This window comes from Sander lucioperca, chromosome 19, assembly GCF_008315115.2.
Source record: "Sander lucioperca isolate FBNREF2018 chromosome 19, SLUC_FBN_1.2, whole genome shotgun sequence".
Taxonomy (NCBI): domain Eukaryota; kingdom Metazoa; phylum Chordata; class Actinopteri; order Perciformes; family Percidae; genus Sander; species Sander lucioperca.
This window is the reverse complement of record NC_050191.1, coordinates 3,529,963-3,674,141: the sequence shown is the minus strand read 5'-3', so window position 1 is coordinate 3,674,141 and position 144,179 is coordinate 3,529,963. Positions and strand designations below refer to the sequence as shown.

The 144,179-nt window shown below is 42.0% G+C and overlaps 3 protein-coding genes, 2 long non-coding RNA genes and 4 other non-coding genes across 12 annotated transcripts; 7 read left to right on the top strand and 2 right to left on the bottom strand.

Moving 5' to 3' along the window:
• Positions 1-25,534: 25,534 nt before the first annotated feature.
• On the bottom strand, positions 25,535-31,008 carry rnaseh1 (ribonuclease H1). Of its 3 annotated transcripts, none has more exons than XM_031307889.2 (9): positions 30,872-31,008; positions 30,452-30,554; positions 29,630-29,754; positions 28,934-29,113; positions 27,829-27,928; positions 27,690-27,744; positions 27,504-27,588; positions 27,264-27,388; positions 25,535-25,820 (listed from the first exon to the last, which is right to left on the bottom strand). In XM_031307889.2, the coding sequence occupies exons 1-9, from the start codon at positions 30,996-30,998 to the stop codon at positions 25,737-25,739; spliced, it is 984 nt and encodes a 327-aa protein (XP_031163749.1). In that variant the 5' UTR covers positions 30,999-31,008; the 3' UTR covers positions 25,535-25,736. The 3 variants fall into 3 exon arrangements, with proteins under 3 accessions (XP_031163749.1, XP_031163751.1, XP_031163750.1); XM_031307891.2 differs by having other exon boundaries at positions 30,452-30,559; positions 30,872-30,982; XM_031307890.2 differs by having other exon boundaries at positions 30,452-30,980.
• Positions 31,009-31,052: 44 nt separating this feature from the next.
• Positions 31,053-38,788, top strand: rps7 (ribosomal protein S7). The gene is made up of 7 exons (XM_031307893.1): positions 31,053-31,129; positions 31,661-31,746; positions 32,465-32,536; positions 33,187-33,330; positions 34,312-34,376; positions 36,988-37,138; positions 38,678-38,788. The coding sequence occupies exons 2-7, from the start codon at positions 31,672-31,674 to the stop codon at positions 38,753-38,755; spliced, it is 585 nt and encodes a 194-aa protein (XP_031163753.1). The 5' UTR covers positions 31,053-31,129; positions 31,661-31,671; the 3' UTR covers positions 38,756-38,788.
• On the top strand, positions 32,677-32,896 carry LOC116055869. Its single transcript, XR_004106426.1, has one exon. It is a non-coding gene; the product is annotated as a small nucleolar RNA SNORA73 family (small nucleolar RNA).
• Positions 33,709-33,928, top strand: LOC116055868. The gene has a single exon (XR_004106425.1). It is a non-coding gene; the product is annotated as a small nucleolar RNA SNORA73 family (small nucleolar RNA).
• LOC116055871 lies at positions 35,097-35,316 on the top strand. Its single transcript, XR_004106428.1, has one exon. It is a non-coding gene; the product is annotated as a small nucleolar RNA SNORA73 family (small nucleolar RNA).
• On the top strand, positions 37,921-38,140 carry LOC116055870. The gene has a single exon (XR_004106427.1). It is a non-coding gene; the product is annotated as a small nucleolar RNA SNORA73 family (small nucleolar RNA).
• Positions 38,789-41,506: 2,718 nt separating the features above from the next.
• Positions 41,507-100,930, top strand: LOC116055837 (connector enhancer of kinase suppressor of ras 3-like). Of its 2 annotated transcripts, XM_031307878.2 has the most exons (14): positions 41,507-41,765; positions 63,420-63,583; positions 74,934-75,136; positions 77,142-77,229; positions 82,646-82,687; positions 89,773-89,892; positions 90,218-90,277; positions 90,407-90,475; positions 92,073-92,222; positions 95,105-95,235; positions 95,997-96,181; positions 96,775-96,855; positions 98,994-99,341; positions 99,385-100,930. In XM_031307878.2, the coding sequence occupies exons 1-13, from the start codon at positions 41,714-41,716 to the stop codon at positions 99,302-99,304; spliced, it is 1,656 nt and encodes a 551-aa protein (XP_031163738.1). In that variant the 5' UTR covers positions 41,507-41,713; the 3' UTR covers positions 99,305-99,341; positions 99,385-100,930. The 2 variants fall into 2 exon arrangements, with proteins under 2 accessions (XP_031163738.1, XP_035850921.1); XM_035995028.1 differs by having other exon boundaries at positions 98,994-100,930.
• Positions 100,931-112,483: 11,553 nt separating this feature from the next.
• On the top strand, positions 112,484-127,813 carry LOC118493802. Its single transcript, XR_004895818.1, has 4 exons — positions 112,484-112,495; positions 112,813-112,816; positions 112,869-112,871; positions 127,715-127,813. It is a non-coding gene; the product is annotated as an uncharacterized LOC118493802 (long non-coding RNA).
• Positions 117,337-132,658, bottom strand: LOC118493803. Its single transcript, XR_004895819.1, has 4 exons — positions 132,647-132,658; positions 132,326-132,329; positions 132,271-132,273; positions 117,337-117,433 (listed from the first exon to the last, which is right to left on the bottom strand). It is a non-coding gene; the product is annotated as an uncharacterized LOC118493803 (long non-coding RNA).
• Positions 132,659-144,179: the final 11,521 nt, after the last annotated feature.

The following is a 144,179-nucleotide window of genomic DNA, read 5'->3' as shown; positions in this document are numbered from 1 at the left end:
AACACAGAGCGAATGTCAGCCTCATTCTCTCTCTCTCTCTCTCTCTCTCTCTCTCTCTCTCTCTCTCTCTCTCTCTCTCTCTCTGCAGAAGCTAATAAGCTCCACTGGTTTCCCTCCTGCAGTGAGCTGATTACAGCGTTATACCTCATATACCCTCATTCACCTCCCAATACACCACTATACTCCCCATAAACTACAATATATTGTACTTCCATACCTAAATATACCTTGACATATACTCCAATGCACTATTACCAGATTGTTCATCTACAATTTAAAGTATATCATTAAACATGTCTCCTTACATATTCCCACATAAACTTCCATACTTTTCAGTACTTAGATATTTCAATAAATGTAAGTAAATACTCTCTAGTCCGCCGCTGAAAATAGTTCCCATCAAATGTATCCTTTCACCTGTTTGTTTGATTAAAACTACAGTGACCAGCTGGACCCTATTTTCCAATGTTTTTGTGTGTAAGTGACTGATAGGACAGCCCAGTCTCATGGCAGTTCGTGAAATGGTCACGTTATTGAATCTATTGATTCGTGTACTGAAAAAAATGTCGTTATTTTTATGTGGTGAGCACAAATTTTAAAGTAATGTATTTCAATAGGAGGCATATTTCGTGATGACAGAACGATTACGGTAGCGAGTAGTATTGATAAGGCGAAAATCCGCACAGGGAGGTTGGTCAGGGTGGTGGATGGGTCAAACAACACTGGACTTTCACCCCGGAGACCGGAGATCGCGTCCCGCGTGTTGCAGTTCCTTTCCGCGTTATTCTCTTCCAAACCACAACCGTCCCATTGTTGTCGGCGGCTCCTGTGTGTGACAGTTCCTTTACCCGTTCATCTTTTCCTAACCACAACCGTCCCGTCGTTGTGGCTGGCGTGTGGCATTTAATTTCCCCGTTGTTGCATCCCCCAGAGCAGCCCAGTGTCATGGCAGTTCGTGAAATGGTCACTTTCGAAAATCGTGACCTGTACACAAATCAATAAATCAAAATAACGTGACCATTTCACGAACTGGTGTGAGACCGGGTTGGATAGGAACAACAATCTTTGAAAGTGGTCCAGTATTAAGCTGGTGACACACCAACCCGACAGCCGACCTTCGGCAGAAAAGGCACTCGGACTGATCCCCGAGTTGGCCAAAAAAAGTGCCTCGGAAAACACACCGAAGCGATGCTAACTGCCGACTGCCGACTGCCGACGGCAGCTGATTGGACGAACGCGTCACGTGGGTCTGGTTTCTCCGGAAATTCAAAGCCAGACTGTCATGGCAGCTTGTTCAGAATACAATCTCATATTGTACTAAAATAGTTCACCGAAACGTGTTTCTGAAAACATTTTAAGCGAGAAATAGGCCTTGCAGTTGCTGAATCTGTCTTCATTTCAGATCGACAAAGGTCAGTTTAAAAGATTTTCATCAGATTTTGAGAGGCGTTAGTCACGCTCATCCCGCTCGTCATTTCCGGGTTAGCACTCTACCAATCAGATTGGTCATTTGAGTCCGACTGCCTGCAGTGCCCGCCTTCCGACCGAGCACGTCAGGTCGGCCAAAATGAAGGCCAACTCCGACGGACGACGGCACGGAACACACCAAACAGACTCGAGTCACCGACCTCGCCAGACTGTCCGACGGCCGATTATCGGGTTAGTGTGTCGGGGCTTTAAGCGTGAACGCTGTAACCGGCAGCCACCGACCGGGCTGCAATGTAACCCTATGGGGCAAATGTTCAGTGTCAGTTAGCGTCCACTAAAAGTGCTGTTTTTGACGCTAAAAGGCTGTGTGTCTGACAACATAATGGAAAGGATCCCTACAGAGATAGACATTTTAAGACCTTTCTGTTTAACCAGAAGCAGCTCTGAGGTCGCTAGAGCTCAACCCACAACACTCCATTTCAAAAAACAATACTTTTAGCGTGTATAGAGCCAACATATTTTCACATGTAAATCGGTAAACTATGTGTTTATTTCAATCAAAACTAGAGTTGTGATGGTTGGAAAAGTGAAAAGACGACTCCAAAACGGCTTTTCATAGTTTTATTTTGTTTCTCTCGACTTTGAATGAAGTGTATTTTACGATGCTAAAATTACTGTTTATTTACATGGAGTCTGGTGGGTTTAGCGAACGCAATTTTTTTCAATAGTTTTAGCTGTTAGTTGGTTTTGGTATTTTTATGGGATTTGTCACACACGGATTTCAAGTTCCCAAGTTAAGCATGGACAAAATAATGTAATTTCACTTGTTTAATTAGGCTCACATCACAATATATCAACGCGTTTCAGCACAAAACAGCAGGGAACTTGCAAGGTGCAACCTTTTCTTTACTTTTTGAAACATGCCTGTTGGACTTTGAGTTTTTGGTTTAGCACTCCACCGAGAATCTCCATTGTTGAAGTGCAACCTTCTCTTTCAACTAAAAAAAAACAGAACAAAATATTTCCTTTAAAATGACCTACGTTAATCTTTTCCAAGCAGATAATAACCTGTACTGGGAGCTTGCTGTGGCACCACAGAACCTTTTAATGCTGGAACTAAATCAGCTAAATATACTTTACATGGAGCAGATTGAACCATGACAACCATCGACATAACACTTCTGTTTACATGGCAACCCCTCAAATCAAATAATTAACACCTTTCACTATCTTTACTCATGTTATTTTTACCACTGACCTTTTTGTTGTTTGCTTGAGTTGAAACTTTTTAATCTTAACTTGTATTTATGAAGTTTTCCATTGTGTTATTGCTACTCTACACTACTTAAATATTAAAGCTAAAGTAAAAGTCGGATTAAAAGGATGCTTTTTCCACCATTTATACCCCTCCATATGCTGTATCCCTTTAGAGCTCAACAGTGTGGATCCAGGAGTGAATATCTTGTTCATTTTCTCCATAAGGAGTTTGATAATTAGCCATAATGTCTAAACAATCCAAAGTAGGCTGACCATGAGCTACGGGATTGTGAAACGAAGGTTTATTCCCCGGTAGAAGCCAGAAGTTCGTATGAAAAATCAACTTTGTTTAAAGAAAAGCAGCGCAACATCGATGTTACCATGGAAATGGAGCTAGCGAGCTGCTACCACTGACATCTTTGATCGTTTCTATACACAGTCGTTGCCTTTTTTCAGATTTTAAAATGTTTTCTGAACCGGATCAAATGTTTTATGGTCATACCGTTCACTATCTCGTAGCTGGTTGGCTTGGTTCCAGGCTTTAAACTCTTTGTACAAGATTTTAATGAAATAACGTAATGTAATAATAATAATGTATACTTTATTAATCCCGCAAGGGGAAATTACAGTGTTTTGACTCTGTCACTCTGTCAGCAACAAGTCTGTATGAAATAGCCCTGTACCTATGCTACGCGGTGTCAGTTTTCAAAATGTTTTTTTGCGTTGCATCAAATGTTTTATGGTTAATCTCGTTTATCATCGTCGGACTCTTGCCGTCACTTTTTGACGCTCTGGGTCGGAACGTACGTTTTAACTGACATGCGGAACGAGAACGGGACAGTTAGGTGTAGGAAAAGATGGTGCATGGGTGGGGTTACAAAATGTACGTTTCAGTGACACGCGGGACAAGAACGGGACACAAACCCCGGTCTACTGGGTGAAAGTCTACTCGTTGTCTTTCTTCATACTACAACATCTTACAGCGCCGTGGCCAAACCTCTGCTTGGCCTGGGGCGTCCTGTACAGATGCTAAAGGGTGATTTTTGCGTCTGTATCTGACCAAGCGTCAGAATTCAATGCATCCACTTTTCTCCACATACCCCGACATACCAGATGTCCATTATATTTCCCACAGTTCCCCATCATAAAGGGCTGTCTGACAGCAAGGTAAAGCCGGAAATTATTCTAAATACATTATACACTTAAACTGCTATTGATTGTTTTTTAGGTTTCTAAAATGTGTTTAGCTGCTGCCCCACAGCAGGACACAGAGTCGATACTCCTGCCTGCTTCTCCAAACTGGGGGCGTGCCGAAGTGTTGGGACAGACTGTATATATCCCAAGTGTCTCTGCTCCCCTGCTTTATATTCTGGTCCTGACTCTCTCTTTCACACACCCATACTGATGGTCTGGGGACGGACAGATAGAAGAAAGAAAGAGAGACAGTGAAGACAGAGAGCTACACAATGAATCCACCCTTCTTCCTACTGTCCTTTCCCTTCCTTCCCTCCATCCTTTAGTCTTTCCTCCTAACCTCCCTCCTTCCTTTGTCCCTCCATCCCTTCCTCATCTCTTAACATGCAGATGGTGCACAGCTGATTCTTTTATACTTACACAACAGTCGAATACTACGATATTCAAGGTAAAGGTTTCAACTTTAAACCAAAACAAGTCAACAATTTGTATATTTCTGGTCATCAAATCTCATGAAATGATCTAAGCATATGTTAGTCTCTCAATACTTTCTGACTCCCGTCTGTGTGTTTTTGTTTACAGCTGTAAAATTGTTAACATAATAATACAGTGTAGAAATACTTTGTTACACGCAAAGGTCTTGCATTCAAAATTGAATTTGGGATATAACTGCATTGTATTCCCACTCTGTGGATCAATGATCTGTAAACATGTGTGTGTGTGTGTGTGTGTGTGTGTGTGTGTGTGTGTGTGTGTGTGTGTGTGTGTGTGTGTGTGTGTGTGTGTGTGTGTTCTTGTTTAACTATATTCGTGGGGTCAAAAAACTGGGAATAAACTATACTTGTGGGGTCCGTACAGCTTTGTGGGGCCAAAATGCTGGACCCCACAAGGTTAAAGGTCTGTTTGAGGGTTAAGACTTGGTTTTAGGATTAGGGTTAGAATTAGGTTATGGTTAGGGTGAGGATAAGGGTTAAGGTTAGGCATTTAGTGGTGATGGTTAGGGTAAGGGGCTAGGGAATGCATTATGTCAATGACGGGTCCCCACAAAGATAGTGAAACGTACAGTGTGTGTGTGTGTGTGTGTGTGTGTGTGTGTGTGTGTGTGTGTGTGTATGTGTGGGTCATTCCGCTGGCTCACACAAACACAGTGGGTGTCTCTCACACAGCAGTGCATCATGGGTAAAACAAACATCTGGATGGCATAAAAACACCAAGCTGACTCCTCTCTTGCATCCAACTCCTCTTCACCTCTCTCTCATTTTCTCCTTCCTCTCTCGACTTCTTATCTTTCCAACATTTCCCCTTCTCTTCATCATCTGCTCGCTCCACATCTCATCCTCTCTCATCTCGAGCCTTCTCCACCACTCTTTCTCCTCTGCCTCCTTTCATTGATGTTATTATTTCCGTTTTCCCCCTCTCCTTCCCTTGATACTCTTCATCTCCTCTCATGTCCTGTTCTCACCCACTTGTCCTTTTCCTCCTCATCTTCCCTCCTCTTGTTTTCCACTCTTCTTCCCACCTCATTTCCTCTCCTCTCGTTTCCCCCCGTCACCTTCTCTTGTCTCGTTTTCTCCTCTCTTTTTGTCTCATTTCCTCCTCTTCCTCGCCTCGTATTTCCTCCTCGCCTCTTGTTTCTTCTCCTCCCCGCCTCTTATTTTTTTATTTCCTCCTCTCTAATCCTCTTCTGGCTTGTTTCCTCCTCCTCTTCTCTCGCTTCCTCCCGTAATCCATCCCTTCCTTCTTCGTCCTCTTCTCTTCTGCTCTCCTCTCCTGTTTCCTCCTCTCACCTCCCCCTCTTCATCTTCTTCTTTTACCTCCTTTTTCACAGTTTTTCAAAGTTTCACCTGTGGTTTCTCCAAGCGTTGGCGCCTCAGGCACGAAGATCTCCTCCTCACACCTCCTCAAAGCCAACCACCTCCTCCATCACACACACACACACACACACACACAGAAATCCATATTTGAATTCAGTTATCTAACGTTATTGAGGCCTGTCATGTTGCGGCGGGCTGTGCGCTCGATGTTCGGATGTGGGAGATTTGGGAGTCGTGTGCGCGTAAATTATTCATCGCCCCTTGAAATGCAAACGACAGCCGAGGCGAGGGAGCCGCCGCGCTATGTAGGTCACTTCCTATCTTCGCACGGCCGCGGAGCTGGAGGAGAGAGTATTGAAGTAATGAATCGCCAATCAGAGGCGCACGCAATCACCACCGACAGGAAGAGGAGGTAATGGTGAAGGCGAAATCTTCTTCACTTCGCAGTCGCATCTCTCTCTCTCATGAAGTAGACAGTGACATTTTTATTCCGACAGAGGTAACTTATACTTTAGTTAAAGTAGAATTTGTGGGGTGAGTTGTTGGGCATTTAGGCTGGGGGGGTGGATCAATGGGAAAATGAGCAGGAACATTTTTTTGAAAAACTATGATTTGTACAGACTTTAAACTTGTACCAATGTTGTTGCAACAATAAAAAATTATATTTAAAAAAAAAAAAATTCTGCTTTATCGTTGCTTTATCTGTTTCTAACGACACAAACTTTTTTGTTCCGTGTGTAAAAGTATCGTCTAATAAAATACATAAAATAAGTCTGACTCCACCAACTTACTCCCTGTTCATACCTGTTTCCATCCCAGTATTTATATATATTTATTATTACTAGGCTACCTGTTTATAAGCTGTTTATCCATCACAGTCAAATAGAGCTGTAACATTTCCAAATGTTGCTGTACAATTAAGTGTCTCAGAAATAATTGCGATTAATAATATAATTGTCTCTTTCAGTCAAATTCAAAAATACTTATTTATGTATTGCTTTTGCATAACAATTACAGTTTTGAATGAAACCCAGGATACATCTTTTGGTTATATATCATTGTCATGTGACCCAGATAATGTAGCTAATATCACAAATACACAGCCTATGAAGTAAACTACGCCTCTTTATTATCATAAGACATTGTAATTTTGTCTTAAATGAACATAAAACTACCAACTACCATCAACAGTCATACCTCTTAGGACCTTGTTAGCAATTCAAAGAACACACAAAGAAACGGGGATTATATAAAAAAAAAATTGGGATTAGACAATTATGTACTAATTGTTATAGGCCTACAGTCAAATATTTATATGCACTTCGGTCTCCAATCTGTTCTCAGTATGTATATACATTAACTACATTACTGCACAACCGGTTTACACACAGTTTATATCCAGCGTAGGAAATTTGAGAAATTGTTGGGGGACAACACTGTCTAAAGAATCCGGGCATTTGGGGCACCTGGGTGGCTCACCTGGTGGAACACGAGTCCATGTGTGGAGGTTTAAGGGTCTTATAGACTAGACGCAGCCCAGCTGGCGCGTGCAAATGTGACGTCATGGGATCGCCGTGACTATTTATACCCGCGCTGGTGGTCGCGACACTAGTTGCCGTCTTCTCCTGAACAGAGGTGGCGCTAATGACCTAGCTAAGGCTACCGACTTTGCTATTTTTACAAACTAGAAGAAGAAGAAAAAGGTAAACAACGGCAGAACTGGCAGCAGCATTGCCGTCAATGCTTCGATTTGATTGGATGACCTACTTGGTGGGATCAAGCCTTTCATTCACCATAAAAGAACTCATTTTAACCAGTAAGTTTACAAGAGAGACTAGCAGTCACTGCAGAGTCCTGGCATCCGGTTGTCGGCGAACTCGTTCAGGCCTCCCGTTTCCGCTTTGTCGCGCGCCGCTGAAAAAAAAGAGCCGTGCGTGACCTCTGCTTGCGTGTCATAAATCGGGCGCGCCAGCAGGATATTACGTCATTTTGATGTCACGATGGCGCGCGCCACCTTGGATGCGTCTAGTGTAAAACACGCTTTACTCCTCGGCGCATTGGGCGCGGGTTCAACTCCGGCCTGCGGCCCTTTGCTGCGTGTCATCCCCCATCTCTCTCCCTCCTTTCCTGTCTATCCACTGTTACTCTGAAATAAAGAGCCCCAAAAAATTAATCTTTAAAAAAACAAAATGCATACAGTAATCTCAACAAGTCCTCCAAACCATACGACAACAGGATCGTTTATTCCTACCTTCTAATGCGACCCACAGGAGCGTTATCCATCAATATCTAAATTCATCCAATCTCTAATTTCCATAATTTTCCACATAAAAAGAATCCAACTCAGGATTTCTTTATGAAGCCAAAGTCAGTTTGGAATCCAGCCTCGATCTAATCAAACTTTCTTGAACAGTAACTGTGTTTTCAGACGGAACATGAAGGCAACATGGGTCTCTCTAACAGGAATAAATGGACTTCCAGTTCAGCTTAAAATTAAACAAAAATCCGAAATCCTGTGACCTCTCTGTCTCTCGTGGAAGAATGAGAATATTTCATTCATCTCCTCGGCGGCAGTGGTGGTGGGGAGGGGAAAATCTGTTGTCTCCGTGGAAACAGCAGCCATTTTGGATTCTCACAGAGAAGTTGATGGTGTAAATGCAGCTGCCATCAATCAAACTAAGGTTCCCCGTGGTAACAGTGGCGTCTGATCCAAGCTGCAGAGAGACACACGCATGCACGCACACACACACACACACACACACACACACACACACCATGCTGGTTAACGTGTACAGATCATTGATCCCCAGAGGGGGAATACAGTGCAGTTCTATCCCAAATTCAATTTTAACTGAGGACCTTTACGTGTAATTTCTACACTGTATTACTATTTTAACTAGTAATGACTACTTCTTCCAAATAAAGTTCTACTTGACTTGACTTGATCTCTGTACATGTTTTAAATATAGTTCATGTACGTTTTGGACACAAACACACCTCCTAATGAAGGATCACGTTGCTCTGTATCTGCTGAATGTTAATCAGTAAGTACTGTAGCTATTCACTAACAAGTTCATCAAAACAACCGCTGACCAAATTGGCAATGTGTTGTGCATATTATTGTCCCCCAGAGGAAGAATTATGATGATTTTTGGTGCCCCTTTAACCTTTCCTCCAGAGTCACCATCAGGTGTAGTAATATCTCATAGTGGTCAAAATACAATAACATTTTTACGTTTTGACAGCACTTTACCTCCCCAGAGGATGACCCTTCCTTTGATGCCACCTTCAAGACTTCAAACTCTAAAAATAGCTATCTGTCTGTCTGATTTGTATTTAGGGAGCGTGGCATGTCTCTCTGCAGAGCTTTAGCTTTTGAAAAGGTTTTTAAAGACTGATTTCTGCATAAAGAATGAGGAGAATATTTGGAGCTGAATTAAGAAACTCGAAGCCGGAGAGAGCAGCTGAGTCTCCAGGAGGCTGATTAACATTTAATACAGCTGAGAGACAGACAGGACGGACGGAAAGACGGACGGACAGACAGATGGACAGACAGACGGAAAGACACACAGACAGAAAGACAGGCAGGCAGACAGACAGACGGAAAGACACAGACAGAAAGACAGGCAGACAGACAGACAGACGGAAAGACACAGACAGAAAGACAGACAGACAGATGGAAAGACACAGACAGACAGACAGACAGACAGACAGGCAGACAGAAAGACAGACGGAAAGACAGACAGACAGACAGATGGAAAGACACAGACAGAAAGACAGACAGACCGACGGAAAGACAGATAGACAGGCAGTGCTGACTGACAGTGTCACTGAAGAAATTCGTACAAAAAATGTAAAGAAATAATATGAGACAGAGATGGGTCGTTGCTACCCTCTAATACGACTCACAGGAGTGTTTTCTGTCTAAACCAGAGAACGTAACGTAAGTTTTAAACACATCGCTGAATTTCACGTTTTGGTCCTTTTCACGTTCCATACCTTAACATAGTTTGGTTACAATTAGGCACAAAAACTCACACAAAAAAACACAAAAAAAGATCATGGTTTGGATTAAAATCAGACATTACTTCACTTCTGGTGAGTCCTGTGTTTGCGCTCTAATACTTTGTCACCTTACTTCCTGCTTTGCTCCCTTCATAACTACCACGGCCACTAGAGGGCGCCGTCGCTATAAACATAAATATAATTCGTAATTGTTGCTTGAACAAACGACTTATGTGGACGTTTTTTGGGAGGGAGGGCTCGATTGTCTAGCTGCCAAAATGTAGACGAGAAAAGCTGTTGAAAAAGTCGTAATGTTATGGTATTTTATGGTTTCATGTTAATGGCTGCTTACACCCATTCCAACGTGAGCACACTGGATCCAACCAAATTCATTTAAATGTTTTTGAGGCTATGTTTACATTGCTACGTTTTGGTTTTTAAGCAGAGTTTTGAGCGAAAAGCGATCTCCGTGCACGCAAATGTTTTTAGCTCCAGTAGAAGAACTAATCTCCGTTTAAACTAACACGCCCAAACCAAAATATCTCATTAACATTCTGGTATACTGGGCATAAACAGGAGGCAGCATGTATGCTCCACCCGTTGCTGGTAGTTGCCATGGTAACGTTAGTAGATTAGTCAAAGAGAACGAGATGTCATGACCGAGAAGACCCAATCAGGTGGTGACACGTTGGCGTCAGTGCCTGTGTTGCCAAAGGTCTCCGTTTGTGGTTGTTGAGACAGCAACACAACCCCGCAGATTCCAAACCAAAACGGGTCAGAAGGGTTTTCAAATGTCTCCGGTTTAGGGGCTCGGAAACGCCAGAGCAGGGGGAATGAGATGGGGAAACACCAGAGCAGGGGGAATGAGAGGGGGAAACGCCAGAACAGGGGGAATGAGAGGGGGAAACACCAGAGCAGGGGGAATGAGAAGGGGAAACGCCAGAGCAGGGGGAATGAGAGGGGAAAACGCCAGAGCAGGGGGAATGAGAGGGGAAAACGCCAGAGCAGGGGGAATGAGAGGGGGGAAACGCCAGAGCAGGGGGAATGAGAGGGGGGAATTGCCAGAGCAGGGGGAATGAGAGGGGAGACGCCAGAGCAGGGGGAATGAGAGGGGGAGACGCCAGAGCAGGGGGAATGAGAGGGGGAAACGCCAGAGCAGGGGGAATGAGAGGGGGGAAATGTAGCAGAAGATATTTGTTTTTAAACCAAAACGTAGCGATGGAAATGTAGCCTGAGTTACTGAAACCAAATCCACACCTTGGCTGTTTGATGTTTTCTTCTTTTTTTCCCATATTGAGTTTTTCAACAAAGCCTCAGACACAACAGCAACACAACACACACACAAAAATCTGTTTTGATAAAGGATTTATGAGATTGGGTGTTTCTGAAGAAGGAATAAAGTTTGTTTTTACTCATTTGACCAACAAATATAAGTCCAACAGAAAGTCATAATAAATAAAAAATCAATAGTCCTGCAAAAGTCATCAAATCAAAGTCAGTTTTGTGTGGAAAGACTGACATTTTCTGGCACTAAATAGAGATTTTTGTAGATATTTTTTTTGTTTCTTAGTCAATTACGACACGCCCACGTAATAATGATTCCTCCTATGAACTGCAGACTGAATCACAGAGGGAGCTCCGCTTCCCCCGAAGCAAACGATGTGAAAGATACTGTGTGATACAGAGTGAAGAAATGAGCCAAAGAAACGAGCTAATTTATGTAGAAATATGCAGATGCTCGTTGGCCTGTGGCAGATCTCAGAGGGCTTCACTTTGGCTCGCTGTAATCAAGTGATACAGCAGAAGCACACGCTATGTTCGCCCGTCATTGTTTTGGGTTTCATCAAATGGAGACCACATTTCCCATCAGCCCCTTGCTGATGAGGATCAAACGGCACATATTCCCTCCAAAACTGATCCAGATTCTGTCTTTACTTAATATGTCTGTGATGATTTATTGATGCTGAGACACAACCTGTGACGCCCCCAACAGTGTACGTGTAACGTGTGGATGAAGACGTATTCTGTTGAGGCAGGATGTGTGTTTGGGATTCAAGTCTGCCTCACTGGATCTCTGCCTGCTGCAGACCTGAACAGCATTTTTAACAGCCAGCAGGCAGCTCGCAGCACCACAGTGTCCCATTTCTACCACATACATTCAGGACTGAGAGCAGAGCAAGTACATTCACTCAAGTACTGCACTTTTGGGCTACATTTCAGAGGTAAATGTACTACAATAAAACTGGCCAGTGTAACCCCTCCCCAAAAACCTATTATAATTGCTTTACATAAATAAAGACATTTGCACCACAACTTGATGCAGAAGAGATTGTTGCAGAAAAATTCACCAGAATGCCATAACGTGATATCATGACTTTGCGTAAACATACACGCCACTTTCTAAAGCCACGTGGCGTGTTATTTGTATGCATTTTGAGCTATCTGCGTGTATGTCTACGCTGTATACAGCGGGCGGCAGTCTGCAACGTCACATCATGACTTCGCGTAAACATACACGCCACTTTCTAAAGCCACGTGGCGTGTTATTTGTATGCATTTTGAGGGCCGTATACAGCAGACAGGTTGGGTTTAGGAAACGTGACACGCGGGACACAATCCCCGGTCTCCTGGTTGAAAGTCCTGTGTTGTTTGACCCATCCACCACCCCGTGGCTGTCAGTGTCTGATGCGACGAAAAAGGCGTCTTTCAGCCAGTACTCTGTTTGTGTAACGCACCGGGGAGAGCAGCAGTTAGATAGGATTTAGAGAGTAGTATGTAACGGCGAATTTCCGCGTAAGGAGGTTGGTTGGGGGGGTGGATGGGTTAAACACAGGACTTTCACCCAGGAGAGCGGGGTTTGCGTCCCGCTTGTCACACTTGCTGTAGTCGTTTTTTTCTTTCCTCCCGCGTGTCACAGAACCGTACGCCCACCCACGACCCTTTCCTAAACCCAACCGTCCCGTAGTTCCCACGTGTCACGGAACCGTAAGCCCACCCACAACCTTTTCCTTAACATAACTGCGTCAAAAGGGACGGCAATAGTCCCAACCAAGCGCGTTTACTTATAGCGCTAAAGGGACGGCAATAGTCCCGACCAAGCACGTTTACTTATAGCGCTAAAGGGACAGCAATAGTCCCGACCAAGCACGTTTACTTATAGCGCTAAAGGGACGGCAATAGTCCCGACCAAGCGCGTTTACTTATAGCGCTAAAGGGACGGGAATAGTCCCGACGAAGCGCGTTTACTTATAGCGCTAAAGGGACGGCAATAGTCCCGACCAAGCACGTTTACTTAAAGCGCTAAAGGGACGGCAATAGTCCCGACCAAGCGCGTTTACTTATAGCGCTAAAGGGACGGCAATAGTCCCGACCAAGCGCGTTTACTTATAGCGCTAAAGGGACGGCAATAGTCCCGACCAAGCGCGTTTACTTATAGCGCTAAAGGGACGGCAATAGTCCCGACCAAGCGCGTTTACTTATAGCGCTAAAGGGACGGCAATAGTCCCGACCAAGCACGTTTACTTATAGCGCTGAAGGGACGGCAATAGTCCCGACCAAGCACGTTTACTTATAGCGCTGAAGGGACGGCAATAGTCTCGATCAAGCACGTTTACTTATAGCGCTAAAGGGACGGCAATAGTCCCGACCAAGCGCGTTTACTTATAGCGCTAAAGGGACGGGAATAGTCCCGACGAAGCGCGTTTACTTAAAGCGCTAAAGGGACGGGACCAAGCGCGTTTACTTAAAGTGCCAAAGGGACGGCAATAGTCCCGACCAAGCACGTTTACTTATAGCGCTAAAGGGACGGCAATAGTCCCAACCATGCGCGTTTACTTATAGCGCTAAAGGGACAGCAATAGTCCCGACCAAGCACGTTTACTTATAGCGCTGAAGGGTCAGCAATAGTCCCGACCAAGCACGTTTACTTATAGCGCTAAAGGGACGGCAATAGTCCCAACCATGCGCATTTACTTATAGCGCTAAAGGGACGGGAATAGTCCCGACGAAGCGCGTTTACTTAAAGCGCTAAAGGGACGGGACCAAGCGCGTTTACTTAAAGCGCCAAAGGGACGGGAATAGTCCCGACCAAGCACGTTTACTTAAAGCGCTGAAGGGACGGCAATAGTCCCGACCAAGCACGTTTACTTATAGCGCTAAAGGAGACTTTTAGCGTCAATAAGAACGACAACGGCACCTGACCAAGTGTCCATATTTTACAAGATGAGTGTGAGAACGTGTTGCGTTGATAAGCACTCTAAAAAGCGAGTATGCGTCTTGATAACACGCCAATAATGGCATACAAATTTGATATGCTCAAAATTTCTATTTTGCTCAAAAGTGAAGCTCTGACAAAAACAAAAATGTGATTGATTCTTCTAAGGCATGGGGATTTTAATTTCCAACTCTTGCTCTCACTCTCCATCTTTATTTGTCATTGTCTTCCACAGATGTTCCTCATTTCGCTTCCTGCTGATTCTCCCTTCTCCTCTTCTTCTCCATCTGTCTCCATCATTCATCTTCCTTCCATTCCCTCGACCACCTTACGTTCTCCTCCTGTTCATCTTCCCACTTTTTTTCTCCATCTCCTCCTCCTCCTCTTCATTTTGTTTCTGTCTATCTTTTGCTTCTTATGTTTCCTGAAATGTCCTCCGATTCCCTCACGGTCTTCCTTCTTTTCTCCTCGCTCCCTTCCCTCGCCGTCTCTCTCCTCACTCTCATCTTTTCTCTCTCTCTCCCTCTCTCTCCCTTCCATCACGTCTGTCCTGTCTTTCGTCTCCGGTTTCCTGCCTTCTGAAACATCAGCGCTCACAGCGGGGCTGTCCAACCACCCGCCGATTCTTCCCACCATTCACCTCTCCTCCTAATGAGGATGGCGGGCGCTCGTGGTGCAGAGTTCAAACACTGAAAGCAGCAATTAAACAGAGTTTATGTGTCAGTTTTGGTAAGGAGGTGGAGGTGGGGCTGTGGTGTTTGATGCTGCAGTCCGCTGAGTGTTTCCCTCTGATGTCAACTGTTTTTTTTATGATAATTCTGACACAAAGACTTTTATTTGGCTTCTGCTGCAGCATCTAGTCAGATCTCCTCTGGACTTTCTGTCTGTTGAGGCACACATCCTGCAACATGATATCATGACTTCACGTAAACATACACACCACTTTCTTAAGCCAAGTGGCGTGTTATCTGTACGCATTTTGAGCTATCCGCGTGTATGTCTACGCTCTATACAGCGGACGGCAGTCTGCAACGTCACAGCGTAAACATACACGCCACGTGGCACTTTCTAAAGCCACGTGGCATGTTAAAACAAACATGGAAAGGAAACATCACACGCGGGACACAAAGTCACACGCGGGACGCGATCCCCGGTCTCCTGGGTGAAAGTCCTGTGTTTGACCCATCCTCCCCCCCAACCAACCTCCCTATGCGAATTTTTGCCCTTTCATACTACTCGCTACAGCGTCATTTCACACGCAATTGCAAGGTAATGTAAGTCAATGGAGGCCAAACAGCGTTGATAAACACGCTAAAAAACGAGTTTGCGTCTTGATAACACGCCAAAAATGGTATACGAATTGCCGTGTCAAACATACGCCACTTTATGACATCAGTCTGCATCCTGAACTGTGATCAAAATAAAACAGGTCTCTAATGCACAGAAAACTGTACTAAGGCAGGCTGTTCTTATGAACCACTCACACATATAGCTACGAAAGAGTTAGTCTATATCCTCGACGTTCCACTTCCGGGATTGCTCCGGTGCCGCAGGAAATTCCGCAGGATGCATGTCTTTTCGCCGATGTCCTTCACCTTCTGCTTTCTTTGTGTTGCCGTTCTAAACTCTGGTGGATTTGTGAGGACTATGGTTAACTGCTCCTCAGATCTCTGCAGGGTAAATCCAGACAGCTAGCTAGACTATCTGTCCAATCTGAGTTTTCTGTTGCACGACTAAAACTACTTTTGAACGTACACATGTTCCAACAAAACAAGTTCCTTCCCGAGGCTATTTAGCAGCGGCTCTGTGCAGAGCTTAGCGCCACCCATGGCTCATTGTGATTGGTTTAAAGAAATGCCAATAAACCAGAGCACGTTTTTCTCCCGTCCCGGAATGCTGTGTGGACTAGTGAGACTTTGACATCATTTTGGCCGATTTGACTTGTTGAATCGGAGGGCGGGCAGTCGGACTCAATGACCAATCTGATTGGTGGAGTGCTAACCTGGAAATGACGAGCGGGATGAGCGACGAACGCTCCTCAAAATCTGACGAAAATCTTTTAAACTGACCTTTGTTGATCTGAAATGAAGACAGATTCAGCAACTGCACGGCCTATTTCTCTCTTAAAATGTTTTCAGAAACACGTTTCGGTGAACTATTTTAGTACAATATGAGATGTTATTCCGAACGAGCCGCCATTATGCTCGGCTGGAGAAGCCAGACCCATGTGACGCGTTTGTCATTTCCGGTTTTCATTTTTTGGGCGATAATACAGATTAGCGCCGCCTGCTGTTATGGAGATAGAGTATTACGTCTCGCGCACACGCAGAACGCACGCTCAAGTCGGCGTCACTTTGGTGTGTTCCGAGGCACTTTTCTGCCGACGGTCGGCCGTTGGGTCGGTGTGTCAAGGCCTGTAAAGGCCGCTAAACTTAACTTTATATTTCTGTAAGACATACGAATTGTTGTGCATAAGTTATTGTACGATATCACATACAAACTAAACTGCATCGCCCGCTGAAAGGACCGTCACCTCACGGTGCTCTGTACCCAGCTCAGTCACCTTTTTTCAGCTAAACTTAACTGTAAAGACTGATAAACTTACTGTCACGTGACTGGCCGGCAGTCGCTGTAATTTCATAAGATATTATACGAATTGTTGTGCATACGTTTTTGCATGGTGTCACATGAACCCATTCATGAGAATGTGTTGACTTAGGTAGCTCTCCTTTTCCACACAGTGTTAGATGCATCAAACCATTTATGGCTCATCGTTTAAAAAGGTTTGAACTTTCCAAACTGTACACATCGACAGAATCAGAGTCAGGAAGCATTCATGACTTTGTCCTGAGATATTTTTGCTTCTTCTAGCTACACTGCCTCAGATAATGAATATACACACACACACACACACACAAATGAACACTGATGCAGAGTGACAGACACACGGACAAACAGACTCTCTCCTCTGGAGCTCCATCTGTGTAATGACATCTCACGCTTGGTTAGGACTCTGCTGCATAATTAGAGCTCTGGCAGCTGATGGATGGCACTGCAGCACCTCCACCCTGCAGACCTTGGCCTCACCTCGGGCTGGGAACCGGGGGCCAGGGGCCAGGGGGCCGGGGGCCGGGGGCCAGGGCTGAGGTCTGCACGGGACCCAAAAATGTACTCGACCGTGAAAACAGGAACTGTACTACGGACCAAAAACAAGAAGTTAACGCTCACTGTCTGCTCGAAAGCCTTCAGTAGGCTTTTTATTGCAGACATTTTGACTTGTCACAGCAGGAAAAAAAACATTGTAACTAATAACATTAATGATAGTGTGCCATTAACCGTTGTGTAGTGCTGTCTTACTGCTGACCATGCAACTTGTTCTTGTCCTCCCGCCGGGTCAAAGTTAAAAATGACTGAAATTCTTTAACGTTTTAAATGCTTTTTATGACGTTTTTGGCGTTTTTTTTTCAACGTTTAAGTCACTTCTTTCGACATTTTTCGAGCTTTTCTTTACTACCACTAATATATTCAACGCTAACACCAACTTATTACCCCTAGTTTTACACTGGTTTTGGGAATTCATGGTCAACAAACCTCATTTATATGAAATTTAGCCACATTTTTTTGTTAAAAAAAATGAAATTATGAATTATTTGGTTAAGATCAGAGGAACATATGTTGATGGATAATCACAGAGTGTCAAGGTTTAGTCACTGTTTTGAAACCTAAGTGAACTACCTGCGAAGAACGTTGTATGGAACCATCCATGTTATTTTTCTGCAATTTGGTTAAAATAATCCCATGTTTCTGAAATAAAAAACTTTGAAAACAGGTCAAATATGACATTTAGGAGGGTTAAGACAAGGACTCTGCACACCTGAATGGAATGCAGCCATTATTTAAGGTTATTGCGTAGTTACAAGACGGGGACAGAGCTCTAACACCTTTGCATTTGCATAAAGTTGAATCCAGGCTACTTTATGCAAATCATAAAATAAAGACAATCTAAAACAGAGACAGATGCAACAACTGCGGCTTATTTTTCTTCTAAAATGTTTTCTTAGAAACAAACTAATCCTGCTTTATGTTCTATGTATTGTATAAAAATATAATAATCTAGGAAGGCCCTCGGAGAGTGAAGACCTCCGCCAAGACGTGCCCTATCTCAAGACGGACTGACATTAAAATCATTACCAATTGATCCAAACTTCACCTTTCGGTATCTTTTAAGCAGATACGATTCTGAAAACTCTCTCCTCCTTTGCAGGCGAATCCCATGAATAGTCAATAAATTCAATGTATTTCCATAATGAGTTTTACTTTAATGCCTTTCATGATTATTTTCCTCCTTAATCAGAGTAGGCGTCATCATTTCCAAATGCTGGGAATCTCATTTTGGAGTGAAACCTTCGCTGGCTGCAGGGATGCAGAGTGCAACCAAACTCTCCACGAGGGCACGAACTGATTCATACGTTTGTGTCTACGATGCAAATCAGCAGGGAGACGAGATAATGAAGCCTCAGATGACAGGAAGCTGCTAATAGTTGATACACTGATCAGTTAGCATAATGAAAGCATGACCAACAGCTTCATCCATCCACAAAAAAACTGTGACATTTTGTGTTTGTATGTGCAGTAGCAGTCTTTCAGGGGTACATGGATGTTTTTGTATGTATTATGTGCAATCAGAGCCTGGCCAACCCATAAGCGAACTAAGCGGCTGCTTAGGGCCCCGTGGCTACCAGAGGGCCCCCAAGAGCGCTTGAAATGTCCCACAATAGAGCTCATAACAGAGCCGGTCTATTTAAAGATAGTGTTGCTGCTAATAGGTCTCACATTAGTCTTTAAATGTGTATTTTTACATTATGAGTGCTTAAACTAATATTTACAATACACAAGTTGGTTTAGTGCCAAGATCAGTGGCAACATGCAGCCCAGTCTCATGGAAGTTCGTGAAATGGTCACATTATTGAATCTATTGATTTGTGAACAGGACACGAATATGTCGTTTTTTTTCGTGTAGTGATTACGAATTTTAATTTAATGTATTTAAATGGGAAGCATATTTCATGATCAGAGCACGACAACGGTAGGGAGTAGTATGAAAATCCGCGCAGGGAGGCTGGTCGGGGGGGTGGATGGGTCAAACAATACAGGACTTTCACCCGGGAGACCGGGGTTCACGTCCTGCGTTTGCAGTTCCATTCCACGTTATTCTCTTCGTAACCTCAACCGTCCCGTTGTTGTGGCGTTTCATGTCCCCGTTGTTGCGTGCCACAGAGACCACGGATCGTGTCCCTGCGCCTGGGGACCGCATCCCCGTGTGGCGGTCCGTCCTGTTGATGTCGCGGGCGTGTGGCGTTTAATTTCCCCGTTGCGGCCGCGTATGCCGGTCCGTCGGTCCGTCCTGTTGATGTCGCCGTCGTGTGGCGTTTAATTTCCCCGTGGCAGTTCATGAAATGGTAATGGTCGAAAATCGTGACATGTACACGAAATAAACGAGAAAATCGTGACCTGTACACGTATCAATAAATAAAAATAACGTGACTATTTACGAACTGGCGTGAGACTGGGTTGCAACATGTTACAATGTGGAGAGTCCCCAAACCAAATCCTGCTTAGGGCCCCCAAGAGTCTAGGGCCGGCCCTGTGTGCAATACTTAAAGGTCCAGTGTATACCGTTTTTAGTTGTTCATTATCAAAATCTGTGTTGCCCGTTCACAAACTTGTCCTTTTTCCATGAATATTTACCACCACCATCAATTCCAAGTATTCCTAAGTTGGAGTGAAGAATCAGGTCCTAGTGGGAGTGACAATCCTCATTTAAATCAGAGAGTTCTTTGAGCCAGAAAACCAGCACCCTTAACCAAAAACACAAAAAGCCCTTGAAGAGACCCGTTTTTTTCCATCATATCAAACGTCATGTTGGTAGCGGAGAAGGTGGAGAAGCTGGTTTCGGAGCCAGATGCAGACAGCTGTCATGGAAACAGACAGCCGTCATGGAAACAGACATCTTTTGACTGCGACTCCTCCGTCGACGCTGAGTGCTTATCGTATTTGTCCTTGATGCCGGATCAGAAAGGAAGCAACGTTGTGAACACCATCACCAGATTGGAGGAGGAAATAAAGGAGAGCAGGAGCAACGTGGTTATTGCCAGATGTGCTCTGATAATGAAAGGAAACAAACCAAAGCATTAGTGGTTGGGGGGGAAAATCAAAAATTGTACTAATCGTGATGGTTTTTTTGCGACGATTTTTAAAATTGATTCTTTTCCCTAGAATCAATTTATTTATTTTTTACCAATGATTCACCTAAATATTTTCTGTTTGTATACGGAACCGCCGACGGCAACTACATCATAACAGAGCAAAAGCAGGAAGTGCAAAAAAAAAAGTTCTTTACAAATGAAATAAATGTCAGACTGACGTGACGTTCATTCTTCTTAGAAAACTATCAGTTTTTAGAAATGTCTCATGATGTATTGTCTCTATAAGCGTTGTTTTTGTTAAAAAAATGGAATATAAAATCCCCTAACACTCAATACTATCAACACATCTAGAATCGCAATAAATGAAAATCAGGCTAAAAATGTAATCGGCATGTATCGTGAAAGAATCGAATCGGGACAAAAGTATATCGTCCCAGCCCTATAAACACATGGTTTTACTTTCCAGTAATCAGACTGTGTTCTGATTCAGAGTGGCTCTAAGCTAAAGGGGTAAAGGGGGGTAATGAACTAAAGATACTCAAAGAACCCAAAGGACCTCAGCAACTCAGACATGTCCTCTGTGATTTGGACACGACTTCCGCAAATCATAAATGATGTCAGCAACTCTGGACATGACCTCAGCGACTCCGACATAAACTCAGTGACTCGAGCGTGAGCTCAGTAAATTAGACATGATTTCATCAAATACACATGCCACTTCAGAGAATTGGATATTAACTCTGAGACTTGGACATGACCTCAGCAACTTAGATATTAACTCAGAGGCTCGGGCGTTGCGAGTATGACGTGAGTGCGGCCCGTTTAGACGTGACTTAAGCATGTCAAACATGACATCAGCACACAACTCCAAGATATTTAGTTTACTGTCACAGAGGAGTGAAGGAACTAGAAAATGTTCACATTTAAGAAGCTGGAATCAGAGACGTTTGACTTTTCTTTTCATAAAAAAAATTACTCAAATCGATTAATTTAGTAGTTGACAACTAATCGATTAATCGATTAATCTTTCTCTCATCTTCTCAACTCCAGACATGATCTCAGTAACTTGAGGAAAGTCTCTGAGATGATCTTGGAGACTTGGACATTAACTCGGTGTCTCGAACATGAGCCATGTAACTTAGACATGACCTCAGCAATTTTGGATATGACGTCATGGCTTTGACATTAGTCTTGCTTTGCCAGACCTTCCTCCACAGCGCTGCAGAGGAGGGTCTGGCGAGTCCACACAGCATTCTGGGATGGGAGAAAAGATAGTCTAGCTAGCTGTCTGGATTTACCCTGCAGAGATCTGAGGAGCAATTAACCATAGTCCTCAGAAATCCGTGACGGACATCCGACCGAAATGAAAGACAATCCGAGGGAAGTGGAACATCGTGGACATTGACTACTATTAACTGAGCAACTCACATATGAGCTCTGCAAAGTAGACACGAGCCTAAGAGAATAAGAATAGAGTTGTTCCGATACTGATACCAGTATTGGAAAAGCCTCAGATACCGCTTAAAATGCTGGTATCGCTATCTGCGAGTACACAATGCCACGCACCGATCCGATACCACGCAATTTAACCCAGAAAAAAAATCTATTTAAAGTAGCTTCACTCTGATAAAACGGCCGTTTGCTAACAAATGCTCTCCGCTAGCCGACCAAACAGAAATCAATTCTTCTTTTCCACTCTAAAAACAGTAGTTGTTGCAGGGTTTCTCCCAGTGTATTGAAAGCCTGGTGGCCCTCCGGGCCTAAGTTGCCCCCCCCACTGGGCCTAAGCCATTGGGAGTGGGGGGGAATGTTTTTTAAACTACAGTTACAGTGGGGCGGTTGGAAACTTAGGCGTTAGGTCATATTTTGAAACCTCCAGTTAGCTTTTCACTGAAACTATTTGGCTCTATATTAATGCTGCCATCAGTCTGGGACTGGCCCCAGCCGGGCCCTCGTCGAAAAAAGACACTTTTCTGGGGGAGACCCTGATGTAGGCAACTGACCTCAACGATGGAAATCAACTCGGCATCTCAGACATGACGTCAATGACTTGGACGCTCTGTGACTTAGCTGTGACTTCTGGGACTAAGACATAAACTCATCAATCTGGACATTACCTCAGGCAGGGCCACAGCAGCTAAGACAGGACCTCAGAGACCGAACACGACCAGGACTCGGGTGCAATCTCTAACTTCGTGGGACTCGACTTGGACTTAAGCTTGTTGGCTCCGACACCAGCCGTGGTCTGTCATTTCCTGTCAAGCTGCTGAATGTCTGCATGAAGTTCTCTTTCTTCCCCATTAGCTCTGCGAGCACTTTTAGCTAAACATCCTCCGCTCAGTGGTGTCAGAGTTCTTCAACCCTGGCAGAACATTCAGGTTTACTTTAAACACCGTTGGTCTAAAAATTGACAAAACCTCTAACTGAAGTGCGAGCAGGATGTTTCTAATGTCTGGTTTGTTAAGTTTCTTTACAGTTTGCTCGGTCTTCTTCCCCTCCAGCAGGGCAGCGGTGGACCAATGCCAGAGCTTGGTCTGCTGAGGAGAAATGTGTGTGTGTGTGTGTGCTGAGGAGGAGTGCTAACGAGGCTTGGCCAGCTGGGAGGTGAAGCTGCTGCAGGGCAACCTTTGACCTCCGAGAGGCTCTTTCTCAGACTGGGCTGCCTCTGGCGGGGTCGTGGCACCCCACGCTCGCCGCTAGGCAGCGGTCGGGGTCAGAGCAAGGAACCCCAAGCCTCCATCCTGCCGTTTCCAACACCGACACCGACCAATCGACCGGCCGCAGGAGAATGGAGTAGTAGGAGGAAGGGAGCGAGGGAGGAGGGGTGAGTCAAATTTCTTGTTCTCTCTGTTTCCATCAGCAGAAACAAAGCTGATTATGTTTTACGAACACGTACGGTAGGAGGGAGGGAGACGGGAAGCATGGGTGGAAAACGTACTCAGATACTTAAAGCTTTAGTGCGTAACTTTTTAATATTAATGAACGTCACGTTACATTAAAGCCATTGCCGATCACGCGAGGCTTGTATCATGTGGACGCGCCGACAGTTTTGTTGTCGTTACTTAGAATTCCTCATGGGGGCGACAGAAACTACGCACTATAGCTTTAAGTCAAGTCAAAGTAGCAATTCAACAGTGTAAAAATTCTCAATTACAAGTTAAAATCCTGCACTCAAAAGTGCTGTCAGCAAAATGTATGGACAAAATCATAATCACCATTTGGTTCCATATTGAAATCTCGATTAATTAACACAATTACTGATTGACTTTTGGAAAGATGAAACGGTAAAAACACCTTGAACTGTTAAATTCCCCTTTGCACAGTTGCACAGCCCTACTTTAAAGTGCTCATATTATGCTCATTTTCAGGTTCATAATTGTATTTAGAGGTTATATCAGAATAGGTTTACATGGTTTAAGTTCTAAAAACATCATCTTTTTGTTGTACTGCACATTGTTGCAGCTCCTCTTTTCACCCTGTGTGTTGAGCTCTCTGTTTTAGCTACAGAGTGAGACCTCTCACTGCTGTAACATCTTTGTTGGGAGTCGCACATGCTCAGTAGCTAGGTAAGGACTACTAGCCAGTCAGAAGCAGAGTATGAGGGCGTGCCCTGACAGTAGCTAGGTAAGGACTACTAGCCAGTCAGAAGCAGAGTATGAGGGCGTGCCCTGACAGTACCTAGGTAAGGACTACTAGCCAGTCAGAAGCAGAGTATGAGGGCGTGCCCTGACAGTACCTAGGTAAGGACTACTAGCCAGTCAGAAGCAGAGTATGAGGGCGTGCCATGCTAGCAGCTAGGTGAGCATTATAACGTGTGTTCCAAAGTGACCACGTTTGTCTCTGAAGTAAAGGCTGGACTACAATAGAGCTGTTTGGAGCAGTTTGTGAACAGTGTTTTCTGTTGGAGATGGTAAGTCCCTTTGGGGTGGACTTTGGGCTTTTTCACTTTGTAAACCTATAACGTGCACAAAAAAGATATATAACACAGTAAAGGGGAAAAGCCAAAAAGCATAATATGAGCACTTTAAGTATCAACGCTAATACTCATTACTCATGCTTGCTTGTTTTGATGAATTTGTATTATACGTATATTTACTATATTATAGGATTATTATCTATGCAACAATGTGTAACTTTTTACTGTTACAGTTGGTTGAGCTTGTGAAGTTAGGCAAATGTTAACTACTTTATAAACTTAGCTCAATCTTCAAAACCTTTGACATTTCTATACACAATTGCATCATATGAAAATGTATTTTCACTTAAACAAGTGAGAATATCTGTCAGTGCAGTAAGAATACTATATTTATCCAGTTTAAAAAAAAAAATCAATTTGTTTAAAAGATCCTTATAAAAAAGTGAAAGAATGAAAGTTTTGGAAATAACTGAAACAAGGAATTTCTGTAGGTTGGAATATTCTCAGACATATTTACCAGTTTGAAATAAATAAAGAACTCCATTACAGATGACATAATATTAAATGCATGTATGAGCAGGCCATATAGAACAACTTAATGTGATCATGTTTACTGGTTTATGGTCAGACTGGGAGCAGACATCTCCCACTTTAATTATGTGATCTGAGTTTCATACGCCTTCACTCTCAACTGAGTTGCATGGTACTAAACTTTATTAAATGTACTTTGAAAAACTATATTCCCAAAGCAGTGATGTGTATGAAACAATATGCATCAAATGTGTCAGAGTATTCAAACAGACCCTAAAAAAAATCTTTGTCTGGGCTTAAACTGGGACCTAGAGCTCCTCCTGCTGGACACTTTTGGTTTTACAACAAGACTGAATCATTTCTGCATTTCTAATCAAACTTGTGTTCTTCTCTTTTTGAGCATTCTAGTCTCCTTGTCTTGTCCTTGTGAGGATTTTGGTGGCCCAACAAGATATCAAATGTAGAGACGCGTGAACCAGGAGCAAATACACATTGAAATCAAATCCAGAAAGTGAGGATGGATCGGTCACACACTTAGGAAGGATCTGAGGAACATAGCAAGACAAGCTCTGGACTATAACCCACAAGGCAAGAGGAAGCTAGGGAGACCTAAATCCAACTGGAGGCGGTCCACGCTTGATGAACTGTCCAAGACGCGGACCTCCTGGCAAGAAGTAAAGACCTTAGCGCAGAGGAGAGTGAGGTGGAGATCAATGGTGGACGCCCTATGCTCCCAAGGGGGCCATGAGGACTAAGTAAGAAGTAAGTCTTCCTCCTTATCCTTCCTCCTCTCTCCCTCCCTACTCCTCACCTCTAATGCTGCTTTTCTCATCCGTTTTGCCCCTCCCTTTCATCCCTACTCTCCTTTACTGTCTTCATCTTCTCTCCTCAAAAGAAAAAAAACAACAATCAGAGGAAACCTCGTACTGATAGACTTTGATTTTAAGGCGCGTCACAAAATACAAAAACAGCCGGTTGTAGCGGAAACTTTATTCAGAGCTAAAACACATAATTAAAATGAACATTTAAACAGAAAAAAAAGCTCAGACTTCCCTCTTCCAGTGTCAGTTCAGCCACAAACAACCCTCTGTATCAAAGCAGAGAACACATGACCAGTCCTGCAGCAGATCTCTCCAACTGTAACCATCTCTGTCTGCATGCTGCCGCCGCTGCTATAGAGGCTTCACTGCTCCTTCTCTCGACAGTCTGTCGGCCTCCTCGTTGCCTCTGTAGCCGGCGTGACCTGGAATATGCATCTGGAGGAAGATGAGGAAAGAGAGGAGACAATCATTTTCTGACCGGTAAAGTCATTTGGTTGTTATAAACTCCAGTTTCTTTTTCCATCTCTGTCTCCATCCTGGAGAACCTGTCAAACTCAAGGCCCCGCGGGCCGAACCCAGCTGGGCCCTTACATTTTGTATCCGGACCGTATATCAATTTAGGTTCACAATACATTTGGCTCGTAGCCTGGTTGACACCAGACCCTTCCCAGCTGTAACTGAGAGTGGGTCTGGGGAAGGTTCATTCACAGCCCATTTCCAAAGGGGCGTCATCAACGGACGCCGCTCAAATGCCTCTGGGCGCAACTGGATAGTCCTTCAACCAATCAGACCAACGATCCGGGTGACGTAGCAGCGACAGCGGCATCAACAGGTTGCTGCGCTTCGGTGGCCGTCATGTTGAATGTAAACAAGAAGCTGCTCGCCGTCGCTGCGCTATCGTCATGGTGTAAAGCCCGCCTCAACGGTTGTGATTGGTGCCGCGATTTTGGAGACATTGGAAATGGGCTTGAATGGGCTCCTGGCCAGACTGACTTGCAGAGCAAATCTCAAATTTGCAGGAAGTCCGTCAGGGTTTACCCAGGCTATTTGGCTCACCTAGTTATGCGCCAAACCAAGAAGAAGAGACTCGTTGTGAGTCGGCTGTGGGGTAGCCTGCTTTTTAAAATGTAATCATTGTTTTGCTAAACTCCATGATGGCGTAGGAATTTTTTTGCTGACTTTTGAAGGGCTTCATGTCGACAAAAGTCACCAAAAAAAAAAATAAAAAAAATAAATAAAAAAAAAAAAAGTGTAAAAGTAGTAATAAAAACTTGACGGAAAAAGTGACAAACGGAGAAAGCTACAAAAAAGTTGTAAAAAGTAAAAAACAATTTGAAAAAAAGCTACACAAATGACGACAAATGTCTCTAAAAATAGCGAGATGCAATAATACAGTCAAAGATATTTTAGTTCTTCAATAAAATAAAAACATGTCAATAAACTCTACATGTCTGGCCCGTGATGCGATTCTTATTTTCCAGTTTGGCCCTTCGTGAACCTGTGAAAGAATTCCAAAAACCAACAAACTTTGAAAAAAGTAAAAAAAAAAAAAGCAGGAAAAAAAAAAAAAAAAAAAAATCATTGAAAAAGAGACAAACTTTGAAGAAAAAAAAAGACAGTAGAAAAAAGATAGAAAGGCAAGAATACGTCAAAACAAAACAAACATTTTGCAAAAAATGTCACATACCCCCTGCAGTCCTCCAGAGTACCCCTAGGGGGACACGTACCCCCATTTAAGAAACGCTGCTCTAAAATCATTGATTTTAAGAAAGTAACAACAACTAGACTGAGTCTGGAACTAAATGCAAGGAACCAAGGGACTGTGTTCAGGCTGAAGTGACCCGTCTGTACGGTGACGTGACGCAGGCCGATATTTACCCAGACCACCTCCAGCTCTGCGTTCAGTCGGTCCAGCTTCACAAAGTCGTCTTTGTTTGTGATCTCGCCTCCGGATTTCAGCCGCCAGCCGTTGAGCTTCCAGTTCTTCACCCAGCTGGTCACACCTGCAGCAAAACACACGCCACAGACGTCTATTATATGTGGAATTACGAGTCCTGGACAGAGTTCAACCCGGCAGGTTTAGTGTTCAGAAAGCGCGGTTTTCTTATTCGGACTCACCGTTGATTGTGAACTTGCTGTCGGTGTAGAGAACCAGCTTCTTTATGTCGTTCTCTTTGGCTAGTTCCAGCGCTCTGCAGGCTGCCTGGTTCACACAAACAAACAGCCAAGAGACATTTAAAAGCACACCGTTGTATCCTTGTTGGTGTATGACAACTACAATGTTTCCAAAAATCCGGTACATGCCTGTATTTCTGCACGCTGGTTGGTTTGTCTTCCGTGCAGCCGCTCTGCGACATTTCTGCAGGAAAGCAGCAATAAATGTGACAAGTGAATGTATTAATTTCTTCATTTTGGTTATTTTATACAGTGTGCGTTTTCTTACAGTGGGTGGTTGTGACCCCAGTACACTCCGATTCCTGCTCGGGCGCCTTTCTGTCCGTTGTTGGAGCAGCAACCGTCCGTGTAAACGACCACAGCATCACCTGGACAGAGGGACAACAGCTCTGAGTGACACTGAAGTGAGTTTTAGTGAATCTCCCCATTTCCTCCATTTTGAACTTTTAACAGTATGTGATGACTAGAAACTAAAAATAATCACTTTACAGATCATCTACCTACGATTTTAATCAAAAAATACCTATACATTTTAAAAAGGAACACGCCGACTTATTGGGACTTTGTCTTATTCCCCGTATCCCCCAGAGTTAGATAAGTCCATACATACCCTTCTCATCTCTGAGTGTCGTGACTGTCTGACACACCTACTGCTAGCCTAGCTTAGCACAGATCCTGGAGGTAACTGGCTCCATCTAGCCTAGCTTAGCACAGATCCTGGAGGTAACTGGCTCCATCTAGCCTACTGCTCCCAATAAGTGACAAAATAACGCCAACATTTTCCTATTTACATGTTGTGACTTGTATAGTCACAGCGTGTACAAATAACAAGTTCACATGACACACAGCCATCTTCTAACCGTATACATACTGGGAACTATATTCTCAGAAGGCGAAGCACTGCTACTCTGCTACTTGGGCGGAGGGATATGCTCGCAGCACCTGAGAAGCCCCGAGCAGAGTAGCAGTGCTTCTCCTTCTGAGAATATAGTTCCCAGTATGTATACGGTTAGAAGATGGCTGTGTCTCATGAGAACTTATTTGTACACGCTGTGACTATACAAATCACAACATGTAAATAGGAACATGTTGCCGTTATTTTGTCACTTATTGGGAGCAGTAGGCTAGATGGAGCCGGTTACCTCCAGGATCTGTGCTAAGCTAGGCTAACGGTGGAGCTGTCGGACAGAGTTACAACAGGCACGGAGATGAGAAGGGTATGTATAGACTTATCTAACTCTGGGGGATACGGGGAATAAGACAAAGTCCCAATAAGTCAGCGTGTTCCTTTAATGCAAGTCTGACGAAGAACTGAGTAAAAACTCCGTAACATTCACATTGTTCTTATTTCCGCAGACGTTTGAGCATCTTACCCATGTATGTGAATCCGTCTGTGCTTTCTGAAGACGAGCTTTCTGACTGTTTGACTCGTTTGGGAGGGGACTCCACGTCCTCGTCTGAGTGACATCTCTTCTTACCGAGAGGGATGTACTCCAGAGGCTCCGGGCCTCTTTTAGGAAGCAGAACGACGGCCGACTCCACACGCTGAGCCACTAAAAGCCGAAAACCACAAATTCTCTTTCATTCTTGGCAACTTAAAGAAATAATTTGCAAAGTGCCATTTTAGTGATTGTATGAACGCATTTCGCCCTAATCCAGAAACACACACATCGTAACAAGGTCCTGCATGTCTATCTCTCAGAACTTGGACATTTCAGTCACAGATCTGCTCATAAAATGTGTTTTTAGGAGAAGAATGTTTAAAGTACAGACTTGCCATATAGTAGAAAATCTTAGTGACCTATAAACTGGATGGGAAAGAATTACGTCGAGCAGGTGTAAATTGACATAAGTAACAACCGTGATACTCAATATACAGTCCAGGATCAGAGCTTAAGGGGGACCGTTGATAGATTCACTTGCTTCTGGGATCAAAACTAATTTTTTTTTTTTAGTGTCAATGGGGCGAGCTCAGATCAGACCCTGATCAAGCCTCGTCAGGATAATTTTGCTTTTTAGGGATTGTGCAGAAAAGAAGAAAATCTTCATATTTGTCTGGACCAGTTTACCTTTATTCACTTCTGGTACTGCAGAAGGATCGACTCCTCTGAAGAACGCCCAGGCATCTTTCTCTGATGCAAACTTCTTGAAAGAGGCGGCTGGAAATTTGTCCACCTGGCTCTTGCATTCATCCCTAACCCACAGTAAAAAAGTAAATAAATAAGGAGGAAACTAAAGATCAACAATTCCAGAAATTGTGCAAATTTCACAAATATTCCCAAACCTTATTCTGTATATTCTCTACTTGACAGTTTCTCTGTCAGATGCAGAGCTGAACATTAATTAGCACAGATATTGTGATGTGATCCCAGTGCAGTTACACAGCTCTTTGTTTTCTAATACTTATCTTTCAATACAACATCTAATCTAAAGTTTGGTGGACCAAACCTCAAATTTGGTAATTTTACATCTCCTTGTTTTTCCAGCATTATATCAGGGTACATATTAACACCCTTAAGAAATAATTAGGGTCTTTTGATAAATTTGGCATATAGTTTAAAATAGATGTAGTCAAGGCTGCCCAGCACCGCCCACCACTGGGTGTGTGTTTCGATCAGGTTTTGATGGAGAAAATGAAATATCAGTAAAATATCGTGTTTTGCTTCTAAGCCGAATTGAAGAGTGGATTGCTGTGGTTACAAAACACGTTAAAAAGTATGTTGTAGCTGGTGTCTTGTTTAGCCGAACATCAAGAAGGCATTAAAACCCTGAATATATGAATGGGATTTGGCGTGCGCCTACTCACACTAAAGAAAATGCACTTTGATGGACCAATGACTTTGGTTTTCTTACAAACATATGTTCTGACAGTAAGATGTAAACAGTCTCACCATGAACTGTACACCCCAGGTTTGAAGCCTTTCTTGACAGCGTAGAAGAACTTGCCCTTCGCCATGTCGTCGGCGGCGCTGCAGACGGCTCTGCGTAACGTTACTGCTCTGAAAAGACCAGTCAGTCTTAACATCACTGTCTACCAAGAAACTGCCGTGAAACGGAAGTGGCTAGCATCGTGACGTTACCTCAAAACACAATAAAATATAATCAAATCCGACTGGTCAATGTGTGTTTCGCTATATAGCGGTAAAAATAAATTGTCAAATTCAGCAGCACGTAGCTAACTTTAACGTAAAAGGATGCCAATACTAGCTAATCACGTTATTAGCTAGATTGCTTGCTCTGAATCACAAAAAACACACACACAAACGCTAGAAAAAAAGTACTTCTAATAATCAATATGACAACAGTATAACCTCTGCTGTAGTCTTCAAAGTCCTGAGTTAAATGTCTGAAAATTCTGAAAAGTACAGCAACAAAGAAAAGACCAAGAAAGTAGAAAGTAATGTTGACGACGGTTGACAGACATACAGGTCTCAGCATACTCTCGCGAGGTTTTTATCATGCCGAGCGTGGACTTCGACAACTCTCGCGATATCATGATGGGACGCCCTCATTGGATTAATACAACTCTCGCGATGTTCCGGCCTCTTCCTTGGCCGTCGTTGACAGAGGTTGGTCGTGCCACTTTTCACAGGACTAGCTTTTCTATACTAAAATGTCTTTTAATGTTGTTTAATTCTCGTGTATACCTACCGTATACATCGTAAGGCTATGATACGTTAGATAATGTGGTTTGTGGCGGCGGATGGCTGTTTTATATGACAAAATAAAGCGTAGTAGAGAAGCACCTATGAATAGTGTTCTCGTATCAGGGAGAAACGTTAGTTAGCAGGCCGTGCATGTGTTCAGATAGCAGCTAACTTATACCAGAGAAGCAAGGAGACAAATATATAGAACTCGTATGTGTAGTGTGGATGTGTGTTGTCTTGCGGTAATACGTTTTGCCCCAAACTGGTCCATATATTGGCCATCCTTGCGACTTAGCAACCTGCTCCCGGTTAGCATTTAGCCGTTTAGCCTAGCCAGTGTACATGCTGGCTTGATAGAGCTCCTCCAGGATACATGTCAGGTCAAGTGTGTTAAGATATAGATGCAATGCAGTCTGTATATGTAACCCCACGTGTATTTTATTTCTCTTTCAGACACAAAGGCCATGTTCAGTACCAGCGCCAAAATAGTGAAGCCTAATGGCGAAAAGCCAGACGAGTTTGAGTCTGGGATCTCCCAGGTAAGAAGACAAGGTTTCAGATCATTTAATCATCTGTTTACTCGATTGTAGTTCGCCAAGCTGCGTATAAGTTAGTGAAGAGTGAGACTGCTCACCTCCCATGGAAGAAGACAATGTTTCAGATCATTTAAGCATGTTTACTTAATTGCAATTTATATTGAGCTGCATGTGAGTTAGTGAAGAGTGACTGCTCATGCTGAACGATCATTGATCATGGTACATTGAGGATCCAGAGGTTCTCTTAAATTAATCCTTTTCAAACTTAGAACCACATTGATTTGTATGATCAGGCATGGTAGAGTCAGCCTGGAATACTAAATGCCACATAACTGGTATTCTGCTTACCTTAATAAATCTTAAATCAGTATGCAGTTTAAAATGTGCTAATCAAAGTGTTATAGAAACATACTTTAAGTCCAACAACTGAAGTTTTCAAAGGGTCAGATGTGGATTGCTGGAGATGAACTGTAAAATGTACACAAATGTATCGTCTGGATAGAAAAATATACAACAATATCAGATGAAATACACTTTAGGTCAGTGTTTTAAGAAGGAATCAGGTTTTGCGGTCACATGTAACCTGAAAAATGAGCTGAATGTAAACGGCTTTGGACATAATCTGTCTTAATTAGTAGATCAGTTGCTGTGCATGTACGTATATCGGGGAGTGTTGCATAAATACAGCTATTCCATGCTGATGTGACTCGTCTCCCTGCAGGCTCTGCTCGAGCTGGAGATGAACTCCGACCTGAAGGCTCAGCTGAGAGAGCTGAACATCACTGCAGCAAAGGTAGGACATTTCCACTCATCCCCATCTCTTCTCTCTATGTTGTATTAGTTTTTGAAGATCATAAAGAGCTAAGAAATCTCAACCACTGCGCAAGTCGCACTTTATTAAACGTGGGTGTCTCTTGAATGACTGGTTTTGATCCGACATGGTCATCCAGCGAGGTTGCTCTCCTGGCTCTGTCCTGGTGGCGTATGGGAGCGTAGCTCTCGAGCCGAGACGTACAGTCCCGTTCCACAATGTCGGAGAGAAAGCTCTGTCCCCGGCCGCTGGTCGGTGAGGACGGGCGTCCTGCATATTCCTACATCCTCCCAGAGTCCCTTGGGGCCGTTACTGGGGGGCTAAACCATGCAGGGCACATTATTTGACATCAGGACTTGTATGATAAGTACGTTTGTACGTATGGTAACATTTCTTCGCAATGATCTTAGCTAAATGGTCTTCCAAAGTAGCTTTAAAAGCCCTGAAATCTATGAATTTAGGACTAAATTTCTAATAGTGTTTTCTTACAGAGAAGTCAAACTTAAGCAGACGAACATTTGCTGACATTTGCTTCATGTTTACAAAGGAGGGATGCCTCCAGCGTGTTTTCCATTCTGTTAAAGTAAGTCTTTTTTTGTTCTGTTTTTTTTTTTTCTTTCTTCTTTTTTTAGGAAATCGAGGTTGGTGGCAGCAGGAAAGCCATCATCATCTTTGTTCCCGTTCCTCAGCTGAAGTCCTTCCAGAAGATTCAGGTGCGTCTGGTGAGGGAGCTGGAGAAGAAGTTCAGCGGAAAGCACGTGGTCTTCATTGCACAGGTGAGGGTGATTATGTCTGCAGGGGACATTGGCCTTTTTATAACCGGAGTGGGCGCTGTGTCCATACTGGAGCTCTTTCTCTACAGTCTACTGGGGTCATGCCGTCTTGTGCATGTTTCCTTCGAGTATTGAGGAATTTGTCCTACCTCTCATGCTTAAAAATGTCCAGAAGTATCTCAAATGCATTGGCACTAAAACTCATTTCTGAAGTCGATATTTTGGAGATTCATGGATTCTCACCATGTGCAAATTTGATGTTTTTATTACTCACACTGAAAAATGGCAAGAAGTTATCTGGCACAAATGAAAACAGACCTGCTACACGAAGGATACATGGCAATGATGTGAAATGAGTTTTGTGTGTTGACTGTTTTTGATCCGACATGGTCATCCAGCGAGGTTGCTCTCCTGGCTCTGTCCTGGTGGCGTATGGGAGCGTAGCTCTCGAGCCGAGACGTACAGTCCCGTTCCACAATGTCGGAGAGAAAGCTCTGTCCCCGGCCGCTGGTCGGTGAGGACGGGCGTCCTGCATATTCCTACATCCTCCCAGAGTCCCTTGGGGCCGTTACTGGGGGGCTAAACCATGCAGGGCACATTATTTTGACATCAGGGTTTGACTGATACGGGCGTTTATAGACAGATTATTGTTAAAGTTCATAATAGTTTATCATTTGGCCACGTTTTATAAAAGTATCACTTTTCTCTGTTTCTCCAAAATTCTATCCACGGTGATGAGGAAAGTGTCTGAAACTGACATTTTCTATTGAAATGTTTTTAACGCAGAAAGAAGCAAGTTTTCGACATTGAAGCTGTCGAGTAAAACTAGGAGGAACATGACTGTCGGCAGGTTATATCCAGTATTGACCCAGAATATCAGTCTGACCCTGAATCATTTTTTGTTCATCAATTATTTGGACCGTAAAACAGTTTAAGTGTTTGTGAATCCTGGTTGGAAATTAATGAGACTGTTGCTCTTTTCAGAGGAGAATTCTTCCCAAACCCACCAGGAAAAGCCGCACAAAGAATAAGCAGAAGCGTCCCAGGAGGTGAGGAGGAAAAGGTTCTTTTCTCGTTGTTGGAGCATCGCAAGAATCGCCAGTTTGTTTGGGATTTTTGTCAGGATAATGTTGTAGATTTTCATTTATATTGTCTTTTCCCCTGGTCTTCACTGCTATGTTTCAGGAGCCCCTCCTGAGTGAAATGAACACGTGTGATACGATGTTGTATATCACCTTTTTAGGCTATTGTTGCTGTTATGTATTTTTTTTAATTAATCGACAAATAATTCATATTACTTAATTTAAGAAGTTTTTGGGCATTTAAGGCCTTTTTTATAGACCTTTTTCACAGCAGACATGTTGACATGTCATAGTAGGAAAAGCACAGGTGTATTCCAAACCATTAATGATGGCTGCATTCCTCTTAGGAGAGGTCCTGGTGTTGTTCATGCTGACTCACTGAAATATCTTACTGGGACACTTGATGGAACTGAGCCATCAGCCATCGTTAAGGTTATCAATTTCAGCTGTGCTTTTCCTACTATGACAAGTCCAAATGTCTGCTGTGAAAAAGGTCCATTTCCAATGTTTTTAGACAAATATTAAAATCATTCTGGCTATTAAAACGGTAGTTCCTGTGAACGTCGGATTAAGTTGAAACATGTTTTCTGCATCTTAAAGTTGCTGTTCTTTCTTGGTTCTAGTGCTGAAACTGATCGTCAATAGACTGACTGACTCAGGTAGTCATGATCGTGTAAAGTGTAACATCCGACATGGTCATCCAGCGAGGTTGCTCTCCTGGCTCTGTCCTGGTGGCGTATGGGAGCGTAGCTCTCGAGCCGAGACGTACAGTCCCGTTCCACAATGTCGGAGAGAAAGCTCTGTCCCCGGCTGCTGGTCGGTGAGGACGGGCGTCCTGCATATTCCTACATCCTCCCAGAGTCCCTTGGGGCCGTTACTGGGGGGCTAAACCATGCAGGGCACAGCATCTGATTTATAAGAGATTTATCATGACTTAGAAACCTGAATGCACGTGTTAGTTTATATTTACTAGCATAATGAAATGGAAAGCGTGTTATAAATAGTCTATATCCACAACGTTCCACTTCTGGGATTGCTCCATTGCCGCCAGAACATCACCTGGATCTCCCCCATTTAGGACGGATATGCCCTGGGCTTCCTTTGTGTTGGGATGACAACTTTTAAATGTACACATTCCACCAAAACTAGTTCCTTCTGAGCATTTTTTGCAGCGGCACCGTGGCCTTTCTCCGGTGCTTAGCACCGCCCAAGACGATTCGGATTGGTTTAAAGACATGGCAATAAACCAGCTCGTTTTCCCTCCCATCCCAGAATGCTGTGTGGAGTAGCTAGAGGAGGGTCTGGCAAAGTGAGACTAGTTGTAAATGACATTCATTCAACGGTTTGGTTTTAATTCTACTTCGTTGTGACCATTTCTCATGTCAAATTACTACATCTCTGCAAGTTTGACTGATTTTGTTATGATTAGGGCTGCCACTATTATGCTATTGACTAATCTGCCAATTCTTTTCTAATTAATCGTTGGTAAAATTGCAGTCCAAATCTCAAACAGGGTTTCCGCAGCGTCTTAACTATAAAATTTAAAAATCAAAATTGTAGGCCTTAAAGTCTTAGTGCTAGTCAGGTATTGTGTCTTAGGTCTTAAATCATTTTAAACCGGTCATAATTTTCCTCCGTCCATGTAACGCTGCCTCTCATTGAAATGCTCTCGCGGTCCTTTAGAACGTTTTTTTTTTTTTTTTTTTGTAGTTTTCCTTAGCTAATCTAAATATAATCGCTGTATTACGACTACAAATGAGACCAACATGCAGCCTTTTTTTTAACCAGGTAGGCCGTTGAACGGCGACCTGGCCAAGAAAAGCGTAAGCGTACAAGACAGCATGCAGTTTCACATTCAATATGGTACAAGAAACCAGAGTACAATACATATATACAGAGTATATATAATACAAAGGTACAGATTAAGTAGGCAGTTCAAAGTGAGGTGTAAGTACGTCGATGGGTACGTGAAAGTGGCATGGTGATGACATTATATACATGATTAGACCTTCTATAACTTTGCTGAGATGTAGGAAAGGGTCAGAGTACACTCGTATTGCAGCCAATCAGCTGTCATGTTATTGGTGTGAGTCTCTTTCAGATTGTACCAGCGATAGAAAACAGATTTTATTCTTCAGCTTTGGGGAAGTGCGAGTTTAGCGATACTTGACTTGAAAAACTGAATTCAAGACTTTGAGCTTAAAGCCTTTTTTTTTTTTTTTTTTTTTTTGTGCAACAAAGCAATTAACTTTGACTCTGCATTTCCTTTTTTTTAATGTGATAAAGGTCTTAAATGTCATTCATAATGTGTTTTAAAGTCTTAAATTTGACTTGGTGAACCCTGCAAGAACCTTGTCAAGAGATTTATTACCGTTCAAATTAAATGGAAATATGCAGCAAATTTATATTTTAGAGGATGTAACGGGTTCATTTTTGGCTTTCTTGACTTAATAAATGACTCCTTCTGAATATCCCTTATCGATTAAGGGTTTCTAAGCACAGAGCCCTTTAGCCTTTAGTTGGTGCTGCGTTAATGTCGGATATTAAATGTGATTTCTCTTGTGGATTCCTCCCTCAGCCGTACTCTAACCGCGGTCCACGACGCCATCTTGGAGGACCTCGTGTTCCCCAGCGAGATCGTTGGTAAGAGGATCAGAGTCAAGATGGATTGCAGCCGGCTCATCAAGGTCCATCTCGACAAGGCGCAGCAGAACAACGTGGAACACAAAGTGAGTGGATTTAAAAACGGCTGGAGATGGCTGTGTTCCAGTAACACCGTCAGGGCTGCAGCGATCAATTCATCTGATCAGTTTCTCAAGTATACCGATATTTGGTCTGTAAAACTTCAGGAAATGGTGAAAGATGCCTAATGTGACGTTTTCCCCGACCAGTCTACCAAATAACAAAGATTTGTCTAGAATTTCAAAACAAAAATGTTAGGCCTTTAAAAAGTCTTAAATTCACAAAGTATTGTGTTCTTAAATCATTTTAAACAGGTCTTTATTTCCCTCCGTTCATGCAACGCTACCTCTAATGCTTGTTGAAATGTTTTATTCTGTGGTGTTGTAGTTCTTTCTTTCACTAGTCCAAATATAATCAGCTGTATATGTACAGATCATTGCTGTCGCTTTGATTCCATTTTAATAATTTTATTTACTTTGCAAGTACTTTTGTGACTCTGCATTTTGTTCTACTTTTATGTCGTGATGTGGGTCTTAAATTGAATTCATAAAGGTCTTAAAGTCTTAAATTTGACTTTTTGAAACCTGCAGAAACCCTGTGTAAGACAGGAGTTGATATTGTCACGTGCGGTTTTTTGTTTGTAAACAACGTGAAGAACAAGATTTTTCAGGTTGGCTTATCGATTTAAAGGCTAATCGTATCGCCTCTAAACGTGATCAGGGTTTGGTAGTGACGTGCAATAATGGTGTCAGCTAAACATTGATGTATTAACCACGAGTGATCAAATCTTGAACCATAGACCTTGGTTTTTGAAGGGCACAGTTGTTATCCGACATGGTCATCCAGCGAGGTTGCTCTCCTGGCTCTGTCCTGGTGGCGTATGGGAGCGTAGCTCTCGAGCCGAGACGTACAGTCCCGTTCCACAATGTCGGAGAGAAAGCGCTGTCCCCGGCTGCTGGTCGGTGAGGACGGGCGTCCTGCATATTCCTACATCCTCCCAGAGTCCCTTGGGGCCGTTACTGGGGGGCTAAACCATGCAGGGCACATTATTTTGACTCAAACTATCTTCACCTCGCTGTCAGTGAACTAAACCATGTTGACGTCTGAGAGCTGATGCTGAAGGATAGATAACTGTTGATATGCTGTGTTTTTGTCACTCAATGTTCTGAGTTAATGCTGATGTCGGTCCACTAGTCCTAAATACAATCTACATTGTCCTTTGTGAGAGAACTTTGCTGTTTTCATCTTCTTAAATGTGAACATATTCCTGATGTTTATCATTAGATTTTCAATACTGTCTGTGTGCTTTCTGCCAACACCAAAGTAAAAAGATGAATCTGGGCCGTGGTCATTTGACATTTTATTGTACACATCAGGAATTGTCAGAATAATCTGTATTTCAAATCCTATACGTTAACCTTACTTCTGCAGCATTTCCACCATGACACAGCAAAAAGGACTGTCTGTGTCTTCAATCATGTTGAGAAATTATTCACTATCCTGTTTGATCTGTCAAGTCATTTGAACCCATTAATTGTGACTTAAACTGATGATACTGACATGAATGTCCCTTTGTTGTCTTTCAGGTAGAGACTTTCACTGGTGTCTACAAGAAACTCACAGGCAAAGACGTCGTGTTTGAATTCCCTGAATTCCAGCTGTAAATGCAGATAACAAAATAAATTTGTTTACTGTCACGGTTGTTGGAGGTTGTTTTTTTTTTTTTACTTTTTGCAGAAAGTCTTGAGGAAGAGTGAGGCTGAAAAGCTTGATGGTGTTCAAAGCCCCCAACGTTGACTTCAAGGCACCTAACATTGCCTAATCCTGTTGCCTTCCAGGCAGCGCTGCCTGGAAGACGATATTGGGGGCTTAAAACACCAAACACCGGCTGAAAATAAATTCACTGCACAGAAATGAGTCTTAACAGCTGGCGTGATCAACTCGTTGACTAAAGTAAGATTTGGGTTTCCTCCGGCCCCACCCTTGGGCCAAGCTTGAGACCTTTTCCCACCACAGACATAACAGCTGTATTATGGTGTGCAATGATCATTTCAGCATCAGGTGGCTAATTCTCGTTCAAACTTATTTTTAAACTTTTGACATTTAATAGATTATTTTCTTTGTAAAAGTTAAATTATTGAGCTGTCATGTGGGACAGAAAATGTGACTATGTGGTGAGAAGTGACGATGTTACACATCGTTACAGCTATGTAAAGGTTTACTGACACCTTCGAGGTCCTGTGGACCGGTGTGTGTGTGTAGGAGGAAATGTCCATACATGGGAGGAAAGAAACTCCTTCACCGTCCTATTTATAAATAAGTTCATTAATGTAACGTTTTAGTCCTTAATCCTTCATCTGGTAAAATGGGTTTTTACCTCCAACGTCCCTATAACTAAAGCTTTAAAATAAAAGTTGTGCACTGAAAGTCCAATATTTACCTCTGAATTGAAGCAGAGTATAAATATAAAATAGCAGAAAATGGAAACAGTAATATTACCTTTATTAAAAAAAAAAAAAAAAGAAGTAAAGATTGAAAGGAGCCTTTTGCTTTTATTAAAGAATAGAGCAGGAGACCTGCCCACATCAGCTTTTCATGATGCTGCATTCAGGTGCTGTCAGACAAAAGGGTTTTCTTTTTCCCTCCGATGTTTTTTGAAATTTCATCAAATTTGGCACAAACATCCACTCCGACTCAAGGATGAACTGATTAGATTTTGGAGGTTGAAGATCAGTTGCACTGTAGTCTAGATCCACGACGTTCCACTTCCAGGATCGCTCCGTTGCTGCCGGAAATTGCGCTGGATATCTGTCACCATCCTCTTCCTTTTGTTGGCGTTCTAACCTCTGGATTTACCCTGCAGAGATCTGAGGAGCAGTTAACCATAGTCCTCACAAATCCACCAGACAGCTAGCTAGACTATCTGTCCAATCTGAGTTTTCTGTTGCACGACAAACAACTTTTGAACGTACACGTCCCACCAAAACAAGTTCCTTCCAGAGGCTATTTTGCAGCTGCTCCGTGCAGAGCTTAGCGTCGCCCAAGACGATTGTGATTGGTTTAAAGAAATGCCAATAAACCAGAGCATGTTTCTCTCCCATCCAGGAATGTTGTGTGGACTAGCCAGACCCTCCCCCTCAGCGCTGTGGAGGAAGGTCTGGTAATGCAAGACTAGCTTTAAATAAGCCAAACTACAAAGTGCAACGTGTTAGTGCAATTTCCTAGATCCATTTTTAGGCCAAAACTTTTTAACTTTTGTGTGTTTTGTAGACTGTACACTTTTTACACTTAGGACAATGAATAATGCAATATCTTCCAGTTGATGTTTTTCTTCTTCTCAGCAGTTTAAGGCCTGAAGTGCTCTTCCCATGGGAAACGTCTGCAGACCCTAAAAAAAGCTAAACTAGCCAACACCCAGCACACATGACAAGATGAAAAGATGTGATTAGAGGCTGGAGGAGGCATTTTTAATGTGATAATCTGCCATGTGAAGGCTTTGTTCCACACAGAGGTCGAGAGGAGGCTGGGCTAGATAAACACTTTACAATTATCAATTTATCTTTATCTTTGCATGCATTAAAACATATTTTAAGTCATAACGACATGAAAAAAAGCCTATGCTAATTTGCTCTGTCTTGCAAAAATTACACGTGTCTGTACACTTATATACAGTTCCAACATTCTGTTTTTAGTTTGTTTACATCCAATGAATACTGCAACTTCTTGCATCATATAAAAATTAAAGGGCCTCAATTTTTTAAAATGATGCTGTCCGTTTATATTTAACTTGCTTTTATGTAAAAAATAAAAAAAATAAAACACACCACATGATCTATAAGTGTACATATACACACACAATGTGACCAATTGCGGCAGCATTTTTTAAGGTAACATCACATTTATATCTAATGTATCGCTAATATTCTGTTGTTCCCACAGCTCCTGAAGGTAGCATTAACACAGATAGTGACAAATTTCAGCATTTGTTTTTTAGGTAACATCACTTCATACAATAATAAATTCATTCAATTCAACACTCCATTAAACAAAAAGCATTTTTACATTGATCTTTATCCACCCTAGTGTTAAAACTGATATTAATATATGTTTTGTTTTTGTGTTTTTGCTCAGTGTGTTCTCACTTTTAGGAGTTTTATATTTGCACAATGTATGTGGAGAGAAAATGTAAGGGTACTTTGCTTGTATTGTGTATTTCTAGAAAATTATACCTTGTTCTGTTTGCAAGAAATGAAGATTTAAAAAAAAAAAAAAAATCTAATCTTTTAAATCTAACCATCGTTAATGTTCTGTTGTTCCCACAACACCCGAAGGCAGCATTTATATTCTCTTATGGGATTGGAGGATAAGGCATAGATGGGCGGGGTTAAACCCCTCGGTAAACCGACACCTGCCCCACGCGCATGTGTTGTGCTATGACTGTAAACTTTGTCCAGTCCGCGAGCTCAGTCAGTTGGCGGCGGAGCGTTGGACTGTTGCTCCCGTGTCTGTCTCTGTGCCGTAACGGGAACCCCTCCGTTAATCATGTCCGACTAACGGTTTAATTCGGTAATTTTGGTGACGCGAGCGATAAATTAAATCCCGGAGAAAAGCCGGTTGGAGAAATGGAGTCTGTGAGCAAGTGGACCCCGCAACAAGTGGTGGACTGGATCCGAGGTAAGACTGCCAAATAGTGCGACCTAACGTCTATCTGATGGGTCACTGTTGGGGGAGACTAACGGTCCTGCTGTAGCCGTTAGCTTTTATGACGGCTTAAACACTTTCACTAGAGCTGCAAATTTTGCAATTAAACAATTAATTGTCTCTGAAACAATTGCAATTGACACTATAATTGTTTTCTCTTCCAGTTAAATTCAAAAAATATTTCTTTATGTATTACTTTTGCTAACAAATTACAGTTTTGAATGCATCCCAGAGTATATCGTTTGGTTATATCATTGTCATGTGACCCAGATAATGTAGCTAATATCACAAGATATGGTGGCCCTGAGAGGCCACAACACGCAACATTAAGAAAACACACGCAAATAGACCACAACACGCAATGTTAACCCTTGTGTTGTCTTCACCGTCGGCCCTGAACTTGTCATTCTGGGTCAAATTTGAGAAATACGTTTTTTTTTCTGTAACTATTTCCCAACGTTTTGTTGATTTTATTAGCCTTTTTTAAAACGTTTTTGTCCCTCTTTTCAATGCTTTTTTTAATTCATGGTAAATAGACCTAATAAAATGGCATACCTAATTTTTTAGTTTGAAAAAAAGCAGATATTATGAATTATTTTGATTAATAGAATAGTTAAGATCAGAGGGTGTTGAGTAAATCACAGACTGGTTTATGTCAAAGTTTGGTCAGGATGCTGTTTTGAAACCATTTAAAAAAAAGTTTTTCAAATGCTGTGAAATTAAATAAAACAACATGGATGTATATGTTGTATGGGCTCCATACAACGTACATGCATGCATCCAAGTTATTTTGGGGCAATTTGGTTGGAAGAAACCCATATTTCTGATATGAAAAACTTTGAAAACAGCACAAAGGTTAAGAAAACGCACACAAATAAAATCTTGTCTATTTGCGTGCGTTTTCGTAGTGTTGCGTGTTGTGGTATATTTGTGCGTTTTTGTAATGTTGCGTGTTGTGGTGTATTTGTGTGCGTTTTCTTAATGTTGCGTGTTGTGTTGTATTTGCGTGTTTTCTTAATGTTGCGTGTTGTGGTGTATTTGTGTGCGTTTTCTTAATGTTACATGTTGTGGTCTCTTTGTGTGCGTTTTCTTAATGTTGCGTGTTGTGGTGTATTTGTGTGCGTTTTCTTAATGTTACGTGTTGTGGTGTATTTGTGTGCGTTTTCTTAATGTTGCGTGTTGTGGTGTATTTGCGTGTTTTCTTAATGTTGCGTGCTGTGGTGTATTTGCGTGCGTTTTCTTAATGTTGCGTGTTGTGGCCTCTCAGGGCCACCGTACAAATACACAGCCTATGAAGTAAACCACACCTCTTTATTATCATAACACATTGTAATTTTGTCTTACATGAACATAAAACTACCAACTACCATCAACAGTCATACCTCTTAGGACCTTGTTAGCAATTCAAAGAACACACAAAGAAACGGGAATTGCGATTAGACAATTATTATTTAATAATTGTTCCAGGCCTCACTGCTGTTTAGTTTACAGTTTTAAAGTAGTTTCTCAGCTGCAACTTTAATCACAGATACAAAAAATGTATTTACAATAAACTGTTTGATGGTATAGTTTATATGTTTTTTAGTTTTTAGGCTCAAAGCATACAATCAGTCACGTGTTACCTTGTTTACCTTTTTTTTACTGACATTACTGTCATATTTCTGGTTGTTGAGCGGCAGCTGGATGGGATTTACTGACAGCACTGAGCCAAGTATTCGTTTTCGTTACAGTTTCAGTGTGTCATTACGCAATAAACTGGCCCGACCAGTTAACAGATCAACGATCAAATGTCTCTCAGGCCCATCATGATGAACCTGGAGGGTTGATAGAAACCTGTTTGTTTCTACTACCAGGAGTTTGAACAAGCAGCAGCAGGAGGGAAATGGTGTCTGTCGCAGAGTTTGAAGCCACAGTTTGAGTCTCTGTTGATAATCGTTTACATTTTTTGAAAATAACGGCTCATAATCGCTGCATTGTTTATAAGACACATGCACAGGGTTTAACGTTCCCGTTCTGGACTGGATTACCTGGAGAAATACCAGAGATGCCCTAAGTTTCTGGGATAATTTGTATAAACTCAAAGTTAGATATTTAAAATATATTGCTTTAACCCTTGTGTTGTCTTCCCTGTCGACCGTGCAACTTTTTGTTTTTCTGGGTCGAAATGTAAAAATAATTCCAACGTTTTGGTCGTGTTTTCCGAGACTTTTGTCACTTTTTTTCGAATGTTCTGTCAATAATTTTACTGCGTTTCTTTGACGTTTTTTTGGGTCACTTTTTCCCATGTTTTTGTCACTTTTCCTGACGTTTCTGAAGATTATCCTGACGTTTTTGTCACTTTTTCCCGATATTTTTGTCAACTTTTTTTCCCCTACGTTTTTCAACGTTCTATTATCAATTCTTCTTTACATGCTATAAAATTGAATAAAACACCCAAATTCAATGAAAGTAGTGAACTGATAATTTATTTAACTTGTGAAGAGCGTTGTAAGGAACTATCCACGTTACTTTGTTTTAAAATTTGGTTGAAAGAAAGCCACATTTGTGAAACTTTTTGAAAATAGGTCAGATTTGACCCGAGAACAACAGGAGAGTTAAAGGACAATTCCAGCGCAAAACGAACCAAGGGGTTAATAACAGATGTGTACCCACTCTGTCGCTCTCTGGGACATGTTTTCATGCTAATCGAATGAGTTTTTAGCTTGAAAGACGCTAGCGCGGACCGCGATTAGCTCACAACGCTAGTATTCGGGGAACAGGGAACGTAAAAACAAATTGCTATTTTATACCACTAAAAAGGCTCAAAATGTCATCACACTTCAACGGTAGCATAACGAGGGTCCCTAAATGTTAACCGAAGCATTGAGAACTTTGTCACAGATAAAACTTCGCTCAGGCATCACGGGCAACTTTTTCAAATGACTCCAAGCCAGAACAGTCTTTTTTTAAACGCCAAATATCTAAATCTAAGTTTCTCGTCTCTGTAGCTTCATCCAGTCTTCTGTACGAGTTGAGTTTACTATTGTGAGAAAGCGAGTGTCCATTCAGCCCGGCTTGTCCTCCGACAGCACAAACACACATACCAACACGCGCGTCATGTAGCAGCGCAGACAATGCAGGGCCGAGTGTCGCCGGCGGTCTATAAAGACCCAGACAATGGCAGCTCTCGATAAAGGTCGGCCTCCTTTTTGTGCGGAGGGGTCAAAAGGTCACCGTGGCACTTTATTGTGGCAGCGCCGGCATTTAACAACATCTGACTATCAGACTTTTGTTCTGCGTGAAAAGAGTGACAAACACACACACACACAGAGAGGGGTCGTGTAACAGGAGCGGGAGGACTCGGTTAGGCTTGTTCTCTCTGCGTGTGTCCTGTCACTCTCTCAAAAACATAAAAAATATAGAAGATCACCAGACTTATATTTTAAACGGTGAATTTTCTCACCACAGTTTGGTATCTAACAGCTGCATTCATTTTAGATTCTGCAATGTTAGAAATGTGCACGTTGCTGTATTTTTTGCCCTCTCTTGTTTTGGCCTTTAAAATATTTCTTTAGTCGTTTTTTTAAATCCTTTTTCATGCTGTTAAGACTAACTTCTGAGCACATCTGTTGTGAAAACAAGATGTAAAGTGGTGCTTTTGCATGATTCTTTGCGTAAAAACTTTGACAGATGTGTCGATTTAAATCAATTAATCGATTAGTCGACAAAATAACACGAGCGTTAGTCGACTAAGGATTTCTGCAGCCGAGTCGAGGACCGCCTTACTTTGCTGTTGTGGTTGATTGAGTGAAAGTAGAAGTTGTTTTCTGCAGCCTGAGATAAACACACTTTGGATCACATAACTTCATATTGATCCAGTTTTTTTTTCAGTAACGTTACCTGAAAACAGCGTGTAGTTCAGGGGTCACCAACCTTTCTGTAACTGAGAGCTACTTCATGGGTACTGAGTCACACGAAGGGCTACCAGTTTGATACTCTCTTCTGAAATAACAAATTTGCTCAGTTTGCCTTTAGTTATATATGATTTTAATGATTAATGATACTCATCTATGTGAAGACACTGATCACGTTAATGATTTCTCATTATCAATAATTATCAATAATGACATAACAAGGTGGGAAACAGATAATATCAATATTCAATTTTCATTTTTAGAACAGGCCTGAGGGCTACTCATGTGGTCCTTGGGGGCCACCTGGTGCCCGCAGGCACCGTGTTGGTGACCCCTGGTGTAGTTTCTTTTTAGCATCTCACATCACACTTTCAGTCACTATGACCACTACTACGGTCAGAAACATTGTGCCAAAATATGAACAATAACGTCGCTGTCAACGGGGCTTATCTGCTAATGTTAGCTACCGACCGTTAGCTTGAAACCGTCCAGCAAATAGACGGTACCGTAGGGTGCCCTTACCTGAAACCGGTGATGTTAACATCACCGCTCATTTTACACACAGTAACGTTAATACAACGTCTCCTGTGGCGGGGAGTCAAAGGGAGAGGGACCACAGCGCTATTTTCCAACAAACTGTAGTGGTCATATTTCACGTGAGTGCTGTTTGTCACTTTGCCTAAGATTGACCGACAAGTAGTACTCGCCCTGTTGTTTATTTGGTTGCCATGACTTTGCGAGTGATGACGTCCTGTCACTGTTCCCGTTGCTCACCCTAAAGGGGAGAGAGAGAGGCGATGACAGTTCGCTTGAGTTCAGTAGAGCAGACGGCTCTGCAGATGCGGTGCGCCGCTGCTACATGTACGTAGCGGAAACCCTGTTGTGCGTCTGCCCTATTTCTGGCTCTCTCCGTGGCAACAGAAATGTTACCGTGGCGGGCCGCAAAGGTAATATCAACATAGAGGAAACACTGATTGATCAGTAAAGTGATGAGCAGACACTTGCAGACTTCTGGTTGCATTTAGAGTCTTGAATTTGTTTAGTGTAAGTACAGCGCAGACTTCCCACAGCTGCTCCGGCTGACCACAAACACCACAAACGCTTCATCCAAATTCCTGGAATAATCCTGGAATATCATAGCAGCTGGAGGTGTATCCCAGCATAGGGATAGTCAGGGAATTCCATCAATCATCTGGGGAAAGTCAGGGAATATGGGTCAAGTTCATAATTTTGCCAGTACAGGACATTTTCACGTTCGGTGTACTGAAGAATGTGTAATTATTCAGAATACCCCTAATTATGGAAAGTGATACCTTTTAGTAGGAAACCAATAGTATGCACATTGCATACAATTTCCGGTAAAATGTTACAGTATGCAATACTGGACACTACGCCGGCTTACATATCCCACAATGCACTGCGGTAGTAACGACAACGTTCATAACAGACAAACGGACAGAAACCGAGGAGCTCTGTAACGTCTATAACGCTTTAATTTGCATTTCTACATATTCAAACGACCGTTGGTCGGAGGTCGGCAGGGGTTACCATGGTTACGCGTCTTCAACGCATGGATGTATTAAGAGAACTTCAACGGCATGGAGGAGGTGACGTTGAAAGTTACAGCTTATTGCTTTCGAAAAGATGCCCCCTACTGTTTATTTACACCGAAGTATGTTGAACGGTAGTATACAGTACATGTTGAGAATGTAGAGCAGAGGAGGAGATTTCGGACGCAACCTGATATTCCCAAATATATACCATCTGTCAAAGTAACTCATTTCCTGATTTAGATCTTGTATGATCAGAGTAGGGCTGGGCGATATGGAGAAAATCAGATATCACAATATGTTTGACCAAATACCTCGATGTCGATGTTGCGACAATATTGACAATTGGTTGACAATTGGTGCTTTCACAAAAATATCTTCACATTTAGATTTTAGATAAATAACCATCATAATGTGGATATAATGACTGAGTGGTTAAATGCAAATAATAGAACAGCTGGAACAGTCTGGTAAGTTCAGAAAGTGACATCACTTGATGTCATGTAACCGATCACACAGCTGGAGCTCCGAGGTAAACACCTACAGCTCAGAGATGGAGCTCTGCGTGTTCAGACAAGTCCACATACTCTGCCCGTCTGGCAGGTGCAGCCACACATCTCAACATTACATGACGACAGGTGACCGCCCTATTTCTAACCATCATGAACTGCGTGCATCTTCTGCTACCCGTAATCCTTTGTGTTTTTGTTAAAGACTTTTTCATGGGCATTTCCCAGACATGAAAGGGGAGAGAGAGAGGGGCGAAGACATGCAGGAAAACCGTCACAGGTCGGACTCGAACCGTGGACCTTTTGCATCGAGGAATAAACCTCTACAGATGTGTGCCTGCTCTACCAACTGAGCTAACCGGCCACTAGTCCTTTGTGTTTTGAGACTGCTGGCGTTGTCTTCTAACATCTCAGCCAACCAATAGAGCGCGTAGCCTCGTCTCCTGAATGCACCTGTGTGCAGGTGTGCTTGTTTTTAACTCTTCAGCTTGAATGAATCCAAATCTGCAGCGTGTCATCCTGTAAGACGAGAGGACACAAACTCTCTGATGAGGAGGATCTGACTTCATCGGATCATTGAAGGCTGGTTGTTTGTTTAGTGGGAGGAGGACCTTCCTCCCCTGAGAACGTGGCCAAATGTAGTCCGGCAGGAAGAGCAAGGCACTAAGGCTACATCCCCATTACTACGTTTTTGGTTTAAAAAGAAATGTCGTTTGCTACGTTAACGCTAGGGTCGGGCATCGTTTAGATTTGAACAATTCTGATTCCAGAGAGAAGAGATTAGTTCTGCTACTGAAGCTAAAACACGTGTGTGTGGACGGAGATCGTTTTTGTCTCAAAAACGCCGATTTTCAAAATGAAAACGTAGTAATGTAGATGCAGCCTAACAGAGTTGGGGGTTCAATCCTCATCAGAAACACACAGATACAGAGTTTTCCCTAGCTTTGTGGAAGACTTAGGTGCACGAATTTGGCAAAAAAATGCAATTTCCCCATACATTTTGTGTCTCTTTGTGGGTTTTTGTGTCTCTCTGTAGTGATGTTGTCTCCTTTTGGCCCTTTTTTGTTTCCTTTGGGGTTGTTTTGGATCTCTGTGATCATTTGGCGTCTCTTTGTAGTCGGTTTGTGTCCCTTTTCTGGTAGTTTTGCGTCTCTTTTTCACATTATTTTGGACCGTTATTATTAAACCTAATAATGGTAGGGAAAACCCTGAGATAGTAAAAAGTCACACGATTGGGACTTTTACTTTTAACAGCATATTTTACAGTGTGGTATTAGTACTTTCAGTACTGTAAAGGACCTGAATACTTCTTTCTCTACTGGTAGTGTATAGTAGATACCACCAGGGTTGTCTACATGTAAATAGAAATAGACAGATTCTCGTGATTGGCAGATATGTTTTTTTTCTTTCCTTGCTGTTGGTCTCCCACCAACCGTTTGTGTTGTCAGTGAGACTGAGTTCACTGAGGGGGGAACCAGAGGAAGCATCCAGATTCTCTCCACCGAGCGCCTCTTCCTGCCCCCCCGTACTGTGAGCAACATTGACGTCGTTCAGGAAGGGAGTGTGTCCTGAGCCACGTTCCACTCACTTAGACATCGGCCGGTAGGAGATAACCTTGAGCAGAAATATCACGCTTTGACCGTATTGCAATTACAGCTTTAAAATGTTTTATTTTGGGCACCTGGATGGCTCAGTTGGTAGAGCGGGCGCCCATATGTGGAGGTTTGCTCCTCGACGCAGCGGGCCCGGGTTCGACTCCGACCTGCGGCCCTTTGCTGCATGTCATTCCCCCTCTCTCACCCCTTTCATTTCTTCAGCTGTCAATAAAGGCCTAAACATGCCCAAAAATATAATGTTATTATTATTACATTATTATTATTATTATTATTATTATTTTGAATTGTCTGGGTAAAAAACAAACAAATTTTTTACCCCCACCGAACACGATGTATTTGATTTCTAAACACACTGCACTAGAGATCGACCCATATTGGTTTTTCAAGGCCGATACCGATGCCTATTATTAGTAGTTAAAGGACAATTCTGGTGCAAAATTAACCTAGGGGTTAATAACATATGTGTTCCGAGTCCACCGTTCTCTGGGACATGTTTTCATGCTAATCGAATGCGTCTCCAGCTTCAAACAAGCTAGCGCAAACCGGTGATTAGCTGCTAACGCTAGCTTTCGGGGCACTTGGTAAATCACTATTTCATACCACTAACAAGGCTCAAAACGGTAGCATAATGAGGGTCCCTACATGTAAACCGAAGCATTGAGAACTTTGTAAGTGTACAAAGTGTAAAAAGCTAGATTATAAAGACAGTAGCGTTCATGTTTACATGCGGGCGCCATCTTGGAAAACGGTCACGAGCAGTCGAACGCCGAACGCCGTGCAACCAGTAACCAGTAACAGAGCTCAAACACAGCGTTCATGATTCGGCTACCTCGTGGTGCATTCAAAATTATTGTAAAATACCCTGTTCTCATTTGTTTTTGTCGTTTAACAGCAATTTACTGGTAACAGAAGTTATTGTTAAAAAAAGTTAATTTTTTAGTTTTTAAATCCCTCCTCCCCTTTTTGTGCTGATTGAATTGCACCTATCTGTGACTCAAAACCGTGATCTGTTGCACCCATATTTCTGTTAAGATTAAGAATTTCTCGACTTTCCACCACATAATAGAAAAGTATCGATAATGGTATCGATAAAGACTCGGATCGTTAAGCAGTCTCCATCCCTACTCCTGTAGAGCTGAAACGATTAGTCTAATAACGTACTGACGATTTCAATAATCGGTTAATTCTGCAAAACTGCCAACATTTATCCACTTCCAGCTTCTTAATTGTGACGATTTGCTGCTTTTCTTGTATCTGCCTTTTAGACTGAACATCTTTGAGTTAGTTGGACAAAACAACCGATCCGAAGACAATCAATGAATCCGTTATTCCAGAAAACAATCAACAGATTAACAGATGATGAAAATAATGATCTTTTTACACTGTTAAAAGTAATGCCGTGTAAATGTACTATAATAAGAAGTCATTGTGGACTAGAGCTACATTACAACTGTTCCTTTTTTTTCGGTAAATGTTTCTATAAATCACTATTGGATTTATCGATTGTTTTGTCTATAAAATGCCCAACAAAAAAAGCTAAAGAAACGAATGTCTTCATCCCAAATGTATTAAATTGTTATGATATAAAACTGAGAAAGTAATGTTTGTACCTAAATAAGCTAATAAGCCTATTTGTAAAAAGTTTCCCACGTTCCTGCTGCTGTGAGAACTGAGCAGTGTTAGTGAGTAATATCACCGTGATCCATTCCTTATTAATGGATCCTAGTAAAGCAGATTGGGAGATTTGTTCAACCTGCGTCAGAGCTTACGGCTCCAGCAACCTGAAAGGTCTAAATAACTGAATGATTTAAACCTGCCAGACTTCATGATATAACAGAATATAGGGATGTAATGGTTGGATGTGCCATTTCACAGACACAAAGCCAAGGAATCGTTCAGCACTGCCTCTTCCTTGGCTTACCAGTTTAAGCATACATTTCCATTTTGGCAGTGCGGACCATCCACTCCAGTAGGTCTGCACCAGTGTGAAGGCTGGTACAGGTTAAAGTGTGTGGTTAAACACACACAGCTCAGCTCAGCACACGGTGAACTCCCACAATTCCTGTTTGTTTGATTTCACAGGACTTCTGAGCACAGATCTGCACAACGCTCAAGGAAATCCTTTTTCCTCTTGAATGTGTGTGTGTGTTTTGTTATAGTGTAGGGTGCGTGTGTGTGTGTGTGTGTGTGTGCGTGTGTTATAGTGTAGTGCGTGTTATAGTGTAGGGTGCGTGTGTGCGTGTTATAGTGTAGGGTGTGTGTGTGTGTGTGTGTGTGTGTGTGTGTGTTATAGTGTAGGGTGTGTGTGTGTGTGTGTTATAGTGTAGGGTGCGTGTGTGTGTTATACTGTAGTGTTGTGTGTGTTATAGTGTAGTGTGTGTGTGTTATACTACAGTGTTGTGTGTGTGTGTGTTATACTGTAGTTGTGTGTGTGTGTTATACTGTAGTGTTGTGTGTGTGTGTGTGTGTGTGTGTGTTATAGTGTAGTGTTGTGTGTGTGTGTTATACTGTAGTGTTGTGTGTGTGTGTGTGTGTGTTATACTGTAGTGTGGTGTGTGTGTGTGTGTGTTATAGTGTAGTGTGTGTGTGTGTGTGTGTGTGTGTGTGTGTGTTATACTGTAGTGTTGTGTGTGTGTGTGTGTGTGTGTGTGTGTGTGTGTGTGTGTGTGTTATACTGTAGTGTAGTGTTGTGTGTGTGTGTGTGTGTGTGTGTGCTATGAATAGCCTCAGTGCTCTTTTGCCACTCTTCCTCTCCACCCTCGTCCTGTTGTGATGGAGGTGGGCTAAATATTCCTCTTGTTGCCCCCAGCTGAGGAGCGTCGGGTCCATACTCCGTGTTTGTGCTTCGACAACACAACGCGCGTCATTCGTCAACGAGCGGGGGATTAAGAGTTCAACCGGGACAGTTTCACAACGCAGAGAATCGTGCGGTTTGATCTCATCTGGAGTTTATTTGTGTTGCAGTTCTTACCTTTGTCACTTTTTCCACATTTCTGCATTAGTAAACGTGACAAACATCTTTCAAATGTTCCCTTTCTGTGAGAAGGATTTGTGTATTTCAGGGCGGCGCTCTGTAAACTGAGGCAGAACGTCTTGTTTGTTTTGATCTTTCTGACCAATGATTAACTGGACTGTTTATGAGCAGCTGGAATTTCACCTGCCGCTCTTTTTACCGACTTCTTCCTCACGTGTTGGACTGCAGCCGGAGAGGCTGACCCCCTTTATCGTCAGCGTCGTCTTATAAGTGTTTGAGTTACTCAAGGCCAGGAATTCAAGAGACGGTTTGGACTGTAACTATGTCAACAAAGGCCAGGTTATTGACCGAATTACCCATTTTGGTAAACATTGGTATTCGGTAAACCAATCATCGGTCCATACCTAGTTTTTGCGTTAACTGCTGTTGCTGTTGTCTGTCGGTACACAGAGAGTTTCCCAGCGACAGCTGACTGACAGCAGGGCAGAGGTCCAGAGTCGACGAGACCACAGGCGGAGAAATTAACTTTTGTTACATCTGTGACTAAACTGTGGAATCTGGTGCTTCTGGAAATGCAAATATCCGTACGAGGTTCAATTAAAGTCTGAAAATCCTTGTTTTCTTCCTACAAGTTTCCCAAAAGGCATTTCATTTACTTTACTTTTACAGGGTTCAATGTCAGGTTTTTTTCTAATTCTACTTGCCCGAAGTCTATTTTCACTGGACCCTATACAAATGTTTTTTTTTTTTAAATAAAAAAATAAAAAAAGTTCGAAAAAACGTTTAAGAAAAAAAAAAAATGCCAAAAGCTTTTAAAAAAAGTTGGAAAAAAAACCTGTAAAAGCGTCCGAAACGTAATGCTAATTGTATTACATTTTATTGTGAAGCACTTTGCGATTTTTATCTGTGAAAGGTGCTATACAAACACTACTTGTTGAACTGGCGCTTATCACCAATTAGCTTTATCTCACAATATTCAAGAAAATATCAAGAAAAGCACAGTCATCGTTTGGAGACTCAACATTTACCGACTCTGACAGGAAGTCAGTGACAAAGTTGTCGATGTTAAAGGTGCCTTTTTTAGTTTTTTTTGTGATTGTTGTGGGCAAAAATCCTTGATTATGCGGCACGTTTTCTTAAAAAATGCGATGGAATATGCGGGATATTTATGCAATTTTATGCGATGAAATTGCAGGAACTTGCAAAAATTGCGGTTTCATCGTAGGGCTGGGCGATAGGGAGAAAATCAGCTATCACGATATTCTTGACCAAATACCTCGACATCGATATTGCGGTGATATTCTAGGGTTGACAATTGGTGCTCTAACAAAATATCTTCACACTTAGATTTTAGATAAATAATCATCAGTAATGTGGACATAATGTCTAAGTGGGGAAAAGGCAAATAATAGAACAGTTACAACAGTCTGGTAAGTTCAGAAAAGTACTTCACTTTGCTCTAATGCAGCCTTTAGCCCAGCCCTACTTCATCGTGGGGTTTGCAGCTTTTCGATGATGCTCACGTCGCGTAATTACGTCACTTCATAACGTTCCCATGGCAAAGGGGGAAAATGGCTGCTCTTGTGTGAAGTAAACGCAACATTTTTCAATTTTCTGCAATTTATGCGGCGAAAGTGCGGCGTATTTGGAAAAACGCGGCCCCCGCATAAATATGCGGACTTTGGCTGATTATGCATGGAATTATGCGATCGCGTAATCGCGTTTTTCTGGAGGGACTGATATGTGTTGGAAAGCTGGTCAGTCTGACGTGGTGTTGCCTGAGCTCATTACTATTCATGAGCTCACCCAGTTGCGCTTGGTAAACGATGCTGATAGCCAGGCTCTCATTGGCTAGCTCTTAGCCAATCAGAGTCAAGCAGCTTAGCTCGTTGAATATTAATGAGAACTGGCACAAATCGAGCTGAGTCTTCCTGCAGGCTTTCTATACCACGCTAGAATGGCTTGAAACAAGGCAACCAGGGCATTTTTTTCCCACAAAAACTGTTACAGAGTCCATGGTAGAACTTTAGACATTACCACAAAGTCATGAAATACGTGTGGCAGGGCACCTTTAAAGTGTGTCTGTGCCCTTCCGTCTGTCTCCAGTGGGCTTTCATGACTCAAATTTATTCTGTCAACAAACAGGAGGTCAGTTTCAAAGTGCTCTGCAGAGAGCAGAGATTAAAACAGGCGGGTTTTCTCTTTTGAAATGTGCTGATTAGATTAAGATGTGTGGTAAATCAGAAAAAGGGTCGGCAACGGTTCTGCTGCTCGACAATAAGTCTTGTGAAAAGATGAACATGAGAAAGAATTTTATGATGATTTAAAGTTCTGGAAAGCTTTTGAAAATGCAGGTGGTATTAATTATGTGTGTACAAAGAGTGTCTTTATACATGCTGTAGATTCTAATCTTAAAAGATAAGTTTTGGCAGCCTGTTCTCATGAACCATACGTTTGAAAAGCTACAAAAAGTTAAGCACTGTAATTGGTCTTCTTTTGTTGTTGCTGTGTGTCCCACATTGACGGCTGCTGTATAACAACGCGGCTGGCCTCGTAGGGAGGAGGTCGGGGAATGGCGGAGGGGGGGTTAACATACAGGACTTTCAAGCCAGGGAGCGGAGTTCGCTTCCTGGGGAAAACAAAATACTTTCACCCAGGAAATGCATGTTTCTTAGGAGTGTTTTAATACAAACCACAATCTTGGTAGATGGGTACATCCCATGTTACAAGGTAGAGAAGGAGAATTCCACTGCCTCATGCAGGAGCGGAAACTCTACCACGACCGGTTCCGGACATATTTTAGGATGTCGGTGGGACGGTTTCTAGCTTTGTGGAAGCAGCTCAATAAGTTTCCTGGGTTTCTGTAACTTGTTCCACGTAGAGGGAGCAGCAAACTTAAACGCCTTTTTCCCCAGTTCAGTTGTAACCTTTGGAACAGACAGAAGGAAAAGATCCTGGGAACGAAGTCCTATCATCGTATATATTACACATATTAAAGAGTATTTAAACCGTTTTAACGTCACATAACTTGTCAGTAGTTTTCGCTAGAGCTGCCCACTCTTAATCTCTGTGGAGAAACTCAGTTTGACAGATCTGTCGATTAAAGCAACTAATAGATTAGTCGACAAAATCATATGTGTGTTAGTCGACTAAGAATTTCTTCAGTCAAGGACAGGACAGCTATTTATTTTTTGCAGTGTTCGTGCACACAGCCACAGTTTGCTGTGTCCCAGTCATCCTGCTGCTTGAGAAGCGTCTCCGAAGCCAAAAACACAAACCGCTCAGCAGTATTTCCGTGCGGTGATCCTGCTCGGACCCCGGCCGCGTGCCAGGCCGTTTTGAATCCGATTTTCCAACAGTTTTGGGCCGAGCGCCAAACCCTGACTGCGATGCTCAAAATGTGGAATGAGAAAAATGCCTCAACTGTCAGATAAATTAATGACATTTTATTTCTCACAGGCACATTGGATCCAGCTATGGATGTTGGCACCGTGTCGTCCTCAGGAAGCATTTAGGTTTTATATTTTATTTTATGAAAACACAGTGGAGAGTACACTTTTCGTTTTGTAAAAAAAATAAAAATAAAAATTCACATGACTCTGCAGAACAGTCACACAAAGCGGTTTTAAGGCAGTGATTTTGGACCCGAAACCATCAAAAATGATCGTATTACCGGACATTTCCTGCTTGTGTTGAAGGAATTAGCTGATTTTAAAAGCCCAACAGAAGCTCAGATTTGCTCGTGAAGGTTTCCGTGCTCTGCAGGGTGGCTTGGCGTTGCCATGCTTTCATTAGCAGGTGATTTGGCTGTCGCGTGACATTTAGCCGCCCCCGCTGTGCAGCTGAGAGCTTATCGGCCTCCTCGGGTGTCAATAATGTGATCCAGGCTGTCACAAACACATTCCTGATGACCACAAGCTCTCCCCAGACGCCGTCAGACAATAGTGGAAGGAGTTTAGTTTGAAATATGTTGGCATCATGGTTTCCCTGCCACTGCAAGGTTCAGGAGCAGCAGCTGAGCTGAGTGAATGTAACTAAAAGAGTTTTCTCAGATCTAAGGATTGTAGTTGGACTTTTTTTTAGCTAATTTTGTTGAGCTTTTCCAATGTTTCAGCAACATTTATAGTGATAATAATGGTCCCAAATGATGTGAAAAAGAGACGCAAAACTACCACAATGGGACTCATATCGTACAGCCCTAGTTTTGGAACACCAGCCACCACTAATTCCATACCTAGTCGCAAACTAGTCGCTGTTCAGCGAAAATCGCTGTTTTCAATGGGAAAATGTCATCCACGTGAATCGTGTAGCTCCAAAGGGGGGGGGGGGGGGGTACAATTTCCCAATTAATTAGCCAGTTTGTGGAGATTTTTGGCAACCCCAACCAGAAACATATGTGATGTTACAAAGAAAACACAATTTATTAATTTGGTGGATTTTTTTCATCAACCTGCCAACTTAGCCGGTGAGTCAAAAAGTTAATTTCACTCACTGGTTGCATTGGTTCGGTTTAGGTGCTACCCAAAACGGCTTGGGTGCTGCACCTAAGACTTATAAAGCAGGGTTTTCCCCACCTTTTGTAATAGGTTTAGGTGCAGCACCCGAGCTGTTTTCGGCAACACCTAAGCCGAACGAATGTAAAATCAATGTGAGCATCAAAACTAACTAAATGACTCAGATCCACAGAAATACTCAGATCTAATGATTGTTGTTTGGTCTCCAGTGGACTTCTTTTTTATTGGTTTTAAGCTTTTTGGGTGTTTTATTATTTAATTACTATTTGCTCTGGCTTTTCCAACGTTTCAGACACATATGGGGATAATAATGCTCCAAATGATTTGAAATTAATGATTATTTCTATTGAAAAACATCACATTTTCTAAAGGAAGGACCCCTAAACCTCTTTGCCAAATATGCGCACCTAAGTCTTTGACAACCCCAGGAAAACACTGTAATGGCAGAGAAACCCCTTAATAGTCTAATAGTTCTATTTGGTGTCAGAGGTGTGAGCTGGCGACAACACAGAGGTGTCACATCAGCAGTTAGTTAGAGAGGAATGTTCCTCCCTGCTGTCAGCAGGAGTGTCGGCCATCTGTTGTCCCGCGTGTCCGACTGAAGACGAGCGGGAGTCACGGAGTTCCTTCGGGACACTTTAATGACCACATGCAGGGGCAGTTGTTTTCCTTTCCACTGTTCACACCAGCTCAGGCATATGTGTTGGCCAGCTGATCCGGCACGGTGCTGAGGGCTTCATAACATCTGCCATTTGGTGGACGCTTTGGTGCAAAAGCTTTCTCAGACTGACTCGTATTTTTAGTTTAGGGTAAGCCAGTGGGAGTCGAACACAAAGCCTTTACTCTACACAGTTGGAAGTGTACAAATGTCAGCTTGTTAGTAAATCACTATTTGGGGAGTAATTCCATGTTATGGTGTGTAAATGTAATGCCAATGCAGTTTCTCTAAACCAGGGGTGTCAAACTCAACTCCATTAAGGGCCACACTGGAAAATAAGAATCACACCAAGGGACAGACATGTAGTTTATTGACATGCTATTATTTTGAAAAAAGTCAAATATCTTATTATTGCATAATCTCATGTAGCCTAGTCTTCTCACTTACAGTTTTGTTGACATAAAGCCCAAAAAAGTAACTTGGCCATCATAGAGTTTGGCAAAACAAGGATAACCTTTTTAGAAGCAGGCTACCACACAGCCGACTCACAGCAACCTGTTTCACAGCCTGAATATGAAAGCGTTCTGCTTCCGGGAGAATTTCTCAGTCTCAAAGTCGGCAAATCTGCCAAATTCTGCTTTGAGTGGCAGGTAATTACAGTTTGAAAACAGTTTCCTGTCTTTTTGGTTTGGCGCACAACTAGGTGGGCCAAAATTTACTGTGAACCTAAATTGATTTGCGGGCCACATCAAAATCTGCGAGGGGCCCGGTTACATCTTTAGATGACTTGTTTTTGTTCAACCAACAAACCGAAAACCCCCAAAATGTGTAATTCAAGCTCAAGCAAATAAACACTTTAGAGAACCTGGACGAGTACATTTTCAGCGTTTTTGTTTAAAAGTTACTTTAACAATTGATCAACTATCTAACTATCCAAATAGTTACGGGTCAACTTTAGACAAGTCGACTAGACGTTTCAACCGTAGCCTCGTCGTTTAAATGTTGTACATGTTGTAAATTTAAATCTAAATAGGCAACTTGAAATAAATTAATCATGAAATGAGTTAAAGGGTTTTTCAACTTTGACCATATTTTCCTATGTTTTTGTGTCTAAGTGACTGATGGGAACAACAGTCTTTGACATTGGTCCAGTATTTAGCAAGATCGCTGCGGTGAAACAAGCTACAACGTAAGTTAATAGGGCAATAGTCCAGCTTGTATTTACCTTCACAAAAGTGCTCGTTTTGCCGCGGACAGACTCAGATTAATATTCTAAGTGTCTGACAACATTATGGAAAGGATCCCTACAGAGATAGACCTTTTAAAACCTCTTTGAGACCTTTCTGTTTAACCAGAAACGGCTCTGAAGTTGCTAGCTCTAAACCCACCAGACTCCATCTAAAAAAAGCAATACTTTTAGCGTGTATAGCGCCAACATATTTTCACATGTAAATCGCTAAACTACGTGTTTATTTCAACCAAAACTAGAGCTGTGATGGTTGGAAAAGTGGAAAGACGACCCAAAACGGCTTTTCAGTTTTATTTTGTTTCTGTCGACTTTGAATGAAGTGTATTTTACGATGCTAAAATTACTGTTTATTTACATGGAGTCTGGTGGGTTTAGCGAACGCAAGTTCTCGGATGTTTTTATGTTTAAAAAAGGATCTTACTCTTTAACAGAAAGGTCGACCTCCTTAGAAATCCTTTCCATAATGTTGTTCCATAACGCTCCCTGAGCTGAACGGTCCGTCTGCTCGTTAGAGCTGGGACGATATGCTTTTGTCCTGATTCGATTCTTTCCCACCCCTAGTGCTCGTACTGCTGTCAGCAGAATCCTGTTATGGATGGCTGTGGATGCACCTCCATTGATCCAGCGGTGAGAACTCTTTTATCTCGTCTCCCGCTGCTGCCTTTCACAGAGAGGTCAAAGGTCAAAGTTCAGGGTCGGGCGCAGAGTGGAGCCGCTGGAGCTGGCGGTGTCTCGCTCACAGTCACATGACGTCACAGGGAGTGAAGGTGGGGTCTAGGACTGCACAACATATTGTTTTTTTATCGTCCTCACAGTCTATCAATTGGCACAATATACCTACCGCCAAAGTTAGTTGAAAGAAAATCTCCTTCATAATTGATCTGTCATTCTTTTTTAGTGTTTGCCTTTTCTATTTAATTCCAGAGTTTTTGGAAGAGTTAGGTGCGCTTATTTGGCCAGGGGTTTGGTCGTCCTTCCTCAAGAAAAAGTTTACGTTTTTTTCAATACATTGTGGCTTTTTGCGTCCGTTTGTAGTCGTGTTGTCTCTTTTTAAAGTTAGTTGTCATTTGGTGTCGGTTTGTCTCTTTGTGGTAGTTTTGCGTCTTGTAGTTTTTGATCATTATCACCATATCTGTGTCTAAAACATTGGAAAAGCTCGAGCAGATAATAAATAAATAACCTTAAAAAAAGCTTAAAGGCAAATCTTGCTAGAGAAGATCTGAGAAAAGTCTTTAAGTTACATTCATGTGGCTTAGGTGCTCGGGTGCTGCACCTAAACCTTATGATGGCAGGGAAACCCCTGAACTCAATGTTCAATTTGTTCAATAAAAGAACATTAAAAAGCATTTCCTTTCATTTGTTTCAAATTCAACAACAATGTGTTGTATTTTAGCAGAATACTGAGAGCAGCAGAAGTGAGAACACTTTAATATCTGTTTATTTATCACTAAGTAATATCGTTATTGCGATATTCAACAACGTTATTGCATATTTTGCTCATATCATGCAGCCCTGGTAGGCCTGCATGATTCGGGGAAAAATATGAATCTCAATTTTTTAGCTTAGAATTGATTTTTTTTCTTACAAAGTGTAATGTTTATTGCACACGTGAACCATGACAAAACTAAACAAATTGGCAGTACCAAACGTAGATTTTTTTTTGGCACCTATAGCACATTGCGCATCACCACAAGCCTGTAAACACAGAGGCTTCAATGAATACAGAAAATAAAGAACATACTGGCCATTTAAGTCCAGAAGGCTACCAAAAATAGTGACATATAACACATTGAACTAAATATGGCCCTGATACAGGCTCTATCTGAACTCCTTGAACATGTCTTTACATAATTAAAACATGTTAATGTCAAATGCTTTCAATAAATTAACAATTAACAATAAATTTGTTTTGTTTTTTAAATAAAAAATCGAAATCATTTCAAAGTTAAATCGTGAACAGGGGTGAATCGAGATCACAATTTTATAACGATCTATCGTGCAGGCCTAAGCCCTAGTAGGGTCCAGATCTCATCTGCTAGTTCTGCAGCATTAATTTATTAAAGAACTAACTTTGCAGCTCTCGAATAAAGATGTTTAGATTGATTAGCTGTTTACATAAAAAAATATCAAGGCAACTGAGTCTTATCTGAACTCAAATGCTAAAATTTTATCTCCATTTGACTCCATATTCAGTCGTTGTTGTAAACTTTATGATGTGTTTTATACGACAGTTTCTTGACCCCCTAACAAGAGCTCTTTCAAACCGAGCGATCGACAAACGGAGACGTTAGATAAAGTTGGAGTTTTGCTGTAATATTGGGCCGAACCTTAACTTTTATAAACAATTGAGCTTATCACAGTTGTGATGAATGTGAGGGGTCAAACCGGGGGAGCTTCTGTGTGCAGGACTGTCTGACTGAGGCCAGAGTGATCCCGAGCAGAGGTGTGGTGAGGCGGCAGGATGATGTTAACTCTGATGGATCAGCAGAAAGAGTCAATAAGTCCGTGTTGACTCAGCAGCTCTGTTTGCTGTCAAACCTGAATGGATCATAACAGAGACGACTTTCACTGAAACTGCTGAAAGGAAAACTCTGTCTGGTATCGTTTACTCACGTGCATAGTACCTGTCATTAGGGGTCAGGGTTCAACGTTAAGGTTTTTGTTCACTCAAGTAAATACAAATTCTACTTGCCCAAAGTCAAGTTTTACCGGCCCGCATACAACTTCTTTTTTCTCGAGGAATAACGTCGAAAAAAAACTGTCAAACTTCGAGAAAAAAACCCCGTCAAAAAGCGTAAAAAAAACCCAAATGTAATGTAAAGAAAAACGACAAAAAAAAAAAAAAAACAGCATTCAAATCACCATGACGATGACACCCGAACGGGCAAGTGGGTTGTTATATTTCGGGCCATCGTGCAACCCTTTACTGTTGAACCTTGGGGGTGTAACGATACATCGATCTGGATCGATATATCGATAAAATCCTCAACGATCCGATATCATCGATGCAAAGTGGAAATATGGATACATATCGTCATCTTTAAGATGCGTCTTTATTGTGAAATTCCCACTTTATATTTATTTATTTTATTTTGTTATTTATTTTTTAATTTATTTTTTAAAGAGTAGTTTGTTTTTTTATTTAAATGTCTGGAAGAGCTCAGTAGTGATATTGACCAATCATATTTAAGTTGCTTTTTGTAAATAATTATTTTGAATGTAACTGATTGCGTGAAACAGGCTTCTGTATCGTCTCGTATCGGTCGCAGGCCCCTGAGTTGAATCGTATCTAAATCATATCGTGGCAGACTTTGCGATATCAGTAAATATCGTATCATTGTCCAAAGAATCGATATAGTATTGTATCGTGATAGAACGTGTAATTTACAACCCTACTTGTCATCTTCTATCTCCCTGGCTGTGCCCTGTAAATAGCTTTTTTAATGCCGTTAATAAAACCCAAACAACTTAAAGAAAGCACAGGAATGCTTTATGGAAGTATTTCCTGTTTCCTTGGTGTCCCCTGTCAGAGGGTTGCGTTTATAACTCTCTCTAATCTAAAATAAATAAAAATAAAAAAGTCTAATCTCTCTCTCACGTGTATAGTACTTGTCATCTTCTTCCTCCTTGTGCCCTAAAGATGTTTTCTAATGCCTGTTTATTCTTTTCTGCAGTATTGTGTAGGTTTTTTATTAAAGTGCCCTTTAAATCCCTGAGTCTCTGACATTTCTTTCATCATCTTAAGCCCGAGACACACCAAGCCGATAATCGGCCGTTGGACAGTCTGGCGAGGTCGGTGACTCGAGTGTTCGGTGTGTTCCGTGCCGTCGTCCGTCCGAGGGGCCGTCGGCCTTCATTTTGGCCGATTTGACATGTTGAATCGGAAGGCGGGCACTGCCGGCAGTCGGACTGAAACGACCCATCTGATTGGTAGAGTGCTAACCCGGAGAGTAGAGTAGCTAATGGGGATCCTAATAAAATCAAAAATCAAAACCCGGAAACGAGGAGCGGGATGAGCGTGACTAGAGTCTCTCAAAATCTGACGAAAATCTTTTAAACTGACCTTTGTCGATCTGAAATGAAGACAGATTCAGCGACTGCAAGGCCTATATTGTTATAACTATTTTAGTACAATATGAGATCATATTCTGAACAAGCCGCCATGACAGTCTGGCTGTAAATTTCCAGAGAAACCAGACCCACGTGACGCGTTCGTCCAATCAGCTACCGGTTTTCATTTTTGGGCGACAATACAGATTAGCGGCGCCTGCTGTTATGGAGACGTATTACGTCTCGTCACTTTGGTGTGTTCTGAGGAACTTTTTGACCAACTCGGGGAGACTGATCAGTCCGACTGCCTTTTCTGCCGACGGTCGGCCGTCTGGTGATCTTTAGATATGAAACATGAACCTTTCCCAGTTAAAAAAAAAAAGCTTGCTGATTCCCGTTACTGACTACGGGAATAGCCATGGCGTAGGTTAGGTAATACATCATCTTCTCCTTGCTTCACTTGGAAGTAGATGGTAGTTTCTGAGTCACTTTATTCTAATGCCTATTTAATTCTGTCAAAAAAAACCTAAACAACTGTTATGAAAGCACAGGAATGCTTAAGTCTTCCCCTGGTGTCCTCTCTCAGTGTGTTATGTCTCCGTCTCTCCCCTCAGGGCTGGACGACAGCCTGCAGCCGTACATCCCGTCCTTCCAGCAGCAGCAGGTGGACGGGGAGAAGCTGCTCAGGATGTCCCACCAGGAGCTGCTGTCTCTGGGCATGGCGCGGGTCGGACACCAGGAGCTGGTGCTGGAGGCCGTGGATCTGCTCTGTGCTCTGGTCAGTCACACACTTCATCGTCGTCAGGGTTCTTTCCTCAGGATGAGTATAATCTATATCCACGACCTTTTACTTCCGGGATTTGCTCCGTTACCGCCGGAAATTGTGCCGTGTGCCTTTTCGGCCAGATGTCCGTTACCTTCCCCTTTCTTTGTGTTGGCGTTCTAAACTCTGGTCTCAGCTAGCTAGACTATCTGTCCAATCTGAGTTTTCTGTTGAATGGCTAAAACTACTTTTGAACGTACACGTTATGTGTATATGTATATTTTGCTGCAGCACCGTGGCTCTGTGCGGTGCTTAGCTTCGCCCAAGAGGATTGTGATTGGTTTAAGAAATGCCAGTAAACCAGAGCACGTTTTCCTCCCATCATGGAATACTCTGTGGACTTGCCAGACCTTCCTCTTCCACAGCGCTGTGGAGGAGGAAGGTCTGGCAATGCGAGACTAATGTCTAATGTTGCTCAGTGAGTGAGCTGTAGGCCACAACTCTTTTAGGACTGTATTTGTTGACTTTTTGGCCAACTTGCACTTTGTAATGTAAAGCTGAATTAGCTATTAGCAGTTCCTGTTTGGGCTGTAACCACAGAGACAGACAACTATTATCAGATTACTTTTGATACTGAGGAAATTCCCAAACATGAGGATTATGAGCTGGGCCACACAGAATCTGCGGAGGCAGAATTCCGCAGAACTTTCCGCAGATTTAAAACAAATTTAAAAAAATTAAAATAAAAACCCAGAATGTTAACACATTCAGTCCAATTCTGCAGATTTTCATTTTGCATCACCACTGAAAACTGAAAAAAACAAATCGGCAGATTCTGTTTGGTTCTGATCATGAGTCATAAGGAGCGTCTTTTTTTTCTATGAATCTAACAGTATGTGTATACCTCTGAATCTGAGAAGTGAGCCCAATAATAATCATGCTTAACTCTATGTTCTCTGCAACAGCGGCCACAGATCCACAGTGCTTAAAGCTTTAGTGCATTAGTTTTTGATATTAATAAACGTCCGTTACATTCAAGCCATCGCCAAATGAGTTGCTACAAAGCTAATTGAGACTATCAGCTCCACAAAACTCTCTCTGTATTTCTCAGTATGACTATGTTCACAAGATTGTGGCGTCCGGCGACTTTCCCGCGCAGAAACTCGAGTGACGATAATGGCCTCTTCTGAAGAGTCCATGTTTTTTTAATCCTCCGTGTCCTCCTTGGCTACTAGCAACTGCTTGGAGGAGGGGTGGGGGTGGGGTTGGGCATGCAACAGCGGCCACAGCTCCACAGTGATAAAAACTCCTGTGGTTGTTGGTCTTTGTTTGAATCTGCAGTCAGAGGCTGCTTGTGTCTGACTCACTCCTGACAGACTCTCTCTGTAATGCCGTCACTGATGAGTTAATATGTTTGACGTACTTGTTTCCATTCCTTGCTCTTTGTTCAGCGTTGCTGTAATCTACTGGTTTCTCATTGGCGTTCTACCTCTATGGGCTGGGCTCACCTGACGAGCATGGTTTCGCTAACAGTCAACAACCACCGACAAACGGCCAAAGAAACTTAGAGTTCTGTTGACGACGTGCTGAGATGTAGAAAGTTATTTTAAGTCCTGTACCAAACCCAAACATCTGTGTTCTGTTACACCCCAAATAAATATTCGAAGCAGCTTCACACACTGGTGACCTCAAGTTGCAGCGAGTTATCTCAGTTGTTTAGACTTCAAAAGCCACGAGAAATGCTGTAACATCAGTAACCTGCAGTCGGCATGGTCACATTATACCTAGAGGAACATAAAGGGGCGTTGTGGACAGAGCAGAGTACATGCATACAAATCACAAGCAACATAACAATGGTTTTCATGGGAAATCAGAGGGCTCTTTGTCTGAGGCTACTTAAAGGTGCTCTAAGCGATGTCACGCGTTTTTTTAGGCTGCATTTTTTTGTCACATACAGCAAACCTCTCCTCATTATCCGCGAGCTGCCTGTCCCCTGAACACACTGTAAAACAACTGGGCTGTGTAAACTGTAGACAGCCCAGGCTCCACAAACGGCAACAACAACAAATTGTGCCAACCTGCACCACCAAACTTAACAAATAGTGTTCCAGCGTTCTAGCCAATAACCAACAAGAAGGATTTGGGGGTGGGTGGGGGGTTAGTGCACGGAAGCACGGAAGGGAGGGGACGGGATGAGGAGGAGGGAGGGGCGAGCTAGTCTCGTTTTGTTTGAAAATACTTCAAACGTCAACAAGAAGTGCCGTCACCCAACATGGCTTAGAGCACCGTTAACCCTCTGAGGTCTAAGGACAGTTTTAGATATCTTCTTGAACTCTCCTTTTAAGTGTATTTCCATATAACCAGATCCCCATGTGTTTCATATCAAAATGTTCAGAACAAACTCAGCTTTCTGTGTATTTTAGTGATGCACAAAATAGTTCCAGAGCAATGTGTAAAGAGATAGTTTGGCTCTAAAGCGGAAATATTTCTCAAATCTCTTGTGAAAACAAACCTACGCTGAACTGTTTCGGTGCTTGAAATGAGTTTACAAAAGTCTTGGGTTCCCAAAAGTAGTGTAATATATGAATAAAATAGTAAATAAATATCTAAAATGAAATTTCGTAATGTCGCTTTTTGAGTAGGAGTGTTGACAACCCTCAGAGGGTTAACAAAAACCAAACTAATTAAAATCCATACAGCATAGTATCGCGATATTTTCCACAGCAATACTGTATCCATACAAGGACCCCAAGTATCAGCCTTTTTTATATAAATTGCACATGACAATTAAACTTTTGGGTACCAGAATAATAAAATCAGTTGCTTTTTTCAGTCCTACTAGTTGGTGCAGTTGAGTTTTTTGAAGTGAGATGAACAAACAGAGAAATTGATCTTTGTAGATCAAACAGATTTAAAAGAAAAAGTTTTCTCTGGCGACATAATTTGAACATGGAAAAAAAGTGTAAAAAAAAGTTATAAATTGCAGTATTTCGCAGAAATCACAATATGTTTAAAATCGTGATGATATTGCGTGGTGGGGCCTCCCAAAGTACCTGAAAGAGCACCCCTATCTTTCTTAGAAGAAGCTCCTTGTCTGTCCACGTGTAACGGAGCTCTCCTGCTGACAGCAGAGCAACAACATATTTTCTGTGTGAATGTGTTGAATCTGAGCGTCCGGCCCATGAAGGAGCTCCATGTCCAGGGGTGTCGGACTGGGGGGGGGAGGGGACTGAGTACCCAGGGCCCTCATGTGAGGAGGTTCCCAAAAAGATGCTAGAATGAATAGCTGTGGATGTGGGGAGGGGCCCATAGAAAATGCCTTTCTGCAGGGCCCAGAATGTTATGCTACGCCCCTGTCCATGTCTATCACATCTGATAGCAGTGGTTTATACCAGTCCTGCCTCTCATGCCAGAGAATGTGCTGATGTAAATAAAATGCACTCTGTTCAATCTTTGTCTGATCTGGCAACATGCCCACACTGCTGGTTTTAATACTTCCACACTGTAAAAGAAAAAGAAACGTGGCAAAGGTTTCTGCAGAGAACTGATTTTGTTTCTTTGTTCTAAACAAATTGTACAAAGTAAAAAAAAAAGGTTTGGAAACCAAATGATGTTTCCAAACTGTGTTTTAAGACGGGAAAAAACTGTACAATCCTAAAATCCCTCAAACCAACTAGATTGCCTGAAATCACTGTGAAGTCTGTGACAGATTCTCTTTAAACATGAGAAGAAATTAGAACATGAATTACCACATTTTAGACTGACACAAGTACACTTTGGCAGTCTGCTGTGAAATTACTATATTTTCACAAAATGACTAAAGTTGAGAAATGAGGAATGCCTTCAGAATGCCTTCCCTTTTTTTAAATGTTCATTTTAAGATGCAGTATTTGACCTCAGCTGAAGAAAGCCAAACATTTCAGAGTTCTTGTTAACGGATAAAGTGTTGGCCTGCAGACACAGCCCCTCAGTCATCTGTTTATGAGCTCTGACTGTCTGTGTCACAGTGAAAAGGAGGATTTACAGTCAGTGCCGAGGTTTAATGGTGCAACTGAACTGAATGGGATCCAGCCGCCTTTTTAAATGGAGCCTGACAGTCTGCTGTCACCGCTGACAAAATAAAAAGGACCACAGAGACGGTTATCACACATACTTCTACTGTTTACAGTGTTACAGAAGCTTTGGGAAATCAGTTATTCTTACATCCATCAATATCAACTTTACTCCAGTCCAGGGTAGTTAAAGGCAGATTATCTGACAGATAATCTTTGTGTCTAGAAAAGTTTATTTTTTTAAACTCCTAAAGGAATCTGGACTAGCCTGACAAGCCAGACCCACATCGACATGTTGGGTCTGGGACCTCACCATTGGCAGGGCTCAATCTGAGGGGTGGGATAAACGGTTGTCTTTCAAATTCCCTCTGTACGCAATAGGATAGCGCCACAACCAACCAGAGCAACGCTAGTTGATAGATTCAACTTTTGCCGTATCCGGTCGGCAAAACTCCGAACACATCTTCCTTTTTTAAGAATGACTTCAGTGCCGTTCTTTGTTCTTTTCTCAAAGAAAAGCTTAACTCCAAAGCTGATTCCAATGGCCGCTGTTCGCCAGCAGCAGCAGCCATCTTCTTTGTTTTCAAGTAGCAGGGAATTCACCGTCGCAACTCTGCCGTCATTATGTTAAGCCCGCCCACCGACTCTATACGTGATGTGATTGGCCCGGCTAGAGTTTGTTTTTTCCAGCTCGCAAGCCAACGGAGAGTTGCTAGATGACCCTGGCTGCAAATTACATTTGCTGTCGTTAGGATGCGTCTAGATTAAAAGGGTTAAATCTGGACATGAGCAGATGCAGACTGCTACACTGTAAACCTTTTTAATGTGAATTTACAGCCAAAATCTCACAGTATCGTACTGTTTTTAATGTTATACAGGATCATACTGTAAATGGCAATGCATTCTGGGAGAAAATAATAATATTACAGCACTACTTGCGAATGTTACAAATTACAGGTATTTACTGTTAATACCATTGCATCTTGGGAAAATAAAGGAAAAGGCGGGAATCAACTGCGGCCAGTATATTACTGTACTTTCAGTCAAATAATACGGTACGAAACTGTGTCTATTTACAGTAAAATACAGTGTTTACTCAATAAACAGTAGTTTACTGGCAAAGCTGCTGCCAGTTTATTACTGTAAACAGTGAAGGGAATTAGGATCCTTAAATACCTAAAACTGTTTTGGAAATGTGGAATAGTCACTTCAACATTTGAAGGATTTTTTTTTTTTTTCCTGAAAGTTGTCATTTAATCAGTACTGTAAGTGAAAAATGTGCTAATGGGGCGAGATAAGTTTGTGTCTGATATGACTCAGCTTGTTAGGAAATTAAACAGTGACATTATCTTGAAGTAAAGCAGATCGACTCAAGCTGACGGTCCTCTGGTTCTTACTGTGTGTGTGTGTGTGTGTGTGTGTGTGTGTGTGTGTGTGTGTGCTGTGTGTGTGTGTGTCTTTCTGTGTCTGTGTGCTGTGTGTGTAGCCAGTTCTGTAGTTCAGTTTAGGTCAGTGGTTCCCAGCTGATCCAGTAAGTAGGTAAGTAAGTAAAGCTCTATTCGTACAGGACTAGTATTGCCAGGGGACCTCATGTGATTTAGAAATGATCCCCCAGCGTCTGTGTTTCGTTTACATTCACACGGGAGGAGTGAAGTCTGTACTTTACTCAGATTTACAGTGGCACTCATAAGTTTATGAACCCATGCTAAAGTTGACTAAAAAGAGGAATAAAAAAATCATCTTTTGGAAATTGATCTTAATGCCTTAATTAAAAAAAATGAGGAAAAATCCAACCTTTAAGGACACCAATTTTCTTAGTGAATGAATAATGTATCGTAAATAAATAAATGTTCTTCCTTAAAATACAGGGGGCATAAGTAAGTACACCCCTATGTTAAATTCCCATAGAGGCAGACAGACTTTGATTAAAACCATGCCAATCTCTAGGTATGGTGAAGGGTATGTGATGATGTGGGGCTAGTTTAATTCCAAAGGCCAAGGGAACTTTATCAGGATGCATAGTATCCTGGATATGCAACATTATGGGTGCCTGGGTGGCTCACCTGGTGGGACGCGCGCCCATATATAGAGGTTCACTTCTCAACGCAGCGGCCATGGGTTCGGCCCTGACCTGCGGCCCTTTGCTGCATGTCGTTCCCCTTCTCTACGATCAAATATAGTAGGTAATTCACGGTGGAATTTTATACTTGAGAAATTACAGACATGGCATATTCGCACCGGAGTAAGATCACAGGCTAATGGCTAATTACTAATGGTCCCCAGGTAAAGCTAGTCCTGTGCAAATAGGGCTGATCTCAGTCACGTGTATTTATAAAGCGCTTTACACAGACATACTGTATGTCATAAAGTGCTTTACAGGGGGCAAATGCAAGAACACAATCAGTAAGACACAATAATATTTTATAAGTGCAGACAAGGTGCACCTGTCTAAACAGGTATGTCTTTATCTGATTTTTAAAAGAATCCACAGGAACAACAGACATTCAATAATTACTAAATAGCCTACAGGTTAAAGGCCATGAAAACAATGACCAATGTCCTACCTAAACACAACAAATTCTCCCAAAATGACCAGTTTTGGTAATCTATTTCACATTTCTGTATTAGCGTTTTCAAATCAACTGTCTCATATTTAGGGAGTACTTATCAGTTTCTCCTTCTGTTCATACACATGCTCTCCTTCCTTCCTTCTTTGTTATATTCTTTCCTCTTTTAGAAACACCAGTTTACCATCATGTCCAACCCAGGCCCCCAGGAATTACACACCGGGCTTTGAAGCAAATTGAATATAGCGGCCAAACGGTATAATTGCAACTCTCGGCCCGTCACTTGATGGCCCCAAAAATACTTTTTCCCGTAGACTTAAATAGCGAAAGAGACGTCTGGAAATCAGTGGATACATTTTTTTTAGCGTCACGACCCCCACGAAATGACTAATTTCACGATTAGAATTTGAACCATTGGGTCCGATAACATTCGCAGTGTTTTCCCTAGGTTTGTGGAAGACTTGGGTGCACTTATTTTGCGGGGGGTTAGGGGTCCTCCCTCAAGAAAATGTTATGTTTTTTCAATTAAAAAAAAATAAGCAATTGCACGTCATGTTGGACCATTATTATCAACATATCTGTGTCTAAAATGTTGGAAAAGCTAGAGCAGATAAATAAATAACACTCAAAAAGCTTAAAGACAAAACTTGCTAAAGAAGTCCACTGGGGCCTGACTACGATCATCAGATCTGAGAAAAGTCAGTCAGTTAGTTTTGATGCTCACATTCATTTTACATTCAATCAGCTTAGGTGGTGCCAAATACGGCTTGGGTGCTGCCCCTAAGCCTTATAATGGTAGGGAAAACACTGCATTAGGAAAGTCTAGAAGAGCCAAACGATTAAATCATTTAATCCTCATTCAAGTTAGCGGAGCACTAAACCAGAAGTAGCCGACTCGGCCGGCGGAGGTCTCTATTGCGCCTGCTCTATGGGCCGCACAGTGCGGAAGCAGCGCAGATTAGAGCTGTAATCGGGCCTTAAAAGTTAGGTTTTAGATCTTCAGCTCTAGCGCAGATCATCCAGGTCATTTCTGGCTCCATGAAGGCTTCATGCGGCAATTAGCATCTCTCATAGGAATGAACGGGGCTTCACATTGAACGCTGTATCCAGTTCTAATTATGTGTGTAATTATTACATGTATGGTCCAACGCCGATTGTTGAGGGTTGTAAAAGAGACTTGGCTGACAATCGTTGACTCAAGATCGAAAGTTGGAGTTGAAAAACCTGAACTTTACTCATCTGTGACAAAATATCCTAAGCTCAAGGTTAATTTGCTAGCTTTTTCCAAGGCTTTGGCTCTCCCTCAGCGAATGGAAGTCCTTATCAGACCCAAGTACAGAACATGGACATGACATCAGACCGGACAGAGTCACAGATAGATCTTTCATCAGCAGCAGCAGCTCGAGTGATTCAGGGAGAGTTTTCCTGTCTGACTCAATAGAAGGTCAAGGGACGTTTCTATTTTTTTCTTTTTGCAGCACAGAGCCGAGTTCACTGTTCTCTGGTGTGGAGCAGGAAACAGATGTGACCCCTCCCACCTGTCAGAAAGACCCCCCACCCTTCCCCTGACACACACACACACACACACACACACACACACACACACCCTTTCAAACACAGTAGAGGAAGATCCGTTGCAGTTTTGTTCCAGGAGCAGTTTCCGCTGCCTGTCAGATGATCAGTTTCCCACCTGAGACGTTTTCAAACACCACGGCTTTATTCTAGGAGTTAAAAGAACGCAGTCATGCTGTGTGGAGCTTAGTTAACAGTAAAGCTCTGAATGTGGCGCAGGTATCTGACGGCCCTTGCGTTGTATAAGTGCTACAGAAGATAAATAAATCTCCTTGTTACCGTTACGAGCTAAGCTAAATGAGCTTAGGTCTCCCAAACCACGTGTCAGAGCCGCAGTTCCTGCAAAGTAACAGAGCCAAAGCCACTCGAAACGTAAAGACAATCAATAGAAGATGTCAGTAATTAAAACTGTAGGCTTTACCTCACAGATCTTCTCTACTTCCTAAAATCTGATCCCTCTCAGATGTAAAGTTAAGACCGATAATGTAATATTGTTTCAGTCATTTTTTTCCAAGCAAAAATGCCAAACATTAGATGATTCCAGATTCTTTAAAATGTGAGGGTTTGATGATTTTCTTCCTCGTAAATGTTCGTTGAATGCATATCTTTGGGTTTTGAACCATCAGTCGGAAAAATTACTAATCTAATGTATTACCTTGGATTCATTACTTTCTGAAGTTTTATCGAAAAAAAAAGACCCATTTAATCAAGAAAACAATCATCACAATAATCAATAATGAAAATATATTAGTTAGTTGCAGCCCTGCAGACACAGCTTTCAGAATGAACAGCTTCTACTCGTTTCATCCTTCATCATGTGGCACATAGAGCTCGAACTTTTGTTTTATCTTTTTGTGATGATCAATAAATAGTTTGCTTTAGTGTTGCAGCCCCATCCCTCTGGAACACCCCCCCCCCCCTGCCGGTATCTGAAATGCTACATCCCTGGACATTTTAAAAAAAACCCTCCTGAAACACCACCTGTTCACCACAGCCTACAACCTCCTTTAGCTTAGCCACAGTGATTCTGTAATGTGTCCTTGGGTTTCTTGAAAGGCACTATAAATAAAAGTTATTGTTATTATTACTAATTTTTGGGTTTAAAGATGCTTAAAGGTCCAATGTGTAGGGATTTCTCCCATCTAGCGTTGAGATCATATATCGCAATCAACTCTCTTGCACCACGCAGTTCAAAGTACGTATTACAGCTACGGTAGCCTTCACGCTTCAAAAAGCCGGTCTCTTGCTCTTTTCAATATCGACATATTCTAGACCAAACAGTTAATTGATTAGTTGGAAAAACCATCACGAGGTTAATCAACACAGGGTACCCGCGGGGTCTTAAAAGCATTGAAAATGTCTTAATTTTGATAATCTCAAATTAAGGCCTTAAAAGCCTTGAATTTGTTATACAAAGTCTTGGATTTCGTTACAAAGGTCTTTTTTTGCCTTTCCTAGGATTAAGTTCATACCATAACAAAAGTAACTGTTATTAATGTAGGCTAATTAAAAACTGACCAGAGCCCGTCGCTGGACGCACCGGAGGACCGAGACACAAAGTAAACACGCCTCTCTGACCGGTACTGGGGGGATAGCGGTTAAACTGAGCGGAGGATGTGCGGAATGTGTCGGTGTTTTCGGAGCCTGGCTGGCCGCTCGGCGCCTTCAGACAAAGCTCAAGCTAACAGGCTAACGGCTTATTAGCTAGCCAACTAACAACTGCAAAGATTGGATCTGTGAGCGCATTAATCTGCTCGGTGTGCGTCTTATAACAAACAGAGCGAGCAGCCGTCGGACTCTAACATCTGTTGATCCGTGCAGGACTTCAGTGTGAGCGGACTGTTTAGAGTCAATGTGACCAGCAAGTAAGGTTAACGGTTATCTGTTACTGTAGCAGAGCTGCAAGTAAACGCTGAACTGAGCTGTGTGTTTTCAGTGTTAAACACTGCTGCAGGTATTCATGCACGACTGTTGTTGGTGATTTACAGAGGTGGAAGACTTACTCAGATTATGTATTGCAGTAAAAGTAGAAAAAAACTGTGTTGTAGAGTTACAAATTACTTGTCAGTTACAAGTCCTGCATTCAACATCTCCCTTAAGTTAAAGTACAAAAGTATTATCAAAATATACTTAAGTACCAAAAGTAAAAGTGCTCATTATGCAGTGTAATAATTTTATTTTATTGGATTATATTATATTCCAATACATTATATTAAATATGACAATGATAATTTAAATAAAATGTTTTATTTAATTCAAGTAGCTTACTTGTACATCATTATTTTCTAGGGTTGAAAAATGTATACAGATTTTACATTTTTCCCTCATACTTCTGTCGTAATGGGTACGAAGTTGGCATTGAATTTAATTTGAAATGGTATTAAAAAGGTCTTAAAAAAAGCCTTGAATTTAAGTTGGAGGATCCTGGGGGTACCCTGCAACAATCATAACAACCGCAAATAATAGAAAATGAAAGCTTTTTCTGATAGACATATCTGATCACTTTACTTCCAACATGATTTGAAAGTTGACCTGAAACACGTTTGAACTGTAAGGTATCATGTTTTTTGTTTTTTTTTACAGTGCAGTCTGTCGACAGGTGGAAAGCCAGTTTGACTGCAGATGTTTTTATTGGCTTTGAGCGTCACAACGCCTCAAACATCCTGGCTGCCTCAGGCGAGCCAGCGTGTTCACACTGTCAGCTGACTGACAGAATAAATTATAGATCTGTGAAGATGGGAAAAGAATCTGATCAGCTGCAGCTATTATTGTTTATTTTAGTTTTTTTTTTTTTTTTTATTAGGACAATGTTATATTAATCAACATTTCTGTAAATTTACCAGTGTTAGCCATTTTCAACTGTAGTCCTAGTTACCCAGCATGCATGTCTTTATGGTGGGAGGAAACTGGAGCACCGGGAGGAAAGCCACGCAAACACGGTGAGAACATGCAAACGCCACACAGGAAGTCCCTGCCCTGCCCGGAGCGGGGATCAAACTCTGCAGTGCCAACTTGATGTGAGGCAGAAGTGCTAACCACTGAGCCACCGTGCCGCCCAGTTAATAAAAAAGTTTAAAGAATTGTTATAAAAAAACTCCTACGAAAGTTAGGACGTATGCACACATATTGATAAAGTATTGGTTATGTTTAAAACGTATAATGTTGTTTTCACAGAACTACGGTGTGGAGAAGGACAACCTGAAGACTCTGGTGGGGAAGATGAGAGCGGCCCACCACAACCTGAACAGCTCGGTGTCGCAGCGCAGGAAAAACCCCGCCTACCACTGCAAAATCTCCCATCAGCCCTCCAACGAGTTCCTGACCGCCGTGGTCGAGCTGATCGGAGCCGCCAAGAGTCTGCTGGCCTGGCTGGACAGGTAGACAAACATCCAGGGTTTTCCCTGCCAGCATAAAACTCAGTATGTAACATACTGAGGGTTTGGAACCATTGTTTCTGGTTCAGTAGGCGTGTAAAGACCTACACGCCAGAGGCGTGACGAATACACGACACAAAAATGCAAAATAATCGCCTGTGAATATTTCACGCTAAAACTATTCATACCGGCAGCGATGCAAGTTTGAATATTTTTTGCCAGCTCATCTACCATGTCGGTGCGACAGTTTGAAGACCTTCTGGGGACGCTATGGTTCGGACAGCAGCCTCTGTTTTGCTGTATTGTGATTCTCATAAGTAAACAACTGGACTTGATTGGTCGATGTCTTTATTCGCGGTGCGAAAGCTGCGAAAGATCGACCTCCTTTGGAAAAAAATGACGTTGCTTTATCGCCACTGTGTGAAAGTTCTCATGACAAAATCAACAGTTCTAAAAAATATATTGACTTGCGAATTAATCACGCGGAAAAGAACGCCCCAAGGTGTGAATAGACCTTAGGAGAAATACAAAAAAAGTGTCCCACAAAGTCTCTCACACACAGGTACTGTATCAGTACGGGTCCTTGTTTGCTGTTGAGATGTCTGTCAGCTGTCAGTGCGCCTCGCCGTCTGCTGTTTGACTCCTTCAGCTTTTTCTCAGCTTGTATCAGCTTGAAGAACATTCCTGCTCACTGCAGCTGTTGCACAGTTTAACACCGACAAGTTTCTGCACTGACGCCCAAAACACACCTGACATCTGTCGTGTGTCAAATCACGCACACGCCAACACCTTGAGCTGGTGTTGAATCTGAGTCTAGTATCCAATACAGAACATTAAAATCTCATTTTTTAGCAAACTACAGTATCGAATAATACATTTAAGATTCGGTTGAGGTGCGTAATCACCTTTTGGTTGTAGGCACAAAGTCGAATTCGGGGTTGGGGTCCTCCCATAAGAAAATGTTTAGTTTTTCACCAAAATAAAAGCAATTTCCCCGTACATTTTGTGTCCCTTTATGGTAGTTTTGCGTCTCTTTTTCACATCATTTTGGACCATTATTATCACCATAGCTGTGTCTGAAATGTTGGAAAAGCTCGACAAAACTTGGTAAAGAAGTCAAACTACAATCATTAGATCTGAGAAAAGTCGTTTAGTTCATATTGATGTAATTGATTTTACGTTCATTCGGCTTAGGTGGTGCCTAAAACGGCTTGGGTGCTGGCCTTAAGCCTTATTAGTAGGGGTGCATAATATATCGACTCAATATCGTTATCGCGATATCACATTGCGCAATATTATGTGTCGCGATAAGTATGCAATATTTAGTTTATTTTGTGGAGCGCTGCGTCCCATCCGTTGGCTGTGTGACATAGTTGTGTTTGATTTAGAGCTTGAAACGCTGTAATGATCATGTTTGATTGGCCAGTTACCGTGCCACTTAGACATGTTGGTGCACGTCAGCGCACGGGTCCACTACGTGACCAACCCTATGGAGCGTACCACGTGTGTACATATTTCGAGAGAGTGACAGTGTAAGTGAAGAAATAGACAACAAAACGGAACGAATCAGAGAAGAGAAAGAAAAGTTGTGTCCTGTTCTCTTTATTTATGTATTTTATACTGTCCAACCAGTAAAACATGTCCTGTTCTGTAGACATGGTCCTTATTTATTCATTCATGTTGTACCAGTCCAGTATGACCGTCAGTTGAAATAAACCTTGTGTTGTATTTGTTATGAATCTATTCTGATGCGTTTTCCCTGTAATTCCCTGTAATAACTGTAATTTTACATATGTTTCAAAATATCAAAATTAATATCGATATCGCAGTATTCATAATCGATATCGCAATATCACATTTTGTCAATATTGTGCAACCCTACTTATTATGCAAGGGAAAACCCTGCTATCAGAACCCGACCCGACAGACCCCTGGCAGTATCGGCATCGGCTCATGGTTTCACTCCAGATCGCCTCGCTGTAACTAAAGTTATATTCTGTGTTTCCAGGACTCCGCTGACGAGCGCCAACGACTTCACCTCCACCAAAAGCAGAATCATCCAGCTGTGTCTGGAGCTCACCTCCACCGTGCAGAAGGTCAGTGAGGCTCAAACATCCCTCGGCTGGGGTTCTGACTAGGGCTGCAGCCAACCATTATTTTCAAAATTGATTAATCTGCCGATTATTTTCTCGATTAATTGCTCGGTCTATGAAATGTCAAAAAATAGTGAGGAATGTCCATCTGAGGCGATGTCTTTATATATGTCTTGTTCTCTTCAAGATATTCAGTTTAATGCAGTCTTGCATTGCCAGACCCTCCTCCACAGCGCTGCGAAGGAAGGTCTGGCTAGTCCACACAGCATTCCCGGATGGGAGAAAAATGTGCTCTGGTTTATTGCCATTTCTTTAAACCAATCACAATCGTCTTGGGTGGCGCTGAGCACCGGGCGGAGCCACGGTGCCGCTGCAAAATAGCCTCGGGAAGGAACTTGTTTTAGTGGAACGTGTACGTTGAAAAGTTGTTTTAGATTGGACAGATAGTCTAGCTAGCTGTCTGGATTTACCCTGCAGAGATCTGAGGAGCAGTTAACCATAGTCCTCACAAATCCACCGGAGTTTAAAATTACAACACAGAGGAAGGTGGCGGACATCCAGCGGAATTTCCAGCTGCACCGGAGCCAATCCCGTAAGTGGAACGTCAAGGATATAGACTAAGTTTAATGTAATATAAAACTGAGGAAAGCAGGAAAATCTCCATATTTTAAGAAGCTGAAAACAGCATTTTCTGTAATTTTTGCATCAAGAATTACTTTAACAATTAATCGATTCACAGATTAGTTTGAGATTATTTAGCTATCGGTCAACTAATTGATTAGTCGCCTAATCCTTGCAGCTCTAGTTCAGACTTTTTCATCGACATCTTTGACTGTTAAAAAAAAGTCTCTGATGTTTTCTGTGTGAAGCCTCTCGTGTTGAAGCGACGTCAGAGACAGAAAGGTCTTGACTTCTCATGTTGTGACCCCGGGGACTGTGTATTTTTTTAGGCTTTGATGATGATGATGATTAAGAACCAGATAAATTCTGTTTATATGTACAAAGTCCTTTTGATGGTGATTCTCTTTCAGATATCAGTGTTACCAAAACAAGCCAGAGACCGAGACAGTTTTTACATTTTGATGTTTTGTTCCTCATCATTTCTGATTGAACACAACAGTGTTTATGAGACGTTCTTTTAGAGCTGATCAATTAGAAAGAAAAAAAATCATGATTATTTTTGGTCGGCAGCGATCTTACTTAATAAAACACACACACAACATTATGGAAAGGATCCCTACAGAGATAGACCTTTTAAAACCTCTTTGAGACCTTTCTGATTAACCAGAAACAGCTCTGAAGTCGCTAGCGTTAAACCCACTAGACTCCATTTAAAAAAGCAATACTTTTAGCGTGTATAGAGCCAACATATTTTCACATGTAAATTGGTATATTATGTGTTTATTTCAACCAAAACTAGAGTTGTGATGGTTGGAAAAGTGGAAAGACGACCCAAAACGGCTTTTCAGTTTTATTTTTGTTTCTGTCAACTTTGAATGAAGTATATTTTACGATGCTAAAATGACTGTTTATTTACATGGAGTCTGGTGGGTTTAGCGAATGCAATTTCGCGGAAGTTTTTATGTTTAAAAAAAGGATCTTACTCTTTAACAGAAAGGTCGCCCTCCTTAGAAATCCTTTCCATAATGTTGTCAGACACTTAGAATATTAATCTGAGTCTGTCAGCGGCAAAACAAGCACTTTTGTGAAGGTAAATACAAGCTGCACAATTGTCCTATTAACTTACATTGTAGCTTGTTTCGCCGCTGCCGACTGCAGCGATCTCTCTTAATACTGGACCAATGTCAAAGATTGTTGTTCCCATCAGTCACTTAGACACAAAAACATAGGAAAAAAGTTGAAAAAAACGGTAGTTACCCTTGTACTGTGAAACAGTTAAACCAATCAACAGTGAAATTTCCCTTTAATACTTTTCCCGTTTAACTGTTTTGTTATTCATTCAGAACACAGGACAAAACAAGAGTTTATCAGCAAAACTTAATGTGAAAAAAAAATATAAATATCTCAATTATTCTTTTAATCATTAGCAGTAGAAATCGTAATTAAAATTTTGATTAATTGCAGAGCTCTATGTTCATCTGGCGGAGAAGTGGGACTATTTCATTTGGTTTAAAATACTTTTTACAGTTTTTATGAAGAAAAAAAAAAAAAACTTCTATTCTTCAAATCCTATTTTCTTTTTAAAAATAATATATTGACAATAAAATAATTTAGCCGACATTTGGAAAGTAGTTTTTTTTTTTTTTTAGGATTCACAGTTGAAGTTGGATATTTTTTGCAGCGTGTCACCTCCCTACACATGACAGCAGAGAGTTTTGTGGCGTTGCTGCACTCTCATTCAATCATCCTGTCAGCCCGTTTGCAGGGAGCTGTTATTTCCCCGACCGCAGGAGGAATCCTCAGTGTCTCTGGGAGGCGTTCGCCGTCCCTCCCTCTGGTTTCACTCTCCTGTAGGCTGTCATTTCTCAAATATTTGTCTTCCCCGTTGATTCCTTTCTTTTCTTTACCCTCTCTGTTTACCCACACTGACAGTTCTTCACACAGACAGACTTCTGAAATGGAAAGCTGTATCATTTGATATGACGTGCTTGATAAGTTCTACTTTTGTATATCTTGCTGAACATTTATTTTCACACAGTTTGTTTCTGGTTAGTGTGTGTCTGTAGATTGGATGCAATGTAGTACATATCTGCAATACAAAAAGCCTGAATTGTTATGCTTTTTCATGCAGAATGACTTATTTCCAAGAAACAATAAGCATAAGTATTAAAGTGGTGCTTTTGCATGATTCTTTGAGGAAAAACATGAATTTGATTTAACAAATTAAAAAGAAAATAAGTTTAACAAATCCCATGAAATACAGAAACTAACAATGCAATACTTTCTGACTTTAATGTTCTCATTATTCTCTTTAATCTTTAATTTAATGAGTCGACTAATAGGTAGTGTTGGTCTTTATTTGACAAAGACTTCTTCAGTAGATTAATAATTTTTTTTGTTTTTTTCATGCTGAATGACTTATTTACAGAAAACTTATTTACAGAGAAACTCAGTTTTACAGACCTCTCTCTTTCCTTCTCTGTTTTATCCGCCAGTAAATCTCCCGTTGGATGACTCGCTTCAGAATGGTTGAAAAACGGCAACTTTCCCTCTTAGTGTTATGTTCACCGCAGCGCCATAGCAACAATAAATAACACTGGCTCTAGCGGTTTGCTGCTTCCTGTTTGGTGCTGGAGGGAGCGCACCCATTGGTTGCTGATGATGTTCACCTGATTTAACTGCACTACCAAGTAGGGCTGAAACGATTCCTCGAGTAACTCGAATAATTCGATTACTAAAAATCCTCGATGCAAAACGATTTGCCTCGAAGCTTTGTTTAATTAATGTCACCAACGTTGTATCGCTGACGGTGTTTCCGCACGGAGGATTATTACTGTCGCACACCTGTCTGACGCTGCTTGCGACACATGCCATAAAGACTGATTACAAAATGAAGAAAGAGCGTAAATAGTGAGGGGCTAAGAGAAGAGACAGGCTGGAGAAAACAACAAAGTGTCCAAAGTTTGGAATTAGTTCAAACGTAATTAAAACGAAAACTCTGTACAGTGTGTCTACTGCAAAATGGAACTAGCTTACCACAATAATAGCACGACGTCAGTGCTTCAGCATCTCAACAGAAAACATTGAGTCTAACTTAATCATCCATTCCTCGAAGCAGACCCGACAAAAGGAAATCAGAGTCGTATGGACGACGAAACTACACCAAACACAACAACTACCAAAGACACCATCAAAGACAAGAAAATACGTTGTGGTCACCCCAACTTGATCTAAAGAGCCGGCTTGTTGACTATCCCTTCGGAAAAACAGCTGATTGTTGCGCACCACTCTCTCTCACCCTCTCTCTCTTCACGGAGAAACAGTTGATCAACAATCAAACTCATGATTTCATTCTGTTTTTGATTTTGTCTGCGACAGTGGAATCGCTTGAAAAGCCAGTTAGTGTAAGGTTGGCATTCGTCGACTAAGAATGTCTTTAATCGAGGACAGGCCTAAAGGCTGGTATTACTTAATATGTTTGCTATTATCAGCAAATCTCATGAAAAGACAGAAACTAACGATACATCTCTCAATACTGTCTGACTTTAATGTTCCGAGTATTCCCTTTACCCTTTAAAATATCTTTTGTTTCCAGTCCCTGTTTCTATTCTACATGTTCCTTGTTTTTCACTAAAGCTACAGAATATACAAAGTTTTATATTGAGTACAATCTTCAAACCTGCACCCAGTTTGTCCCCGTTATTTGACTGACACAGCATCAAAGATACATCTCTGGCGATCTTTCAAGTAACCCAACATTGTCTACGTACATGTATGAAGGCATATTTAGAACCATCTGGATTTTTCAACAATTGCAGGGCCTCTCCTCAGTTTACTTGTCATGAGGAGTTTGTGAAAACAGTTGTATGATGTCTCCTGCAGCTCTGAAAGGAGCTTTTTCAAAAAAATATATATCCCACATCAAGCCAGAACATGTGTGACTTCTGCATTCCATCTTTTTTTGAGAGTCTTGGGAACTGGCAACTTGGGAAACAACAAACATATTTTTTCTATCATGCAGCAGATGGAATAATATTTTATCCAAATGGTAAGAAGAGTCTTTGAGAAAAGACCATGTTGTTAAGTGATGTTTTAGCTCTGTTACTTGAAGATAATGATAATGAAAAAGTCTGATATTTTGTTCAGGTACACTTCTGTCAATAACCGCACATGTATTCGTTCTTCTTTATTTGACTTTATGTTGACTCAGATCTAAAGTCAACTTCTGTTAGTTTGAAAAGTCTGAGGCAGCTTTTGTTTGAAATGAGGAAACCATTCTTGTGACTTTCTTATCTGTATCTTGTCTTATCCAATCCCTCTTCAAAATAAAAGCACACAGTTAGAGGCAAGATCTAGAAATACATCACATCATTACTATATTACTACAAATTAAAATCAACTTTATTTATAAAGCACCTTTCATGTAAGCATGCAGCCCAAAGTGCTTCACAGAACAAAATAATGAAAACACAGATGAAAAGAAACAAAACCGAAGATAAAAAAATGAGTAACAATAAACAAAAATTAAATAAAAATTACAACAAAAAGACAATACATGTTAAAAAATAATAATAAAAAAAAAATTAAATAACGATATAAAGACGCCCAAGAACATTTTATTCTTCGTGAGCATATGAACTGAAACCAGTGGCTTGAAATAGGAGTCACCTTATTTCATATGCAGAATTTCTCACATATCTCGATGTAAATGCAGATTTTGGTTTAGGATTTTTTTAAGTGTGAGTTTTTTTTGCAGCGTGACGTCCGTCACTCAGTGTGTCTATCTCTTTAATTGCAGGACTGCACTGTTTATGAGATCGAGGAGAAGATTATGGAAGTGGTGAGTACCGCTTCTCCTTTTTCTTCTGGTTTGGATGTTTAGAGATGCTGATTGGAAACACACACACACACAGTCAGTGAACACACGTTTCCTTTTCCTGTCTTGTTCTGAGCGTCCGGTGGTGTTCACTGTGTATGTGTGAATCTGCAGGTTTGTTTATTCAGCTCAGGATCCACTTCCTGTCTTAGATAACACTTCCTGTTGGTGGCCTTCGCCCTGCTGTTCCCAGAGTACTGAATCAGCCGATGTTAAATCACTTTCCCTCCTCGCCACCTTCTTATGTGACCTCGTGACTTCTGACTCTCCTCGGATAAGATCTCCAGTTTTACTTTAGTTGCAGAAATCTAAATTTAGTGTCTGTGTACTGTAATTATTGAATGTTGACGCTTTTGACGTTTTTTCAACATTTTATTTTTACACTTTTGATGCTTTCAAAGTTTGACCTTTTTTTGTGGACATTTTTGTTTACATTTTCAACGATTTGATGGGGGAACTGTTACGCTGTTATGCTTTTTTGACGTATATATATACAGGGCATGAAATTGGCACCCGCCCACCCGCCAAATGCGGGTAACTTTTGTGATTGGCGGGTGAAACTGTCAATCTACGTGCCACATTGGCGGGTAGCCAATGAGAATTGAGTGATTCAGACTCGTAACTATCGGTAAGCAGGGTACGCGGTTGCTTACGGGCCTGGTCCAATCAGGGGCCCGCATCACTAGAAGACATTGATTGACAGCCGGGGCCCCCTATCGCATTTTCATTACTCACACAATCCCAGCATCCCACGTGCAGCCACTGACCAAGCGGAAGTGAGAACGGGTCAAATTAATTTCCTAGTTTCTGATATGAAGACTAGACGTGTATGTGACTCGAACATCTCACATTTACCAACAAAACATACAGCGAAAGACCGTGCAAAACATTTCAGACCGTCCTGCCAACATGTAGACATTTTAACATCAATGTACGCTGGAACAATTTTATACTCTAAAGTCAGCGCTGCTGTTTCAAATTGTCGGCTGCAGCGGGCGGGACTGCTCCGTTTCCCCCGCGACTGACGCGCACACACAATCACATACACAGACACACAAACACACGCACGCACAGACACACACACAAACGCACACGGTGGATGCAGGAAAAAACACAGATGAGACGTACAGGATGACCTAAATTGAGGACAGCTACGTTATTGTAAGTGCAATGATAAGTTAAAGTCCAATAAGTACTTTATCAAACCATATGAATGTGTGTCCCAGGCCAGGATAGGAAATTAACTAACAATGTAAAGATTAACAAGCCACTGACAATGACAGATATGTTCATATTTGATTCATCCAATAAATTATTTTGTGTCTTAAATCCACCAGCCTTTTTCATATTTTACCAACATTTGCAGCATCCTGAGCCTTTTTGGTAAAGTTCCTAGAAAATCTCAGCCTAGAGTAATTAATTAATAGTAATAAGTATTATTCTCCCCAAAACAAGTTTCCTTTTTATTTATTTTTTTATTTTTAAGAACTATACAAAAAAACATTCATGTGTTATGGTGCGCATTCACCAGTGTTTGGTTGTTGTTGTGGTGTGCGTAGGCTACTCCTGATTTTGTCAGTCATCTCATCTCTTATATGCAGTGGCATAACGAGCCAACACCGGGCCCCTATGCAGGATTATCAAGGCGGGCTACCATCAATAGGACAGGACAGGATCATAGAGTCACAGCCATTCCTGTTTTTCACCTTTATGACGCAAAAAAAAAGTGGCTGGTAAAAAGTCCCTGTGGCAGGTGGATTTAAAAATCCACCTGCCACAGTGGCTGGTGGTCAAAAAAGTTAACTTCATGCCCTGTATATATATATATATATATATATATATATATATATATATATATATATATATATATAGTGGCATTTAAAATTGACTTCGGACAAGTAGAATTTTATTTTTATTTTTTTTTTACAACGGGACAAGCGGAAAAAAACCTTAGCGTTGAACCCTGCTTATGTTATTACAATTTGGCATATCTAAACAAAATTAACAATGACCATCAGCAGTCATACCCCTTAGGATCTTAGCTAATGTTAGCAGTTTATTGCGGTTAAATGAAGAAACCGCAATTATGTTGAAAAAAAATGACAACTAGACAATTATGTAATAATTGTTACAGGCCTACTGAGGCCCCATCAAGGCTGAAGTCCTCTTTCAAATGAAATGACAAGGTGAACGCAAAACGTGGGTCTTTTTAAAGAGAACTATATGCAACAACACCCATCATAAAAAGGGGATTGGACTCGGATCAGGAGAAGTAAAAAAAAAAACATAGGTCTGTTAAAGTGCTCATATTATGCTCATTTTAAGGTTCATAATTGTATTTAGAGGTTGTACCAGAATAGGTTTGCATGGTTTAATTTTCAAAAAACACCATCTTTTTGTTGTACTGCACATTGATGCAGCTCCTCTTTTCACCCTGTGTTCAGGTCTCTGTTTTAGCTACAGAGTGAGGCATCGCACTTCTGTTCCATCTTTGTTGGGAGTCGCACATGCTCAGTAGCTAGGTAAGGACTACTAGCCAGTCAGAAGCAGAGTATGAGGGCGTGCCCTGACAGTACCTAGGTAAGGACTACTAGCCAGTCAGAAGCAGAGTATGAGGGCGTGCCCTGACAGTACCTAGGTAAGGACTACTAGCCAGTCAGAAGCAGAGTATGAGGGCGTGCCCTGACAGTACCTAGGTAAGGACTACTAGCCAGTCAGAAGCAGAGTATGAGGGCGTGCCATGCTAGCAGCTAGATGAGCATTATAACGTGTGTTCCAAAGTGACCACGTTTGTCTCTGAAGTAAAGGCTGGACTACAATAGAGCTGTTTGGAGCAGTTTGTGAACAGCGTTTTCTGTTGGAGATGGTAAGTCCCTTTGGGGTGGACTTTGGGCTTTTTCACTTTGTAAACCTATAACATGCACAAAAAAGATATATAACACAGTAAAGGAAAGGGAAAAAGCCAAAAAGCATAATATGAGCACTTTAAGTAATCCATCCATGCACACTTGAAGATATATTCTTGTGCAGTACGAGCGGGAAAATGAATGTACTTTGCTGCTTTTGGCCCTGTGAACAGTGAGAGGTGCTTTAATATGTTGTGTGATGTTGGTAGACAAATATTAAAATCCAACTTTTAATATTTTTCCTGTCCAGGGAGAACTGTGTATCTCCCGATGTGTTGATGTTGAATGTTTGTGATGAACTGAAGGATGAAATGTTCCTCTATGTGTTGAGATCCTCCTACTTCTTTAGCTAAATAAAGTATTTTTATCTGTAGCTCTGTGAAAGGTTTTTGGGTCAGTTTGTTTGTCCAGGTGACGAGGAGGGAAACGCTGCAGAGAGAGATAAAGTAGCAGGTGCCCTGAGAACAAAACAAACTCCCACACAATGTGCTGTAACGCTGTGAAAGCCTCGCAGTTTTGTGTGTATACAGTCGTGTAAAAAAAAGTGTTCGGTAATTAGACTGTTCTCCACCCCAGAGAAAAGAATGTCATTCATAAACAAACAATAAAAATCACCAACGTTTGCAAATCAAAAGAATAGGAAGGTATGTAGCAACGCATTATGTAATAAATATTCACTTCACTACGTAATAACACCCGCATTATGTATGAGTCTGCCGCATTTTGTAATTAAAACCTGAACCCAATATGTAATTATTTTCTCTGCATTTTGTAATAAATTATCACTTAATGCTGCCGTTCTTAAGATATGCGGGGGTTGCACTTTTTTTTTTCCGAAGATGTAATATGGTGCATTAAAGGTGCTGTATGTAGGATTGTGAAGATCCAGGACTTAGCCAAAGAATTTGAACATCGACAACTTCTCAGTCCCTCCCCCCTTTCTGCTAAAGCCCAAAACGGTCTCCTAAGCCCCTCCCCCCACAAGGGAGAATGAATGCGTGTGCATGAGCAGTGATTGACACACAGTTAGACACCCCCCCCGGCCCTGATTGGTGCATCTGAACAGGAAGCTGTAGGTGGTGCCAGAGGAGCTGGATTTATTTTTAAATGACCTGCTTCATGTAGTTCTACTCATACATAGGGTCAGTTTCAGCAAATATGACAGAAGGTTAGTTTTATAAGTCTTACCTACTGCACCTTTAAGGAATAACCAACCAAAATGGATGTCTCCCTTTATTTATTTTTATAACATTGTCATGTTTATTTTATGAATTCTACTGTGAGTCATGGCGACTCAAAATTAGTTTTAAAAATATACTATTCACCTTTCATTGGTCAATACACATCACTAATGGCCCTTACCCACTGCCAGTACCAGCTCGGCTCGGCTCGACCGCAGTGCCTCGTCCTCCATTTTTCCATTGCAGATTTAGTACCACCTCATGCGTGAGGCGAGCGTGGCTGGTCGTCATAGCGACGCCGCTGGAAACTGCTGTGAGCTAACACGACGCACACACACAGAACGTGGAAGGTGTGTTGTTTTTGATTCTCGAAGACAAATTTAGTTTCAAAAGAAGCTGGAGGCAGCAAAAAAAAAATCACCGCTGGCTAAACTATTTATAAATGACGGGTTTCTTCAGGACCCCCCCCATCTGTCGATATAGCAATGATGACGCAGTGATTAGTGACGATTCTCTCCGACCAATCAGCAGTCTGCAGGTTTTCACGTCACCTTTTGGTATCTCCTCAGCTCGCTTGGAACCTCGACGGAGGTGATACTAAAAAAAGTACTTGTTGGCAGGTACCAGGGACTTTTATCATAATGGAAAACCAAAAAAGGCGAGTCGAGCAGGTACCATGTGATGGAAAAACTCCCATACATGTATTACATATTGCATTCAGGAATGTTATTGCAAAATGCAGCAGATTGTTATATAATGCGGGTGTTATTATATAATGAAGTATAAATGTATTGCATTTTGATGTTTTATCACGTAATGCGTTGTTACAAGGCATTGACTCTCCTGGGGAGCATGTTTTTCTGCTTGACTTGTATTTTCCTTGTATTTGGGCCCCCCCTGCTGTGCTTCAGGGTGTCTCGTCAGTCTGATGGTAATATGCGTCTGTGTTCAGTTTGTTCAGGCCTCAGGCTCCGGGAAGAATCATCTTGTCTGTTGCCAACAGTTATGCAACATCTATGTGATGCTGCTCAGATGTTTTAGGGGCTTCATCTGTCTATTTTTTATCTTTTTCTTTTCCACAGAGAGGGCAGAGGTCAGGGACAGACAGCTTTAGTGCCACAGCAGGTAGTGATTCAGCATTTTAGTGTCATCAGAATGGACGCCGGTCATCATGGGAGATACAAAACTGGCATAAGGCCACCGTGCTGCCAGTGACTTCCTCTCTTTAGGTTACATACGGCTGCAACTAATTATTTTCATCATTGATTGATCTGCAGATTATAGACAGATAGGTGTGAAAAAGGCCCATCAGTCTCCAAATTGTTTGATTTGCTTTACAGCACACCAAGAAAAGTAGCAAATTCTCAAGTTTGAGAACCTGGAACCGTCATCATATTTTTGCTTGAAAAAAAATACGTAAATGAATAATCAGTTATCAAAATAGATAATTGATATTCTGTTAATCAACTGATTAATTAAAGCTGCAGTGGGTAGGAAAGCAAAATGCAAACGGAAGAATTTCAAATAGAGTTAAGAGCTCTTCCTGCAGCTCTCCATCTCCCCTCTCTGTCGCAGAACAGCCAATAGGAACGCTCTCTCTCGCTCTCGCTCTCTCTCTCTCTCTCTCTCTCGCTCTCTCTCTCTCTCTCTCTCTCTCGCTCTCTCTCTGTCTCTCTCTCTTTGTCTCTCTCTCTCTGTCTCTCTGTCTCTCTCTCTCTCTCTCTTTGTCTCTGTCTCTCTCTCTGTCTCTCTCTCTCTTTGTCTCTCTCTCTCTCTCTTTGTCTCTGTCTCTCTCTCTCTGTCTCTCTCTCTTTGTCTCTCTCTCTCTATCTTTGTCTCTCTCTCTCTGTCTCTCTCTCTCTATCTTTGTCTCTCTGTCTCTCTCTCTCTCTCTCTCTCTCTTTGTCTCTCTGTCTCTCTCTCTCTCTCTTTGTCTCTGTCTCTCTCTCTCTCTCTGTCTCTCTCTCTCTCTTTGTCTCTCTCTCTCTCTCTCTCTCTCTCTCTCTCTTTGTCTCTCTCTCTCTCTCTCTGTCTCTCTCTCTCTCTCTTTGTCTCTGTCTCTCTCTCTCTCTCTGTCTCTCTCTCTCTCTTTGTCTCTGTCTCTCTCTCTCTCTCTGTCTCTCTCTCTTTGTCTCTCTCTCTCTCTCTCTGTGTCTCTCTCTCTCTCTTTGTCTCTGTCTCTCTCTCTCTCTCTCTCTCTCTCTCTCTCTCTCTGTCGCAGAATAGCCAATAGGAACGCTCTTTCTCTCTCTCTCTCTCTCTCTGTCGCAGAACAGCCAATAGGAACGTTCTCTCTCTCTCTCTCTCTCTCTCTCTCTCTCTCTCTCTCTCTCTCTCTCTGAAATGACCTGTGATTGGCCAAAGTCTCCCGTTACGGAGGAGGTACAGAAGTCTAGTTTTAGGTAAGAAAAGAAAAGGACAATTTAAAAAGAATAAAAGACAGTTCAAGGAGGTTCAAGCTCAAATAAGATCAGGCAAGGCTAGGGGCACCTGGGTAGCTCACCTGGTTGAGCATGCGCCCCATGTACAAAGGCTCAGTCCTCAACGCAGTGGCCGCAGGTTCGATTCCAACCTGCGGCACTTTGCTGCATGTCATTCCCCCTCTTTCAAGACTTCAGCTATCATACCAAATAAAGGCCTAAAATGCCCAAAAACTAATCTTTAAAAAAAAAAAAATCAGGCAAGGCTCTCCGATAAAAGTATGTTTTAAGAAGGGACTTAAAAGAGATCCCTGACTCTGCTGACCTATTATCCTCGGGCAGATCGTTCCAGAGCCTCGGGGCCTTGACTTCAAACGCTCTGTCCCCTTTTACTTTTCAGTCGGGTCTCTGGAACAAAAGATCTCTGCCCGAGGATCTCAAAGTACGTACCGGCGTGTACGGTAACAGGAGGTCTGAAGAGGTCCGTGAAGAGCCTGAATGAAACCGCCACTGACCTTGAGTTGTTTTTTTTCATTTTTCAGTCCCGAGCTCTGAACGCCGTCTGCGAGAAGACGGTCCAGGCGACCTCAGTTCCCTCAGAGAGCGGGATGTCCTGTCTGGAGGAGGTGCACATCACCAACATCAAGCCTGGCGAGGGACTGGTGAGCTCAGAAAATAATATGAAAACAGTAAAGGAAGGCAAAAAACGCACATCGACATCATCTTTTACATTCAGACATATCAGCAGGACGTCTGTAAAAAGAAAAAAAACCCACAATTTAAACCCCACTTCCTCCTAGAAACACGGACGGGTATTTTAGTGCTGCACCATGAACCACAAACGGCACTGAGTCCAAAACAGAAACACATGTAGGTCCCAAAAAAAAAACCCCACAACTGCAGCGAGGAATTACCAAGAAACCACATGAAGTTATTTATACGGAAGACTCATGTATACATTCTCTTTAAATGTGTTTAATCTTTCAGGGTATTTACATCAAATCCACCTACGACGGGCTTCACGTCATCACAGGAACAACAGAGAATGTGAGTGTGGTTCTGTGGCTCTTTTATCACAACTGCTGTGTTTGTTTTCTGGACGGGGGGTGGGGGGGCAGACATTTCGTCCCTTCAGTTTACTTTCTAACACCCAAACTGTGTGGTTCTGCCCTCCAGTCTCCTGCAGATAAAACTCAGAGGATTCATGCTGGAGATGAAGTGGTTCAGGTCAACAAACAGACCGTGGTGAGTCAAAAGTCCAGCCTATTTCCTTTCTTGCTGAGCATCAGATAAAAAGATCAATTATCACTCTTGCGTCCGTACGGTAAATATTAGAGATGGATCGATACCATTTATTTGCTTTCTGATACCTGAACTAATGAATCGCTGATACCGAGTACTGATCCAATATCGGTGTGTCATATATTTTATTGTTCAGTGTTTTCCTCTATGTTGTATTACCGCAGCGGCCCACCACAGTAAAATTTCGGTATCAGAAATAGGGCGGAAGCACAACAGGGTTTCCGCTACGTACACCGTGCACCGCCGCTCCGTCAGCTGTTTATGAAAAGTCATAAAGTCGTAATTACACGACTCTGCAGAGCCGTGTGCTCTACTGAACTCAAGCAAACTGTCATCGGCTCTCTCTCCCCTTTAGGGTGAGCAACTGGAACAGTGACAGGACGTCATCACTCGCAAAGTCATGGCAACCAAATAAACAACAGGGCGAGTACTACTTGTCACTCAATCTTAGGCAAAGTGACAAACAGCGACGAAAGCCGCAACATGAAATCCGCACTCGCGTGAAATATGACAGCTACAGTTTATTGGAAAATAGCGTTGTGGGCACTGAATTATGATGAATTTACTGTTTATCAGACCCCAGATGAGACGAGAAGCTAACGTTAGCAAACGCTGCGGTCCCTCTCCCGCTGCAGGAGACGCTGTATTCCTCAGACACGCTGTAGTAACGCTACTGTTTAAAAACCGTTTTCCAGGTTAGTCGGGGGCATACCGCTCAAAACCAACATAAAAAATGTAGCTAGTAATGTTCACTCAGCGTTTTGTTTTGTTGTTAAACTGTGTGTAAAATGAGCGGTGACATTAAATCACCCTACGGTACCGTCTATTTGCTGGATGGTTTCAAGGTAACGGTCAGTAGCTAACATCAAATACATCTGCCAACGACGTTGTGGCTATATGGGGGGTTAAAGCTCTGATGTTCTAAAAGTATCGGCCCATTTGTTGGCTGGGAGCGGTGACTTTCTGGAGTTTTCTCGTTTTTAATGAATGAACTTAGAGGTGTTAGAAGGCAGATTCTTCTATCTTTGGACAGTGAATAAGTGTAAATCAGAATGTCAAACTGTTCCTTTTAAAAAAATTGACTCAATTTGATTAATACACATGATATTTTTGACCATACAGGACATCTAATTGCTGTTAGACAGCAACAACATTTAAATAAACAAGTAAGAAGTAAAGAAATGGAATAAGGTTTAAAAGTCTAGCTAAGAGTTCAGGGCCACGTTCAGCCCCGACAAAACGCAGCAACACGTTTTTTAAAACTGAAACGAGGGTGCGGTGAACACCCTGTTGTGTGCGCAAGCACTCTGCCTTTTTACTAGCATGAGTTTACAGACACGTCTCTGCTGATTGGGTATCACCTGGGACACAGCCAATAAACGAGAGACACGCCCACCAAATGAGAGTAAACATATCTCAAAGCCGTTGCACACCGTTTCACACCGTTCTGAGGAAACATGTCGCTCAACCAGGAAACCATAGCATAACAGTGCACACCGTTTTGAGATTGAACGTTGCCCCTGCTCTGTGATTGGTCCAGGTGGGCTGGCAGTTGAAGCACCTGGTGGAGAAGCTGAGGGCGGACTCGGGCAGCGTCGTCCTGGTGGTGAAGAAGAGGCCGTCAGGAACGAGTGGCGGCTTCGCTCCCGCGCCGCTGAAAAACCTTCGCTGGAGGCCTCCGCTCATACAGGTCAGCTGCTGTGAAGACACGGACATCTAACGCGCTTCTTTTCTGTTGACTTCTACTTTTCTGTTGACTTCTCCTTTTCTGTTGACTTCTTCTTTTCTGTTGACTTCTTCTTTTCTGACATCCTTTCTTTTTATTATCATTCTTTAATAGAAGTGCTAACAGCAGGAGGTTGTTCTGTGGTTGTGGAGCTGTTAAATGCTGTAGGAAACCCCCCAAAAAGAATTCAAAACACTTGTTCAGCGGGAGTGTTTCTATTCAACAGAGCTACAAGTTTCACACGTTTATTAATTAGTTTATTTTTTTTCTTCTGGGTTTTATTTTCAAACGGCAAAATTACGCGATTTGAGTGCTGCTTGTCAGCCAGCCAACACTAAACGTTTCTGATGTCTGGAGCTTGTCAGTGGCATTTGAATGCACCACACAGAGACAGATATAATTATTAATATAAGTTATTCTTACTTGTTTGCTTGCTTACACACTTTCTAAATACTTGCTTGCTTTCTTACTTACTAACTTACTTACTTGTTTGCTTGCTTATTTACTTTCTTTCTTTCTTACTACTTACCAATATGTGTGTGTGATGTTTAGCTTTAAATATCTCCTTGCAGAGTTTCAAACTGAGGGAATAAAAAATAGGAACTTGTCTGTGAGGGGTCCACATGCATTGTAGTAGCAAAGGAAGAGAAAAAGGGATAACAAGTAATGATTTTGAATTCTCTGACTGCCATTGAGCCAGGCACTAAACCTCAGCAGCTGTCGGCTGTGGTTGGCTGTATGAAAGCAACTCTTCCTCCGGCTAAATAAAGCGCCCCTCTGGTCCATTCTCCATTCTTCTGTCATCATAGCTTTTAGTTTCTGTTTGTGAGCAACCAGTAAACACAGCAGCCACCCAATCTGCTGCTCGCTGAGGTGTGTGGGAACAATGCATCCCTTCTTCCCCTTTCCTGGAAAAAAAAAGGGATAGGAAAAACTCCAAACATCAGGCTGCGTTGATGTCAGACTTCTTTGGAAGGTGACTCATTTGTTACTCCACAGTGTGACGCTTCTGAATTCAATCAAACGGCCGTCAGGGCTTCTGTGTTGACAGGGGTCCAAGATGTGTGTGTTTAGGGAAGATAGGCGTCTTAAATGCCCCCCCCCTCCGACAGCACGGTTCAGTCTCTAATCTCAGTTATCAAAACAGATCTGAAGTCCGTTTGTCTTTACCTCACCGCCACTCCTCCCGTCCAGGTCAAAGGTCATCTTGAATCAACGCTTACGGCCTCCTCTGCTTACACTCGCCCCAGTCATCACCTTCTAATGGAAAGTACATTATCCTAATGGTTATTTTGACTGCTTTAAATTAAAGTGCCCATATTATACTTATTTTCAGGTTCATAATTGTATTTTGAGGTTTTTCAAATTTTCAAAAAACACCATCTTTTTGTTGTACTGCACATTGCTGCAGCTCCTCTTTTCACCCTGTGTTGAGCTCTCTGTTTTAGCTACAGAATGAGGCATCTCACTTCTAATCCATCTTTGTTGGGAGTCGCACATGCTCAGTAGCTAGGTAAGGACTACTAGCCAGAAGCTAGCGCTGCTAGCGGTTAGCCACCTCATTCTCAATGGCAAAACACTGCTACAACACACGAGTTCACCCTAATCTACAAAATAAATTGTATAGAACTACTTACATGTCCCTCATCTGCAGGTATTCCATGCAAAGTTGGAAGTGTGCCCTCGTTTAGAAGAAGTCTCCCGGCTAATCCTGCCTTGTACTGACTGAAGTTGGAGAAACAGCTAGCTGATGTGGTATTAGCTAAAGTGGTTAGCACACACCAAATGTTTCGGCCGATGACGTAGACGGCCGTGCAGATTTTGACCAGCTCACCCAGATACTGAATACATTACAGGATACATTTAGAAACCGTATCTCACTCTAAACAGTATGGATGGATTTTTTTTCAAAGTTTGTATGCGTGTGGAAGCACCAGAGACACAAAATAACACCCCAAATCCCAGAAAAAGTGATTCTTTTATAATATGGGCACTTTCAATTTCAAGAGTTTAATTTTTGGACCTTCTTGATGAAGGTCTGACGCGACCAAAAACGTTAGTTTTCTGTAAATAAACGGTGGTGCTATAGCAAAAGCAGGGTGTGGGATTTTTTCCCTTTGTTCCAAGTTGATTATATTTATAACGCACCTGCACAGAAGAGTTTTTGGATGTGCGAGTTGTTTCTTCAAAAAAGAGTTTTCATTTTTCAAATAGTTTCATTTAAAAAAAGGAAAAAAAAGAAAAATTCTTAAGAGCATTTGTTGGGGACTATTTTTAGCAGCAGATTAATCCACATTTGGTGCTCTATAGTGAGTGTTTGGTGGAGGGGAAAGGTTTGTGGGATTGAGTATATAAAATAAACATTGTGTGTGTGTGTGTGTGTGTGTGTGTGTGTGTGTCCATGGTGCTCAGAATAGCTCTTTAATCAGCAGAGGAACACGTTTCTCGCTGTATCTTAAGGTTTTCCTTCAAACGTGTTTTTGCAACTCAGGCGAAGCAGAAAAGGAGCTGAGTGAAGTTCCTGTGTTTATAGAAGTACAGAAGCGTTGGAGGGCGAGGAAGGAAACAAAAGAGCTTTGTCTGCTGTTTCTCCCCCAGAGCTGGAACGTCTTACTGTTGTTTTACGACAAACACCATTAAAAGGAGTCATTACGTCCTCCGCTGTGTGTGTGTGTGTGTGTGTGTGTGTGTGACAGAAACGTTGTTAAAAGCTCTCCAGACCACAGAAACACTGATTTAGAAATAGTTACAGCAGGGACATGTGTAGCAACAAATGCTTTTTTGTTTTCCATAATTATAAAAGCAATATTGAGTGTTTTTTTTTGTCTTTCTCTTGTTGTGTCCAGACCTCTCAGGGAGCTCCGGGTCTCTACAGATCCCAACAGCCAGAGACATCAGACGCTCCTGGGAGGAGAGGGACGACGGCCATATTGGATCTGTACGTCCCTCCTCCCCCTGCGGCCCCTTACGCACCGCTGTGAGTTACCACACTGACTCAGCAGCTCACTGATTAACAGTATCCCAGTCGCGGTTATAAAGTGGAACTAGGGCTGAACGATTAATCACTTTCGAATCGAGATTGGAAAGAATGCGATCAGCTAATCGTGAAGACCGCGATTCATCGAATGTGAAATATTTAGTTGAATGTTTGGTGTAACGTTTGGTTCAGCATTCTTTTTATTATTATATTTACTGTTCAAATGCTGAAATAATGTTACCTATCACAGATTGCTTGTTTGTATTTATTTTGTATTACTTTATACATTACATACATACATCTACATGATGGTAGAAGGTGCAATATGTAGATGCTGCTATTGATCTGAGGCGTATCATATTTCAGGTTACAGCAAAGTACTAATATTATTTTATTGGAATTATTTTATTGTTAAAACTTTAGCTTTTGTGATAAATGTTCTGTGTTTGACTGTTAAATGTTCCACGCTTATTAAAAGAAAAACACTTATTGCTGGCAGTTCATATCTACTGTACGTTCTCATCCTTGCATAAGAACAGAGAGCTGTTTTGATGGTGTCTCATGTTATAATGCTCCTTGAAAACTTGCTAAACTTTTAAGAACAAACCGCAAATCGAATCGTAATCGCAATATCTGGTAGAAAACTCGCAATTAGATTTGTTTCCCCAAATCATTCAGCCCTAAGTGGAACCAATGATTCCTTTTAGGGGGAAGGAGAATATGTTTTAATCCTTCTCCTCCTGTCCTGTTCCTCTCTGAAGAGACGGGAACGTGAACGTGTCTCCGGGTGTGAAAATGAGGCCCAAGTCTCCGAACTCGTGTCTGGACGCAGACGTGCGGCGGCGCTCGGCTGTCCCCGACGACAAACGGACGTCCGTCAGGTCCCCCCCGCCTGAACACAACCAACCAACCGCTGTGTGCCTTCGACAGCGCTCGTCCACACGCTGTGAGTGCACACTTTTATACTTATGAGGACAAGTATTTCTTTGAATTCAAGCATTAAAATAATCAAATTTAAATTAAAAATGTCTGCGGTTGACAGATAAGAAATATCAAACTTTGTTGGTTCCTGCTTCTGCAGATGTTCAGATTAATGGGAGCAGATAAGATACATCATTTAAGTTTAATGCAATAACAAATGGCTAGTCAACACCCAAAGATGTCAACACTGATCCAACTGATATATCTGTTTTATATAAGTGTAGATTTATGTTTTTGTTTTTTAGACTGTAATGAAATGTGGTTTTAGTTGTTGAATACAAGACAAGAATGTAATGTGATTGTATCTGGTGCACATGTATTTAAATGTTAGGATTGCTTTTTAGGGACCTACTTGCAACATCTGGCCAGGGACAGCAGATAAAAACTAGCCGTCTGGCTAATTCTGGCATATTTACAGAAATGTGTATTAATATGCATTGCCCCTGTCAAGTAAAAAAATAAAATAAATAATAATAAGGAGTCACAAAAAAACAGAAGATTTAATAGCATTTATCTACATGCGTATTCTAATTTTTGTTGTGTCTGGACGGTTCGCAGGTAAACCTCGACCCGTCTCCATGCCGGTGGAGTCGTTTTCAGGGGACCCGTCCTCCAGGCCTGGGGCTCGGGGAAGGAAAGGTGAGCTCCAGCGGTCTGGCTGAACCTAGTCTCGCATTGCCAGACCCTCCTCCACAGCACTGCGGAAGAAGGTCTGGCTAGTCCACACAGCATTCCGGGATGGGAGAAAAATGTGCTCTGGTTTATTGGCATTTCTTTAAACCAATCACAATCGTCTTGGGCGGTGCTAAGCTCCGGACGGAGCCACGGTGCCTCTGCTAAATAGTCTCAGGAAGGAACTTGTTTTGGTGGAACATGTGTACGTTCAAAAGTAGTTTTAGTCGTGCAACAGAAAACTCAGATTGGACAGATAGTCTAGCTAGCTGTCTGGATTTACCCTGCAGAGATCTGAGGAGCAGTTAACCATAGTCCTCAGAAATCCACCGGAGGTTAGAACGCCAACACAAAGAAAGAGGAAGGTAACGGGACATCTGGCTGAACGTTCCCAGAAATTAAATGTTGTCGATATAAAACTAGATTTCGGGGGAAGGAAAGGTGAGCTCCAGCTGAACTAGACTAACAGCCAAGCGCCTGTAATCTCTATAACCGTTATCAGTAATGGCCGCCTGTCTGGCTCATTAACAGCCGAGTACAAACCACAGCAGGACGGCCTGCGTGCTTAGAATTTTTACCTCGTTAATTGTTAACCCTGAGAGCTGCAGCTGTACTCCACCTCACAATCTAGTGTGTGTGTGTGTGTGTGTGTGTGTGTGTGTGTGTGTGTTTGGCAGTTTGTCCAAGATAGCAGGCTGTAGAAGTCAGTGCAGTTAAACAAAGACACATTAGGGTTTGGACTGTTTTCCACTGACGCTTAAAAAGGGACTTAACTCGACGGCTGGCAGCTGTCATATTGAGTCATTTATACCTGACTTCATCTTTTAAAGCTACAGTCGGTAACTTTTGTAAAACGTTGCTATGGCTGTTGTACACAAACTAACCAGGCAACAGTTTGCAGGAACGCGGTAGAGATGCATGGCCAAAAGAAAACATTATGTAAGACTTGGATATAAACATATTTTTATATATGCGCAAACATCGCTACGGCGACCTTTTCAAGAAGCTGGTTGAAGGAACAAAAGAGGGACGCTGTGTTTGTCATTGGTGGAAAATCCTATTTTGCACGGCTGCATGTAAGCGGGAATATTAGTGGAATATTCACTTTCATTAGCCATGTAAACAAATTAGTAAGAATATTGTCTTTTATGGAATAAGAGCAAAAACCAGAATATTGTGTGCATGCTGGTCTATATCCTTGATGTTCCACTTCCGGGATTGCTCCGTTGCTGCCGTAAAATCCGCCGGATTTCACTCATTTAGGCCAGATATCCCTTGCCTTGAGCTTTCTTGGTGTTGGCATTTAAAAACTCTGGTGGATTTCTGAGGACTATGGTTAACTGCTCCTCAGATCTCTGCAGGGTAAATCCAGACAGCTAGCTAGACTATCTGTGCAATCTGAGTTTTCTCTCGCACGACTAAAACAACCTTTAAACGTACAAATGCCAACAAACCAGAGCACTTTTTCCTCCTAGCCAGACCCTCCTCCTCGCTGTGGAGGAAGGTCTGGCAAAGCGAGACTATGTGCATATAAACGTAGTCCTAGAGCTGTAACAATTCCAAGTTTTGCTGTACAATTAACTGTCTCAAAAATAATTGCGATTAACAATATAATTGTCTCTTTCAGTCAAAATATATATATTACTTTTTTAAACAAATACAAATTTTGAATGAATCCCAGGATACATCTTTTGGTTAGATTGCTGTCATGTGACCCAGATAATGTAATATCACAAATACAAAGCCTATGAAGTAAACAATGCCTCTTTATTATCATAAAACATATTTTCTAACTGTATCCCCCCACTTGTAATTTCTGTTGCTATAAACGTATTTAGGGTCAAGTGCCAACAACGTACAATCGAAATAATAATAAAAATATATAATCCGACCAATAATCACTTATATAATTACTATTTGGCATATCTAAACAAAATCAACAATTACCAGTCTGGTGCCTTAACACCTTAGATTATGTTAGCAATTAATTGCGGTTAAACAAAGAAACCGTGATTATGTAAAAACAATTAGACAGTTAAGTAATAACTGTTGCAGGCCTACGTAGTCCGTGTTCACTCATTGTTCCCGTCTGGTCTCCTGAACAGGGCAGGACGTCCTGCACAGATATCTGAGCAACGAGGGTATCAGCACCATCACAGAGGAGGAGCCGTGTTTCCCTCTGCCGTACCGAGGACACCCGTCCGTCCGCGGTGTCGACCACATCAGAGGCAGCCAGTGCTTCATCAACGCCAACCTGCACAACAGCGCCACCATCCCTTACCAGGAAGCCGCGTCCAAGAAGTCTGCTGCCTCCACCTCCACCTCTGCTGCTGTTTCTCCACCCGTGGCTGTAACCAAACAGTCGACGTCGCTGCTCGGAGGCTGGCTGGCTCGTCTCAGGCTGCTCAGCCACTGATGGAGTCTCAGCGTCCATTTTTATTAGATAAAATGCAATCTTCTCACCTGGCTCTTACAGGAGGCTGTGTACTCGCACCCTGATCCTCAGGATGTCTACAGGAAAAACAAGGTTTTTAAATATCTGTTAGGTCAAGACCTTCAGCAAATAATTAGTCAAATACAAACAGCTCATGGAAAATCAACTTCTGGTATCAACCAAAGATCTAAAAAGTCAAAGCCAGAGCAAAGAATCATCAGAGAGCAACAGTTAATTGTTTTTCTACATTGACCAGGGCAGTTTTTATTCAGTTTATTATCACCATGAACTTCATACTAGAGACTCCGTGCTGACACTCAATTTTCCGGTTAAAATAATTTAAAATAGAAAATTAGAAAATTCAATTCAAACTCTAAAGATAGCTCAACAGTAATTATGTATTTCACTGTGGCTTTAAATAAGTATTACATTATCTACACCAGTTCTGAATTTGAACCAGTTTCTTATGTGTATATAAAAACTGTGAATCGGTTGACGAACACTCTTTGCAATGTCGCTTTTTGAATGCTGAAAACAAACTTTCAGTAACACTGTTTGGACCTGCTGAGCTTCCATACAGGACGTCAAACTGAAGGAAAAACGTGGAAACATTCAACTTGTGCATGGAAACAGAAAATAGTTATACTTTTTTGTTTTGGGGCCTTTAACTGCTCAAAAAAGTACCTCATCATTTCTGTTTATGGCAGCCTGAATCTGCTGAGAATGAAGCTGGTTTTTGTTTTTAACAGATTTGGGCTGCTTTTTATCGCTCAAGTTGATACCACAAGAATCAATCAGCAGAATTAGAATCAGTACATTTTAACTATCCCATTAAGTCCACATTTCAAAGAGCAATTAATCAAGCTTTAGTGGATTTCTCATTTAAAAATGGTGAAGCATTTCTAAACATCAGAGCTCTGCTGCATCCAGTCTTTTCTCTTTAAATCTCAGGAGCCGCTAGTGCCTCTCAAATCTGTATATATGTTTCATAGATTGTTTTTATTTTTATCACTGCAAAGATGTGCTTATGAGAAGGTAAGAAAGAGCTCAACGCTGTTACTTAATATTCCTGACGTCTTGTTACAACAGGAATAACAAACTTGTTTTTAGGAAGCGATTTAATGAATTAAATGCTAGTTTAACAAAATGCTTCAACAGTCAAAGGAAGCATGGTAGATAACATTAATAAAATGTTCATCAACAGGTTTTTTTAACGACAAACATTTTAAGAAAGCAGTCTTCAAGTTATCGTAAATGAAAAAAACTTTCAAATCTGTTAAATTGTTTTTTAACGAAAGAACACAAACTGAAGAAGTAATGAACCCTCGCACCATTTGGTAAAGTTCACAGTTATAAAGAGAAAATGTTATCACACACATTTTATTCTAAAATTTTGCTTATATTTTTGGTTTAAGAGTGACTTTTAAATGTTAAATTTCAACACACTTGTTTTAAGATTTGACCTTACATTTATCAGTTTAAATTTCAAACTTACACTTGAGTTTATTCTGAAAACTGCTGCTGCAGATTCTGCTGAAAGCTGCTTACAATTTCAGGTAAAACTAACTGATATTAAGTATTTCAGGTGTGGCTTACTGCACTCTAAAAGAAACAAATGTCAGTGGCTCCTTTTAAAGGTTCTCTGAAGAACTCCTGTGTGTTTGAGATTTCTTCATATTTCATTATGCAAAACGTTCTGACGGAGTTCCTCAGGGAACCGTTGTGGATCCTCTGGTGTTTACAATCTGAGGAGCTCCTTAAGTTTCCTCACGGATCTTTTTCTTTACAAAAGATGTTTGTGGTTCATGTTAGGTGCCTTTATACTAACAAAACATTATGCAAAATCAACGCTTGTACAAAAGATTATCAGAGTGTAATTGAAACTGTAAATATCACAGAGGTGATGGAAGTTCTTTTTACTCAGTAGAAATGTGCAAATACTGTTTCTCTAACATTTCTTTTTAGATTTTTAGTTTCATAACATTGTTTATTTAAAGTGAGACTATGTAGCTTTTAAAGCAATAAAACACCGTTGCTTTATTCATCACACTCTGCTAAAGCCACGATTTTGATTCTAAATTGAAAATTGATCAAAACAAGCTTTCAGTTTTGATCATGGAATTTAAAGGGGAACTTTTTTAGCTTAATTTACCTTAACTGAACAGCTTCGGAGTCATTGGAATGGTTATATGACTTTTTTCAAGTTGAATGGTGGTCGTCTCACTCCCCTCTAGCGCTTGTGAGCGGAAAAAACACCCTTGCAACTTTTGGCCGGCGAGCTCAGCATCAGGAAGTATCGCATGATGTCAGGTCTCGCCATGTAACGAATTGCTTCACGGCACTGCACACACACACACATTCAGGAACAGGCTAACAAGGTAGCGATGGAGTTTTTCACACTATCGTCATGGCTGAGCCGGCAAAAAAGAAGTAGAAAGCTAGGAAAGCATTGTCGGAGGAACAGAGAAAAAGGAAACGGCAGACTGACCGAGCGAGGAGTCAGACACGAGTAAACATAGGAGCTGCCAAATATCTATTCTGAAGCTGTAGGGGGAGCTCTATAGAGAAACCTGCCAGCAACAAGAGAGAAAACTGCGAAGAAATGCAAAACTGCATAGCGCCCCTTTAAAGGATGAGCAGGATTAGTGATACCCCCCGTATTTCTTTTATCTTAGCTATAATGTTAGCCAACTTCAGATAGATACTGAGTCAGTTTCCCGTTTTTTTCTTTTCATGATCCCATTCCACTTGCTTTTAGCCGGGTGGACAAGAATCATGGGAAATGTAGGAAAATCCAACCTGTGATTATCCTGTAATTACTGCTTGTGGCCAGAGTTGCAGCTCATCACTTAATGTTTAGTTAAGGATTTCTATATTTTTGGACTATCCTTTTTTGTCATTTTGCCGAAATACTACATGTTGTTTTTTCATGTTAACTATTTTGTAAGAGTCACTAAGGCTACATTTACATTGCTACGTTTTGGTTTAAAAACGAATATCTTCTGCTACGTTTACAAGTCTCATTCCCCCTGCTCTGGCGTTTCCCCCCTCTCATTCCCCCTGCTCTGGCGTCTCATTCCCCCTGCTCTGGCGTTTCCCCCCTCTCATTCCCCCTGCTGTAGCGGTTCCCCCTCTCATTCCCCCTGCTGTAGCGGTTCCCCCTCTCATTCCCCCTGCTCTGGTGTTTCCCCCTCTCATTCCCCCTGCTTTGGTGTTTCCCCCTCTCATTCCCCCTGCTCTGGCGTTTCCCCCTCTCATTCCCCCTGCTCTGGCGTTTCCCCCTCTCATTCCCCCTGCTCTGGCGTTTCCCCCCTCTCATTCCCCCTGCTGTAGCGGTTCCCCCTCTCATTCCCCCTGCTTTGGTGTTTCCCCCTCTCATTCCCCCTGCTCTGGTGTTTCCCCCTCTCATTCCCCCTGCTTTGGTGTTTCCCCCTCTCATTCCCCCTGCTCTGGCGTTTCCCCCTCTCATTCCCCCTGCTCTGGCGTTTCCCCCTCTCATTCCCCCTGCTCTGGCGTTTCCCCCTCTCATTCCCCCTGCTCTGGTGTTTCCCCCTCTCATTCCCCCTGCTTTGGTGTTTCCCCCTCTCATTCCCCCTGCTCTGGCGTTTCCCCCTCTCATTCCCCCTGCTCTGGTGTTTCCCCCTCTCATTCCCCCTGCTTTGGTGTTTCCCCCTCTCATTCCCCCTGCTCTGGCGTTTCCGAGCTCCTAAACCGGAGACATTTGAAAACCCTTCTGACCCGTTTTGGTTTGGAATCTGCGGGGTTGTGTTGCTGTCTCAACGGCCGCAGACGGAGACCTTTGGCAACACAGGCACTGACGCCAACGTGTCACCACCTGATTGGGTCTTATTGATCATGACGTCTCGTTCTCTTTGACTAAGCTACCAACGTTACCATGGCAACTACCAGCAACGGGCGGAACATACATGCTGCCTCCTGTTTATGCCCAGTATACCAGAATGTTGATGAGATATTTTGGTTTGGGCGTGTTAGTTTAAACGGAGATTAGTTCTTCTACTGGAGATAAAAACACTTGGTGCACGGAGATCACTTTGGGCTCAAAACTCAAACGCTTAAAAACCAAAACGTAGCGGTGTAGATGTAGCCTCAGTGTAACTGGTTTTATTCTTTGTGTAAATCTGAATTGTTCCACAACTCTACAGTATGATGCCTCTGTGATGCTTTGTAACTTTTGAAGAATATAAAAATAAAGTGCAATTTATTTTGAAAGATTTCAGTTTTCCATCAAGTACAATAACGTTGATAAGACAAGAAAAATCCATTGTTTCCTCCCATCCCCGAATGCTATGTGGAGTAGCCAGACCCTCCTCCAGCACGCTTTGGAGGAGGGTCTGGCAAAGCATGACTAGTGTTTAAGTACACTTGCATTTAAGATCCATATTAAAGGTGCCGTATGTAGGATTGTGAAGATCCAGGACTTAGCGGTGGATTTTTGCAAATCTCACTACAGGCTGTAGGTGGAGCCAGAGGAGATGGATTCTTATTTTAAATGACCTGCTTCATGTAGTTCTACTGGAACATAGGGTCAGTTTCAGCAAATATGACAGAAAGTTTTATAAGTCTTACCTACTGCACCTTTAATGAAACAAACCAAGTGTTTCATCATCATCATCATCATCATCATCATCATCATCATCATCATCATCTAGCACAAGAACAGAAACTATTTACTGAGCTGTAAAATTCATCAATAGTGTTTTGTTGCTACTTTTGATTCAAGTCCTTTTCAAAGTGTGACAGATGATGCCTTCAAAGGACCTTTTGAAATGAAATACATTCAAGTCTGAAGCATTTTAGAATAACTAGGCTGATGGTGCCACCTAGTGGACGACATCAACTACTGCAAGTAAAAAGATAATCTGAACATGGTTTTTTTTTTCAAATAAATAAAGTATTTTATTTCCATTGATCATAAAAACTGATTTACATTTACTAACACAAATTATTCTCCTCCAGATCTGCAGTGAATCTTCTCTTCATCCTAACAGCCCCTTAATCATTGAAATCATAGTCAGATTTCCCACAGAAGAGGCACATTTACCTCCACTAAGGGGGTTGTTTTCACTACCTGTCCGTTCATTTGCAGTAACTCACCTAAAACTAGCCGATTTTAAATGAAGTCTGGTGCAAAATGAAGCCATGAGCCAAAAACCCAAGTGATTCTTTTTTTTGCTGTGGCTGCAAATATGTGACATTAAATATTCACACACACCTACATATAAAAAAACAAACAAAAAAAACACTTTTAACTGCATGGTAGATGGCTGCACGTCTGTAAAGCTGCAGCCTGCAAGAGATCAAACAAACAGCCACTGGGTTAAAGATGCTGAACGCAAACGTCAGACATAAAAAAGAAAAATGCCACATGGAACGACAGCAGCTGCAGAAACGTGTTATTTTCTAGAAAACAAAGGGGAAGTGTCTGTGCAGAGCGTCTTTGAGACGCTGAAGAAAGCAGAAGGGTCATAAAGAACGTGAGAAACAGGAAGGGTGGTGTGTGTGTGTGTGTGTGTGTGTGTGTGTATGTATGTGTCAGTGTGATTTTTGACTCTGTGGTCTGTTTCTGGGGCGATGTAGAAACTCTCACAGGCAGCTTCCTCCTCGGCTGAGCATCAGTCTGCTGCGAAGACGCCACGCTGCCGGACGTCCAGACTGCAGCAGGTAAGACGTCCTTTTTAAGGTTTTTCTGTGGTGATTATTCAAAATATAAAACATATTTTCTTTTTGGACATTTTGAGCACCATCAACAAAAGTTTATTAGTCCCCTTTTATTGGCAGAAAAAAATATATATATATTTTTAAATATGGACACATGAAGACATAACTTATAACCAGTGGTGTAGTCCAGGGTATACGCTGGTATACGGCGTATACCTACTTATTTTTCAGTCAGCATTGCGTATACCCACTTCTAAATCCCCCCTGATGCGCACCATTCAGTAATATCTGTGAGCCTGATTGCCCATTTTTTCCTCAAGGATAGTGAAGCCATGACCCACCCTCCTCTGCCTCTAATTGGCTGGTACTCGCTGCTTTCACTGATTAGATTGGTTAACTTTAGGCATGAGGACTGATGAGCCAATCAGAGGCAGAGTAGGGCGGGTCATGCCGAGGAAAATATCGCTAATACCTCAGGTGCCAGTGAAAAAAAACAAAAAAAAAACTCAGGTGCCACTTGACTACGATAACGGCAGCAGACCAAACAACAGATGAAGAAATAACACAAGCGGCGGTGTGCCACCCCAGTTGATGGAAGACATAATTCTGAGGTAAGTTTTAAGGTGGTTTCCAAATGAATCATTATTTTAAACTACTGGCAAATTGCCAGTGGCAATATGACTGCACATTTAGAGGAGAAGAGATAACACCATGTTTGCCTCATGATAAATACATTTTACATTCATCCAGGCTGCTTGTGTGACCAGTAGTAACTACAAACTGCTCCTAATCAAGTCATGATCATTTTATAATAGTGAGCAAGTAGAAATGACAGATTTTTGGGTAAACTAAATCATAGTCTTACGTGTCGCTGTTTCTAAAACAGGGCTTTTTTCTGGACTACTTTAAAAAAAAAAAGAAAAAAAAAAGGTGAACACTGAGAGTATACCCACTTCTCCAGGGACCACTACACCACTGCTTATAACTAAAACAAGCGCATCAGATGTGACAGTAAGGTCAATTTTGCAACTGTTGTGTTGCTATGTCCTCCAGTTACTGAAGGCTAGCTCTAGCTTGTGCTTGGAACAGCAAGTTCATCTGCCTGTTTCCCCTCTGTCTGTCTCGTTCTTTCCAACAAAAGTTCTTCGTCTGTATACTCGGGTTTGAATAAATAAGGACGACCATCAAACTCAAAAGGCTCTCCCGTGTGTTGTATATCTGCTATATTCTCCATAGTTACGTTACTCCAAGCTTCTTCCCTTATAAACAACTCCGCTCTTCACACACTACGCTCCAATCTGCACACTACTGTTGACCTTTTCCTGCTACAACTGAATTCCCAGGAGACAGCGCGATGCTACAGCTAAGCTTCAGTAACACTGTTACTGTGCATGCCACAGACATCGTTTATCCCGTTTCCATGTAGTTACATAGTCACTGATGTGGTCATAACCACTACAGTGCAGTGAAATAATCTAAACCTTTCGCTGCGAAGGCATGATCTGTCCTATCCAGGACATCCACCAGACCACCGGGCGCTCCGTGGGTTGTTAATGGGATGATTATCACAGAAGCCTGGCTGAATACACTCACCGGACGGCAGCTAGCGGCTAACGGCTATCTGGCTGTACACACTCACCGGAGGGCAGCTAGCAGCTAACGGCTAACGGCTATCTGGCTGTACACACTCACCGGACGGCAGCTAGCAGCTAACGGCTAACGGCTATCTGGCTGTACACACTCACTGGAGGGCAGCTAGCAGCTAAAAGCTACTACCGCACTACTGTTTTTTTAGGGGGGAATAAACTTCAAGACGTGACATGACCTGTCCTCTGGAGGACATAGCCACACCACCGCCGCTCCGTGGATTGTTATTGGGATGATTATCACAGAAGCCTGTCTGAATACACTCACCGGACGGCAGCTAGCGGCTAACGGCTATCAGCTAGCAGGGCAAGCTAGCTACCAGCAGGATCGAGACAGGGACCAGGGTAGGTGAATTTAAACGCTTGTACATGTAGCTGCAGCTTCTCCGTGTTACCTGCACTGATTCGGGTCGGGGTTTTTTTCTATCGAATGTACTCGCGTAGCTATAGCGATCAAGATTAACGTAAAAATTGGCCGGAATTCTCCTTTAATTAGCAGTTCAACAGAAAAAACTCTGGGCCTCTGAAGACAAGACTCTCCAACAAGAGTCTCTGAAACAAATAGCTGAGTCATGTATTGGCATTTCCTTTCAATACTTTTCTGCTCCTGTTGTCACTTTGCAGTTATAATAATTAAATAAAAATTGTCTGGCCTCCCATTTCAAAAGATGCACTTTTGAAAATAAACAAAAAGATCAAAAGCAACATTCCATCCTCTTTCTTTTGACGCATCATCATTCTATTTCACTGCTTTGATGAGTCTTTAGCACATAGGATGAATCCCTTCACATAACAATCTCATTCAGAGCCAGACAGTGTCAGACACTCAGAGACATTAACCAGACTGCCTACTCTTTACGATGGATAACTCCACAGTTAAACAAAACAAGAAAGGCAAGGATAAAGGGCACAAAAACATCCTGCTGAACGAGTGGCTTTTCACGTATGACGAGGCTATTATTGCTGCATTGAAACGGCCTCCACACACCACACCCAAAACCATTCTCACTAAAGAGACCGAGACAGTGAAAGGGGGCCAACCACAACAGGCTGTTACATCCACGGATGCTCCACAGTCAACCTCTAAACTAAAGGTAGCTACAACAAAACCTGCGCCAATGAAGATTCTTAAACGGACGGATTTTCTACCACAGGAAATTACCATCAAGGACGCTCCACAGCCAGCTGCTAAACCCAAGTTTTCTCCACTGCAAGCTGGTGCCATTCCTAAAGATACTCCCCAGAAGGTAGCTTCTACAAAACTTACTACTACTGACGTTACACCAAAAGACGTGACGCTAAAGGGAGCTACACCAAAACCCGTGAAGGTTGTTACATTGAAGGATCTACAGCAGGAAATTACCATAAAGGTGGGTCCACAGCAGGCTTCTGCTACACCCGAGCGTGTATCACTACAAGCGAATACACCTTCAGGTGCTGCACAGCAGGTTTGTGAGGCCAGCGACCTGACAACGGGCCCTGTCCTGAGAAAAACCTCTTGGAGTGCAACACAACCTCACCGTACATCTAAGCAAGAACAGTTGGCTAGGGTTTGGGCTGGTATAGTTGAAGCCAATGATTATAAACAGGGCCCAATTCAACGGAAAGAACTTTGGACACCAACCTCTCCAAAAGAACGCTCCGGGAGGGTCGGTGATTATTGGAAACCTCACTGGACTAGTTCACAGTTCTGCCAACTTTCAGAAGCACTTTCGAGTGAAGCTACGACAAGTGGGGATGAAGACAGTGATTTTATGAGCTGTCTTGACAGTCAGGAGCTCCAGCCTCAGAAGCTCAGCACCCATCAGACGGAGATCAGCACACTAAAAGAACAGAACCAAGCCTTAAGATCTTCCCTCCAGCAGGCAAGCTGCGACAACAGAAACCTAAAGGAGGAAAACAAAGCTTTGAGAGCTGATGTGAAAGAGCTATATAAAGAGCTGGAAGTGACCGTGGAAAAGGTGGAAAAGACCAGTGACCTGGTGGTCCAGATTATGTCCAAGAGGGTCTCTGAAGCAGAGACTCGCCGTACCTTGGAGCAGAAGGAGGAGGCTCTTCAGAGACTACAGGAAATGGAAGTATCCCTGGCCCAGGAGAGAGAGAAGACCAATGAGCTCAAGGCTCAACTGGCCCAGACACTTAGCAACCTGGAGAATCAGCAGCTGCAGTGGCAGGAGGAGAGAACCCGTCTCCTCCAGTCGCTCAGCATTCAAAACACCCTGCAGGAGAAAACAGGTAGCGATGTGACAGACGAGGTTGACGACCAAGAGGAGCCAACAACAAGGCAACAAAAAGGGAACACTAGGCCGAAAAAAACGTCTCTCTGGAAAAGATTCCTCCGGATGTTCACATAAACTATCCCACCAACTCTCAACTCTCCACCATTATCTGTATTTCTATTAGTCTGTAGACATCTGTAGAGATGTGATATCGCTACACATTGCTACTGCTACTACCCCATCCGTCTATAATTCTCCCAACCATCTGTAGAGATGTGATATCGCTACACATTGCTACTGCTAATACCCCATCCGTCCATTATTCTCACAACCATCTGAGAGGTGATCTCTCCCCAGATTTCTTCTTCCCGTGTGGGGAGTTCTTCCTTATCTTCTTAGAGTTTGCATGTTCTCCCCGCGTTAGTTTGGGTTTTCTCCGGGTGTCTCCGGTTCTCCCACAGTCCCACAGTCCCACATCTGATCCGGCATGCAATCAATAAGAAATATGATTTACTATCAATAAAAAAACAATTAAATCAATCTAAATCTGAATCTAAATGCATTTTATCCATATATAAGTTTATGTTATTAAGTTAAGTTTCTAAGCATGACACAATGTTGGAGAAAAGGAATAAAATAAGTATTTTATGTTATGTGGGGGAAACATTTTAGAGAGATTTTTAACTGTGTTGAGATTGTTGATATCTTATCTCTATTGTTGGTGATGTCATTAATAATTGTTGTGGTCATTAGACCTGATATTGAGAAATTGGCAGTGAAGAAAGCGTGTGGTCTTGACCAAATAACAGCTGAACACCTGAAGTATGCAAGTCATAGTATCTCAGTGTTACTTGCTATATATTCCCCTCCCATTCCATAGACAGCCTCCTAGAGGAACTGCCAAGCAGAGAAACACTGCTTTGGGAAATTGATATCAAACACATAAAAACTTTAGAAACAAACATGTACAGCTTGGACAACGCTGTGCTGCTCCAGGGCCGGCCCACTGAGAACGGTGAATGGCTGTGAGCAGCACTCCTCGCCTCCCAACACAAGGGTGTAGGGGTACGGCCTGGTCTGGTGTCTGTCGGTCCATGTCTGTTCCGACCTGCAAATAATAATTTTCCACAAATCAAGTATTTGAATGACAAAGACTCTGACCAGCTGACAGCTAATGTTTTCTAACAGATTTTACAATTACAAGACCTGCATCACTAGATCTAAGGGGCTGTGTGAGTCTAGGAATACTCACAGGCTTAAGATCGATGAAGGCCTTCATGGCGTCAGACGCTGTAGTCCTCACGGTCTTTCAGGCCCATCCTGAAGACTGCAGGTGGCATCAGGCTTGGCAGAACCATCAGGGCAATGTAGTCTTTGGAGCCTGTAAAGAAAGAAAATGGTTTGACTTAAGTATTATCATAGTTTATTGTATGAGTAGCTTATGGCTCAAAAAATGCACAAATCCAAATATTCAAATCGTAGGGTTATGTTTATGTTATATGTTATACTTTGTGACAAAGACTGTGTCTGTAACTGAGATAAGATCCATATCAATGCAAATTAAACCAGCTATTAGGCTAACTGAAATAAAACCATGCCAGTCTCTAGGTATGGTGAAGGGGATGTGATGATGTGGGGCTATTTTAATTCCAAAGGCCAAGGGAACTTTATCAGGATGCATAGTATCCTGGATCCATGAAATAACTGGCCTTTAATAATAAAAATCTGCCTGCCTCTATGGGAATTTAACATAGGGGTATGTATAATTATGGCCCCTGTATTTTAAGGAAGAACATTTATTTATTTACAATACATTATTCATTCAGAAAAAAATTGGTGTCCTTAAAAGGTTGGATTTTTCCTCTTTTTTTAATTAAGGCATTAAGATCAATTTCCAAAAGATGATTTTTTTATTCCTCTTTTTAGTCAACTTTAGCATGGGTATGAATACTTATGAGCAGCACTGTACATAATACAGGGTTAAACAGCCTCGACCCAGTGGTTGGGTTAATAAAATAACCCAGTATTTTTAGCGTGTGTGTGCTAAGATTTGACTGAGCTATGCCTCCATAAGACAAAGTGTGATTTTTGACGCAAAGGGTTTTAAAGAACCTTTAGATATGATGTGGGACCTGCTGTCCTCTCTCTCTCGGCCCCCTGCAGGTTCGACTGCAGCTAACTCACATACCCCGCCCTATCAATTCCCAATGTATTCACACTATTTATCATATTAAAGTGAATATTCTTACATTTTCATGCAACTGAACTGTAAACATTTAGGTTGGTTTGGTCAGAAATTCTACTAGCTAGTGTTAGAATATATTTTGTGAAAGTGTTAAGAAAAGGTTTTAGAGTTCATGGGGCTGACCTCAGTGCCTCTGTTTCCCTGGGTTATGAGAGGCCATCTAGTTTTACAGTGATTAGACATTATAAAGGGAGTGTGAGAAAGATCCTCTCTGATCGGGGGAGGGAACGAGGCAAACAATAGTCAGCACTATGCAAGCTTTGTGACACTGTATGGGAATGACCTGGCTCTCATGAAAACTCCTTAAAGTTTGCTGGAGATTAAAACACAGGTGTTCAAAATCCAACAATAGCGGCTTGCTTCTTCTGAGCTGAGAATTGGAAGTCAAGGTCATTTTTTTTTCACTTTGCGTTCTGTCACAACTCCCCATAGCGTGTTAAAATACTCTGTAATCCCCTTTCCCTCATGGTCAGGTGCTTAATTGTCTTTCTTTGTCTTTCTGCAGCTGTTGGAGGAGGTGGGTCGTGTCCACTCCACAGCGAGCATTAGCTTCACTGATAGCTTTAACCAGATTGTTCCCAAAGTGCTTGCCCTGGCTCAAAGAAAATCTCCACTAGCCAAACAGTACTTGGAGGCCAGAGAAGAAGCGCTCACCGAGGATCTACCAGGTACTTACAAAAAGCTTATGAGTGTACTCACACAAATCAGTAGACAATTCAAAGTGCATTCTGAGATGATAATCAGATTTTGAGTGTGTGTGTGTGTGTGTGTGTGTGTGTGTGTGTAAGCTACTGGATGCCTAAAATTTCCTTCAGGATGAATAAAGTATTGATTTTTCTTGATTCTGTCTTGAGGTAGTAAATCCTTTGGGTTGAAAGAAAACAAAACACAAACTGTGCGCCTTCTACTACACTGTAGGTAATGTACATGGAAGGTACAGGTCTCAAGTGGAGCATATTCATTTAGCATTACTGTTGCGCTGTTCCTATTTAAAGGAGTGTGGCTTAGAAGTTATCCTAAAGCCACTGCTAGAGGATCTTAAAGTGCTCTCAACAGATGGGTTCACTCTGGTGCACGAGGTTTGAAGGCAAACACCAATATTTTAAGAATATTGCAAGTAATTGTCGTGATTTCATTAATATAGCTTCCACTCTGAGCAGCCGTCACCAGTTAAAACAATGCTGGGAGTTTTCTTCAAATCATTTCTCAGATGATTTTGAGAAGGTACCAAGAAGCAGTACTAGCACTCCATTTTGTTCCTTACCACTTACTCTCCAGTGTGCTCTAGAGCAATATTTTACTGATGTTTCTTTTAGTGAAGATAAAGTTATTCAACGTGTTTCAGAAGTAACTGTTAACAATGTCAAGTATGCCACACAAGATGGTTTTGTTTTGGATGTGTTGCATGGTGAGAGAATTCCTCTTTTTTTCCAAGTGAAATACATTTTTAATGTGGACCCTACGTGGGTTCTTTGTGGAAAACTGATATTTCCGAAGTATTTTAGCCAGCACTTTTATGCTTATTCAGTGAAATTTGACCAGGAATGGACTGTGATACAGCCTGGGGCAGAGCTAGATTTTAATGCCCTTGATACATATACAGTTGATGGTGATATCTTTGTGGCAATGAAATACTGTGTGTAAGAATAGTTTTAAAAAATGTGGAGGGGAAGGATAGAGGGTGATCTGAGGTACCTGGAGATCTGTCTTTGTGGCATGAAATGCTGTGTAAGAAAAGTTCAAAATTACACCTTCAGATTGTACAAATATTTTAGCACTTGCGTGAATCGACTAATCTTTTGATGTTGCCTTTCTCTTTAAGCATACAATGACCACTCACAGTAGCTTTTAGTCAGTATAAAGCATGATAACAGTAAGTAATGCATTCATAAAGTGATTCTCCATTAAAGTTGTTTAAATGTGAAAAAACTTTGTTCATTAAAGTTTATTGCAAACGAAGATTGTGGTGTGCGGTAGTTATTCACTTTCCAGTATTTGAATTTGTACAATTTAACTTCTTTTAAATCACTGATTGTGGGAAGGACATTTTTGCCACTTTATAGGTACAATGGCATCGTCGCTGGGGTGGTACCCCCAACGAGAACACATTGGTACCATCTAATGGGGTACCTTTTTGTACCAGTGGATTAAGGTACAAATGTATTGCTAAGGTACCAAATTGTCTCTCAAAAGGTACAGTATAAAAGGGTACAACTCTGTACCTATGGTAAGGGTACCATTGCTGTACCTCGGGGGTACCACCCCAGCGACGAGCCATTTGTACCCTTGAAGGAACATACTCAAGGGTACATATTTGTACCTAAAAGGCACAAACTGTAGGGGTACTTCTTTGTACTGCCCCAGCAACGAGCATTTGTACCTTCTACATTTCTGTAACTTTATTTCTAAGAGTGTAGGGTTGTGTGTAGGTCTTGTCACTGTTTGTGAAAGATGAGCAATAGATTGTGGCTGATAATGTGCTTCAGTCTGGCTGCATATCACTTTGTTTATGTTTTTTTTATTGTAAGTATAGGCAATGTCAGCTGTATGATTAAACAATATGTCAAGTGTTACGTGTGAAGCATTTGAACTCAAGGCAGATATCCCTCTGGAGACAATCAAGGAGGCTATCGCCTGCAACGTGGTCTCCATGATGTGTACAAATGAAAACGTTGTCGTAGGACTACAGCAACCACATCGTTGGAAAGGTCTCAACCTGGAGAGTAACATATGTCAGTCTGAAGAGGATCCATTACTCCTGCTCTGAAATATTGACCTCTGAACCTTGAACCCAGTCCATGTTTGAAGGCTTGTCACTTAGCAACAGGAGGTGCTCCACACATGGGACCAGCTGTTCTAGAAAGCTCTGGACCTCAGCTGTCATGTAGATATGCTCACCAAAGTTTACCTACTGTAAGCACTGTCAAATATGATAATAAGCTATTTTCACCTATTTAACAATTTGATTTTTTAAATATAATGACACCAGTGTGTTCCCCATCCCAAAAAACCCCAGGGTGTATCCAAAATGATACACTGCCAACTTCTAATTCTGAGAAATATACCAATATATTTAAAAACTACAACTCCCAGCAGAGACGCACCCAAGAAGCTGTTACAAAGCTTGTGTATTTGTAGTTCTTCCGGGGTGGGTGGGGGGACATGTTGGACTGCTGTGTTTCTGCTGTCTGCCGTGAATGGGCTTCATTCCATTTCAGATTGCTGCCGCCGGCCAGCCGAGCAGTACATGAGACAAATACATGAAACTGTATTTATTATTATTAATATCTTCATTGTTTACATCCTCAAATACAACGTTAGACAGGGTAGAAGTGTGCCAAAAATGCCAATACACATACCCGTACAAAGCTATATGCATCTCTGTGAACAAAAACCTCAGCAAAAATCGGCTTATCCTTTTAATTTCCTGAAAATTTTTCCTAAAACTAGTCCCTTCTTAATTTTGAAAAGGTAGGCCTAGTCTCAGTAAAGGCTACAAAGGTTAGGATGGCTACAAGCTGTACTGTAACCATGGTGATTGATATGAGGATCATCTTCTGAATATAATAATTAATATGATAGAAAAGTCAGTTATTTAAAACAACTAATAATTCAGTGTGATGTTAAATCAAACTAAGTCCCACACATAAATATGCTCATGTTTTTTTTCCCTTTAGTCTTTGCTATTAACATTCATCAACTGCAAAATTAGAAAATTGCTTCTCTTTGTATATAGTTTATTTTTTGTTTTTCACAACAGTACAAGTCAAAACAAATGCCCATTAGTCAAACAAGCCATTAGGCTGTATTTCTAAACACTCAACTGTAGGTTGTTTATATAGGCCTCGTATTTTTCTGCGACAAGGCAAATCAAAGTGCTTAGTATAAAACACCATTTTTTCATTATTGGTATTTTTATTGAATAAATTCTCACGTACAACAACGTTTTTAGGTGCAGCAATCTTTCCTATCGGCCGAGCGGTAATTACTACGTCACTTCCGGAGTCTTCAGCTGATTGTTTTAAACGTTATTACGTTACGTGCATAACTTACTGGAACAAAACTGAGCAGCGTGTTGTTGCTAGTGACAAAACCACTGATTATATATATTTATTACATGGCTTGCTTGAATTTTAATGTAGAATGCAGTCTGTTATTTTCTTGATAACAGACCGTTGCTAAGTATAACACACCGTTGCCATGCATAGCAGAGCGTTGCTATGCACGCAGTTCTGTTCACTCTGGAGGACAGCTATCAATCAATCCGCTGAAAGAAGATTGGCGTCGGGGTCCTGATCACCCTGTCGTTGTTGTATTCGCTATAACAACCGCCTCGCTCTACATTATCCCTTACGTACATTGAAGCGATACTGCCGTTAAAGACCCGCTGCTCGCAAGCCCCCAGGAAGAGCGTCAAGTCTAAAAGCCACCATGGGCTTAGCGGATAACGGTGGTACTGCACCCCATGGCCCAGAAAGACTTTTCACTTAGACTTTGCATAAAAGTCAGCATACTCTGCTTCTGACTGGCTAGTAGTCCTTACCTAGCTACTGAGCATGTGCGACTCCCAACAAAGATGGAACAGAAGTGAGATGCCTCATTCTGTAGCTAAAACAGAGAGCTCAACACACAGGGTGGCGGTGTGCGATCACAGAAGGCTTGTATCATAGACCTAACAGAAAATGTTGTGTATTTTAACCGTAGCTACACATAATTTCTGTTTTTGAATTACGGGGCAAAGTCCAGGTAATGAGCTGCCAGAAGGAGTGTAGAAACCTTAGATTATATCATATTAATGTGCTAAAATGACAGGACTGGATACAGGCAATCAGGGATTTAAAAACCTTTTACTCGGATATTTTTATCAGGCCTACACTTTAAAGCTATTGTGCGTAGCTTCTGTCTCCCCCATGAGGAATTCTAAGTAATGACAACAACACTGACAGTTACTAGTAGCCAAGGAGGACACGAAGGATTAAAAACATGATGGACTCTTCAGAAGACATAATTATCTTCACTCCAGTTTCTGTGCGGGAAAGTCACCGGACGCCACAATCTTCTGAACATAGTCCTACTCAGAAATCCAGAGAGAGTTGTGTGGAGCTGATAGTCTTAATTAGCTTTGTAGCAACTCATTTGGCAACGGCTTGAATGTAACGGACGTTCATTAATATAAAAAAGTTACACACTAAAGCTTTAATTATTTCTTTTTTGTCTTTTGATTGTTGTTGTCTGAGCCTATAATTGATATTACGCATTTATAAGCTGCGTATAAACATTTAATAAACGGTTTATTACACACTATGCTGTCACTGTCATCAGGATATTTTAGGTAGTTAACAATCACAACTCTTGTAAAGACGTATTTTATGTCATTCCTCTTTCAATGTGCATGTGTCACCCATTCACCTCAATGACACATTAATTCATTTTAATTCATGTATAAACCCCTGGAGTGTAATAGTCCAGATGTGTTTTCAGCAAGATTTGCTCACAACTGCATTATAGTGTATACAAATGATTAGTCTATTCTCTGCTTATAAATGCTAACCAGTGGGTTAAAGTAAAGTATTTTCTTGTAAGCATTGTAAAGAGTTTTTTATTCTCAGGATGAAAAACAGAAGTTGATAAGATCACAATGAGAAAGAAACTGGTCTACACTCGAGAGCAAACAGCCAATAATGAGCGAAGACTATGACCACATAGCTCACACAGGAACAAGCACGAACAGTGTGAGAGATTAGATTAGAGGAAGGAGGGAGGGAGGGAGGGGGTTCTTCTTTTCTAAAGGCTTGGGTCCAAATGAAAGTTAAGCAAAACGTTTAATAAACAACATGATGAAAAATGACATGACAAAAGCAAATGTTACACTGCAGCTGACAGTGGACTGAAAACATGCATCTCCGTTCTGGAGTCACATCAATCAGTCATGTGACAATGATAAAACAATACACTGCAAGCAGCGGACATACAGACATGCTTCCTTGTGAGGTCACAGTCTGCAGTCTAAACATGACAAAACAATACATCAATGAAACACAGCCAGCAGTGGACTGCCAAACATGCCTCCCCTTTGGGAGACACATTCAAACAGTCCTGAATCATTGTGAAGTTTCCAAATTTATCCTAAAGGAGCTGAGGGTGGTTCCTCAAATGACATCTCTCCCAGGATTTAGGACACACCTCTGAATTCAGGTTTACTCTCATGGCAGACAAAGGTAGTGCCAATTCTATTCAAGTTTACAGAGATATGCATTTTCTTTGTTCTAATCAGTCTGGCCCAGCAGGGAGTGGCTCCCCAAAATGCCAAGACAACAGTTACCTTTCCTGTGAGGACAATGAGTCTTTCTCCAGTATGCAAATTGACAGTCGTGACCTAATCAATTATCAGAAGGTTGGGTTGGGGTGAGGCATGTCAAATGTTGATTAGTGTAGTTATTTGATTAGATCTGGCTGCAGAGTCCATTATGTACATTTAAACCAAGGGGACATTGTTTTCATAACATTAAGCATGGTTTGAACTTTTTTTTATAATCAACAGGTTTAAATACTTCATTTTGGTGACTTTTCATTAGTGAATGAAAAGTCACCTGTCAGGATGATTCACCATCCATCCATCCATCCATCCATCCATCCATCTTCTTCCGCTTATCCGATCTCGGGTCGCGGGGGTAGCAGCTCCAGCAGGGGACCCCAAACTTCCCTTTCCCGAGCCACATTAACCAGCTCTGACTGGGGGATCCCGAGGCGTTCCCAGGCCAGGTTGGAGGATGATTCACCTGTCAACTATTTGTTAAAGAACCAAATATTCTTTCTATAAGTTAATCTTGTTCACGTTGCAGAACCATGTTTTATTTCAGTGTTATCTGATTATCATACTCACCCAAAAATGTTCATAATGTTTTTACTTTTTGAATTCTGAGCTCTGACAGTTAGTTACTCTTCAACGTGTTTTTATTCTGAATTATTAATTTATAATGTTTTGAATGTGTTTTGATGAGATTTTGAGGCCCTGCACACTAAAAATACTGGGTTATTTTATTAACCCAACCACTGGGTCGAGGCTGTTTAACCCTGTATTATGTATATTCAACCCATAGTGGGTAACTTTCAGTAACCCAGTTGTTGGGTTAATGGTTTTGGACTGTTCCTCAGTCTTCCTTGATCTGAATAACCCAACCAGTGATCATTTTAACCCAGTGGTTTGGTTACATTCAAGGTCCGTGTACTTGGTGGCCAACGGATTTTCGTTTTGAAAGGAAAAAAACAAAAACGAAAAACGGCCAGTTTCCCAATTACCATTAGTAAATAGGAAAACAAAAAACGGAAAACAACCCATTATTCGTTTTTTGTTTTGATAGTTAAAATCGGAAAACGAAAAACAATCTCGTTATCCGATTGTCTTTGATGTATTTGTAGATGGAACTCGGAAATTAAAATGTGTGTATAAATCTTATTCCTTTTTCCGTACCGCCTGTAAAATCCGTTCTGTGCACTGCCTGATCAGTTCTACGCTTGCGCGAACTTCACAGCTCTATGCACGCATTGGCGTAAGGATGTTTGGACATTCCCGGTTACCGGAAGAAAACATTACACAGAGACAGTAGACCGTTATGATGGCAGAGATGAAGTTTACAAGGTGTTTGCTGGAGTTGCCTAAAGTATCTGTTAATGATATACGGAGGGTCGTCTGGCCATCCAGTACAACACCATGTAGCAAATTAAATAAAGGCTTCAAATTTTCGTCATTTCTTTACAACTTTGAAGGTAATTTGCTAACGCTAGCTAGCCTGAGCTAGAAGCCTTGCTTTGGTGTTATAAGTCATGACTCCGTCCTGCTTCAGGTTAACCATGTTTTAAATAAAGTTTAAGCATGTGTATACCTCTCACTTTATGTGTTTGTGTCAGGGTTTTGGTATTTTGTGGTGTGTATTATTTTTGTAGTCGGTTTCTGTTCTGTATTGTGCTTGTTTCCTGTTTTATTTTGTAGTCTGTCTTGTCTCCCTTGTCTTGTCTAGCTTTCTTCCTGTCTTTGTTTGTTTCCCGCCTTTTTTGATTTGTTCCACCTGTTGTGTCACCTGCCTCTCGTTCCCTCGTTACCTTGTGTATTTAGCCTCTCTGTTTTCCCTTGTCCCTTGTCGGATCGTCTCGTCTTGTCGCTGTGCGTTCTGTTTTTTTCTGCATTCCCTGTCGTGGATTTCCTTTTTGTATTGGATTATATCTCCAAGTAAGTTTTGCTTATCTTATATTAAAACTCTTTAAACTGCATTTGGGTCCTAACCTTGCCTGCCTTCGCACCAGCCCTGATAGTACGATTCGACCAATATATGGACCCAGCAGTTATGGAGTTTGTGCCTCTTTTTCACCCCATGGACTCAGTGGGAGAATTTTTGTTGAAATTTTTTCATGGGCTCCATGAGGAGGATCCTGCCTTTGCTAGGCACCTCATGGATATGCGCTGGCAGGCTACGGCGAGGGAATTCGGCCTCCCTGTCACCAGGCCTGTTTTTCCTCCAGGGCCTCAGCTGACCTGTGTTTCTGAGCCAGAGCTGACCTGTGTTTCTGAGCCAGAGCTGACCTGTGTTTCTGAGCCTGAGCTGACCTGTGTTCCTGAGCCAGAGCTGACCTGTGTTTCTGAGCCTGAGCTGACCTGTGTTTCTGAGCCTGAGCTGACCTGTGTTCCTGAGCCTGAGCTGACCTGTGTTTCTGAGCCTGAGCTGACCTGTGTTTCTGAGCCTGAGCTGACCTGTGTTCCTGAGCCAGAGCTGACCTGTGTTTCTGAGCCAGAGCTGACCTGTGTTCCTGAGCCAGAGCTGACCTGTGTTCCTGAGCCAGAGCTGACCTGTGTACCTGAGCCGGAACTGTGCAGCGGACCTGAGCCGGAACTGTTCAGCGGACTTGAGCCGGAACTGTTCAGCGGACCCGAGCCCGTGCTGTGCAGCGGACCCGAGCCGGTGCTGTGCAGTGGACCCGAGCCTGTGCTGTTCAGCGGACCTGAGCCTGTGCTGTGCAGCGGACCTGAGCCTGTGCTGTTCAGCGGACCTGAGCCGGAACTGTGCAGCGGACCTGAGCCGGAACTGTTCAGCGGACCCGAGCCTGTGCTGTGCAGCGGACCCGAGCCTGTGCTGTCCAGCGGATGTGAGCTCATGCTGTCCAGCAGTCCTGAGTCCGTGCGGACCAGAGTTACTGTTCCTGAGGCTACCAGTGTTCCCGAGTCCGAGTTCACCATTGTTCCTGACCCCGGGCTGACGTGCAGCTCTCCTGAGCTGGCGTGCAACTCTCCTGACTCCAGGCTGGCGTGCAGCTCTCCTGAGCTGGCGTGCAACTTTCCTGACTCCGGGCTGGCGTGCAGCTCTCCTGACTCAGGGTTGGCGTGCAGCTCTCCTGATTCCGGGTGGACGTGCAGCTCTCCTGATTCCGGGTGGACGTGCAGCTCTCCTGACTCCAGGCTAGCTAGCAGGCCCCCTGAATCCAAGCTAGCTAGCAACTTTCTTGAGTCCCGGCTAGCTAGTAGCCTTCCTGAGCCCAGGCTAGCTAGCAGGCCCCCTAAATTCAGGCTAGCTAGCAACCCCCCTGAAACAAGGCTAACTAGCAGCCTCTCTGAGCCCCGGCTAGCTAGTAGCCTTCCTGAGCCCAGGCTAGTTAGCAGCTCTTCTGAATCCAGGCTAGCTAGCAGCCTTCTTGAGCCCCGGCTGGCTAGCAGCCCCCTTAAGCCCAAGCTAGCTAGCAGCCCTCCTGAGTCCAGGCTAGTTAGCAGCTCTTCTGAATCCAGGCTAGCTAGCAGCCTTCTTGAGCCCCGGCTGGCTAGCAGCCCTCCTGAGTCCAGGCTAGTTAGCACTCTCCCAGATCCCAGGCTTGCTAGCAGCCTTCCTAGCTTCCCCGAGCTTCCTAGTGTTCCCGAGTTTCCTAGAGTTCCTGAGTTTCCTAATGTTTCCGAGTTTCCTAGTGTCCCCAAGCTGCCCAGTTTCCCAGCACTGCGCAGCCTTCCAGAACCGCCGCTGACGTGCAGCCTTCCAGAACTGCCGCTGACGTGCAGCCGCCCAGAACCGCCGCTGACGTGCAGTCTTCAAGAGTCGTCGATGACCGCTCTTCAAGAATCTACGATGACCGCTCTGCTAGAGTCTTCCAGTCGTCTAGAGTCTTTGATGACCGCTCTGCTAGAGTCTTCCAGTCGTCTAGAGTCTTTGATGACCGCTCTGCTAGAGTCTTCCAGTCGTCCAGACTCTTCGATGACCGCTCTGCTAGAGTCTTCCAGTCGTCCAGAGTCTTCGATGACCGCTCTGCTAGAGTCTTCCAGTCGTCCAGAGTCTTCAATGACCACTCTCCCAGAGTCTACGTCGACAGCTCTTCCAGAGTCCATGTCGACAGCTCTCCCAGAGTCCACGTCTACGGGCAAGCCAGAGGCCTTGCCGGTCTCCGGCGTCCAAGAGACTGCCCCTGAGGCTTTGTTGGTCTCTGGAGTCCCAGAGACCTCCCTAGTGACTTTGCCTTTGTTCTGCCCCCATGAGACTTTGCCTGTGGCAGTCAGGCCGACTCCTGCCCCTCGTGTCCTGTCGGCGGTCAGGCCGACTCCTGCCCCTCGTGTCCTGTCGGCGGTCAGGCCGACTCCTGCCCCTCGTGTCCTCTCGGTGGTCAGGCCGACTCCTGCCCCTCGTGTCCTCTCGGTGGTCAGGCCAACTCCTGCTCCCCGTGTTTTGTCGGTGGTCTGGCCGACTAATGCTCCAGTTACCCTGTCGGCGGAGTTGCCGACTCCTGACCCTGTCTTGTTGTCTGTTACTGATCCTGTTACCTTGTTGGCAGACACTGACCCAGCTGACCCGTCGCCTGTCTCCAGCCCAGCTGACCCGTCGCTTGTCTCCAGCCCAGCTGACCCGTCGCCTGTCTCCAGCCCAGATGCCCCTTCATCTGCTGAGCCTGTCTGTCCACCAGAGGGGATTCGCCTTCGCCGCCGGTCTTCAGAAGGAATTCGCCCTCGCAGACGGCCTCCAGAAGGATTCTGCTTTCGCTGTCGCCCTCCAGAGGGGTTTCGCCTTCGTCGCCGTCCTTCAGAGAGGCTTCGCCTTCGCCGCTGGTCTTCAGAAGGGATTCGCCCTCGCAGACGGCCTCCAGAGGGGTTTCGCCTTCGTCGCCGTCCTTCAGAGAGGCTTCGCCTTCGCCGCTGGTCTTCAGAAGGGATTCGCCCTCGCAGACGGCCTCCAGAGGGGTTTCGCCTTCGTCGCCGTCCTTCAGAGAGGCTTCGCCTTCGCCGCCAGTCATCTCGGTGCCCTCGACATCCTGTACGGCCACCAGAGAGATTCTGCCTTCGTCGCCGGTGGCCAGAAGGGTTCTGCCTTCGTCGCCGGCCGCCTGAAGGTTTCTGCCTCCGCCGCAGGCCGCCAGAGGGATTCTGCCTTCGTCGCCGGTGGCCAGAGGGATTCTGCCTTCGTCGCCGGTGGCCAGAAGGTTTCTGCCTCCGCCACAGGCCGCCAGAGGGATTCTGCCTTCGTCGCAGGCCGCCTGAAGGTATCTGCCTTCGTTGCGGCTCTCAGTCCCCTGTTGCCGAGGCCTCTCAGTCCCCTGTTGCCGAGGCCTCTCAGTCCCCTGTTGCCGAGGCCTCTCAGTCCCCTGTTGCTGAGGCCTCCCAGGGACTCTCTGTGTTTCCCCCGAGTGGCCCCGCTCTGTGTTTCCCCCGAGTGGCCCCGCTCTGTGTTTCCCCCGAGTGGCCCCGCTCTGTGTTTCCCCCGAGTGGCCCCGCTCTGTGTTTCCCCCGAGTGGCCCCCCTCTGTTTCCCCCAGGCCTCACCGGCCCTCTGTTTCCTTTGTCCCAGTGACTCCATTCCCTAGCCCCACTTGACTTGGTTGCTGACCTGTTTGGCCCTCCTCCGGTCCCCCTCCGCCCTCCCTGGGTTGTCTTTTTGTTCTGTTTTTGGGCCATCTGGGATCTGTCCCTTGGGGGGGGGGGTACTGTCAGGGTTTTGGTATTTTGTGGTGTGTATTATTTTTGTAGTCGGTTTCTGTTCTGTATTGTGCTTGTTTCCTGTTTTATTTTGTAGTCTGTCTTGTCTCCCTTGTCTTGTCTAGCTTTCTTCCTGTCTTTGTTTGTTTCCCGCCTTTTTTGATTTGTTCCACCTGTTGTGTCACCTGCCTCTCGTTCCCTCGTTACCTTGTGTATTTAGCCTCTCTGTTTTCCCTTGTCCCTTGTCGGATCGTCTCGTCTTGTTGCTGTGCGTTCTGTTTTTTTCTGCATTCCCTGTCGTGGATTTCCTTTTTGTATTGGATTATATCTCCAAGTAAGTTTTGCTTATCTTATATTAAAACTCTTTAAACTGCATTTGGGTCCTAACCTTGCCTGCCTTCGCACCAGCCCTGATAGTTTGTACTTTTATGAAAGTATCGGGTAAAAACGGTCAGGGTACTAAAGTATAATCCGTTTTTCGTTTTAAACCAAAAACGAAAAAAGGAAAAAACGGGTCGATGTTTTGTTTTTGGTTTCAAACCAAAAACGGAAAAACCAAACTATGAGCTCCGATTTCTCGTTTTTTCCAATGTCCATACAAATTAAAAATTAACTGGAAAACTGCTCGTTTTTCAACTGTTGTTTTTTTTGTTATTCATGTTTCTGTTTTAACCCAACAGCGAGAATACGGGCTCATTTTTATAATGTGCATAATCATTGAAAATCTGATGGAACACAGGTCTCGTTTATAATGTTATTTTGGTCTTACGTGTTAAGTCAAAAGTTGACTAAAACCAATGCGCTCTGGACAGGAAGTAACATTAACATGTCAAAATAAAAGTATGAGAGCTGCCAGAAGAACAATGTACTTTATGAAAACATTGTTTGCCTGTAGCTTGTCAGATTAGGCTAAAGTTAGCTAATTAGGGTTATATAAAGTATTTAATAATAATTTTAAAATCACAAGGAATCTACATTCATCTATTATTAGCCTGTGTGGCAGTTATTGACTAGTTACTCTAATCTTACACCAGCCAGTAAAAAGGCATCTAACACTCTTTCAACCAAATTAACCAAAAATAACATGCATTGTTCCCTTCCATGCTCTTCGCAAGTAAATTAATATTCACAACTTTCATAAAAGTTTGGGTGTTTTATTCAATTTTATAGCAGTTATGGTCTTCCCGGGCAAATTTTGACCTGGTAGTGCAACAGGGCACTATTGAGCTTTACAGAAAATAAACACACAGGACCTGTGCATATTTACAAGTATGTGCATGCACACACACAGACAGACAGACAGACAGACAGAAAGACACACAAACACACACATAGACAGACAGACAGACAGAAAGAGACACACACACACACACACACATATACACAGACAGACAGAAAGACACACACATATACACAGACAGACAGAAAGACACCCACCCACATAAACACACACATACACAGACAGACAGACAGACAGAAAGACACACACACACGCGCCTACCAAGAGCCTGGGTCTGTCCGAGGTTTCTTCCTAAAAGAAACTAAATGAAAAGGCTTCTTTTTATTGCAACTCTGCAGAATATTCATGGTTGACCAACTTAACTGCCATTAGTTTTGAGTGTGATGAAGAACTCTTGCAGATACAACTGGGCCACATTGCAAACCTCACATCATATTAGTGAGGAAGCTGCCATGTTGCTTCTCTCATCCTGGTCTCCTCAGGCTCTGCAGACTGGACCACACTTGTGGTTTACTGCTAGAATATTACAGTAGGCCACTTTGCTGATTCAGATTTGCCACTTGAGTCCACAGCACCATACAATATATAATAAACATGCACCAGCCTTTGTGGAAGTGTATGTTCAGAGAGAGAGAGAGAGAGAGAGAGAGAGAGAGAGAGAGAGAGAGATAGATCTCGGTTGTAACATTAAACGTTTGCATGATTCTGTGCCATCTGCTGCTGCTGCAACAATACAACAGCAGTAAATATTTATATTACTTACCAGGGTTCCAACCCAGTACCTTCTTGCTGTGAGATCACAGTGCTTACCATTGACCATTCCTTATTGTAATTCAACCACACAATACCTATCATGTATTATATTTTATTATCCAATATTGGCCAGCTACTGTTTCAAGGCCTTAGTATGAGCAGTGAACATCTAACGAGCTGGGTGATCCAGGCACAGGCCCAGCAGTGAGGAGGTCTACCATGCTCACCATGAACTCTGGTCTAGTCTGCTGGGCCTGAGGAGACCAGACCAGAATGAGAGAGTCTCCAGTACACTTTAACTTGTTAATTTATGTTCTTCATCACATTGACATGTTCATTGGCAGCTAATGTGGTCAACCATGTCACATACAATATTCTGCAGAGCAATTAAAAAAAAAGCCCTTATATTTTCTGTCTGTTTTTACTGGCTGGAGTAGATTAGAGTAAAGGTAGTCAATAACACCACACATAATGTAGGGGAATACAGATTTTATTTAAAATGTGATTTAAAACTTATTATAATCCTATTTCTATTTTAAAACAACATCCATTCTTACTCCCTGTGTGGCTATTAATGAATGTTGCTCAATTAAATACTTTATATAACCCTAAATAATTAACTGTAGCTTAATCTGACAAGCTACAGGCAAAAGCTAAAGTAGGCTACATTGTTCTTCTGGCAGCTCTCATACTTTTATTTTGACACGTTAATGTTACTTCCTGTCCAGAGCGCATTGGTTTTAGTCAACTTTTGACTTAACACGTAAGACCAAAATAACATTATAAACGAGACCTGTGTTCCATCAGATTTTCAATGATTATGCACATTATAAAAATGAGCCCGTATTCTCGCTGTTGGGTTAAAACAGAAACATGAATAACAAAAAAACAACAGTTGAAAAACGAGCAGTTTTCCAGTTAATTTTTAATTTGTATGGACATTGGAAAAACGAGAAAACGGAGCTCATAGTTTGGTTTTTCCGTTTTTGGTTTGAAACCAAAAACAAAACATCGACCCGTTTTTTCCTTTTTTCGTTTTTGGTTTAAAACGAAAAACGGATTATACTTTAGTACCCTGACCGTTTTTACCCGATACTTTCATAAAAGTACAAACACATAAAGTGAGAGGTATACACATGCTTAAACTTTATTTAAAACATGGTTAACCTGAAGCAGGACGGAGTCATGACTTATAACACCAAAGCAAGGCTTCTAGCTCAGGCTAGCTAGCGTTAGCAAATTACCTTCAAAGTTGCAAAGAAATGACGAAACGTAAAATTTGAAGCCTTTATTTAATTTGCTACATGGTGTTGTACTGGATGGCCGGACGACCCTCCGTATATCATTAACTACTATACTTTAGGCAACTCCAGCAAACACCTTGTAAACTTCATCTCTGCCATCATAACGGTCTACTGTCTCTGTGTAATGTTTTCTTCCGGTAACCGGGAATGTCCAAACATCCTTACGCCAATGCGTGCATAGAGCTGTGAAGTTCGCGCAAGCGTAGAACTGATCAGGCAGTGCACAGAAAACGGAAAAAGGAATAAGATTTATACACACATTTTAATTTCCGAATTCCATCTACAAATACATCAAAGACAATCGGATAACGAGATTGTTTTTCGTTTTCCGATTTTAACTATCAAAACAAAAAACGAATAATGGGTTGTTTTCCGTTTTTTGTTTTCCTATTTACTAATGGTAATTGGGAAACTGGCCGTTTTTCGTTTTTGTTTTTTTCCTTTCAAAACGAAAATCCGTTGGCCACCAAGTACACGGACCTTGAATGTAACCAAACCACTGGGTTAAAATGATCACTGGTTGGGTTATTCAGATCAAGGAAGACTGAGGAACAGTCCAAAACCATTAACCCAACAACTGGGTTACTGAAAGTTACCCACTATGGGTTGAATATACATAATACAGGGTTAAACAGCCTCGACCCAGTGGTTGGGTTAATAAAATAACCCAGTATTTTTAGTGTGCAGGGCCTCAAAATCTCATCAAAACACATTCAAAACATTATAAATTAATAATTCAGAATAAAAACACGTTGAAGAGTAACTAACTGTCAGAGCTCAGAATTCAAAAAGTAAAAACATTATGAACATTTTTGGGTGAGTATGATAATCAGATAACACTGAAATAAAACATGGTTCTGCAACGTGAACAAGATTAACTTATAGAAAGAATATTTGGTTCTTTAACAAATAGTTGACAGGTGAATCATCCTCCAACCTGGCCTGGGAACGCCTCGGGATCCCCCAGTCAGAGCTGGTTAATGTGGCTCGGGAAAGGGAAGTTTGGGGTCCCCTGCTGGAGCTGCTACCCCCGCGACCCGAGATCGGATAAGCGGAAGAAGATGGATGGATGGATGGATGGATGGATGGTGAATCATCCTGACAGGTGACTTTTCATTCACTAATGAAAAGTCACCAAAATGAAGTATTTAAACCTGTTGATTATAAAAAAAGTTCAAACCATGCTTAATGTTATGAAAACAATGTCCCCTTGGTTTAAATGTACATAATGGACTCTGCAGCCAGATCTAATCAAATAACTACACTAATCAACATTTGACATGCCTCACCCCAACCCAACCTTCTGATAATTGATTAGGTCACGACTGTCAATTTGCATACTGGAGAAAGACTCATTGTCCTCACAGGAAAGGTAACTGTTGTCTTGGCATTTTGGGGAGCCACTCCCTGCTGGGCCAGACTGATTAGAACAAAGAAAATGCATATCTCTGTAAACTTGAATAGAATTGGCACTACCTTTGTCTGCCATGAGAGTAAACCTGAATTCAGAGGTGTGTCCTAAATCCTGGGAGAGATGTCATTTGAGGAACCACCCTCAGCTCCTTTAGGATAAATTTGGAAACTTCACAATGATTCAGGACTGTTTGAATGTGTCTCCCAAAGGGGAGGCATGTTTGGCAGTCCACTGCTGGCTGTGTTTCATTGATGTATTGTTTTGTCATGTTTAGACTGCAGACTGTGACCTCACAAGGAAGCATGTCTGTATGTCCGCTGCTTGCAGTGTATTGTTTTATCATTGTCACATGACTGATTGATGTGACTCCAGAACGGAGATGCATGTTTTCAGTCCACTGTCAGCTGCAGTGTAACATTTGCTTTTGTCATGTCATTTTTCATCATGTTGTTTATTAAACGTTTTGCTTAACTTTCATTTGGACCCAAGCCTTTAGAAAAGAAGAACCCCCTCCCTCCCTCCCTCCTTCCTCTAATCTAATCTCTCACACTGTTCGTGCTTGTTCCTGTGTGAGCTATGTGGTCATAGTCTTCGCTCATTATTGGCTGTTTGCTCTCGAGTGTAGACCAGTTTCTTTCTCATTGTGATCTTATCAACTTCTGTTTTTCATCCTGAGAATAAAAAACTCTTTACAATGCTTACAAGAAAATACTTTACTTTAACCCACTGGTTAGCATTTATAAGCAGAGAATAGACTAATCATTTGTATACACTATAATGCAGTTGTGAGCAAATCTTGCTGAAAACACATCTGGACTATTACACTCCAGGGGTTTATACATGAATTAAAATGAATTAATGTGTCATTGAGGTGAATGGGTGACACATGCACATTGAAAGAGGAATGACATAAAATACGTCTTTACAAGAGTTGTGATTGTTAACTACCTAAAATATCCTGATGACAGTGACAGCATAGTGTGTAATAAACCGTTTATTAAATGTTTATACGCAGCTTATAAATGCGTAATATCAATTATAGGCTCAGACAACAACAATCAAAAGACAAAAAAGAAATAATTAAAGCTTTAGTGTGTAACTTTTTTATATTAATGAACGTCCGTTACATTCAAGCCGTTGCCAAATGAGTTGCTACAAAGCTAATTAAGACTATCAGCTCCACACAACTCTCTCTGGATTTCTGAGTAGGACTATGTTCAGAAGATTGTGGCGTCCGGTGACTTTCCCGCACAGAAACTGGAGTGAAGATAATTATGTCTTCTGAAGAGTCCATCATGTTTTTAATCCTTCGTGTCCTCCTTGGCTACTAGTAACTGTCAGTGTTGTTGTCATTACTTAGAATTCCTCATGGGGGAGACAGAAGCTACGCACAATAGCTTTAAAGTGTAGGCCTGATAAAAATATCCGAGTAAAAGGTTTTTAAATCCCTGATTGCCTGTATCCAGTCCTGTCATTTTAGCACATTAATATGATATAATCTAAGGTTTCTACACTCCTTCTGGCAGCTCATTACCTGGACTTTGCCCCGTAATTCAAAAACAGAAATTATGTGTAGCTACGGTTAAAATACACAACATTTTCTGTTAGGTCTATGATACAAGCCTTCTGTGATCGCACACCGCCACCCTGTGTGTTGAGCTCTCTGTTTTAGCTACAGAATGAGGCATCTCACTTCTGTTCCATCTTTGTTGGGAGTCGCACATGCTCAGTAGCTAGGTAAGGACTACTAGCCAGTCAGAAGCAGAGTATGCTGACTTTTATGCAAAGTCTAAGTGAAAAGTCTTTCTGGGCCATGGGGTGCAGTACCACCGTTATCCGCTAAGCCCATGGTGGCTTTTAGACTTGACGCTCTTCCTGGGGGCTTGCGAGCAGCGGGTCTTTAACGGCAGTATCGCTTCAATGTACGTAAGGGATAATGTAGAGCGAGGCGGTTGTTATAGCGAATACAACAACGACAGGGTGATCAGGACCCCGACGCCAATCTTCTTTCAGCGGATTGATTGATAGCTGTCCTCCAGAGTGAACAGAACTGCGTGCATAGCAACGCTCTGCTATGCATGGCAACGGTGTGTTATACTTAGCAACGGTCTGTTATCAAGAAAATAACAGACTGCATTCTACATTAAAATTCAAGCAAGCCATGTAATAAATATATATAATCAGTGGTTTTGTCACTAGCAACAACACGCTGCTCAGTTTTGTTCCAGTAAGTTATGCACGTAACGTAATAACGTTTAAAACAATCAGCTGAAGACTCCGGAAGTGACGTAGTAATTACCGCTCGGCCGATAGGAAAGATTGCTGCACCTAAAAACGTTGTTGTACGTGAGAATTTATTCAATAAAAATACCAATAATGAAAAAATGGTGTTTTATACTAAGCACTTTGATTTGCCTTGTCGCAGAAAAATACGAGGCCTATATAAACAACCTACAGTTGAGTGTTTAGAAATACAGCCTAATGGCTTGTTTGACTAATGGGCATTTGTTTTGACTTGTACTGTTGTGAAAAACAAAAAATAAACTATATACAAAGAGAAGCAATTTTCTAATTTTGCAGTTGATGAATGTTAATAGCAAAGACTAAAGGGAAAAAAAACATGAGCATATTTATGTGTGGGACTTAGTTTGATTTAACATCACACTGAATTATTAGTTGTTTTAAATAACTGACTTTTCTATCATATTAATTATTATATTCAGAAGATGATCCTCATATCAATCACCATGGTTACAGTACAGCTTGTAGCCATCCTAACCTTTGTAGCCTTTACTGAGACTAGGCCTACCTTTTCAAAATTAAGAAGGGACTAGTTTTAGGAAAAATTTTCAGGAAATTAAAAGGATAAGCCTTTTTTTTTTTTTGTTCACAGAGATGCATATAGCTTTGTACGGGTATGTGTATTGGCATTTTTGGCACACTTCTACCCTGTCTAACGTTGTATTTGAGGATGTAAACAATGAAGATATTAATAATAATAAATACAGTTTCATGTATTTGTCTCATGTACTGCTCGGCTGGCCGGCGGCAGCAATCTGAAGTGGAATGAAGCCCATTCACGGCAGACAGCAGAAACACAGCAGTCCAACATGTCCCCCCACCCACCCCGGAAGAACTACAAATACACAAGCTTTGTAACAGCTTCTTGGGTGCGTCTCTGCTGGGAGTTGTAGTTTTTAAATATATTGGTATATTTCTCAGAATTAGAAGTTGGCAGTGTATCATTTTGGATACACCCTGGGGTTTTTTGGGATGGGGAACACACTGGTGTCATTATATTTAAAAAATCAAATTGTTAAATAGGTGAAAATAGCTTATTATCATATTTGACAGTGCTTACAGTAGGTAAACTTTGGTGAGCATATCTACATGACAGCTGAGGTCCAGAGCTTTCTAGAACAGCTGGTCCCATGTGTGGAGCACCTCCTGTTGCTAAGTGACAAGCCTTCAAACATGGACTGGGTTCAAGGTTCAGAGGTCAATATTTCAGAGCAGGAGTAATGGATCCTCTTCAGACTGACATATGTTACTCTCCAGGTTGAGACCTTTCCAACGATGTGGTTGCTGTAGTCCTACGACAACGTTTTCATTTGTACACATCATGGAGACCACGTTGCAGGCGATAGCCTCCTTGATTGTCTCCAGAGGGATATCTGCCTTGAGTTCAAATGCTTCACACGTAACACTTGACATATTGTTTAATCATACAGCTGACATTGCCTATACTTACAATAAAAAAAACATAAACAAAGTGATATGCAGCCAGACTGAAGCACATTATCAGCCACAATCTATTGCTCATCTTTCACAAACAGTGACAAGACCTACACACAACCCTACACTCTTAGAAATAAAGTTACAGAAATGTAGAAGGTACAAATGCTCGTTGCTGGGGCAGTACAAAGAAGTACCCCTACAGTTTGTGCCTTTTAGGTACAAATATGTACCCTTGAGTATGTTCCTTCAAGGGTACAAATGGCTCGTCGCTGGGGTGGTACCCCCGAGGTACAGCAATGGTACCCTTACCATAGGTACAGAGTTGTACCCTTTTATACTGTACCTTTTGAGAGACAATTTGGTACCTTAGCAATACATTTGTACCTTAATCCACTGGTACAAAAAGGTACCCCATTAGATGGTACCAATGTGTTCTCGTTGGGGGTACCACCCCAGCGACGATGCCATTGTACCTATAAAGTGGCAAAAATGTCCTTCCCACAATCAGTGATTTAAAAGAAGTTAAATTGTACAAATTCAAATACTGGAAAGTGAATAACTACCGCACACCACAATCTTCGTTTGCAATAAACTTTAATGAACAAAGTTTTTTCACATTTAAACAACTTTAATGGAGAATCACTTTATGAATGCATTACTTACTGTTATCATGCTTTATACTGACTAAAAGCTACTGTGAGTGGTCATTGTATGCTTAAAGAGAAAGGCAACATCAAAAGATTAGTCGATTCACGCAAGTGCTAAAATATTTGTACAATCTGAAGGTGTAATTTTGAACTTTTCTTACACAGCATTTCATGCCACAAAGACAGATCTCCAGGTACCTCAGATCACCCTCTATCCTTCCCCTCCACATTTTTTAAAACTATTCTTACACACAGTATTTCATTGCCACAAAGATATCACCATCAACTGTATATGTATCAAGGGCATTAAAATCTAGCTCTGCCCCAGGCTGTATCACAGTCCATTCCTGGTCAAATTTCACTGAATAAGCATAAAAGTGCTGGCTAAAATACTTCGGAAATATCAGTTTTCCACAAAGAACCCACGTAGGGTCCACATTAAAAATGTATTTCACTTGGAAAAAAAGAGGAATTCTCTCACCATGCAACACATCCAAAACAAAACCATCTTGTGTGGCATACTTGACATTGTTAACAGTTACTTCTGAAACACGTTGAATAACTTTATCTTCACTAAAAGAAACATCAGTAAAATATTGCTCTAGAGCACACTGGAGAGTAAGTGGTAAGGAACAAAATGGAGTGCTAGTACTGCTTCTTGGTACCTTCTCAAAATCATCTGAGAAATGATTTGAAGAAAACTCCCAGCATTGTTTTAACTGGTGACGGCTGCTCAGAGTGGAAGCTATATTAATGAAATCACGACAATTACTTGCAATATTCTTAAAATATTGGTGTTTGCCTTCAAACCTCGTGCACCAGAGAGAACCCATCTGTTGAGAGCACTTTAAGATCCTCTAGCAGTGGCTTTAGGATAACTTCTAAGCCACACTCCTTTAAATAGGAACAGCGCAACAGTAATGCTAAATGAATATGCTCCACTTGAGACCTGTACCTTCCATGTACATTACCTACAGTGTAGTAGAAGGCGCACAGTTTGTGTTTTGTTTTCTTTCAACCCAAAGGATTTACTACCTCAAGACAGAATCAAGAAAAATCAATACTTTATTCATCCTGAAGGAAATTTTAGGCATCCAGTAGCTTACACACACACACACACACACACACACACACACTCAAAATCTGATTATCATCTCAGAATGCACTTTGAATTGTCTACTGATTTGTGTGAGTACACTCATAAGCTTTTTGTAAGTACCTGGTAGATCCTCGGTGAGCGCTTCTTCTCTGGCCTCCAAGTACTGTTTGGCTAGTGGAGATTTTCTTTGAGCCAGGGCAAGCACTTTGGGAACAATCTGGTTAAAGCTATCAGTGAAGCTAATGCTCGCTGTGGAGTGGATACGACCCACCTCCTCCAACAGCTGCAGAAAGACAAAGAAAGACAATTAAGCACCTGACCATGAGGGAAACGGGATTACAGAGTATTTTAACACGCTATGGGGAGTTGTGACAGAACGCAAAGTGAAAAAAAAATGACCTTGACTTCCAATTCTCAGCTCAGAAGAAGCAAGCCGCTATTGTTGGATTTTGAACACCTGTGTTTTAATCTCCAGCAAACTTTAAGGAGTTTTCATGAGAGCCAGGTCATTTCCATACAGTGTCACAAAGCTTGCATAGTGCTGACTATTGTTTGCCTCGTTCCCTCCCCCGATCAGAGAGGATCTTTCTCACACTCCCTTTATAATGTCTAATCACTGTAAAACTAGATGGCCTCTCATAACCCAGGGAAACAGAGGCACTGAGGTCAGCCCCATGAACTCTAAAACCTTTTCTTAACACTTTCACAAAATATATTCTAACACTAGCTAGTAGAATTTCTGACCAAACCAACCTAAATGTTTACAGTTCAGTTGCATGAAAATGTAAGAATATTCACTTTAATATGATAAATAGTGTGAATACATTGGGAATTGATAGGGCGGGGTATGTGAGTTAGCTGCAGTCGAACCTGCAGGGGGCCGAGAGAGAGAGGACAGCAGGTCCCACATCATATCTAAAGGTTCTTTAAAACCCTTTGCGTCAAAAATCACACTTTGTCTTATGGAGGCATAGCTCAGTCAAATCTTAGCACACACACGCTAAAAATACTGGGTTATTTTATTAACCCAACCACTGGGTCGAGGCTGTTTAACCCTGTATTATGTACAGTGCTGCTCATAAGTATTCATACCCATGCTAAAGTTGACTAAAAAGAGGAATAAAAAAATCATCTTTTGGAAATTGATCTTAATGCCTTAATTAAAAAAAGAGGCAAAATCCAACCTTTTAAGGACACCAATTTTTTTCTGAATGAATAATGTATTGTAAATAAATAAATGTTCTTCCTTAAAATACAGGGGCCATAATTATACATACCCCTATGTTAAATTCCCATAGAGGCAGGCAGATTTTTATTATTAAAGGCCAGTTATTTCATGGATCCAGGATACTATGCATCCTGATAAAGTTCCCTTGGCCTTTGGAATTAAAATAGCCCCACATCATCACATCCCCTTCACCATACCTAGAGACTGGCATGGTTTTATTTCAGTTAGCCTAATAGCTGGTTTAATTTGCATTGATATGGATCTTATCTCAGTTACAGACACAGTCTTTGTCACAAAGTATAACATATAACATAAACATAACCCTACGATTTGAATATTTGGATTTGTGCATTTTTTGAGCCATAAGCTACTCATACAATAAACTATGATAATACTTAAGTCAAACCATTTTCTTTCTTTACAGGCTCCAAAGACTACATTGCCCTGATGGTCCTGCCAAGCCTGATGCCACCTGCAGTCTTCAGGATGGGCCTGAAAGACCGTGAGGACTACAGTGTCTGACGCCATGAAGGCCTTCATCGATCTTAAGCCTGTGAGTATTCCTAGACTCACACAGCCCCTTAGATCTAGTGATGCAGGTCTTGTAATTGTAAAATCTGTTAGAAAACATTAGCTGTCAGCTGGTCAGAGTCTTTGTCATTCAAATACTTGATTTGTGGAAAATTATTATTTGCAGGTCGGAACAGACATGGACCGACAGACACCAGACCAGGCCGTACCCCTACACCCTTGTGTTGGGAGGCGAGGAGTGCTGCTCACAGCCATTCACCGTTCTCAGTGGGCCGGCCCTGGAGCAGCACAGCGTTGTCCAAGCTGTACATGTTTGTTTCTAAAGTTTTTATGTGTTTGATATCAATTTCCCAAAGCAGTGTTTCTCTGCTTGGCAGTTCCTCTAGGAGGCTGTCTATGGAATGGGAGGGGAATATATAGCAAGTAACACTGAGATACTATGACTTGCATACTTCAGGTGTTCAGCTCTTATTTGGTCAAGACCACACGCTTTCTTCACTGCCAATTTCTCAATATCAGGTCTAATGACCACAACAATTATTAATGACATCACCAACAATAGAGATATCAACAATCTCAACACAGTTAAAAATCTCTCTAAAATGTTTCCCCCACATAACATAAAATACTTATTTTATTCCTTTTCTCCAACATTGTGTCATGCTTAGAAACTTAACTTAATAACATAAACTTATATATGGATAAAATGCATTTAGATTCAGATTTAGTTGATTTAATTGTTTTTTTATTGATAGTAAATCATATTTCTTATTGATTGCATGCCGGATCAGATGTGGGACTGTGGGAGAACCGGAGACACCCGGAGAAAACCCAAACTAACGCGGGGAGAACATGCAAACTCTAAGAAGATAAGGAAGAACTCCCCACACGGGAAGAAGAAATCTGGGGATAGTTTATGTGAACATCCGGATGAATCTTTTCCAGAGAGACGTTTTTTTCGGCCTACTGTTGCCTTTTTGTTGCCTTGTTGTTGGCTCCTCTTGGTCGTCAACCTCGTCTGTCACATCGCTGTTTTGAATGCTGAGCGACTGGAGGAGAGGGGTTCTCTCCTCCTGCCACTGCAGCTGCTGATTCTTCAGTGGTAGAAAATTCGTCCGTTTAAGAATCTTTGGCGCAGGTTTTGTTGTAGCTACCTTTAGTTTAGAGGCTGACTGCAGAGCATCCGTGGATGTAACAGCCTGTTGTGGTTGGCCCCCTTTCACTGTCTCGGTCTCTTTAGTGAGAATGGTTTTGGGTGTGGTGTGTGGAGGCCGTTTCAATGCAGCAATAATAGCCTCGTCATACGTGAAAAGCCACTCGTTCAGCAGGATGTTTTTGTGCCCTTTATCCTTGCCTTTCTTGTTTTGTTCTGTGGAGTTATCCATCGTAAAGAGTAGGCAGTCTGGTTAATGTCTCTGAGTGTCTGACACTGTCTGGCTCTGAATGAGATTGTTATGTGAAGGGATTCATCCTATGTGCTAAAGACTCATCAAAGCAGTGAAATAGAATGATGATGCGTCAAAAGAAAGAGGATGGAATGTTGCTTTTGATCTTTTTGTTTATTTTCAAAAGTGCATCTTTTGAAATGGGAGGCCAGACAATTTTTATTTAATTATTATAACTGCAAAGTGACAACAGGAGCAGAAAAGTATTGAAAGGAAATGCCAATACATGACTCAGCTATTTGTTTCAGAGACTCTTGTTGGAGAGTCTTGTCTTCAGAGGCCCAGAGTTTTTTCTGTTGAACTGCTAATTAAAGGAGAATTCCGGCCAATTTTTACGTTAATCTTGATCGCTATAGCTACGCGAGTACATTCGATAGAAAAAACCCCGACCCGAATCAGTGCAGGTAACACGGAGAAGCTGCAGCTACATGTACAAGCGTCCCCTGAGCTAAAACGGCAGTGGTCGGGGCAAGTTTTAGAGTGCCTTTGTGCCTCTTAACAGACACAAAATGAAATTAATATGTCTGTGCAACATGAACAGGGCCCTTATGTGTCAACAAGATGCGTTTTCAACTCAGACATTGTTTAAATTCACCTACCCTGGTCCCTGTCTCGATCCTGCTGGTAGCTAGCTTGCCCTGCTAGCTGATAGCCGTTAGCCGCTAGCTGCCGTCCGGTGAGTGTATTCAGACAGGCTTCTGTGATAATCATCCCAATAACAATCCACGGAGCGGCGGTGGTGTGGCTATGTCCTCCAGAGGACAGGTCATGTCACGTCTTGAAGTTTATTCCCCCCTAAAAAAACAGTAGTGCGGTAGTAGCTTTTAGCTGCTAGCTGCCCTCCGGTGAGTGTGTACAGCCCATAGACTGTATATATTAGTGGACAGCGCATCCGGTTCAGCAAAATGCGGCAAATGCGGAAGTGCCTTAAACCTGCATTCTGTCTGAATTCCAGCAGGAGGCGACACGTGCGGTTGCAAAAAGGAGGTCCGTTTCTATAGAAGTCTATGGCGAAATGACCCACTTCTCACTTGATTTATTACCTCAGTAAACATTTCAATTAAGAGTTTATATTCTCAATCGCTAGTTTTAAGTCTTCTGCAACACAGAATGGTGTTCATTTTTTGAATTATGGTCTCGTTGAATTTAAAATCGGCGATAAAGCGGGGGATGTTTTAGGGCGTGGCTATGATGTGATTGACAGTTCGCGGCCTGTCAATCATGACAGAGGTTTAGCAAAGCTTATCCATGGCACGTAAACTTTATTTTGGGGGTTGACCAGCTTTCGTCTTCGTGACTGTGACACTTGGTCGCCTAATAATGTCTTGTTCAACGTTCGGTTGTACGACAAGACACTCAAAGGAGTCGGCAGTTCAGTTTTTCCGGTAAGTAACGTTACATTTTGTTTTAATACCGTTTTTCGTTAGCCAACGTTAGCATCCCAATGAATATCAGTTAGCTAGCTAGATTGCACCTTGCTAACCAAGCTAGCGGGCTAACTAATAACGTTATGCAGACCAGACCGTATAAACGGATTAAAATTAATATATTTAACGTTACAGTCGTATACAGTAGGTATGCACAACGGTCTCGCCGGTAATCTGTTTTTAACCATATGTGATGTTATTGCTAATCGATGCGCATGTAATGGTAATGTTAGCTTAAAGTCAAAGCCTGATAGAGCTAACGTTATAGTGCAAATTCATATAAATCCTATTCGTACGGGAGTATAATCATTTTGGGACCGCATGTGATTTAGAAAGTACCCCCTCACATCTGAGTTTCGTGTGGGGCATTCGCACGGGACAAGCGGAGACTGCTTTTACTTGAATATACTGAAATATATGTACCCCGCCCGAGAGTTGGGCAACGTTACCCGGAGGCGCCCGAAGGACAGGCACAGACACCCACACAGCATCACCGTCACCCTCACCTTGGACAAAGCCGCGCTGGAGCGCGTCGACGGACGGGGCAGTGGGCCAGAATATCCGTTTTTGCAATAAAATGTCGCACATGAAAAAAAATATATATATTATTGTAAAGTTACATAAGTGTTCTATCTTGAAAAATCTTCAGTTCTGCAGCCAAATGTATTGTATAAAGCACCAGGTTCAATATTCTTTTCTCAAAATTCTAAATACATTATTTCAGACTGTTAATGTACCTAACAAGCATGCTGCAGGAGTTATTAACCACTGTTGTTGATGCTGTTACACTGATGTCTTTCTTCCACTTACTGTAGTTGTGTCTGCTAATCTATTTGAAGACCTTCTGTCAGCACATTAGTCTGTTTTAAGATGAGTCACATACATGTTACAATCTATATTTACAAATTCTGTTTATTACTAAAATGTACATATCACTAAAAAATTGTCTAAGATAAATTTGACATGTAGGAGTATGTTTACTTAATACTGCATGTCCTCAACTGAAGCATGCCTTCATGTACAAGCTCATATAGTAATATAATTCATTGTGATCTACCATGCCTTAACTACATGTTTGTCTTTACAAAGGTATCCACACTGAAAACTGAATGACCAGAGCCAGAGGGAAGACCTGGTGTATAGAGCAGTGTATTTGGTGCCATTCATCTTGTTGTGGAACAGATTGCATTGACCACATCCAAAGTTCTCAAATGTGTTCTGATTATAACGATGCCAGAAAATCATTTTCGGTTCAGCTTCTTCTGCTGAAAGGACAGACCAACTTTTAGCACTTTAGCAGTCATTGGTATTTAGAGGTTTAAAATGTGAGTCCTGTAATAGATGTGTCCTCTTGTGTTACTGTTAGGCCTGCTGCACCTAGGTAGCTTCTCTGTCTCTCCTCCCTCCCTCTCTCTGTCTCTCCTCCCTCCCTCTCTCTGTCTCTCCTCCCTCCCTCTCTCTGTCTCTCCTCCCTCCCTCTCTCTGTCTCTCCTCTCTCCCTCTCTCTGTCTGTCTCTCCTCCCTCCCTCTCTCTGTCTGTCTCTTATTGCAGGAGAGGAGTCTAGTGTGGGAGTCTGGGTTCCAGCTGCCTCTCATCTACCACAATCAACCAACAATTTGTGATAATACTTTTGTTATAATGAATTTGCAATAACCTTACACAGATTAAACAGCACCTAGTGCACAAACTACATTTCCCTGATCCTTCTTTGTCAACATTCAAATATGGTAACATTTGAGAAATCATATTTTTGTTGATTAAAGCCAAAATAGACACTTTTAATCAATTACAAATTCTATCAAATTACCAATGTCTTCTTGTATGACTACAATATTGTGTATGTTCCTATAGTTGCTTCAGAAAAACAAATGTAGCTTTAGAAAGACCTTTATTTCACATTGAAATGGGCATTAACTACAAAAACTACATAAACCACAAACACTGGCAATACTTTTAAGATTATGTTAGGGTTAGGGGTTAAATTGATGAATTAAATAATGTAGTTCACCTTTTACAATCCGGTGTACATTCCACACATAAAACACTGCTGTGGGTCAAGGTAAGACATGTCTGCATATGAAAAAAAAGGGTAGTTGAATCACTAGTGTCACATTGTTAATTACAGTAGAAATGGTTGACATTACAAACCACAATATAAAAATATAGCTTAACATATAAAGCTTAAAACACTTATGCAGCACTCTGTTCAGTCAAGTCCAAATGCCTGGGTAAAGAAATAAAAGCTTCCTTTACAATTACAGTGAGCATAGTGTGACAGTCTGTTGGTTGTCTGTAATGCACAGTGGAAAAAGAAAAAAAACCCTGCGAGCCTAGTCGATCTTCCCCGGATTGTTAACAGCCCTCCACCTGCATCTCTGGGTGATGCCAGAGAAGATGGACTTACTTCTGAGGTATCGGGTGGGTGCACATGCCATCGTGTCTCTCCACACTCCTATTTCTGAAAGAAAGAGTCATCAATTTCCATTTGAGCCTCTCATAGTTAAATATATATGCACACTAGCATGTAACTGTACTTCATTAATTATCGGAGGAGAATACAGATGAATCAACAACAGTCTATTGTTCTTTAGTGTAACTTTAATTTAGTTAAATGAGCTTATTTCTGCTAACGTTAGCTCTTAAAAGCATGTAAAGGCTAATTGTGCCAACCATAGACTGATGGAGCAAACAGTAGCAAGACATTATCAGTGCATTATGGTTATTACAGTTAACCAAACGTTCTAAGAAACTTTGTTATACATCTGCTAATACTTAGTGTTAGATAATGATAAGCATTAACAATCCCCGTTTTGCATTTCGCTGACACTACGTTTAAATTAGGACAACGTAAACTTCGATTTGCAGAAAATGAACGTTAGCATGTTTTACCAGTGGCTAGCTAACATTACAGACAATTTACATGGTAACTTCAGATACATTTACTTTACAATGTGACTCATCTTACAACATACAAAGATATATTTAAAAACTAGCGAAGCTATATCTTACCTCGAATTATGTATGCTAGCTTTCAGCAGCAGTTGCGTCCAGATTGCCAGTGAACGTGTGTAAGGTAACGTAGAGTGTCAGCAGCGTTGTCAACTCCAAAAAACAAAAAGTCAGACACCGCCCAATAGTCTATGGCTCCTCCCTCACTCCGCCCTCTCGTCTAAAAACGTCACATCCGCAACCAGGATGGCTGCGCCCATAAACGCAAACTCGATGACGGATAACTGATCTCCACAAACCAATGGGTGACGTCACACATGCTCTGTCCATTAATATATACAGTCTATGGTACAGCCAGATAGCCGTTAGCCGTTAGCTGCTAGCTGCCGTCCGGTGAGTGTATTCAGCCAGGCTTCTGTGATAATCATCCCATTAACAACCCACGGAGCGCCCGGTGGTCTGGTGGATGTCCTGGATAGGACAGATCATGCCTTCGCAGCGAAAGGTTTAGATTATTTCACTGCACTGTAGTGGTTATGACCACATCAGTGACTATGTAACTACATGGAAACGGGATAAACGATGTCTGTGGCATGCACAGTAACAGTGTTACTGAAGCTTAGCTGTAGCATCGCGCTGTCTCCTGGGAATTCAGTTGTAGCAGGAAAAGGTCAACAGTAGTGTGCAGATTGGAGCGTAGTGTGTGAAGAGCGGAGTTGTTTATAAGGGAAGAAGCTTGGAGTAACGTAACTATGGAGAATATAGCAGATATACAACACACGGGAGAGCCTTTTGAGTTTGATGGTCGTCCTTATTTATTCAAACCCGAGTATACAGACGAAGAACTTTTGTTGGAAAGAACGAGACAGACAGAGGGGAAACAGGCAGATGAACTTGCTGTTCCAAGCACAAGCTAGAGCTAGCCTTCAGTAACTGGAGGACATAGCAACACCATCGCTGTTCTGTGGATTATTATTGGGATGATTATCACAGAAGCCTGTCTGAATACACTCACCGGACGGCAGCTAGCAGCTAACGGCTATCTGGCTGGACACACTCACCGGACGGCAGCTAACGGCTAACCGCTATCAGCTAGCAGGGCAAGCTAACTACCGGCAGGATCGATACTACGGAATTATTTTTGTGTCTTTAATACCAAGCAAAACGTCTCAAGTATCAAACAAAAATCACTAACTCAAGCAAAAAAACTGTCACCTCAAAGGTAAAACTTAAAACTTGCAAACAAAACATTTGTGTAGTCGTAAACTATTGGTCTTATATTTGTTTGATATTATGTCCTTGTGTTTACCGTTCCCTCTGCTTCTTTCTCAATGATCAGTCTTTTGCTCTCTCCATCACGTTTGCAGTTTCGCTCCCAGCTTTCTCGTTTGCGCTTCCAGAGTCTTTGTTTGCGATTCTGACACAAAGCTATCGCGTGGGCGGGTCTTACAGGGGTGCGTCCCCATTGGCTAATGCGTATTTGGAGTATTTTTGAGTGACAGCTCAGTGCCTGCCGACCCCCTGACGTTTCAGTGCAGTTAACTTAAGAGATTTTGGAGGACACACAAACCACTCCACAGCGGATTCCTACAAGATTAATAAAATCTAAGTATTGATCATATATATTGCCTGTGATGTACTTTGCAAGCATGGTTACTAGACGTTTGTTGTTTCGTTGTGTTAAGTTACTAATTAGCTAGTAAAGCTGTTAACTTAGCACTTAACGTTAGCTAACTGCTAACGTATTAATTATCGTCTTCTCTCTGTAGAATAATGAAACATTGTGGGACGTGCAGGACCCCGAGCAGAGCAGAGCTACGATGCTGTCCCAGGTAACGTTAGCTAGGTCGGTAACGTTAGCTAGGTCAGTAACGTAGCTATATCTGATAATACACAATGCTAGGGTATTGGTTAAGTAGTACAATGTAGAAGCTGTGCATATAATGTATTCCTATCTAGAGGTTGACACATACAGTACATATGCAGTGTTAGCTGTGCCTAACTGGTTCATCTTTATAGATATGTGCATTATTATAGCATAGCATAGCATAAAAAGAAACTCAGTAATGATAGCTACATTTACACCAAGAGGATGACATTACAAGACAACAAGAATGTTCATCTGTACTTTCCTAGTTATGACACGCGATATGATTGAAAGCTACACAACAGTTGCAAAATTGACCTTACTGTCACATCTGATGCGCTTGTTTTAGTTATAAGTTATGTCTTCATGTGTCCATATTTAAAAATATATATATATTTTTTTTTCTGCCAATAAAAGGGGACTAATAAACTTTTGTTGATGGTGCTCAAAATGTCCAAAAAGAAAATGTTTTATATTTTGAATAATCACCACAGAAAAACCTTAAAAAGGACGTCTTACCTGCTGCAGTCTGGACGTCCGGCAGTGTGGCGTCTTCGCAGCAGACTGATGCTCAGCCGAGGAGGAAGCTGCCTGTGAGAGTTTCTACATCGCCCCAGAAACAGACCACAGAGTCAAAAATCACACTGACACACACACACACACACACACACACACACACACACACACACACACACACACACACACACACACACACACACACACACACACACACACACACACACACACACACCACCCTTCCTGTTTCTCACGTTCTTTATGACCCTTCTGCTTTCTTCAGCGTCTCAAAGACGCTCTGCACAGACACTTCCCCTTTGTTTTCTAGAAAATAACACGTTTCTGCAGCTGCTGTCGTTCCATGTGGCATTTTTCTTTTTTATGTCTGACGTTTGCGTTCAGCATCTTTAACCCAGTGGCTGTTTGTTTGATCTCTTGCAGGCTGCAGCTTTACAGACGTGCAGCAATCTACCATGCAGTTAAAAGTTTTTTTTTTTTTTTATGTAGGTGTGTGTGAATATTTAATGTCACATATTTGCAGCCACAGCAAAAAAAAGAATCACTTGGGTCTTTGGCTCATGGCTTCATTTTGCACCAGACTTCATTTAAAATCGGCTAGTTTTAGGTGAGTTACTGCAAATGAACGGACAGGTAGTGAAAACAACCCCCTTAGTGGAGGTAAATGTGCCTCTTCTGTGGGAAATCTGACTATGATTTCAATGATTAAGGGGCTGTTAGGATGAAGAGAAGATTCACTGCAGATCTGGAGGAGAATAATTTGTGTTAGTAAATGTAAATCAGTTTTTATGATCAATGGAAATAAAATACTTTTGTACTTTTTGTTACTTTTAATTTATTTGAAAAAAAAACCATGTTCAGATTATCTTTTTACTTGCAGTAGTTGATGTCGTCCACTAGGTGGCACCATCAGCCTAGTTATTCTAAAATGCTTCAGACTTGAATGTATTTCATTTC

Bases quoted from the DNA above. Each gene is read 5' to 3' on its own strand.
- rnaseh1 (XM_031307889.2), bottom strand. From the start codon at position 30,998: ATGCTGAGACCTGTATGTCTGTCAACCGTCGTCAACATTACTTTCTAC. The intron at 27,929-28,933 runs GTAAGATGCTCA...CCCTCTGTCCAG, and splicing joins AGACGGATTCACATACATGG to GTGATGCTGTGGTCGTTTAC. The intron at 25,821-27,263 runs GTAAATATCGGC...ATCTTCCTCCAG, and splicing joins CAGAGCTGGAGGTGGTCTGG to ATGCATATTCCAGGTCACGC.
- rps7 (XM_031307893.1), top strand. From the start codon at position 31,672: ATGTTCAGTACCAGCGCCAAAATAGTGAAGCCTAATGGCGAAAAGCCA. The intron at 33,331-34,311 runs GTGAGGGTGATT...TGCTCTTTTCAG, and splicing joins ACGTGGTCTTCATTGCACAG to AGGAGAATTCTTCCCAAACC. The intron at 37,139-38,677 runs GTGAGTGGATTT...GTTGTCTTTCAG, and splicing joins AGAACAACGTGGAACACAAA to GTAGAGACTTTCACTGGTGT.
- LOC116055837 (XM_031307878.2), top strand. From the start codon at position 41,714: ATGGAGTCTGTGAGCAAGTGGACCCCGCAACAAGTGGTGGACTGGATC. The intron at 75,137-77,141 runs GTAGACAAACAT...CTGTGTTTCCAG, and splicing joins CTGCTGGCCTGGCTGGACAG to GACTCCGCTGACGAGCGCCA. The intron at 92,223-95,104 runs GTCAGCTGCTGT...TGTTGTGTCCAG, and splicing joins GGAGGCCTCCGCTCATACAG to ACCTCTCAGGGAGCTCCGGG.